The 144,179-nt window shown below is 48.5% G+C and overlaps 2 protein-coding genes and 7 non-coding genes across 13 annotated transcripts; 2 read left to right on the top strand and 7 right to left on the bottom strand.

Annotated features, from left to right (window-relative positions):
• Positions 1-6,706: 6,706 nt before the first annotated feature.
• Positions 6,707-6,787, bottom strand: trnas-cga (transfer RNA serine (anticodon CGA)). Its single transcript has one exon. It is a non-coding gene; the product is annotated as a tRNA-Ser (tRNA).
• A 17,081-nt stretch (positions 6,788-23,868) lies between these two features.
• On the top strand, positions 23,869-23,950 carry trnas-uga (transfer RNA serine (anticodon UGA)). Its single transcript has one exon. It is a non-coding gene; the product is annotated as a tRNA-Ser (tRNA).
• A 6,986-nt stretch (positions 23,951-30,936) lies between these two features.
• trnas-gcu (transfer RNA serine (anticodon GCU)) lies at positions 30,937-31,018 on the top strand. The gene has a single exon. It is a non-coding gene; the product is annotated as a tRNA-Ser (tRNA).
• Positions 31,019-43,465: 12,447 nt separating this feature from the next.
• On the bottom strand, positions 43,466-43,537 carry trnar-ucu (transfer RNA arginine (anticodon UCU)). The gene has a single exon. It is a non-coding gene; the product is annotated as a tRNA-Arg (tRNA).
• Positions 43,538-48,690: 5,153 nt separating this feature from the next.
• On the bottom strand, positions 48,691-48,779 carry trnar-ucg (transfer RNA arginine (anticodon UCG)). The gene is given in 2 exon segments: positions 48,691-48,726; positions 48,743-48,779. It is a non-coding gene; the product is annotated as a tRNA-Arg (tRNA).
• Positions 48,780-55,514: 6,735 nt separating this feature from the next.
• On the bottom strand, positions 55,515-55,586 carry trnaw-cca (transfer RNA tryptophan (anticodon CCA)). The gene has a single exon. It is a non-coding gene; the product is annotated as a tRNA-Trp (tRNA).
• Positions 55,587-55,986: 400 nt separating this feature from the next.
• On the bottom strand, positions 55,987-56,058 carry trnag-ucc (transfer RNA glycine (anticodon UCC)). The gene has a single exon. It is a non-coding gene; the product is annotated as a tRNA-Gly (tRNA).
• A 2,539-nt stretch (positions 56,059-58,597) lies between these two features.
• Positions 58,598-74,168, bottom strand: LOC140400050 (histone H2B-like). 5 transcript variants are annotated; one of them, XR_011938006.1, is made up of 3 exons: positions 74,083-74,161; positions 60,427-60,498; positions 58,598-59,081 (listed from the first exon to the last, which is right to left on the bottom strand). XR_011938006.1 is itself a non-coding variant. In XM_072489532.1 (2 exons), exon 2 carries the CDS (start codon positions 65,641-65,643, stop codon positions 65,257-65,259), a length of 387 nt encoding a protein of 128 aa, XP_072345633.1. In that variant the 5' UTR covers positions 65,644-65,715; positions 74,083-74,168; the 3' UTR covers positions 64,148-65,256. The 5 variants fall into 5 exon arrangements, 1 of the variants encoding a protein (XP_072345633.1); XR_011938008.1 differs by having other exon boundaries at positions 58,598-59,040; XR_011938007.1 differs by lacking the exon at positions 60,427-60,498.
• Positions 74,169-80,178: 6,010 nt separating this feature from the next.
• Positions 80,179-142,823, bottom strand: LOC140399823 (histone H2B-like). Its single transcript, XM_072489273.1, has 4 exons — positions 141,807-142,823; positions 132,988-133,072; positions 90,345-90,429; positions 80,179-82,709 (listed from the first exon to the last, which is right to left on the bottom strand). The coding sequence occupies exon 4, from the start codon at positions 80,563-80,565 to the stop codon at positions 80,179-80,181; it is 387 nt and encodes a 128-aa protein (XP_072345374.1). The 5' UTR covers positions 80,566-82,709; positions 90,345-90,429; positions 132,988-133,072; positions 141,807-142,823.
• Positions 142,824-144,179: the final 1,356 nt, after the last annotated feature.

Genomic DNA, 144,179 nt, shown 5'->3' with positions numbered 1-144,179 from the left:
GAGGTGAGTAGTTAGTTTAAAAACCTCTTACCTTTACAGGAGCAGCCCTTTGGATTTCGGCGGCAGCGGTGCGCAGGGGCCTTCTGGGAGGTGAGTAGTTAGTTTAAAAGCTCTTACCTTTACAGGAGCAGCCCTTTGGATTTCGGCGGCAGCGGTGCGCAGGGGCCTTCTGGGAGGTGAGTAGTTAGTTTAAAAGCTCTTACCTTTACAGGAGCAGCCCTTTGGATTTCGGCGGCAGCGGTGCGCAGGGGCCTTCTGGGAGGTGAGTAGTTAGTTTAAAAACCTCTTACCTTTACAGGAGCAGCCCTTTGGATTTCGGCGGCAGCGGTGCGCAGGGGCCTTCTGGGAGGTGAGTAGTTAGTTTAAAAGCTCTTACCTTTACAGGAGCAGCCCTTTGGATTTCGGCGGCAGCGGTGCGCAGGGGCCTTCTGGGAGGTGAGTAGTTAGTTTAAAAGCTCTTACCTTTACAGGAGCAGCCCTTTGGATTTCGGCGGCAGCGGTGCGCAGGGGCCTTCTGGGAGGTGAGTAGTTAGTTTAAAAACCTCTTACCTTTACAGGAGCAGCCCTTTGGATTTCGGCGGCAGCGGTGCGCAGGGGCCTTCTGGGAGGTGAGTAGTTAGTTTAAAAGCTCTTACCTTTACAGGAGCAGCCCTTTGGATTTCGGCGGCAGCGGTGCGCAGGGGCCTTCTGGGAGGTGAGTAGTTAGTTTAAAAGCTCTTACCTTTACAGGAGCAGCCCTTTGGATTTCGGCGGGAACCGGAAGTTCGACCTCTGGCAAGTCCCCCCCCCCCCCCAATAAATTCTGGTGGAGAGGAAACCCGAGACACTACACGTGTAGTGTCTCCCACCCACCCTCCTCCTCTAACCTAATAATAAGACCCATTGGTGTAAGGTAAGTGTCATATTATATTATTATATTATTAGCATTGTGCAGGTCAAGGATAGGAGGTGGAGGAGCAGTCTCTGTCAGCGAGAGAACCTGAGAACATCTCAGAAGGTAAGCAAGTGATTTTTACTTTTATACCTTTTTTTCAAATTGTGTGTGTCGGGGGGAAACTGAAGTGACATCACAGAAAAGCTGTGACCTGAGTGGCTGGTTGGGATTCTAACCTAAATTTAAAAAAAATTTGAGTATTTGGGAACTAATTAAACATAATAACTTAATTATAATTTAGAGGATATCTAAGCCAGGGATCGGAGAATATTATAGTTAGCTATCGCATTTCTATTAGAAATCTAGTGCTAGGAAACAGATAGTTGACAGTAACTTTGTAATTTAAAAAAAAAAAGTATTTATATAAAAAAAAAGACACATTTTAATTTTAATTAATTGACGCAATGTCAGTTAGAGGGGTGCTGTGCTCTGACTGTGAGATGTGGCAGGTCCGGGAGGCTTCCAGCGTCCCGGATGGCTTCATCTGCAGAAAGTGCACCCAACTGCAGCTCCTCACACCGCATGGTTCGGTTGGAGCAGCAATTGGATGCACTTAGGAGCATGCAGGTGGCGGAAAGCGTCATAGATCGCAGTTATGTAAGTGTGGTCACACCCAAGGTGCAGGCAGAGAAATGGGTGACCACCAGAAAGGGCAGGCAGTCAGTGCAGGAATCCCCTGTGGTTGTCCCCCTCTCGAACAGATATACCCCTTTGGATACTGTCGGGGGGGATAGCCTCTCAGGGGAAAACAGCAGCAGCCAGAGCAGTGGCACCACGGCTGGCTCTGATGTTCAGGAGGGAGGGTCAAAGCGCAGAAGAGTAATAGTTATAGGGGACTCTATAGTCAGGGGAACAGATAGGCGCTTCTGTGGACGTGAAAGAGACTCCAGGATGGTATGTTGCCTCCCTGGTGCCAGGGTCCAGGATGTCTCCGAACGGGTAGAGGGAATCCTGAAGGGGGAGGGCAAACAGGTAGAGGTCGTTGTACATATTGGTACTAACGACATAGGCAGGAAGGGACATGAGGTCCTGCAGCAGGAGTTCAGGGAGCTAGGCAGAAAGTTAAAAGACAGGACCTCGAGGGTTGTAATCTCGGGATTACTCCCTGTGCCACGTGCCAGTGAGGCTAGAAATAGGAAGATAGAGCAGACAAACACGTGGCTAAACAGCTGGTGTAGGAGGGAGGGTTTCTGTTATCTGGACCACTGGGAGCTCTTCCGGGGCAGGTGTGACCTGTATAAGATGGACGGGTTGCATCTAAACCGGAGAGGCATAAATATCCTGGCCGCGAGATTTGCTAGTGTCACACTGGAGGGTTTAAACTAGTATGGCAGGGGGGTGGGCACGGGAGCAATAGGTCAGAAGGTGAGAGGGTTGAGGGAGAACTAGGGAATAGGGACAGTGTGGCTCTGAGGCAGAGCAGACGGGGAGAAGTTGCTGAACACAGCGGGTCTGGTGGCCTGAAGTGCATATGTTTTAATGCAAGGAGCATTACGGGTAAGGCAGATGAACTTAGAGCTTGGATTACTACTTGGAACTATGATGTTGTTGCCATTACAGAGACCTGGTTGAGGGAAGGGCAGGATTGGCAGCTAAACGTTCCAGGATTTAGATGTTTCAGGCGGGATAGAGGGGGATGTAAAAGGCGAGGCGGAGTTGCGCTACTTGTTCAGGAGAGTATCACAGCTATACAGCGAGAGGACACCTCAGAGGGCAGTGAGGCTATATGGGTAGAGATCAGGAATAAGAAGGGTGCAGTCACAATGTTGGGGGTATACTACAGGCCTCCCAACAGCCAGCGGGAGATAGAGGAGCAGATAGGTAGACAGATTTTGGAAAAGAGTAAAAACAACAGGGTTGTGGTGATGGGAGACTTCAACTTCCCCAATATTGACTGGGACTCACTTAGTGCCAGGGGCTTAGACGGGGCAGAGTTTGTAAGGAGCATCCAGGAGGGCTTCTTAAAACAATATGTAAACAGTCCAACTAGGGAAGAGGCGGTACTGGACCTGGTATTGCGGAATGAGCCCGGCCAGGTGGTAGATGTTTCAGTAGGGGAGCATTTCGGTAACAGTGACCACAGTTTTAAAGTACTGGTGGACAAGGATAAGAGTGGTCCGAGGATGAATGTGCTAAATTGGGGGAAGGCTAATTATAACAATATTGGCGGGAACTGAAGAACATAGATTGGGGGCGGATGTTTGAGGGCAAATCAACATCTGACATGTGGGAGGCTTTCAAGTGCCAGTTGAAAGGAATACAGGACCGGCATGTTCCTGTGAGGAAGAAAGATAAATACGGCAATTTTCGGGAACCTTGGATGACGAATGATATTGTAGGCCTCGTCAAAAAGAAAAAGGAGGCATTTGTCAGGGCTAAAAGGCTGGGAACAGACGAAGCCTGTGTGGCATATAAGGAAAGTAGGAAGGAACTTAAGCAGGGAGTCAGGAGGGCTAGAAGGGGTCATGAAAAGTCATTGGCAAATAGGGTTAAGGAAAATCCCAAGGCTTTTTACACTTACATAAAAAGCAAGAGGGTAGCCAGGGAAAGGGTTGGCCCACTGAAGGATAGGCAAGGGAATCTATGTGTGGAGCCAGAGGAAATGGGCGAGGTACTAAATGAATACTTTGCATCAGTATTCACCAAAGAGAAGGAATTGGTAGATGTTGAGTCTGGAGAAGGGGGTGTAGATAGCCTGCGTCACATTGTGATCCAAAAAGACGAGGTGTTGGGTGTCTTAAAAAATATTAAGGGAGATAAGTCCCCAGGCCCGGATGGGATCTACCCCAGAATACTGAAGGAGGCTGGAGAGGAAATTGCTGAGGCCTTGACAGAAATCTTTGGATCCTCGCTGTCTTCAGGGGATGTCCCGGAGGACTGGAGAATAGCCAATGTTGTTCCTCTGTTTAAGAAGGGTAGCAAGGATAATCCCGGGAACTACAGGCCGGTGAGCCTTACTTCAGTGGTAGGGAAATTACTGGAGAGAATTCTTTGAGACAGGATCTACTCCCATTTGGAAGCAAATGGACGTATTAGTGAGAGGCAGCACGGTTTTGTGAAGGGGAGGTCGTGTCTCACTAACTTGATAGAGTTTTTCGAGGAGGTCACTAAGATGATTGATGCAGGTAGGGCAGTAGATGTTGTCTATATGGACTTCAGTAAGGCCTTTGACAAGGTCCCTCATGGTAGACTAGTACAAAAGGTGAAGTCACACGGGATCAGGGGTGAACTGGCAAGGTGGATACAGAACTGGCTAGGCCATAGAAGGCAGAGGGTAGCAATGGAGGGATGCTTTTCTAATTGGAGGGCTGTGACCAGTGGTGTTCCACAGGGATCAGTGCTGGGACCTTTGCTCTTTGTAGTATATATAAATGATTTGGAGGAAAATGTAACTGGTCTGATTAGTAAGTTTGCAGACGACACAAAGGTTGGTGGAATTGCGGATAGCGATGAGGACTGTCTGAGGATACAGCAGGATTTAGATTGTCTGGAGACTTGGGCGGAGAGATGGCAGATGGAGTTTAACCTGGACAAATGTGAGGTAATGCATTTTGGAAGGGCTAATGCAGGTAGGGAATATACAGTGAATGGTAGAACCCTCAAGAGTATTGAAAGTCAAAGAGATCTAGGAGTACAGGTCCACAGATCACTGAAAGGGGCTACACAGGTGGAGAAGGTAGTCAGAAGGCATACGGCATGCTTGCCTTCATTGGCCGGGGCATTGAGTATAAGAATTGGCAAGTCATGTTGCAGCTGTTTAGAACCTTAGTTAGGCCACACTTGGAGTATAGTGTTCAATTCTGGTCGCCACACTACCAGAAGGATGTGGAGGCTTTAGAGAGGGTGCAGAAGAGATTTACCAGAATGTTGCCTGGTATGGAGGGCATAAGCTATGAGGAGCGATTGAATAAACTCGGTTTGTTCTCACTGGAACGAAGGAGGTTGAGGGGCGACCTGATAGAGGTATACAAAATTATGAGGGGCATAGACAGAGTGGATAGTCAGAGGCTTTACCCCAGGGTAGAGGGGTTAATTACTAGGGGGCATAGGTTTAAGGTGAGAGGGGCAAGGTTTAGAGTAGATGTACGAGGCAAGTTTTTTACGCAGAGGGTAGTGGGTGCCTGGAACTCTCTACCAGAGGAGGTAGTGGAGGCAGGGACGATAGGGACATTTAAGGGGCATCTTGACAAATATATGAATAGGATGGGATAGAAGGATACGGACCCAGGAAGGGTAGAAGATTGTAGCTTAGTCGGGCAGTAAGGTCGGCACGGGCTTGGAGGGCCGAAGGGCCTGTTCCTGTGCTGTACATTTCTTTGTTCTTTGTACAGTCTTGCACGTTCTTCCCGTGTCTGCGTGAGTTTCCTCCACTGTCCAAAGATGTCCAGTTTAGGTGGATTGGCCATGTTAAATTAGCCCTTAGAGTCCAAACGTTTACGTGGGTATGGGCCGTAGGTTGGGTGCTCCTTCGGATGATCAGTGCAGACTCGATGGGCCGAATGTCCTCCTTCTGCACAAGAAGTATTCTATGATTGCTTAAACAGGGTGAAGATGGCAGCCTCAGGACACAGAGACAAGGTAAGCTCTCAGGCCAGAGTAAGAGCCCTATGTAATGATTCCTAACATTGGAAATAAACTGCATAAATACATTTATTGTGCACTGGTGCCATCTCCTGGCTGAACGGGAGGCGTTCGGCAAAGACTCTTTCATTCATGAGCATTTTAAATTTGGACACTCCTCAAATTCAATAAACAAAATAACCTTCATTTGTGCGCTTCTTTCTTAAAATCCAGCTTCATTCTTTTTCAGTACAAATGTTTTTTGAACACATGAGTTCTCAGTTAGAAACAATAGTAAACAGCTGGGTTATCCGGGCCAGAAAAATGAGACAAGTACATTTCAGTTTACAAACTGTGTTATGGACACTCCTGGTACCTGGTGAAATTAGCACCTAAGTTACTTACAAAATGATGACTAATTCATAAAAGTGATGGTTACAAAGCAGGTTACAAACGGCAGCATCGGGACACAAGGACAAGTTGAGGTCTCAGGCCGGAGTAAGAGTCCTATGTAATGGTACCGTACGGCCTCCCTGAACAGGCGCCGGAATGTGGCTTTTCACAGTAAGTTCATTGAAGCCTACTTGTGACAATAAGCGATTGTTATTACACACAGAACATCAGAAATAAATTGCATAAATAAATGTATTGTGGACTGGTGCCATCTCCTGGATGGTTCCTGACACTTTCAGGAACATTTTTAAATTGGAGTGAAATAGCATAAACATTGTAAGAATGATTAAAAACAGTCTCTCAAGCAAATGCAAAGTGAAGATAAACAATAGTTGGGCCATGGTAAGTCGGCAGTGACGGTATATGGGGAGCATTGCTGCCTTCCCGGCTGTTAACCAGCCTTCAATTTGTTGCGCTGCTTTATTTAGAACTTTCAGTTCGGCTGGTCAGTTTCACAATGAGAGACATTAAAAATTCTGACATATGATGAATTCTGGCAAAAGATGTGACAAAAATAAATTTCACATTGCTTTGTGATCAGACATTTTCACAATTCTGGTTCCTGATGAAGTTAATATGAACGTTACTGAGGTGATGATCTTGTCCTGACAAATAAGAAAATTCAGAGCGAAAGCAGAATAAGAAAAACAGCTTCAGGGCACAAGAAGATTCTAATGTAATGACATTTCATCAGAATACATTGAATGATGACACAGAACTGCATTTTTCGAACAAATGGCTCCAACATGGCCGTTATTTCGCTGCGAGTAGGGTTCGAACCTACGCGGGGAAATCTATTGGATTTCGAGTCCAACGCCTTAACCACTCGGCCATCGCAGCTGACAGCTATACAGCCAATTCGTTCTATAGAAAGCATTGTAAAATCAGACACGCGGGATTGCAGTAATGCGATGAACGGTGTCCCAGTCTTTCTTTGAGTAGGGATTGAAACTGCGTGGGGAAAAAACCATTAGATGAACCTTCACAGTATTGAGAATGTTAAGAAGAACGAACTGTTTTGATAACAGGAACACAAGATTATGTCGCTGGACTGGGAATCCAGAGGCCTGAACTCACCTTTCGTGACAAGATTTGATAAATCTGGAATTGAAATTTCGTCTCAGTAATGGCGCAGAAAGGTTCTGCTTCAGACGGACCATGTTTCCACAACTGGGAACACATTTACACAACAGGGAATGATTAGTACAACCACACTGAAGATCTGTCACCGGCAGAGTCACGGTTCCAACAGAGAGAACAGTTACACAGCAGAGAGCTCAGTTACACAGCAGAGAGCACAATTACACAGCAGAGAGATCAGTTACACAGCAGTGTACAGTTACACAGCAGAGAGCTCAGTTACACAGCGGACAGCAGAGAGCACAGTTACACAGCAGAGAGCACAGTTACACAGCAGAGAGCTCAGTTACACAGCAGAGAGGTCAGTTACACAGCAGAGAGCTCAGTTACACAGCAGTGTACAGTTACACAGCAGAGAGCTCAGTTACACAGCAGAGAGCTCAAGTACACAGCAGAGAGCTCAGTTACACAGCAGAGAGGTCAGTTACATAGCAGAGAGCTCAGTTACATAACAGAGAGCACAGTTACACAGCAGAGAGCTCAGTTACACAGCAGAGAGGTCAGTTACACAGCAGAGAGCACAGTTACACAGCAGAGAGCTCAGTTACACAGCAGAGAGCTCAGTTACACAGCAGAGAGGTCAGTTACACAGCCGAGAGCCCACTTACACAGCCGAGAGCACAGTTACACAGCAGAGAGCACGGTTACACAGCAGAGAGCTCAGTTACACAGCAGAGAGCTCAGTTACACAGCAGAGAGGTCAGTTACACAGCAGAGAGCTCAGTTACACAGCAGAGAGCACAGTTACACAGCAGAGAGCCCAGTTACACAGCAGAGAGCCCAGTTACACCGCAGAGAGCTCAGTTACACAGCAGAGAGGTCAGTTACACAGCAGAGAGCACAGTTACACAGCAGAGAGCACAGTTACACAGCAGAGAGCTCAGTTAAACAGCAGAGAGCACAGTTACACAGCAGAGAGCACAGTTACACAGCAGAGAGGTCAGTTACACAGCAGAGAGCACGGTTACACAGCAGAGAGCACGGTTACACAGCAGAGAGCTCAGTTACACAGCAGAGAGCACAGTTACACAGCAGGGTATACATTTACAAACAGCCTCTCTGTGTGCAGCAGAAAACACATTTTCCGAAAAAAAACAGTTTCACCATCTCGGCACCTTTTCTGTGTGGCATTGTGTGTGTGTCCTGATGGTCTCTACCTGCATTTCTGTGTGTCTTTCTCTGTCTGTCACAGCCGTGATGATGTTACGGATTAATCTCACTTTTCCCAAACGGTAATTGTGATTGACAGATACAGAAAGATTTTCACACTGACATTCAGTACCAATGTCTGATAGAGACTGAAACCCACCCTCACATACAGTACCAGACATTGACACATAATGAAGGAATCTTGCTCTCACAACCTGTTCCAGAGACTGAGGTGCAGTGTTCCCTCCACTCGCGAATACTACCTGTGATTTACAGATACAGAACAAATCTCAGTCAGGTGAGTAGCAGAGTTTGATGGGTACGACATGTATTCCACAATCGCCTTCTCTGCGCCAGATAATCAGATGCAATCGACATGCGGTGTCTGTGTTGTTTTAACAAGAGTTTTACACAAGAACCGGAACACATTTACACAATATCAGGGTATAAGACGGAGGAGCAGAAGTAGACCATTCAGCCTATCGAATGTGCTCTGTATTTCAATGAGATCATGCTTGATCTGATATATGACGTGTTATGACCTCATACGGTGGCACGTTGTCACAGTGGCTACCTCACAGCGCCCGCGATCCGGATTCAATTCCAGCCTTTGGTCACTGACTGTATGGAGTTTGCACTTTTTCTCTGTGTCTATGGGTTTCCTCCGGGTGCTGCGATTTCCTCGCACGTCCAAATGTGTGTGGGTTAGGTGGAATGCCCATGCTAAATTGCCCCTTTGTGTTTATAAAGTTGGGTAGTGCGTTACAGGGATGTGGTTGGGGCATTGGGAATCTTTCAGAGTTCGGTGCAGAGCCGATGGGCCGAATGGACACCTTTTACATTTTAATGATTTCATGATAATCCTCGTGCCCACTTTCCCGGCTTTTCATCTCTAGATTTCATGATTAACCTTTAAAACCAATACTCCAACCAAGCCTCAGGTACCAGTAACTCCTCAATGGGCGTTAATCTTCCGGCTGCCAATCATTTGATTAGTCTGAGGGAAGTCACATCCTGGAAACATCATACATTGATCCAGTTCCAAAATAAATTAAGGTGCTTTAGTGCCTGATAACCATAGGCTGCTTTCCCCGTTGACGGTGAGATCTGACTGATGGTGATTTAACCTCAGGATCACGATACCTCAGGCGAGTGGCAAGGCTGTGAAGGCGGGGTTTTCCTGATTCAGTTCTATTGTAACCGTGTGATCTGAATCTAATTAACCTGGTTCTCACTCTGGTAATATTGTCTCACGCTGAGGCAAACCTCACCGATTGGATAGACGAGTGATCGTTCTTCAGTCTTGTCATGGACGAATCCGAGCTCACTGGGCTAAATCGCTGGCTTTTAAGGCAGGCCAGCAGCACGGTTCAATTCCCGTGCCAGCCTCCCCGAACAGGCGCCGGAATGTGGCGACTAAGGGATTTTCACAGTAACTTCATTGAAGCCTACTCGTGACAATAAGCGATTTTCATTTTTCATTTCATATGAAGGCACTTTCTGGAAAGTTTACCTTTCAACCAGGAATAGTCTCATCGTACCACAATAATTTATCATTAATCTGTTCCAAGTATACTTTCACGACTCGCTGAAAGAATATAATCCCTATTTCCTGGGGAATGAAGCCAGGCAGGTGTAGAAACCTGCAACTGAATGATCAGAAAATGTCCATCGTGAAATGTGTGTTCCGATGATCGACGGATTCCTCGGTGAAGCCGGGAGCGTTTGTTTTTGCTGTCAAATGATGGTTCATTCCAGTCTTTCAGCGGGGGGCTTTCACACTGTGTGGAAATATCTTGGACATGATATTGAAGTGTTTCACATCAGTCCATTCATAAAAGTCCCTGAATGTGATGGGAATTCATTTTACTGAAAAAAACTGCATTCCCAGCATTGAACACGGGGCTGAAGACAAAGAGGCGGATATTGTCCATCAGTTCATGAATGCAAAACGAATTAAGACGTTTCGACGCATGCATTTGTGGGTTGAGGTGGCCGAGTGGTGAAGGCGATGTACTGCTAGTCCATTGCGCTCTGTAACGGCGTTCGAATCCCATCCTCGTCGATTTTTCATACGCTGTTTACTCGGAAGTGGGACTCATGTTTCGATGATGGATCTGCAATCACTGACGTGCAAATCTATTCCAAGTTGTGAGGCCGGATTGCATCGAGCTGTGTTGGAAAAGCGAGAATTCAAAATTCAGTCTTGTTCTGATTGAATGAATTGATCGGGTCGTGAGAGAGGAACCACTTTGATTTGGCTTACTGTCACATGTGCTGAAGTACAGTGAAAAGTATTTTTCTGCTACCAAGGAACATACACATTACATACAGAGTGGGCAAAAAAAGAATAATCGACACAGTGCATTGCCAAATGGTACATCGACAAACAGTGATTGGTCACAGTGCGGAACAAGTAGACAAACAAAGTAAATCCATGAGCAAGAGCAGCATAGGGCGTCGTGAATAGTGTTCTTACAGGGAACAGATCAGTCCGAGGGAGAGTTGTTGAGGAGCCTAGTAGCTGTGGGGAAGAAGCTGTTCCTATGTCTGGATGTGCGGGTCTTCAGACTTCAGTGCCTTCTGCCTGATGAAATCGTCTGTAAAAAGTCAGAACCTGGGTGGGAGGGTTTCTGATAATGTTGTCTGCTGTCCTGCGGCAGCGGGAGTTGTAGGCAGAATCACTGTGCGGGTGGCATGCTTGTGTGATGGGTTGGGCTGAGTTCACCACATTGCAGTTTCTTGCGAAGTTGGACCGAGCAGTTGCCATACCAAGCTATGATGCAGCCCGATAGGATGCTCTCTATGGCGCATCTTTAGAAGTTTGTGAGAGTCGAAGCAGACATGATGAATTTCTTGTCCTTCCTTAGGAGGTAGAAACGATGTTGGGCTTTCTAGATTGTTGCATCAACGTGAGTGGACCAGGACAGACTGTTGGTGATGGCGACCCCCAGAGATTTAAAGCTATCGACCATCTCCACTTCGCACCCATTGATGTAGACGGGTGTGTGTGTTGTGCAACGCTTCATGGCGTCGATGATCAGTTCCTTGGTCTTTCCGATATTTATAAACAGGCTGTTTTAGGTACTGTTATGAGCGAGGCGTTTTCCGAACCCCAAAATGTATCAGAGAGTTCAACCAATCTCTCCCTTTAATGGATTTGCTGCTTTTCCTAGCACATGGCTTTTTCCCTAGATATGGGATTACAATTATGGGCACGTGGGTTTTTAAACACGAAACACTGTTTATTCCATGAATTCAACTGAAGATCTTAAATAAACATTGGATCTCTTACTTCAAAGATAACTCAGAAAATATTGCAACAGTAAATAATTCCTTAAACTGTTCCTTCAAACTTCCAAGAGACTTAACATCTTGAAACAGAATCACATCCGGTTAAAGGCTTTACAATTATCAGTTTAAATCACCCAAATGATCCAGAGATTGTCTTTTATATCAGAGATCCAGCTCCCTGCTAACACAGGCACTCCCAAGCTCTTTTCAAACTTGCAGCTCTCTGGAAACACACAGACACACACAAGCTGCTTTTTAAACTGAAACAAAAATTTGAAAAATGGCTGACCTAAAGCCCAGCTCCACCCACTCTCTGGCATTACTGTTTTCTTAAAGGGACATCGCTCAAACATCCATGTCTTAAAGGAACTCTTCCATGATACCTCCACCCAAGCAAAAAAAAACCTTCAACTTGAAGATGGTTTCATTTTTCACTTTTGCACCATTCACTAAGAAATATACACAGTAAATATACACTTTCGTTTAAAAAAAATAACAACACATGCAAACAGGTATAATAATATAGTCCATTTTTCTTTGTTCTTCTTCCTCCGACCGAAATCCTTCTAGATTGACAGTCTCTTTGAACAAAATCTCTGCACGATCCATCCATTCCTCTACTCCTCGGCATTTCTCTTTAGAATCAGACACTTTAGTTCAATCTGACCACAGAGTCCCTTGCAATTCTCCAATACAGGAACATTGGTGATCACAGCTTTCAGGCAGTCAAATGCCTGTTGAAAGTCCGCAGTCCATTGAATATTTTTACGTTTCTTCTGCAATTCCATCAGTGGAGTAATCACGCCACAAAACGTTTGCACTAAAGTTCGATTAAATCCACTCATTCTAAGAAATCGCATTATTTCCCTTCCTCTTGAGGGTATCAGAAACTCCTCAAGGAAAGTGATTCGGGCTCCTGCAAATTCACTTTCGGCTAGTTTCATTACCAACCCCGCCACCTGAAGTCGATCGAAGAACTCCATACGATGTTTTAAATGTTCTTTCCATATCTGGAAGTTGGAAATAAAAGCAGATTGTTCCACTTTCTCAATGCAATCATTCAAACGTGGGATAGGATAAGAGTCAGTTCTTGTAACTGCATTCACCTTTCTATAGTCCACATACAACCGTTGGGTACCGTCTGGTTTAGGTGCCATCAATATGGGTGAGCTCCATTGGCTGCGACCCACTTCAATTATGCCATTTTTAAGCATACTCTCAATCTCTTTGTTAACCTGTGCCAATTTTAACGGATGAAGTCTATATGGATGTTGTTTGATAGGAACAGCATTTCCTACATCTACATCATGTATAGCCATTTTAATACTACCCAATTTATCACTACAAACTTGCCCATGTGATTTCAATAACTCTTTCTGGTCAGTTCGTTTTTCCTCTGGAAGGTAACTTAACAATTCATACCAATTTTTAAGAACATCCTCATTTTCCAATTTAATTTGAGGTATGTGAAGTTCACAGTCATCTGGATTTGGTTCGTCACTTTGAGTTAGAATCATTAAAATCTCATTTTTCTCTCCTTCCCTTTCAAAGTACCTTTTAAGCATATTCACATGACACACTCGGTGAGTCTTCCTTCTATCTGGTGCTTTTACCACTTAATTCACCTCATTTAATTTCCTTTCAATCTGATACGGCCCACAAAACATAGCTTTTAAAGGCTCCCCTGCCACTGGTAACAACTTTATCCCCACTGGCAAAACTACGAACTTTGGATTTCTTGTCCGCTACCCGTTTCATTCCATTTTGTGCAACTTTCAAATGTTGTCTAGCCAATTCACCTGCTCTATTTAATCGTTTCCTAAAATTTGACACGTAATCCAATAGTGTAACTTCCGATTTCGCACCCACCAATTTTTCCTTAATCAATTTAAGCGGTCCTCTTACCTCATGACCAAAAACTAGTTCAAAAGGACTAAATTTGGTAGACTCATTAGGTGCATCCCTAATTGCAAACAATACGAATGGGATTGATTTATCCCAATCCTCTGGATAATCTTGACAGTACGGCCTCAACATTGGCGTTAATGTCTGTTGCAACCTTTCTGACGCTCTCTGCGATTCTGGATGGGACGCAGTTGATTTAAATTGCTTTATTCCTAAGCTATCCATAACTTCTTTGAATAACTTTGAAGTAAAATTAGTTCCTTGATCGGATTGAATTTCTGGTGGTAATCTATATCTAGTAAAGAATTGAAGTAACTCCTCCACAATCCTTTTAGCTGTAATATTACGTACTGGAATGGCCTCTGGAAACCTAGTAGACACATCCATTACAGTCAAAAGATATTGATTCCCACTTTTTGTTTTAGGAAGAGGTCCTAGACAATGGATTAGGATCCTTGTAAAAGGTTCCTTAAATGCTGGAATGGGTATTAAGGGCGCTGGTTTTGTCACTGCTTGAGAGTTCCCTATCACTTGACATGTGCGACATGATTTACAAAATGTAACTACATCTTAATGTAGTCCAGGCCAATAAAAAAATTCTGTATTTTAGCTGGTGTTTTCCCTATTCCCAAATGACCTCCCACTGGTACCTCATGTGCAACTCGCAACACCTCCTTTCTATACCCTACCGGCAATACTACTTGATGATCTTCTGCCCACTTTTCAGCTGCCTGCATATGTACTGGTCTCCATTTTCTCATCAGGACATCATTTTTACGGTAATAACACACTGGTATACTCTCAGATTCCTCTTCTGTATCTGCTTTCTGATATATCCGTTTTATTTCTACATCATTCTGTTATAACTCCGCCAATTTTCCTGAACTAAAAATATCCGCCTCATCCTCCACCTGTTCCTGTTCTTTTCCAACCATCTGATCAAACATTGTTGGTGATAATTGCACTTCAACTTCATCTTTACTCTTTGATTTCTCCTCTTGCCTTAACCTGTAACTTTGCGACCTTGTTAGTACAAAATCCGGACAAATCCCAGGATATTCGTCCTTCAACACTTCAGTTGACTGATTTTCCACTGTCTTATCAACCACAGTAGGCATCACTCCCACCTGCGATGCAGCTACATCATTACCCAAGATAAACTGTATTCCTGGACAAGATAGTTTATCTATTACTCCTACTACCTCTTCACCATTCTTCACTGGACTTTCCAACCTCACCTTATACAAGGGAACGCGACTCCTTTCATCCTGAATTCCACATATCACCACCTTTTCTGGCAACATTCTTCCCAAACTACGTAATTCCTCATCTCTTACCATTAAAGATTGACTAGCCACTGTATCTCTTAACATTGTGACTTCTTCACCTGCTCCTCTTGATACACATAAGTAAATTTTACCCACACAAGTAAATGCTTTAAATACATCTGGCACCTTCTTAACAATTGCTTCTTGAACAGGCTGTACAATTGTTTGCAGCTCCTTCGCGTCCCTTGGGATTTCCTTTACCACTCTTACAAACCCCACCGTCTTATCCTGTTTTACCACATCACCCTTCTCAATGCTTGTCTTCAACCACCAACACTGTGACTTTACATGGCCTAGTTTATTACAGTGAAAACATTTGAAACTTTTCATTTATTTTCCACCCTCCTGGATATCTTTTTCAATCAGAGGTACACTCCCTTTATTGTCTCCCATCATATCACCTTTACCTTTACCACTTGAGTATTTCTCATGTCCCCAGTTTCTATCCCTCATCGGCTGAAACTGATGTCGGAAAACAATCTTTGAATTATGAACTAATTCATAATCATCTGCCATTTCTGCTACTAATCTCGCAGTTTTAACCCCCTGTTCTTCCACATGAGATACAGTTTTAGTGTGAGTCATCCCAAAGTCTGTATAAAAGTCAGATAGAAAGCGCACATTAGTAAGCATTACGCAGGTGAAGGAGACACAGCCTGAGTGAGAGAGATACAGACCGAGTGAGAATTTGGTAATTTGGTGCAGTGAGGTAACCAGGAAAGGTAAGTGGTTCATCTAATTTTGCTGTTTTTCAGTTAAAAGTGCAGTGTAGATTAGTGTCTGATTGGCTGAAGCTGCCCCCACCCTAATTGCTGAGAGGCAGTTATCTGGCAGTCACCTGAGGCCTGTTGAGGGGCACAAAGGTACACATTGTATTCTTCTCTTTGAAGTTTTAGTGTGAGTCATCCTAAAGTCTGTATAAAAGACAGACAGAAAGCGCACATTAGTAAGTATTGCGCTGGTCAAGGAGACACAGCCTGAGTGAGAGAGATACAGACCGAGTGAGAATTTGGTAAGTACTGCTTAACAACTTCCTTACCTTGCAGGTCAGCTGTTAGTTTCGGGAAATCAGTTTCGGGAGCAGGCCTATTGGCTGACTAAATCGGGAAGGATACAAAGGGTGTGGCTGAAGTGCCTATAGAAACAGAGTGCTGGAGGCAAACAGAGTGTATCTGAGTTTGGGTAAGGCTGAGTTCGGGTAAGAGGTGAGTGAGGGCTGTGTTTTTTTGGAGTTTGGTGTTTGGGGTTGAGTTTCAAAAAAAAAAAATCCAATTCATTAAGTAAATTAATTAACGAGTTAAGGGAATTTGGTGCTCATCTTAAGGAGGTGCAGAGAAGCAGACCTGTGAGGGAGTCTCTGGAGCAATTACATCACAGCCAGCAGGTAAGTGATTGGCTTGTGACTGGTAAGTGATTTCTCTCTCTTTGACTTTCTCTTAGCTGTGTAGTGTAGTTCAAATTTAACTTCAGGTTTAAGTCATGGCAGGAGAGCTCAGACCCGTGTCATGCTCCTCTTGTGAGATGTGGCAAGTCAGGGACCCTTCTGGTGTCCCTGACTCCTTCATCTGCAAGAAGTGTGTCCAACTGCAGCTCCTGTTAGACCGCTTGACGGCTCTGGAGCTGCGGATGGACTCACTTTGGAGCATCCGCGATGCTGAGGAAGTTGTGGATAGCACATTCAGTGAGTTGGTCACACCGCAGATTAAAATTACTGAGGCAGATAGGGAATGGGTGACCAACAGACAGGGGAAGAGTAGGAAGGCAGTGCAGGGATCCCCTACGGTCATCTCCCTCCAAAACAGATTTACCGTTTTGGAAACTGTTGGGGGAGATGGCTCACCAGGGGAAGGTGGCAGCAGCCAGGTTCATGGCACCGTGGCTGGCTCTGCTGCACAGAAGGGCGGGAAAAAGAGTGGCAGAGCTATAGTGATAGGGGATTCAATTGTAAGTGGAATAGACAGGCGTTTCTGCGGACGCAAACGAGAATCCAGGTTGGTATGTTGCCTCCCTGGTGCAAGGGTCAAGAATGTCTCGGAGCGGCTGCAGGGCATTCTGGAAGGGGAAGGTGAACAGCCAGCTGTCGTGGTGCATATAGGCACCAACGATATAGGTAAAAAACGGGATGAGGTCCTACAAGCTGAATTTAGGGAGTTAGGAGTTAAACTAAAAAGTAGGACCTCAAAGGTAGTAATCTCAGGATTGCTACCAGTGCCACGTGATAGTCAGAGTAGGAATGACAGGATAGCTAGGATGAATACGTGGCTTGAGAGATGGTGCAAGAGGGAGGGTTTCAAATTCCTGGGACATTGGGACCGGTTCTGGGGGAGGTGGGACCTGTACAAATCGGACGGTCTGCATCTGGGTGGGACCGGAAACAATGTTCTCGGGGGTGTGTTTGCTAGTGCAGTTGGGCAGGGTTTAAACTAATGTGGCAGGGGGATGGGAACCGAATTAGGAAGTCAGTGGGGACAGAAACAAAAGGCAGGAAGGGAGAGTGTGTAAAGCATGACCAGAGAAAGCAGGGCAGAGAGCAAGGAAAGTTTACATTAAACTGCATTTATTTCAATGCAAGGGGCCTGACGGGCAAAGCGAATGAACTCAGGGCATGGATGGGCACATGGGACTGGGATATTATAGCTATGACTGAAACATGGCTAAGGGAGGGGCAGGACTGGCAGCTCAATGTTCCGGGGTACAGATGCTATAGAAAGGATAGAACAGGAGGTAAGAGAGGAGGGGGAGTGGCGTTTTTGATTAGGGAGAACATCACGGCAGTACTTAGAGGGGATATGTCCGAGGGTTCGCCCACTGAGTCTATATGGGTGGAACTGAAAAATAAGAATGGAGAGATCACCTTGGTAGGACTGTACTACAGGCCCCCAAATAGTCAGCGGGAAATTGAGGAGCAAGTATGTAAGGCGATTACAGATAGCTGCAAGAATAATAGGGTGGTAGTAGTAGGGGACTTTAACTTTCCCAACATTGACTGGGGCAGCCATAGCATTAGGGGCTTGGATGGAGGGAAATTCGTTGAGTGTATTCAGGAGGAATTTCTCATTCAGTATGTGGATGGACCGACTAGAGAGGGGGCAAAACTTGACCTCGTCTTGGGAAATAAGGAAGGGCAAGTGACAGAAGTGCTAGTGAGGGATCACTTTGGGACAAGTGACCATAACTCCATTAGTTTTAAGATAGCTATGGAGAATGATAGGTCTGGCCCAAGAGTTAAAATTCTTAATTGGGGCAAGGCCAATTTTGATGGTATCAGGCAGGAACTTGCAGAGGTAGATTGGGGGAGACTGTTGGCAGGCAATGGGACGGCCGGTGAATGGGAGGCTTTTAAAAATGTGTTAACCAGGGTGCAGGGTACGCACATTCCCTTTAGAGTGAAGGGCAAGGCTGGTAGAAGTAGGGAACCCTGGATGACTCGAGATATTGAGACTCTGGTCAAAAAGAAGAAGGAGGCATATGACGTACATAAGCAACTGGGATCAAGTGGATCCCTTGAAGAGTATAGAGATTGTCGAAATAGAGTTAAGAGGGAAATCAGGAGGGCAAAAAGGGGACATGAAATTGCTTTGGCAAATAATGCAAGGGCGAATCCAAAGAGATTCTACAGATACATAAAGGGGAAAAGAGTAACTAGGGACAGAGTAGGGCCTCTTCCGGATCAACAAGGACATCTATGTGCAGAGCCACAAGAGTTGGGTGAGATCCTGAATGAATATTTCTCATCGGTATTCACGGTGGAGAAAGGCATGGATGTTAGGAAACTAAGGGAAATAAATAGTGATGTCTTGAGAAGTGTGCATATTACTTAGGAGGATGTGCTGGAAGTCTTAAAGCGCATTAAGGTAGATAAATCCCCGGGACCTGATGAAATGTATCCCAGGATGTTGTGGGAAGCTAGGGAGGAAATTGCGGGTCCCCTAACAGAGATATTTGAATCATCGGCAGCCACAGGTGAGGTGCCTGAAGATTGGAGAGTGGCGAATGTTGTGCCCTTGTTTAAGAAGGGCAGCAGGGAAAAGCCTGGGAACTACAGACCGGAGAGCCTAACGTCTGTGGTAGGTAAGTTGCTAGAAGGTATTCTGAGAGACAGGATCTACAAGCATTTAGAGAGGCAAGGACTGATTCGGGGCAGTCAGCATGGCTTTGTGCGTGGAAAATCATGTCTCACAAATTTGATTGAGTTTTTTGAGGGGGTGACCAAGAAGGTAGATGAGGGCAGTGCAGTAGACGTTGTCTACATGGACTTTAGCAAAGCCTTTGACAAGGTACCGCATGGTAGGTTGTTGCCGGGACTTGATGGTTTGAGTTATAAGGAGAGGCTGGATAGACTGGGACTTTTTTCCCTGGAGCGTAGGAGGCTTAGGGGTGATCTTATCGAGGTCTATAAAATAATGAGGGGCATAGATAAGGTAGATAGTCAACATATTTTCCCAAAGGTAGGGGAGTCTAAAACTAGAGGGCATAGGTTTAAGGAGAGAGGGGAGAGATTCAGAAGGGCCCAGAGGGGCAATTTCTTCACTCAGAGGGTAGTGAATGTCTGGAATGGGCTGCCAGAGGTAGTAGTAGAGGCGGGTACAATTGTGTCTTTTAAAAAGCATTTTGATAGTTACATGAGTAAGATGGGTATAGAGGGTTATGGGCCAAGTGGGGGAACTGGGACTAGCTTAATGGTAAAAACTGGGCGGCATGGACTGGTTGGGCCGAAGGGCCTGTTTCCATGCTGTACACTTCTATGATTCTATGAGTTCACACTACATCAGGAAATGAATTTTTAAACTCCTCCAAAAGTATAATTTTCTGAGAACTTCATACATTTGGTCTATTTTCAAAGCCCTTATCCACCTATCAAAATTACTCTGTTTCAGCCTTTCAAACTCCATGTATGTTTGACCAAATTCTTTCCTTAAATTTCTAAACCTTAGTCTGTAAGCTTCAGGCACTCGCTCAGATGCACTTAAGATGGATTTCTTCACCTGCTCATACGTTCCAGATACCACCTCCGGTCGTGATACAAACACTTCACTAGCTCTACCTACCAGCTTTGTTTGAATCAGTAACGCCCACATGTCCTGTGGCCATTTCATTTGTTTAGCTACCTTCTGAAATGAAATGAAAAAGGCTTCCACTTCCTTCTCGTCAAACCGTGGCAATGCTTGGACATATTTAAATAGATTCCCACCAAGCCTTCGACTAGGACGCGCTTTCTCACTATCCTCATCACTATCATCCAACTGTACGTTTCCCTTTACGTCTGCCAATTTTAACTGATTGTCATGTTTCATGGCCATTTTCTGAAGTTCAAACTCGCTCTCTTTATCTTTTTCCCTAATCTGTGTTTCCCTTTCTTTTTCTTTTTTTCTGCTAGGACTATTCTTTCTTTTCTCCTTTCTGCTCTCTCCTTTTCTTTTTCCTCTCTCTCTTTCTTTTTCCTCTCTCTCCCTCTCGTATTCAAGCCGCTTTAATTCTTTCTCACGTTCCATTTGTTTAATTTGCAACTGAATTTTTGCCATTTCCAATGAGTCAAACTCTATCGCATGCAACTTTAAATGCTTAACCACCGCCATAATTACTTCATCTTTTCGCATTTTGTCAGGTAAGGTTAACTGCAATGTTCTTGCCAAATCTAACAGTCTGCTTTTCGTTTCTGCCCGTAAAGTACTACGTGTGACATTCTCCACCCCCAAAAACATCTGAGCCTCTGAAAGAGACATTGTTCACAACACTCTCCCCACGTAAACTAAAATACCACACCGGAAAAGCAACAATCCTTCACTGTCTTTAAGTTCACAAAAGCCAATCCAATAGATAGACTTTTATCCCGGATGAGCCCCCAATTTTTATGGGTGAGGCGTTTTCAGAACCCCAAAATGTATCATGGAGTTCAACCAACCTCTCCCTTTAATGGATTTGTTGCTTTTCCTAGCACACGGCTTTTTCCCGAGGTGTATTGTTATTATACAATTATGGACACGTGGGCTTTTAAACACAAAACACTGTTTATTCCATGAACTCAACTTCACATCTTAAATAAACATAGGATCTCTTAACACCCCTTACTTCAAAGATAACTCAGAAAATATTGCAACAGTAAATAATTCCTTAAAATGTTCCTTCAAACTTCCAAGAGACTTAACATCTTTAAACAGAATCACATCAGGTTAAAGGTTTTATAATTATCAGTTTAAATCACCCAAATGATCCAGAGATGGTCTTTTATGCCAGAGATCCAGCTCCCTGCAAACGAAGACACTCCCAATCTCTTTTCAAACTTGCAGCTCTCTGGAAACACACAGACACACACAAGGTGCTTTTTAAACTGAAAGTAAAAATTTGCAAAATGGCTGACCTAAAGCCGAGCTCCACCCACTCTCTGACCTCACTGTTTTCTTAAATGTACATTGCTTAAACAGCTAGGTCTTAAAGGTACAATCACATGACAGTGCACTATGCAACCATGTGATTTATCTACGTCCTGTATCTGATTCGTCATTGTTTGCGATACGACTTACCGCAGTGGTATCATCCACAAACTTATCGATTGAGTTGGAGCTAAATCCTGCCACACAGGATATGCCTGCATATTCAGCGGGTCCGTCCATGACAAGACTGAAGAACGATCACTCGTCTATCCAATCAGTGAGGTTTGCCTCACTGTGAGACAAGATTAGCAGAAGGAAAACCAAATTAATTAGATTCAGATCACACGGTTATGCTAGACCTTTAACATGAAAACCCCGCCATCTCACAATTCCCGTTCCAGCCTCCCCGAACCGGAGCCGGGATGTGGCGACTCGGGGCTTTTCACAGAACCTCGATTGAAGCTTACTTGTGACAATAAGAGATTATTAGTATTATTATTATTGCTCCTCGCCTGAGGTATGGTGATCCTCAGGTTAAATCACCACCAGTCAGATCTTACCCTCAAAGGGCCTATGGTCATCAGGGACTAGAGTGACTTAATTTACTTTAGAACTGGATCAATGTATGACATTTCCAGGATGTGACTTCACTCAAGACTGGCCAAATGACTGACAGCCGGGACATTAACGACCATTGAGGAGTTACCGCTACCTGAGGCTTGGTGGGATTGCTGGTTTTAAAGGTTCATCATGAAATCTAGAGATAAAAAGCCGGGAAAGTGGACATGAGTATTATCATGAGATCATTAAAATGTAAAAGGAGGCCATTCTGCCAATGGACTCTGCAACGATATTCTGAAAGAGCCTCTGTGTCCCCACCACATCCCTGTAACACCACCCAACTTTCTGAACACTAAGGGGCAATTTAGCATGGACAGTCCACCTAACCCGCACACATTTGGACTGTGCGAGGAAACCGGAGCATCCGGAGGAAACCCACACAGACACGGAGAGAAAGTGCAAACTCCACACAGTCAGTGACCAAAGGCTGGAATTGAACCCGGATCGCGGGCGCTGTGAGGTAACCACTGAGTCAACGTGCCACCGTATGAGGTCATAACGCGTCATATATCAGATCAAGCATGATCTCATTGAAATGCGGAGCATATTCGATGGGCTGAATGGCCTGCTTCTGCTCCTACGTCTTATACCCTGATATTGTGTAAATATGTTCCTGTTCTTGGGTAAAACCCTTGTTCAACCAACACAGACACCGCATGTCGTCTGCATCTGATTATCTGGCGCAGAGCAGGTGATTGTGGAATACATGTTGTACCCATCAAACTCTGCTACTCACCTGACTGAGATTTGTTCTGTATCTGTAAATCACAGGTAGTATTCGCGAGTGGAGGGAACACTCTGCACCTCAGTCTCTGGAACAGTTTGTGAGAGCAGAATTCCTTCATTATGAGTCAATGTCTGGGACTGTATGTGAGGGTGGGATTCAGTTTCTATCAGACATTGGTACTGAATGTCAGTGTGGAATCTTCCTGTATCTATCAATCACAATTTCCGTTTGGGAAAAGTGAGATTAATACACAACAGCAGCAGTGTTGTAACAGACAGAGAAAGAGACACAAAAAATCAGAAAGAGACTATCAGGACACACACAATGACACACAGAAAAGGTGCCGAGATGGAGAAACGTTTTTTCGGAAAATGTTGTTTTCTGCTGCACACAGAGGGGCCCTGTTTGTAAAATTATATCTTGCTGTGTAACTGAGCTCTCTGTAACCGTGACACTGCCGGTGACAGATCTTTACTGTGTTTGTGCCAAATCATTACTTGTTGTGTAATGTCCCAGTTGTGGAAATAAGATCCATCGGAAGCAGAACCGTTACTGAGACAACATTTTAATTCCATATTTATTAAATTTTGTCACGAAATGTTCGTTTAGACCTCTGGATTCCCAGTCATAACCTTGCGTTCCTGTTACGAAGAAAGTTCATTCAGCATCAATATTTTCAGATAATAACACGGAAGCTGTTATTCGAACCCTCGAACCCACGACCCTGGGATTAAGAGTCCCATGCTCTACCGACTGAGCTAGCCGGGCTGCTGGTGCACTATTTATTAAGCGTCTTCTTGAAGAGAGCTGATGCGGTGAAGTCCTTCTGCCATACTTCCCACTCCTGACACCATGTAGAAATGCTCGTCTCTCAATGACTGGCGACCAATGACATGTAATAAAAAATCACTGACTTAATAATTGAGCAGCTCCTCCTGGCTTGTGCTCTGACCGCGATCCGGGGAACTGCCGGAATCCCGACACGTGACCATTTTAGTTGCGTCATCAGGTCATCAGGTGACCGTTCGGCCTGCACAGGTCTCCTTCTGTGCTGTAATTTCTAGATTTCATCATTTAAATTTTCCTCCAGACTGTAAAGTGTGGTCCTGTTCCATTTGAATTTCTAATATATTTCCAATGTAACTGATGTTGTTCCACAATCTATTTAATCGGTGGAATTGTGCGTTTAGGGAGCTGAGGTTTTCGAGTCTCTCAAGGCCTCTCTCCAAATCCAATGGTCATTTTCCACGAAGATTCAACCCCTCCTCACATAAACACCGGGGCCCCGTTGATCGTTTGAATGCAATAACTTCCTGGAGTGATTCCAGGCTGGTTTTAGAATGTATTCTATCGACCAAATTATTAATGAATGACCCACTTGACGCAGCTGCGATGGCCGAGTGGTTAAAGCGTCGGGCTTGAAATCCAATGGGGTTTCCCCGCGCAGGTTCTAGTCCTGCTCGCACCGACTGCGATTCGAAGTGTTTGCTGAACTACCCGCGCAAGCCACTGACTCGAGAATGAATCGGAATGTTTGTAAATGAACCTATATCGAGCTCAGTCAGATATTTGATGCTTTTGGGGGAAACTGAACGAAATTTTAAGAAGCTCGCACTCAAAACAACAATCAATAAATAATAACGTTTCCTGCAACGTTTGGAAGGAGAAGCAGCAACGGCAGCGAATGGAAACGTGGTTCGGTTTCATTCAGGTGAATGTATTTCTGGGTAAAAAGATCGTGTTAGAAATGGAACATATTTTATCTCTCTATCTGTTTCTTTGTTTCTTTCTCTCTCCCTCACTCATTGTTTTCGTGCTTCTCCGGGGACTGATTGGATACAGTGAAACTCAGCCCTATTTCATCCCAACTCTTTTGGACGAATACATCCTGGCGATGGGCGGTCCTGAATCAGTGGAAGAATCGACAAACTATTCCATTCTTGGCTCTGTGAGAAGTTCCATTCCTGGTTGTGAGGTGGCTCTGGGATAAAGGGATCGAGAGAGAACGAGGTGACTGCAGTCTGACTCTTACTCTGAAAACCAGTTAGTGCGCCCTTGTAGAAAGTGGATGTGTCTGAGAACAGGAGGAAAGCAGATCATGGGCCTGTGATTGATTTTATTGAGCCGGACCTTGAAAAGTGAAGCAAACTTCTAACCAGTCGGTGCCTGTCTGAGAACTGGCAAGGAATTACGGCTGACATTGAGACAGTTCATCTTTAATTAGTTACAGCAAATCGATTCTTTCAGAGTTGTTGGTGTGTTGTTTTCAGAGTCACTGTCATAGTTTCTTAAAATATGATTTGTGCTTGTTTTTGTTTTGTTCAGTAATTTGGGGAATCTATTTGGAGCGGGTGCAGTTGGTCAATATCTGTGCCTCTTGCTTGGCAGCTCCCCAGGAAGCAGAAGCTCCATTCCTATCCAGATCTGTGGACACAATCAGGAGATCCAAACTATTGCACACTGCTGCCATCTCCTGGCTGAAAGCAAGTTGTGCAACAAGGTAACGATGTATTCGTGACACGTTTCAATTGGAGCAAAATAACATTAACATGGTTAAATATTATCATTGTAGTAATCACATTTAAATCCCCAAATATCGGATTTTTGACTGAGCGATCAGTTCATCCCGATTTATCGGAAAATGAAGGATTCCCATTACAGCCATATTGGTTACAAGAATATCCAATCTCTGATTTAATACATTCTCTCGCTTCATTGTTTGTGTATTCGTTCTATATATGGAGGCAAAGTTTGAAGAACTCAGTAACAGGTTGATCAATGTACCCGGAGAGGTGAAACTGCCGCCCCGAACTTCCTTCTATAAAGGTGATTCCAGTCACTCCCCACTTTCCCATCAGAACAACGTCACAGAAGAAATCACACCAGCTTCACAGAACAACCATTCAGCACGAAAGTAAATTATCTGAACTATGCTGACCAGAATCAGTGTGCTCAAACATGTGTTCTTGTTGAAAGAAAAAATGAGGAAGTGAATAATTGTGTGGTTACCGCAGGGCAGTAAGGTTGTAGCTCCTGGTTTAAGGAGCAGAGTGCCGCAGCGGAAGCGTGCTGGGCCTTTAGCCCGAGGTCGAGGAATCGAGGCTATTCTCTGCTATTTACATCCTCCCTGACACGAAAAGTAAACATAACGCACGTTCCTGTTTGCTTTGCAGCAAATACCTATCAGAAAATTTCTTGCAGTCTCATCCCGACATTAAACCCAGGAATGAAGCAGACAGCATGACACATTACAACATTGTAAAGCTCACACAGAGGGAACCACAGATAAAATGCTTTAAAGTCTCAGCAGGTCTGACCAGATCTGTAGGGAGAGAAAGAGCTAACGTTTCGAGTCCAGATGACACTTTGTCAAAGCTGGACCGGACACGTTATCCAGTAGTACCCCACAAAGGGGCAATATAGGTATATAACGATATCCAGTAATAACTCACAGGGGGCATATAAGGAAATAAAGCTTTATCGAGCAACAAATCACAATAGAAACCAAGTTCCCATCTTCCCCTCTCGGACGGATGTGAACAATCGAACCTGCCGGACTATTTACAAGAGAAGACGAATTTTACCCGGAGTCCTGGGATCAATATTAACTCCTCAACCAAAGTCACTGAAGCAGATTATCGAGTCATTAACTGCGCTTTTGCCTGTGTGGTCTCGCTGTGCGTATCTGAGCAGGAATCTCATGTCCTGAGACCAACGCTTTTCCATTGAAAGGAAGGTATTGGACAATCGTGAGGTTGAAAATCTCCTTGGAGAAATTTAACCTCGTGGGGGAAAGGTCAATATCAGGAGTGGGATTCGTATCCACGCTTCCATAAGAGACTGCGACCTGAAATTCAGCGCCTTTGACCGCTCGGTCACCCTGATGCGTTGTCGCCGAAACAAAGATCCGTGCACAAATCGACTCAAATTCTATGTTCATCATCATTTCATTTCAAACAAGATATGCTTATCCTACTTTTGAACACCAGCCATAATCCTGTATCTGAGTGTCATCCTTGTCCAAGCCGCTGGGGGTTAAGGAGCTCCTCATTGCTGCACTGATCAGTTTGCTCCAATCAACCAGGACCGAATTCCCGCTCTACCTGTTCCTCACTCGAAGATATTGAGAGCCTTAGTCCTGAGCGACGTGAAGTATCCAATTGGAGAGTTGCATTCCGGCGAATGGAATCTCTCTCCACAGCTGCTTCCGGTGCTGTTTTCACCGACAAGGAGCCGAAGAATGCCTCCTGTGTCCAAATAGGAGAACGTTCATCCAGGAGAGGCGCCAGAAGAGTGTTCTGGGAGAAGTCAACTTAGTCACCTCGACTATACTGTGGGTAGCTGAAGAACAGGTGTCAAAGAGCGGATCAGACGGTAAGCTAAACGTTGATACTGATAAAGAAAAAGGTAGATGTGCTGCTGACAAACAGCGACTTGTTTCCGTTTGGTGTGAGTGAGAATATTAATAGCAGAGAATGGTTTCGATCCATCGACTTCTGTGTTAGGGGTCCAGCATACGTCCGCTGCGCCACTTTGCTCGCAGTTGATTTTCTCTGGGGTCGGACTTGAAGCAAAGCTTGAAGAAATCAGTAAAAGCGTGATCAATCTTCCCAGAGAGGTGAAACTGCCGTCCCGAACTTCCTTCCATGAAGGTGATTCCAGTCATTCCCCACTTTCTCATCAGAACAACGTCACATAATAAATCACATCCCCTTCACAGAACAACCATTCAGCACGAAAGTAAATTATCTGAACTATGCAGACCAGAATCAGTGTGCTCAAACGTGTGTTCAAGTTGAAACAAAAAAATGAGGAAGTGAATAGCTGTGTGGCTACCGCAGGGCAGTAAAATCGTAGCTCCTGGTTTAAGGATCAGAGTGCCGCAGCGGAAGCGTGCTGGGCCATTAGCCCGACGTCAGGGAATCCTGGCTATTCTCTGCTATTTACATTCTCCCTGACACGAAAAGTAAACATAACGCACGTTCCTGTTTGCTTTGCAGCAAATACCTTTCAGGATCCTTCTTGCAGTCTCGTCCCAGGAATGAAGGAGACAGCATGACACAGTACAACGTTGCAAAGCTCACACAGAGGGAAGCACAGATAAAATGCTTTAAAGTCTCTGCTCAATTGATCCTCAAGATAAACACTTCCAAATTCCACCAATTCCATTGGGAAATGCATGAATATCGATTGTTTAAATTTTACATACATCTAACACCTCTCCGTCCACCCGGTCACATTCTATCACCGACAGTTCATGTGAATCTCCCCCGCTCTGTTGCGGTTCTGTGTCGTGGCCAGTAGATGTCAACACACTCTGGTAGAGCAAAGTTCACAGTTTAGAGTGAGACACAACTGATAAAAATTGTTTTATTATATTAAAGTTGGGACGGCGGGATTTCGAAGAAGATAATATGTGGTGATGATCTTTTCTTATATTTTGGTTGTGTTGAAGCCGTCAACATGTTGTATGTGGGAGTGAGGTGCATTCTCTCTGCACTTCTCTGGTCCCGTTTGTAAATGGGGGATTCCTGTTACTCTCAGGTAATGTGTGAGAGTGTAAGAGACATTCTGAACCTGTCAGTCTTCGTCACTATATGTGCCTGTGGATACGTTGTCAGTGGAACCGCACCGTGACACCAGTTCTTCAGCGACCCACAGTACAGTTGAGGTTACCGGGATGACGTCTCCCATAATTCTCTTCAGCCACCTCTCCAGGATGAACCTCCTCCTGTTTGTAGACTGGAGGGGTTCTTTGGCTACTTGCCTGTAATAAGATCGCATATAAAAATTACATTGAAGTAAATGAGTTGTATCATGTGGTTAAGGAGACGCACAATAATCCATTGTACTCTGCACACGTGGGTTCAAATCCCATCCTCGTCTGTCATGTGTCTGTTGTGTCTCTGTTTGGTCCACTTCATGAGCATGAAGTACAAATGCTGTGATTTTTTGCTTTGGTTCACGGGCTTGGCGGGTGGTGAATTCGGCGAACACTGTCCATGTTGAAACCACATTATAAAAAGGTGAGAAACCTACTTATTTCACTCCCTGACCTAATTGCGTATAAATTCTGAGTTGGAAACTGTTTCTTCGTCTCAGTTTGAAACTCACAAAATCGCGCAAAAGGTAAGTTCATAAAATAAAGAAGCAGACTTCAGCCATTAGACCCATCGAGTCTGCCCAGCCATTCTATCATGGCTGATATCTTCCCCATCTGCGACCTACAATGTTACAGATGAAGAGGTCGATTGCGATATCAGCATGAACACCTTCTCCCTAGAACGCATGATCTCGGAGCGGGAGGAGGCAATTTAGCTTCCTGAGCCTAACACCTTTCATGTGATGTTGGCTGATCCCATCCTGGCCTCAACTCCACCGTCTTCCCGTTCTCCGTATCCCTTCAACTCCTTACCAATAAAACTCTCTCTACCACCTCCTTAAATTTACTCACTCTCCCTGCATCCAACGCAATCTGGGGTACCGATTTCCACAGAATCATAAACCCTTTGGAATAAGTAGTTTTCCCTCAAATCTTTTTTCACATTGCAATCTCTTATTCTAAGATCATGACCTCGCCTTTTAGAATGCCCCACAAGAGAAAGACACAGCTCCACGTCAACTTTTTCCATACCTTTTGGCATCTGATACACCTCAATTAGATAATGACGCACACATTCTGAGTGAGAAACTGTTGGCCAGTCTTCCTCAGTTTGAAACTCACGATGTTGCACGATAACATCCGACTCAATGGCCGGGAATCGAACAGGGACAACTGCTTGGAAGAAAACTTTGCTCACCACTCTCCCACCGTCGCTGCATTTCCAATTTTGAACACCAGGTGGAATATAAGGAGGCAGATACATTCAATCAGTTCATGGATGCAAAACGAATTAAGGCATATTGCCATGCGTACTTGTGGGACGAAGTGGCCGAGTGGTTAAGGCGATGGACTACCAATCCATTGTGCCCTACACACGTGTGTTCGAGTTCCATGCTCGTTGATTTTAAATCCACTTTTCTCGGAAGTAGGCCTCCTTTTTCCAAGATGGATATACAATCACTGATGTCACAATCTATTCCAAGTTGTCAGGCCAGATTGCATCGAGTTGGGTTAGAGGACGGTGGAACGGAGGCAGACGTGTTTGGGGCTTAACCGCTCTTTGACACCAGTTCTTCTTCGGCTACCCACAGTACAGTCGAGGATACCGGGTTGACTTCTCCCATAATTACCTTCTGCCACCTCTCCTGGATGAACATCCTCCTGTTTGTGCACTGGAGGGTTGCTTCGGTCACTTGTCTGTGAGAAGGTCAGATATTAAAGTTCCATGAAGTAAAGGAGTTGTACCACGTGGTTAATGGGATGCACAAGAAACCTTTGTGCTCTGCGCACTTGCGTTCGAATCCAATCCTCGTCTGTAACGTATCTGTTGTGTCTCTGTTTGATCCACTTCATGAGGGTGACGGAAAAATGCTGTGATTTTTAGTGTTTGGGGCTTGGAGTTGTGAATAATCGAACACTTTCCATATTGAAACCACTTTAGAAAATGACGAGAAAGTTACTTAATTCACTCCCCCCCCTCCATAATTGCGCACACATTCTGAGTTGGAAACTATTTCTTTCCCTCAGTTTGAAAGTCATGAAGCCGCGCAAACGATAGATTCATCAGATAGATGAGCAGTATTACGCCATTCGACCCATCGAGTCTGCCCGCCATTCGATCATGACTGAAATGTTCATCATCTGCTACCTGAACTGTTACGGAACAAGAGATGGATTGAGATATCAGCCAGAACACCTCCTCCCGAGAACTCATAACATTGGAGCTGGGATATGGAATTTAGCCTCTTGGGCGTAAAACCTTCCATGTGATCTTGCCTGATCAAACATAATGGCCTCAACACCACCGTCCTGCCCGTTCTCCAGAACCCTTCAACTCATTACCAATAAAAGTCTCTCTAAGTCCTCCTTAACTTTCTCACAGTCCCTGCATCCACCACACTCCGAGGAAGTGAATTCCACAGAATTACAAGCCTTTGGGAGAAGTCGTTTTTCTTTTTTAAATTTGCAGCCTCATATTCTAAGATGATGACCTCTCGTTTTAGACTACCCCACAACAGGTAACATCAACTCCACGTCTACAATATCTACACCTTTTCGCATCTTAAACACCTCACTTAGATAATCCGCATAAATTCTGAATGAGAAACAGTTGACCAGTCTTCCTCAGTTTGAAACTCAGGATGTCGCGCAAAAACATCCCATTCAACTATAACTGCGATGGCCGGGAATCGAACCGGAGTCAATGGTTTCAAAAGCAGCGATGCTCACCACTATACCACCAGCGATGCATTTCCGCCGTCGAATACCTGGTTGAATAGAAAGAGGCAAATAATTGCCATCAGTTCATGGATGCAAAACGAATTAAGACGTATTGACGCGCCAAGTTGTGCGACGAGGTGGCCGAGTGGTTAAGGCGATGGACTGCTAATCCATTGTGCTCTGCACACGTGGGTTCGAATTCCATCCTCGTCGATTTTTCGCCCATTGTTTCTCAGAAGTGGGATTCATTTTTACACGATGGATCTGCAATCACTGATGTGACAAACTATTCCAAGTTGTCAGGCCACTTGCATCGAGTTGGGTTAGAGGAGGGACGAACGGAGGCACGAACGGCGGCAGACGTGTTTGGGGCTTAACTCCACATTGCCACAATTCTTCTTCGGCTACCAACTGTGCAGTCGAGGTTACCGGGTTCACTTCTTCCATTATTACCTTCTGCCACCTCTCGTGGATGAACGTCCTCCTGATTGTACATTGGTGGGGTGCTTCGGCTACTTGTCTGTGACAAGATCAGATATTAAAATTCCATGAAGTAAAGGGGTTGTTCCACATGGTTAAGGTGATGCACAATAATCCATTGTACTCTGCACACGTTGATTCAAATCCCATTCTTGTCTGTAACGTGTCTGTTGTGTCTCTGTTTCGTCCACTTCATGAGGATACAGAAAAAAGGCTGTGATTTTTAGCTTTTGATTAAGGGCTTGGCGGGCGGTGAATAGTCGAACACTGTCCATGGTGAAACCAAATAATAAAAAGCTGAGAAAGTTACTTTTCACTCCCTGCCCTAATTGCGCATAAATTCTGAGTTGGAAACTGTTCCTTCCCCTCAGTTTGAAACTCAGACTCGATGGGTCTAATGGCTTAATTCTTCTCCTATATTTTATGAACTTATCTTTTGCGCGACTTCGTGAGTTTCAAACTGAGGAGAAGGAACAGTTTCCAACTCACGAAGTCGCGCAAAAGATAAGTTCATAAAATATAGGAGCAGAATTAAGCCATTAGACCCATCGAGTCTGCCCCGCCATTCTATCACGTTGATTGTGCCAGTTAGAAACTTCTAATATTCTAACAATTATTTGGGAACTCGAATCGTCTGATATTCCATTCCCTGTGTAGGTTAGAAACTTCTAATATTCAAACCTCCACCTGCTTAACTAGAAACTTCTAATATTCTAGCCTCGCTTTACCCAGAAACTTCTAATATTCTAGCCCTCCACGTTGCGCGCCATGAAGTTAAAACCTCACCACTATTCTTAGAATTCCCCCTGTACCAGAAAAGGGTCAAGATATTCTAAATGATGAACAGGGATTCTCACTCCCTGACTCCTATGCAGACTTAGGTGGGCGCTATTCGGGTCAAACCAGTGTTTCATGTTATCCCACGGCATAACCCATGTCTTCAGAGAAGATTCTGTTTACTTTCCACTCAGGTGCTTCACTCAAGGGTCCGGCTTTTCTAAGTAGAGTAAAGTAAACTTTCTAATAAACACTCTTTCAGGTTATCAATTTAAGTTCGTTTTAATTTCAAATTAAAAGATGTCATCACTGTTTTTACAGAAAAGTAATAAGATCTTTTCTTTGCATCTTCCTGGTCAGTTGTTAGACCTTCAAGTCTGCCTTGACAATTTTCTCCTGTAACTTTTGTTTTTTTCCTGATGGATTCGCTGTTCTGCTCGGCTTCCGTGTTCAGTCCTTCCCATGACCGAGGGCAGCTATGAGAGCTGGCTGCTGAATTATTAGGTATTATATAGCCCTTTGCGCAGCCTTAGTTTCTACATGGCATTTATTGAAATGTAACTGTTGCTTGCCGACTGTAGCTAATGCAAGCTCCCTGTCGTTGAACTAGCTTATTCTGCTTGACATGTAATACTTTTGTTTGGCAGGTAATACATTTATTTGTTGCTTCGTCAGCAACTTTCCTGATATCTGTCTTTAGTGATGTTTTTTCTCAGTCTAAATACTGGATATGAACTCGTGTTCAACGAAGCAGTTCGCCTCTGCACTTCTACTGGTCAGCTGGTGTCAACGGCAGGTCGCCCCCTATATTTCTAACCTTATCTGGCTTGGACCTATACCCTATGACCTGATTATTTGCTAAAAGATTTTTAACGTCAAAAATGTGTAAATTATGGGATAAACGTGCCACCTCACGTGTTTCTTAGCTGGAAAGCAGTTGTCTCATATTTAAGTGGCGTCAGCAAGGTTTCCCGCTTAACCTTCTCCCCCAATTTAAACCTAAGATCCTGGTTGTTCCTTTTTTAATTGTTCAGTAAAATAATGCACTTCTCGGGAATTGCCCTTTTCCAGAGCTTCCACATCCTTCCGCCTCATTTTAGGAAGGATGTGGAAGCTCTGGAAAAGGTGCAAAGAAGATTTACCAGGATGTTGCCTGGAATGGAGAGTAGGTCTTACGAGGAAAGGTTGAGGGTGCTAGGCCTTTTCTCATTAGAGCGGAGAAGGATGAGGGGCGACTTGATAGAGGTTTATAAGATGATCAGGGGAATAGATAGAGTAGACAGTCAGAGACTTTTTCTCCAGGTGGAACACACCATTACAAGGGGACATAAATTTAAGGTGAAAGGTGGAAGATATAGGAGGGATATCAGAGGTAGGTTCTTTACCCAGAGAGTAGTGGGGGCATGGAATGCACTGCCTGTGGAAGTAGTTGAGTCGGAAACATTAGTGACCTTCAAGCAGCTGTTGGATAGGTACATGGATTACGGGAAAATTATATAGTGTAGATTTATTTGTTCTTAAGGGCAGCACGGTAGCATTGTGGATAGCACAATTGCTTCACAGATCCATGGTCCCAGGTTCGATTTCGGCTTGGGTCATTGTCTGTGCGGAGTCTGCACGTCCTCCCCGTGTCTGCGTGGGTTTCCTCCGGGTGCTCCGGTTTCCTCCCACAGTCCAAAGATGTGCAGGTTAGGTGAATTGGCCAATGATAAATTGCCCTTAATGTCCAAAATTGCCCTTGGTGTTGGGTGGAGGTGTTGAGTTTGGGTAGGGTGCTCTTTCCAAGAGCTGGTGCAGACTCAGGGGGCCGAATGGCCTCCTTCTGCACTGTAGATTCAATGATAATCTATGATTAATCTAGGACAAAGGTTCGGCACAACATCGTGGGCCGAAGGGCCTGTTCTGTGCTGTATTTTCTATGTTCTATGTTCGGGAAGTGTGAAATACTGTTCCCGTTTATATAACTTAAGATTTTAAATTTATTGAATGTCTTTTTAACTTTAAAACCAGGTTGATTTGTCCATATCTGTTTTCTTTAACGCCTGCGAAGCTATCTGTATTTTAAACAACCTGCGGCTGTTAACCCTTTGTGGGACCTTTCCCATTCATTTAAAATCTCTGTCTTTTCCAGGTTCACATTCATGGTTCAAATGATATATTTTTTCATTATAACCTGTTCCTCACACGAAGGTATTGAGAGACGAAGATCTGAGCGACGTGAAGTATCCAATTGGAGAGATGCATCATGGCGACTGGAATCTCTCTCCACAGCTGCTTCCGGTGCTGCTTTCACAGCCGACGAACCCCTCCAGTGTCCAAACAGGTGAAAGTTCATCCAGTAGAGGCGGCAGAAGGGAGTTCTGGGAGAAGGCAACTTAGTCACCTCGACTATACTGTGGGTAGCTGAAGAACAGGTGTCAAGGAGCAGATCATACTGAAAGGAAAATGTTGATACTAATAAAGAAAAAGGCAGATGTGCTGCTGGGTGATAGCGACTTGTTTGCTTTTGGTGTGAGTGCGAATACAAATAGCAGACGATGGTTTTGGTCCATCGACTGCTGGGCTATGGGCCCACCACGCTCCCGCTGCGCCACTCCGCACGTGGTTGAGCTATTCGCGGTCGAGGTCGAGGAATCGACTCACAGGGGGCCAATAAGGAAATAAAGCTTTATCGAGCAATGAATCACAATAGAAACCGAGTCCCCAACTTCCCCTCTTGGACGGATGTGAACAATCCAACCTGCCAGACTATTTACTGGGCTTTTGCCGGTGGGGTCTTGCTGTGCGTATTTAAGCGGGAATCTCATGTCCTGGGACCAACGCTTTTCCATTGAAAGGGAGGTATTGGATCTTCCTGAGTTTGAAAATCTTGCTGGAGAAATTTAACCTCGTGGAGCAAAAGGCAATATCAGGAGTAGGATTCGAACCCACGCCTCCAGAAGAGACTGCGACCTGAACGCTCGGCCATCCTGATGCGTTGACGCCGAAACTAAGATCCGTGCACAAATCGACTTAAATTCAATCTTCATCGTCATTTCATTTCAAACAAGATATGCTTTTCCTACTTTTGAACCCCAGCCAGAGTCCTGCTTCTGAGTGCCATCCTTGTCCAAACCGCTGGTGTTTAAGGAGCTTCTCATTGCTGCATTGATCAGTTTGCTCTAATCAATAAGGTCCGATTTCCCGCTCTACCTGTTCCTCAGACGAATGTATTGAAAGTCTAGGATCTGAGCGACGTGAAGTACCCAATTGGAGAGTTGCATTCTGGCGACTGCAATCTCTCTCCACAGCTGCTTCCGGTGCTGCTCTCACAGACAAGGAGCCGAAGAACCCCCCCAGTGTCCAATCAGGTGAACGTTCATCCAGTAGAGGCGGCAGAAGAGTGTTCTGGGAGAAGTCAACTTAGTCACCTCGACTGTACTGTGGTTAGCTGAAGAACAGGTGTCAAAGAGTGGATCAGATTGAAAGCAATACTTTGGTACCAATAAAGAAAAAGGCAGATGTGCTGCTGACAAATAGCAACTTGTTTCCGTTTGGTGTGATTGAGAATATGAATGATGCCGGCGTTGGACTGGGGTGAGCACAGTACGAAGTCTTACAACTCCAGGTTAAAGTCCAACGGGTTTGTTTCGATGTCACTAGCTTTCGGAGCGCTGCCCCTTCCTCAGGTGAATGCAGAGGTCTGTTCCAGAAACACAGATATAGACAAAAGTTTGGTATCTTTGAATTTGTCTATATCTGTGTTTCTGGAACAGACCTCTGCATTCACCTGAGGAAGGAGAACATGAAAAACAGAGGATGTTTTCGATCCATCGACCTCTGGGCTATGGGCCCAGCACGCTTCCGCTGCGCCACTCTGCTCGGTGCTCGTTATTCTTGTGGTCGGTATTGAGGCAAAGTTTGAGGAAGTCTGTAATTGCGTGATCAATGTTCCCAGAGAGCTGAAACTGCCGCCCCGAACTTCATTTTATAAAGGTGATTCCAGTCACTCCCCACTTTCCCAACAGAACAACGGCACAGAAGAAATCACATCACCTTCACAGAACAACCATTCAGCCGAAAGTAAATTATCTGAACGATGCTGACCAGAATCAGTGTGCTCAAACGTGTGTTCTTGTTGAAAGAAAAAAATGAGGCAGTGAATAGTTGTGTGGCTACCGCAGGGCAGTAATGTTGTAGCTCCTGGTTTAAGGAGCAGAGTGCCGCAGCGGAATCGTGCTGGGCCATTCGCCCGAGGTCGAGGAATCGAGGGTATTCTCTGCTATTTACATTCTCCCTCACGCCAAAAGTAAACATAACACACGTTCCTGTTTGCTTTGCAGCAAATAGCTATCAGAAACGTTCTTGCAGTCTCATCCCGCCATTAGTCCCAAGAATGAAAGAGACAGCATGACACATTACAACATTGTAAAGCTCACACATAGGGAACCACAGAGAAAATGCTTTAAAGTCTCAGCAGATCTGACAGCATCTGGAGGGAGAGAAATGAGCTGACGTTTCGTGTCCAGGTGACCCTTAGTCAAAACTGCACGGGAAACGTTATCCAGCAGTACCCCACAGAGGGGCAAAATAGATATAAAGCGATATCCAGTAATAACTCACAGGGGGCCAATAAGGAAATAAAGCTTTATCGAGCAATGAATCACAATAGAAACCGAGTCCCCAACTTCCCCTCTTGGACGGATGTGAACAATCCAACCTGCCAGACTATTTACAAGAGAAGACGAATTCTCTTCTATGTGGCATATAAGGAAAGTAGGAAGGAACTTAAGCAAGGAGTCAGGAGGGCTAGAAGGGGTCACGAAAAGTCATTGGCAAATAGGGTTAAGGAAAATACCAAGGCTTTTTACACGTACATAAAAAGCAAGAGGGTAGCCAGGGAAAGGGTTGGCCCACTGAAGGATAGGCAAGGGAATCTATCTGTGGAGCCAGAGGAAATGGGCGAGGTACTAAATGAATACTTTGCATCAGTATTCACCAAAGAGAAGGAATTGGTAGATGTTGAGTCTGGAGAAGGGGGTGTAGATAGCCTGGGTCACATTGTGATCCAAAAAGACGAGGTGTTGGGTGTCTTAAAAAATATTAAGGTAGATAAGTCCCCAGGGCTAGATGGGATCTACCCCAGAATACTGAAGGAGGCTGGAGAGGAAATTGCTGAGGCCTTGACAGAAATCTTTGGATCCTCGCTGTCTTCAGGGGATGTCCCGGAGGACTGGAGAAGAGCCAATGTTGTTCCTCTGTTTAAGAAGGGTGGCAAGGATAATCCCGGGAACTACAGGCCGGTGAGCCTTACTTCAGTGGTAGGGAAATTACTGGAGAGAATTCTTCGAGACAGGATCTACTCCCATTTGGAAGCAAATGGACGTATTAGTGAGAGGCAGCACGGTTTTGTGAAGGGGAGGTCGTGTCTCACTAACTTGATAGAGTTTTTCGAGGAGGTCACTAAGATGATTGATGCAGGTAGGGCAGTGGATGTTGTCTATATGGACTTCAGTAAGGCCTTTGACAAGGTCCCTCATGGTAGACTAGTACAAAAGGTGAAGTCACACGGGATCAGGGGTGAGCTGGCAAGGTGGACACAGAACTGGCTAGGCCATAGAAGGCAGAGAGTAGCAATGGAGGGATTCTTTTCTAATTGGAGGGCTGTGACCAGTGGTGTTCCACAGGGATCACTGCTGGGACCTTTGCTCTTTGCAGTATATATAAATGATTTGGAGGAAAATGTAACTAGTCTGATTAGTAAGTTTGCAGACGACACAAAGGTTGGTGGAATTGCGGATAGCAATGAGGACTGTCTGAGGATACAGCAGGATTTAGATTGTCTGGAGACTTGGGCGGAGAGATGGCAGATGGAGTTTAATCCGGACAAATGTGAGGTAATGCATTTTGGAAGGTCTAATGCAGGTAGGGAATATACAGTGAATGGTAGAACCCTCAAGAGTATTGAAAGTCAAAGAGATCTAGGAGTACAGGTCCACAGGTCATTGAAAGGGGCAACACAGGTGGAGAAGGTAGTCAAGAAGGCATATGGCATGCTTGCCTTCATTGGCCGGGGCATTGAGTATAGGAATTGGCAAGTCATGTTGCAGCTGTATAGAACCTTAGTTAGGCCACACTTGGAGTATAGTGTTCAATTCTGGTCGCCACACTACCAGAAGGATGTGAAGGCTTTAGAGAGGGTGCAGAAGAGGTTTACCAGAATGTTGCCTGGTACGGAGGGCATTAGCTATGAGGAGCGATTGAATAAACTCGGTTTGTTCTCACTGGAACGAAGGAGGTTGAGGGGCGACCTGATAGAGGTATACAAAATTATGAGGGGCATAGACAGAGTGGATAGTCAGTGGCTTTTCTCCAGGGTAGAGGGGTCAATTACTAGGGGGCATAGGTTTAAGGTGAGAGGGGCAAGGTTTAGAGTAGATGTACGAGGCAAGTTTTTTACGCAGAGGGTAGTGGGTGCCTGGAACTCGCTACCGGAGGAGGTGGTGGAAGCAGGGACGATAGGGACATTTAAGGGGCATCTTGACAAATATATGAATAGGATGGGAATAGAAGGATACGGACCCAGGAAGTGTAGAAGATTGTAGTTTAGTCGGGCAGCATGGTCGGCACGGGCTTGGAGGGCCGAAGGGCCTGTTCCTGTGCTGTACATTTCTTTGTTCTTTGTTCTTTGTTGAATTTTACCCTTCTCTTGGCATCAATATTAATTCCTCAACCAGAGTCACTGAAGCAGATTATCGAGTCATGAACTGGGCTTTTGCCGGTGGGGTCTTGCTGTGCATATTTAAGCAGAAATCTCATGTCCTGAGACTAACGCTTTTCCATTGATAGGGAGGTATTGGATCTTAGATCCGTGCACAAATCGACTTAAAGTCTATCTTCATCGTTATTTCATTTCAAACAAGATATGCTCTTCCTACTTTTGAACCCCTGCCAGAGTCCTGCAGCTGAGTGCCATCTTTGTCCAAACCGCTGGTGGTTCAGGAGCTTCTCATTGCTGCATTGATCAGTTTGCTCTAATCAACAAGGTCCGATTTCCCGCTCCACCTGTTCCTCAGACGAAGGTATTGAAAGTCTAAGATCTGAACGACGTGATGTGTCCATTTGGAGAGTTGCATTCTGGCGACTGCAATGTCTCTCCACAGTTGCTTCCCGTACTGCTTTCACAGACAAGTTCACTGACTGTACTGTGGTTAGCTGAAAAACAAGGAGCGGATCAGACAGAAAGCAAAACTTTGCTACTAATAAAGAAGAAGGCAGGTGTGCTGCTGACAAATAGCGACTTGTTTCCGTTTGGTGTGAGTGAGAATATAAATAGGCTTGCAACTTGCTGGCGAGGCCGTCGCCGGTGATGATGACGTGGCGTGGACTCGCTGAACCAGTTTCAGGAGCTTGCAGGCTCGAGCACCGAGCAGGGACGCTCTGTCAGGCCCGACGATATCAAACCACAGTGTTGCCGTGTCGCCTTGTTGGATACCCCTAGTTGACAGGAACCAGTGGCAGCTATGGCATTGCCATTGTAGTCAAGGAACTGGCAGGCCGGTGGAAGAATGCTTGGTCTGGCGCGCATGGTGTCGAGGCCGGATTTTGAGATGAGGTTCGCTGATGCGCCTGTGTGAAGTTTGAATCGGGTGCAAGCCTTGTCTCATTTCATTTCATTTTGTTTTCATTTCATTAATTGTGTGGACAGCACACCACCCGTCGATCCACACTGAGGATCGAGAGGCGTTTCTCGTTGTGGTGGAAGGCAGTGCATGTGTAGTTATGATGCCCACCCGGTATGGGGACCTGACGCACTCAGCATCAGGGTCTGTTGGGCTGTCGGGATCGGAATCTGGCATGCCTTGTTGTATTGAGCGGACACTTCTGCGCCGCAGCTGGGATCGCTGGCTGCTGAGCGGTGGAGCAGATCTGCAAAGGGCTGCATAGTGGCCAAGCTTGCCACACTGTAGACACCGGCGTCCTTTTGCCGGACATTTCCGCTTTAAGTGGGTGGAGCCACAATTCGGAGATGTCATGATGCCGATGGCAGGGCATTCCGTGCGCCATCGCGCATGCGCAGTACGGTCGGTCGACGTACGCACCTGTGCAGTCGTTTTTTCGGCCTCGTCGTCCACTCGGTCATGGCGCACCTGCGCAGGGACCCGGGAAAAGCGCACAAAGTGACCACTCTCCTCGATGCTCAGGCCCTGCATTTGAACAATGGCCTGCACCCGTTCCGCCTCGTGGGAGGCCAGTTTTGCAGTTTCTGCCGCCCAGATGTGGGAGTAACGATTCTTAGCATGCTGATGGATAACGCATGTCTCGATAGCAACTGAGAGGGTCAACTGTTTGACTTTTAGGAGCTGCTGCCGAAGGGAGTCGGAGTGGACCCCGAAAACGATCTGATCCCGGATCATGGAATCTGCCATCGAGTCATAGTTACATGACTGCGCTAGGATGCAGAGATGGGTCACGAAGGACTGAAAAGGTTCATTCTTACCCTGAAGCCTCTGCTGGAAAAAGTACCATTCAAAGCTCTCATTCACCTCAGTGTCGCAGTGGCTGTCAAACTTCAGCAGGACTGTTTTGAATTTTGTTTTGTCTTCGCCGGCAGCGAACGTAAGGGAGTTGTAGCTGTGGATGACATGGTCCCCCACGGTGGAGACAAATAATGTGATCGTCCTGGCATCCGATGCTGCTTCGAGGTCGGATGCCTCGATGTACAGGAGGAACTTTTGCTTGAAGATTTTCCAATTGGCGCCAAGGTTGCCGGAGATGCGGAGCTGCGGAGGAGGCTGGTGTTTTCCATTTCACCGGATGGCTGCTTCCTACAGCTCCCCACCTGGAAGTCGGACCGGCCATACACTTCCCTCGAGGGGGACAGTCGCCTCAACCACTTCCTTAGGGTTCAGTATCACAAATGGGATCTCGGTCTTCCAAAAAGAGATGGACCAAGTGGTCGACCAGTACGGTTTGTGGGCCACCTTTCCGTACTTATAAAATGTCACCATCCGCGGCCATGACCAGCAGGACCACGATGCCAACCTCGATAAATTCCTCCGCACTGCCACCCTTCTCAACCTGACCTACAACAAAGAGAAGTGTGTGTTCAGCATGACCCGGTTAGCCATTCTCGGCTATGTAGTCCAAAATGGTCTTCTCGGGCCCGACCCCGAGCGCATGCGCCCCTTCATGGAACTTCCCCAAGGCCCTCAAACGCTGCCAGGGCTTCTTTTCCTACCACGCTCAGTGGGTCCCAAACTATGCCGACAAGGCCCGCCCACTCATTCAGTCCTTCCAGTTCCCCGTTGCGGCCGAGACACAACATGCTTTCGTCCGCATCAGAGCAGACATCGCCAAGGCTGGGATGTGCGCAGTGGATGAGTCACTGCTTTTCCAAGTAGAAAGCGACGCTTCAGACGTCGCCCTGGCTGCCACCCTTAACCAGGCAGGCAGACCCGTGGCATTCTTTCCCCGCACCCTTCATGTCTCTGAAATTCGACACTCATCCGTCGAGAAGGAGGCTCAAGCTATCGTTGAAGCTGTTTGAAGCGGCATTGGAGGTATTACCTGGCAGGTAAGAGATTCACTCTCCTTACGGACCAACGGTCGGTAGCCTTATTGTTCAATAACACACAGCGGGGCAAGATCAAAAATGATAAAATCTTGCGGTGGAGAATCGAGCTCTCCACCTATAATTACGAGATCTTGTATCGCCCCGGTAAACTCAACGAGCCTCCAGACGCCCTCTCCCGAGGTACATGTGCCAGCGCACATGAGGACCAACTCTGGGCCCTACACAACAGCCTTTGTCACCCGGAGGTCACCCGATTGTACCATCTGGTCAAAGCTCACAATCTGCCCCACTCCGTCGAGGAAGTAAGGACAGTGACCAGGGTCTGCCAGGTCTGTGCGGAGTGCAAGCCGCATTTCTACCGGCCAGACCGTGCACGCCTGGTGAAGGGTGGATTTCAAAGGGCCCCTCCCCTCCACCGACCATAACACCATATTCTCAGTGTGGTCGATGCGTACTCCAGATTCCCCTTCACCATCCCATGCCCCGATATGACGTCTGCCACCGTCATCAAGGCCCTCAGCACCATCTTCGCTGTTCGGTTTCCCTGCCTACATCCACAGTGACAGGGGATCCTCATTCATGAGCGATGAGCTGCGTCACGTCCTGCTCAGCAGGGGTATAGCCTCCGGTAGGATGACCAGCTACAACCCCCGGGGAAACGGGCAAGTAGAACGGGTGAATGGGACAGTTTGAGGGCCGTCCTGCTGGCCCTATGGTCCAGGAACCTCCCAGCCTCTCGCTGGCAGGAGGTCCTCTTTGACACTCTGCACTCCATCCGGTCACTATTGTGTACCACCACTAGTAACACACCCCATGAACGTGTTTTTACCTTCCCCAGGAAGTCCACATCTGGTGTGTCGCACCCTACTTGGCTCGCTGCTCCAGGACCGGTCCTTCTCCGTAGGCACCTCCGACTCCACAAGGCGGACCCCTTGGTGGACAGGGTTCACCTGCTTCACGCCAACCCTCAATATGCCGACGTTGAGTTTCCCGACGGCCGCCAAGATACTGTCTCACTCAGGGACCTGGCACCGTCAAGTTACACCCCAACACCACCCCCCCCCCCCCCACCAACCCCCCCACCTCCCACCGCGCCGCCAATATTGACCCACCAGACCCCCTCACCTTTTCCGCACAAGAGGACGAAGAGGACTTCTGCACGCTCCCGGAGTTCCCCGATGACTGGCCAGCATCAGCACCGCCACCACCGCCATCGGCGCCACCTCCACCTCCGCCAGCACCGACTTCGTCACCACCATTACGCCGATCCCAACGAAGCACCAAAGCACCGGACCGGCTGAACCTTTGACGGACTCCGGACCGTCAACATGGACTTTTCTTTCCCTACCACTGTACATAATTCCAATAATTGTATATAGTTTCATGTCACCCCCGCCGGACTCATTTTTAACAGAGGGTGAATGTGGTGATCCACTGTAATAGGAGATGTAAGATAGGACCTGCCGACTGGCTCCGCCCAGTGAGAACTGTATAAATATGCATGCCCTCCAGTGCCCTGCCATTTCGCCAGATGCAGCAGGAGGCCTCGCATCTGACTGTAATAAAGCCACAGTTGTCCACAACTTTAGTATTTGTGCAATTGATCGTGCATCAAAGATGAAGTAAAAATGCTGTTATTTTTAACTTTTGTTTGAAGGCTGGCGCGGGGGGTGGGGGGGGGGGGGGGGCGGGGGGATAGTCAAACACTGTCCACATTGAAACCACGTTAAAAAACGATAAGTACTTATTTCATTCCCCGCTGCATTTGCGTGTAAATTCTGAGTGAGAAACTTTCTCTTCCTCAGTTTGAAACTCAGGAAGAGGCGCAAAAATTCCCAATTTATTATTGCGATGGCCGGGAATCGAACCCGGGTCAACTGCTGAGAATGCAGCTATGCTCACCACTATACCACCATCGCTTACTGACTGGAGACGTGTCCTTTTGGTTCTTTAGATCAGTTTGATTAACTGTTTCGTATCAAGTACTTACTTTGCGTAAGTTATTTCACTCCAATTTAAAATGCTCCTGAATGAAAGTGTCCGTGTCGCACCGCTCCTGTTCAGCCAGGAGATGGCACCAGTCCACAATAAATGTACATTCAATGTGTCATTACATAGGACACTTACTCTGGCCTGAGACCTTAACTCGTACCTGTGTCCTGATGCTGTCATTTTCACCCTGTTTAAGTAATCATAGATTGCCTCCAGTGCAGAAGGAGGCCATTCGGCCCATGGAACCGGTACCGACCCTCGGAAAGAACACCCGATTTCGGCCCAAACGCACCTAACCTTTCAAATACGTCAGGATGGCCGAGTTCAGGTCGCAGTCTCCTCCGGAGGCCAGGGCTCGAATCCCACTCCTGAAAGTGACTTTTCCTCCGCGAGGCACCATCCAAACCTGGAACCCCTCCCTAACAGCACTGTGTGTGTACATACACCATATGGACTTCCAGCGGTTCCAGAATCCCCTCACCGCCCATTCTCACGGTCAATTAATGATAGATTGTAAATGTTTTGCCGAATCAGCGACAATCAAAGCCAGAGAAACCTTCAATAACCCTCAGAGCAGGAAAGGCAACTCATTGTCCTTTGGCCCAAAAGCAAAATACTGCGGATGCTGCAAATCTGAAACAAAGACAGAAAATGCTGGAAATATTCAGCTGATCCGGCAGCTTCTGTGGAGAGAGAAAAAGGTCGTTCCAACGAAAGGTCAGGATCTGAAATGGTAACTATTTCTCTTTTCACAGATACTACAGATCCGTACAGTATTTCCAGCATTCCCTTGTGATTAGCTGAACATCCTCAGACTCTGCAGCTTAATCCGTTAAAGTGTCTGTTCCCTCAAGAAAAATCTGGACTCAAATCCCAGCCCAGCCTTATTCCGTTTGACCACCTGTGCGATTGAGAACTTCCTCCACAACAGGGGGAAATGTGTTGGATTTCTAGTCGGAAAATATGCCTTTTGCAGGGTTAAATTCAGTAGAATATCTACAGAGATTGTAACGCAAGTGCTGATTTCAGCTGCCATCATCCAGTTGTTAAATCTTTCCACTAGAAACCCACTGGATTTTCCCCTTTGACTTGAGTCCTGCTCCCAGAGGATCAGTTCAGTATTTTCAATAATATAATATTTTGAATGCTCTGTGTCCAGAGAATTGTGACGCTGAAATTGCTCACACTTCTCTCCATTGTTATCTATTCTGCAGGTATTGACTGCACCGTCTAATGGAGACATGCTCACAGGGCTGTGAGAGAGGCTTTCTTTCAGGCGTGAGGCCTCTTTTGGTTCATCAACAGCAACCGGATGCTGCAGAGAAACTCGGAATACCGAGCACCTCTTCCCAGGATGAACTTAATCAGGGACAAGATGTTGTTTGAAGAGAGAATCAAAGGTCTGAAGAATTGGTCTGAGATTCCTGGCGTTTTGTGAAGAGAACAAGGTGGTGGAGCAATGTGACACTAGCAGGATACGAGTTTGGGATATTATCCAGTCTGTGCTGGGAGAGCTGCGGGAAGGACGTTGTCTTGTCTGCCCACCCAAGCTGAATGTTGGGATTGAGGTGGTGATCAGATTCCGAGAGGAGGGTGAAATCCTTTCACTGAGTTTCAAGCTCACAGTGCGGTTGAGTGTCTTGAGTTACAGGAAGATACAGACGGGATGGTCAAATGGGCAGAAAAGTGGCTGATGGAATTTAACGCTGAAAACTTAGATGTGATAATTTGGTAGGGGGTTTTCGCAGTAACTTCATTGCAGTGTTAATATAATCCTACTTGTGACAATAAAGAATATAATATTATTATTATAGGATTAATGTCAATGGCCTGACACTGGGAAGTCCTGAGGAACAAAGGGACCTGGGAGTGTTTGTCCATAGATCTCTGAAGGCAGAAGGGCAGGTTAATAGGGTGGTGGAAAAGACATTTGAGATATTTGTCTTTATCAATCGGGGCATGGATTACAAAAGCAGAGAGGTCATGGTGGAGTTGTATAGAATGTTGGTGAGGCCACAGCTGGAGTACCGTGTGAAATTCTGGTCACCACATTCTAGGAAATATGTGACTGCACTGGATGGGGTGCAGAGGTGATTCAGCAGGATGTTGCTTGGGATGGAACAGTTAGGATATGAAGAGAGGTTGGATAGGCTTGTTTTCTCTCTCACGCAGGGACAGAGATGACTGAGGGGTGATCTCATCGAGGTGTACAAGATTATGATAGGTATAGACAGGGCGGATAGGGAGCACCTGTTCCCTTCAGTCACAAGGGGACACTGTATTATTCTGTGATTCTGTTACTGATCAGATCTTGGAGGTATCGCTGCTGTATTCCCAGGAGGCGGTGGTCTGATTCGGAGAGCAAAAGCTTCCATCGAGGACGGGGTTCTCAATAAGAACAAACTGGAGGTGTGGGATGTTAGAATCTGCTCAGCACTGATTCATTTTTATTCATTGTTGTGTCCGAGAATAAACACGTGGATTGTAGCTGTCCATTAAAAGCAAAAATAGAATTCGGAAATTTCTGGCCAGTAACTTCACCATGTCCACGTTACATCACTCAGCACCCTCAGCTGCATCACATCTGGTCCACGTTTCCTCAGCAGAGAGCAGTTTCACAGCAGAGAGTACATTTCCACTGGAGAGATTGCAGTTTCTCAGCAGAGCGCACAGTTCACGGCAGAGAACACAGTCCCACAGCAGAGAACACAGTCCCACAGCAGAGAGCACAGTCCCACAGCAGAGAGCACAGTTTCACAGCAGAGAACACAGTAACACAGCAGAGAACACATTTCCACAGGAGAGGTCTCTCTCTGATACAGTCTGTGAGTTCTCCCTCAATGCTCTCACCTTCTGACCTATTGCTCACGTGCCCACTCCAATGGTGTTGAATTGTTTCCCATCAGTCCGTTCAGAACAATCCTTCAGCTGATATGTTGGAAATGTAATTTGCTGACAGAGACTATATTTCCAACATTTCACAACTGGCTGCACATCTGGACCAATGGACAAATACAACCTTCTTCCGTTAGTTGTTGCAGATGTTAAAGGTCCATGAGGTGGTTTGGTGAAGTCAGGTCATTTGGCGAGTTGGCCGAGAGGTGACGGTGATGCGCTGCTAATCCATTGTGCTTTGCATCTGCGGGTCTGAATCCACCCTCCTCGATGATCAATTTCCTGCGTCTCCGCGTTGGGCCACTTATTGAGGGTGCCCTGATGATTCATTCAGTGTATCCGGAACTAGGATGGAGTTTAGATTCGGAGTTCAACAGGCCTGAGGAGTGAATCTTCTTGCACCAATCTCTATACCGATATTCCTAATCCTCTGTCTGACAATCGATTTAAATCACGACACCAGCTTTGGGCAGGAGTTTGGCACCATGAAAACCTGCGGCTTCAGAAGCTCCAAAACAGACGCCAGCTTCATCTGGGGCACTGCTGGCAGATTTTGTCTTTCCAGAACCGGCCGCCCAGCCGTGAAAACAAGTCCATCAGATGACCTCATAACCTCTTTGAATGGTGGAGCAGACAGGATGGGCCGAATGGGCCACTTCTGCTCCTCCGTCTTACTAATTACACTGTAAGACGGAGGAGCAGAAGTGGCCCATTCGGCCCACCCTGTCTGCTCCACCATTCAAAGAGGTTATGATTGACCTGATATAATCTTCAAACCCACTTTCCCGCCTTATCCCCATAATCCTTGATTCCCTTACTGATTTAATCTTGCGCATATTAACTTCCCCAGCCTCGACAAGTATTCGCTTAGAAACAATGTTTCCACAGATACACTATACTCTGAGAGAACAAATTACTCATCATTTCTGATTTAATTGGGCGGCCCCTTACTCTGAGATCATTCCCTCTGGTCCGAGACTCTCCCACATGGAGAAACAACCTCTCAGCATCCACCCTTTCAACGCCTCTGAAAATCTATTGAATCAGTGAATTTGAATGGTGAGATTTATTCCCTGTCCCAAAGAGTATTTCAGGCCTCTGGATTCCCAATCCAGTGAGATAATCTTTCATCCCTCTGAACAAAAAACAGTTGATTCAGCTCATTATTAAACATCTTGGGCCAGTGGGCCGATGAATGGCAGATGGAGTTTAATTTGGATAAATGTGAGGTGATGTATTTTGGTAGCTCAAATCAGGGATTGACCTAATCAGCTACTAGTAGGGAGTTGGGGAGAAATACAGAACAAACAGATCTAGGAGTACAGGTTCACAGCTCCTTGAAGGTAGTGTCGCAGGTGGATAGGGTGGTGAAGAAGGCATTCGGAATGCGAGGTTTTAAGCTCAAAATGTTGAATACAAGAGTTGGGACGTCTTGTTCAAGTTGCACAAGACATTGGTAAGACCACACATGGAATATTGTGTTCAGTTCTGGTCACCCTATTTTCCGAAGGATATTGTTAAACGAGAAAGAGTGCAGAAGTGGTTTACAAGGGTGCTACCAGGACTTGATGGTCTGAGTGAAAGGTAGAGGCTGGATAGGCTGGGACTTTTTTTCCTGGAGCGTAGGAGGCGTATGGGTAATGTCATAGAGGTCTATGAAATAATTAGGAGCATAAATAAGGTACTGAGGAGCATCTGGAACGGGCTGCCAGAGGCAGTGGTGGAGGCGGTTATCATTTTGTCTTTTAAAAATCAGTTAGACAGTTACATGGGCAGGGTGGGTATAGAGGGATATGGGCCAAATGCGGACAAGTGGGTCTAGCTTAGTGAAAGAAACTGGGCGGCATTGACAAGCTGGGCCGAAGGGCTTTTTCCATGCTGCCAACATCTATGACTCTATGACTCTGTCTGTCTTCGTGACGACATTAGAATTTCCTCCACAGAATTGTATTGAACCGATTAATACATAATATTTTATTCTATACTTGATCCAAGTCAAACAGATACTGCGGATTCATCAGGGGATAAACAAAATACTAGGATGAGAGCGAATTGCATGAAAACAATGTTAGAAGGAATTATATACCATAAAAAGCACTGCAATGCTTGGATGGAAAGGTGGAACTATGAGCTGAGGAGGGAAAACTCGGCTGTCAACAAGTTCCACCGGATTTACTGTATGAAACGACCGCGGCAGGACTCGAACCTACAATCTTCTGATATCATCATTAGATTCATCGAAGTCAGACGCCTTATCCATTAGGCCACGCGGCCACCGCCTGTATTTAAAGAAACTTTTACTTGTATTTAAAGAAACTTTTACTATCATTCCTAATGTTACTGGCTAGCCTACCTTCGAATTTGATCCTCTCTTTCCTTATCTATCTCTTTGTTATCCTCTGTTTGTTTTTGTAGTCTTCCCAATCTTCTGACTTCCCACTACTCTTTGCAACATTATAGGCTTCCTCTTTTGCTTTGATGCATTCCCTAACTTCCTTTGTCAGCCATGGCTGCCTAATCCCCCCTCTGATAACCTTTCTTTTCTTTGGGATGAACCTCTGTACTGTGTCCTCAATTACTCCCAGAAACTCCTGCCATTGCTGTTGTACTGTCTTTCCCACTAGGCTCTGCTCCCAGTCGATTTTCGTCAGTTCCTCCTCAATGCCCCTGTCGTTACCTTTATTTAACTGTAACACCTTTACATCTGATTCTACCTTCTTTCTTTCAAATTGGAGATTGAATACGACCATATTATGATCACTGCCTCCTAAGTGCTCCCTTACTTTAAGATCTTTAATCAAGTCTGGCTCATTACATAACACTAAGTCCAGAATGGCCTGTTCCCTCGTGGGCTCCATCACAAGCTGTTCCAAAAAGCCCTCCTGTAAACATTCAATGAATTCCCTTTCCTTGGGTCCACTGGCAGTATTATTTACCCAGTCCACCTGCATATTAAAGTCCCCCATGATCACTGTGACCTTGCCTTTCTGACATGCACTTTCTATTTCGTGGTGCATCTTGTGCCCCTGGTCCTGACCACTGTTAGGAGGCCTGTACATAACTCCCATTATGTTTTTTTTGCCTTTGTGGTTCCTCAACTCTACCCACACAGACTCCACATCATCCGACCCCATGTCGTTTAGTGCTATTGATTTAATTGCATTCCTTATTAACAAGGCAACCCCGCCCCCTCTGCCCACATCTCTGTCTTTTCGATAGGTTGTGAATCCCTGGATGTTTAAATGCCAGTCCTGAACCCCCTGCAACCACGTCTCTGTGATGCCTACCACATCATACCTGCCAGTCACAATCTGGGCCACAAGCTCATCTACCTTGTTCCGTACACTGCGCGCATTTAAATATAGCACCTGTAATTCTCTATTGACCGTCCCTTTTTGTTTTCTTAGTGTGGTGGACCTTGGTTTACTGAGCCTTTCCATACACTGTGTCATATTTTGTGGGATGGGGACTATTGTAACCTCTCCTGAGTTCTGTCTTTTCGTGCTTTTTTGTATTCCTAAGCAGCTACGCTTCCCACTGATTATTTCACCGCTTGGTTCCCTGACTTTCCCTTCCCCGCCAATCTTTAGTTTAAAGTCCTATTGACCACCCTATTTACTCTTTTCGCCAGAACACTGGTCCAAGCTCGGTTCAGGTGGAGACCATCCCAACGGTATAGGTCCCCCCTGTCCCAAAACTGATGCCAGTGTCCAATGAAAAGGAACCCCTCTTTCCCACACCACTCTTTCAGCCACGTGTTAACTTCCCTTATTCTTGCCTCCCTATGCCAATTTGCACGTGGCTCGGGCAGTAATCCGGAGATTATGACCTTTGAGGACCTGTTTTTTAATTTGAATCCTGGCTCTTTATAATCTCTAAACAGGTCCTCTTTCCTAGACTTGCCTATGTTGTTGGTACCGACATGGACCACAACAACTGGATCCTCCCCCTCCCTCTCCAGTATCCTTTCAAGCCGGTCAGAGGTGTCCCGCACCCTAGCACTGGGCAGGCAACATACCATGCGGGACTCTTTATCCTGCTCACAAAGGATACTATCTATCCCCCTGATAATAGAATCCCCTACAACTACAACTTGCCTATTTACTCCCTCCCCTTGAATGGCCTGCTGAACCATGGTGCCTTGGTCAGCTGACTCATCCTTCCTGCAACCCTGTTCGCCATCCACACAGGGAGCAAGTGCCTCATACCTGTTGGACAGAGTCAAGGGCTGAGGCTCCTGAGTTCCTGACTGCTGGTTCCCTTTACCTGCCTGACATGCAGTCACACCCTGCTGTCCCTGGCCACTAGCAGGATTTAAACTACTTACTCTGACAGGTGTGACTGCCTTCTGAAACACAGTGTCCAGGTAAGTCTCCCCCTCCCGGATGTGCCTCAGTGTTTAAAGCTCAGACTCCAGCTCATCAACTCTGAGCCAGAGCTCTTCGAGCAGCCAACACTTACTGCAGATGTGGTCGCTGCAGCTCGCAATCGGACCTGCCAGCTCCCACATCAAGCAGCTCAAGCACATCACCTGACTAGCCATCACTAATTAATTAATTAGTTTAATTTAAGTTTATGGTGGGGGCAGCTTCAGCCAACATTACAGCTTACATTCACAAAAATGTTGGCTGCTATCAATGAGGAAGCAGTTAGCTGCGGTGATTTATACCGGAGCAAAGTCAACTGTCATCTCCAGATTTACACTTTTTTAAATGGTGTCAGTGAGTTTCTTTAAGTTTCTATTAATTCACAAATAAAATGAGATCAACATTATTTCAAGTAATTCAAACTTAAGATTCTGGCAATTTCAATCAATTGCTTGCTAAAATAATTAACTTATGTCAAAGAGGTGGCGAAATCCACTGGTTTCCTTTACCTTTTAATTACTTCAAAATGTAACTTTGCTGGAGTTTCACTGACTCGAAAGAAAGGTATCCAATTGTACCACAAGCTGCAACTTTGTTGGAGTTTCACTGACTCGAAAGAAAGGTATCCAATTTCACCACAAGCTGCCAGCTATCTCAAGCTGCTGTTAACCCTTTGAGAGACTTCTGCTTTAACTAACATGCAGCATCCAGTTTGTTTTAAAATGTATCTTTTCTCGCCACTACAGTCCAAGGATACAATTTTAGCTTAATGAACGATAGTTTCAAAAACACTCTCGTGGAACTAAACCGTCTTTCCAGATGTCCCATCAGTTCATCAAAAACACTCGTAGACCGGAACCATCTTTCCAGATGTCCCATCAGTTCAATTTTCTAATCCCCAGACTGACCTTTGATTTTGTCGAGACGATCTTTCCGTACCAACCGCGAGTGACCAGACAAATCAGACCATGAGAAGAGGGGAAAACCAATGTGTGTCATTTTACAGCTACACACATTGTGGGCCCGTTTCACTTTCCTTGTCGAAAATCAGTCTAATTCTGATTTCGCAGTTAGTCGGGAACCGTCTGGAGAAATCCCGGGTTTCCGGCACCAAATGACAAAACATTGAATTCTTTACCCGTCAGTCTGGCCTCGAAAAACTCGAGATGCATTTGTAGGCATAGTATTATTTATTTTTAACCAACTTGCAAGTCTGAATCGCATCACACAAACCCAGAACACAAGCTGCCTCCTGGGTCTTCCGAATCGAGTGCTATTGGAGACAAAGGAATCTCTACAAATACATTCAAATGACATCAAGTTTCACATACAGATTCCCATTGGTCATCCTATACCCCTCCTGACCTGGCAATACATCCTAATTGGCTCACTTCTCATTCCTTTACCCTGGATCTCTTGTTACCCAGCGTCCTTTTCTCCTCCTCCACCAGACACACCTCCCCCTTTCGTGCCATGCTTTCTGAAATCCTTTGTCTGTGAACTCACTCGGATTAGACTGGCCTACATCTACATTACTGTAACTAATATATTTAAACTAACTATTTTATATCACATTCATCAGCTTCACAATTCCAGGGTCCCAGGTTCGATTCCCGGCTGGGTCACTGTCTGTGCGGAGTCTGCACATCCTCCCCGTGTCTGCGTGGGTTTCCTCCGGGTGCTCCTGTTTCCTCCCACAGTCCAAAGATGTGCAGGTTAGGTGGATTGGCCATGCTAAATTGCCCTTAGTGTTGGTTGAGTGGGGTTATTGTGTTATGGGGATAGGGTGGTGTGGGCTTGGGTAAGGTGCTCTTTCCAAGAGCCGGTGAAGACTCGATGGGCCGAATGGCCTCCTTCTGCACTGTAAATTCTATAGAGAACAATATCCAATAATAAACCACTACAGAAACCGAGATCACAGTTTCGCCACTCGGACGGATGTGAACAATCCAACCAGACTATTTAGAACAAGCGGAGATTCCTGCCTCCAGCCACCTCACTTTCTCCAGCTCTCTTCCTCAGCTCGAAACACACGAAATCACGCAAACGCCTCCAATCAAATTATTATTGCGATGGTCGGGAATCGACCCTGGATCAACTGCTTGGAAGGCAGCGATGCTCCCCAGTATCCCTCCATCACTGACTGCCGAATGTTGAGTCCTTTTGATGCTTTGCTTTGTTTCGTAAACAACGTCTTACTATGTTTCTGTTATTTCACTCCAATTTAAAATGCTCCTGAATGAAAGTGTCCGTGTCGCACGGCTCCCGGTCAGCCAGGAGATGGCACCAGTCCACAATAAATGTTTTTACTTCTGATGTTCTGTGTGTCATTACATAGGACTCTTGCTCTGGCCTGAGACCTCACCTTGTCCTTGTGTCCTGATGCTGCCGTTTGCACCCTGGTTAAGTAATCATAGAATCCCTCCAGTGCAGAAGGAGACCATTCGGCCCATCCAGTCTGCACCGACCCTCGGAAAGAGCACCCAAACACGGCCCAATCCCGTAGAACCGTTTGGATACATCAGGTGTCAGTCTCCTCTGGAGACGAGGGTTCAATCCCACTCCTGACATTGACATTGATTCTCAGCTGCGATAAAATGCCAGAGGTCCCGGGTTCAAAAACCCGGATGGTGTCATTGACTGAAATCGGGAGGAGGTTTGAGCTCCAGGGAAGTTATTGCAGCGAATATATCAGTGCAGAACACGTGAAGAAACGGACAGGGTATTTAAAGGTCGTTTGATCATGGTGTGGGATTCTGAATTGATCCTCAAGTAAAAACAGCATCCACGCAGCTGGCTGAATACAATGGTTGTTTGTACCTGATAAACCTTTGATTTGACGGACGCGCTTGCGGGTTGAGGTGGCCGAGTGGTTAAAGGGCCGGATTGCTAATCCATTGGGCTCTCCGTGCTTGGGTTCGAAACCCATCATTGTCGATTTTCCATCCTGCTTTCTCCCAAGTGGGACTCATTTTTCCAAAGTATCTGCAATCACTGATGTGACAATCCAGTCCAAGTTGTGAGGCCGAATTGCATCGAGTTGTGTTGGAAGAGCGAGAATTGAAAATTCAGTCTTGTTCCGATTGAGATGCATTGATCGGGTAGTGAGGTCGGAACCACTCTGTCTATTGGGTAGTGTTAAAGCCAAGCGGCATTTCATTGTTCGAGAGAATGAGGAGTTTAGGGAATCTGGATATTTACCCGGCAAAAATCTGCTGGAGGAGGAAATGAGGGGAGTCCAAAAATGTATTCAGAACCTTAATGTAGCGGCGGCAATGCAGATTCACCAGAATGATACAGACAGAGAAGGTTTCAATTACGAGAACAGATTAGAATTATAGAATCATAGAATGGTTCCAGCACAGGGTGCGGCCATTCCGCCCACCGTGTCCATGTCAGTCGCCCAGAGCTGGAAAATCTCAGCAGACCTGGCAGCATCTGTGGAGCGGGAACCAGAGAATGGGAAGCAGGGTCAGACTGGACTGGAAACTGTAACTCTGTTTCTCTCTCCACAGATGCTGCCAGACCAGCCGAGTTATCCAACATTGTCTATTTCTGTTGCAGGATTTTATGAAGAATCCCCATAGCGGCCTTGCCTTTGTGCTCGGCGTTTCTATTTATTTATTTAGTTCTGTATAAATTTAGAGTACCCAATTATTTTTTTCCCAATTAAGGGCCAATTTTGCGTGGCCAATCCACATACTTTGCACATCTTTGGGTTGTGGGGGTGAAACCCACGCACACATGGGAAGAATGAGCAAACTCCAGACGGGCAGTGACCCACGGCCGGGATGACGCTTCTATTTATAAAGACTGGTCCCGTATGGGCACTAAGGGTAATTTGGCCAATCCACCTAATCCACGTCTTTGCACTGTGGGACCCACGCAGGCACGTGCAGAACGTTCAGACTCCGCAGAGAGAGTTAATCGAACATGGGAGCCTGGCGCTGTGAAGCCACCGTGCTAGCCACTTGTGCTACCGTGCTTTGTGCCCAGAGAAGTTATTGCAGCGAATATATCAGTGCAGAACACGTGAAGAAATGAAAACGACATTTTAACACCGTTTCACCATGGTGTGGAACTGATATATCAAATAAAAAACCGCACGCTCGTGCACCCAGGTAACTGGCTGAATGCAATGGTTGTATGCAACCCCGATAAACCTTTGATTTATTTGCTGAACAAGAATTTCCCCATCTCCGCCTTAAACATAATCAATGTCCCGCTTCCGCGGCCTTCTGAGGCAGAGTTCCAAAGTCGCACAACTCTCTGAGAGGGAGAAATTTCCTCATCTCCGTCCGAAAAAGAGCGACGTCCTTGTTTTTAACTGCCCAGTAGTTCTGGTCTCACCCACGAGCAGTGAGATTGAACCAACTGTTTGGGCAAGCACGGTAGCACAGTTGGTTCAATATTCTCAGATAATAATATGGATGCGACCAACGTGCGGCTCGAACCCTCGATGCTGGGAGTTAGAGTCCCATGCTCTACCGACTGAGCTATCCGAATGTTTGATGAAACTGCTCAAAAATATAAACTGAGCGGGTAAATCTGAAACATTCGGACAAATTGTGGTTTGAACGGAGTCATTTCGGAAACATTCCCACAGAGAGAAATTCCTGGAACCAGCGGCAGAAAAACTTCCTGAGCCTGACGTGATTTGAACACGCAACCTTCTGATCTGGAGTCAGACGCGCTACCGTTGCGCCACAAGCCCAAGCCCAAGAACTGAGCGTTTCTCCTCATAGATTTATGTTTTATTTACACACAACCGTGCGAAAGGAACCCAAGGAGGTTCGATTGAGGGATACTAAAGGGCCCTGAAGTAAAGCAGCTGTATCACGTGGTTAAGGTGATGCACAATAATCCATTGTGCTCTGTACACGTGGCTTCAAATCCCATCCTCGTCTGTAACGTGTCTGTTTGGTCCACTTCATGAGGCTTGAGTGAAAACGCTGTGATTTTTAGCTTTTGTCGGAGGGCTTGGGCAGTGAATAGTCGAACACTGTCCATATTATTTTAATCCTCGCTGTACTTGCCACTAAATTCCGAGTGAGAAACTTTCTCTTCCTCAGTTTGAAACTCACAAAGAGGTGCAAAAATTGCGAATTTATTATTGCGATGGCCGGGAATCGAACCCGGGTCAACTGCTTGGAAGGCAGCTATGCTGACCACTATACCACCATCGCTCACTGATTGGAGACGTGTCCTTTTGGTTCTTTAGATCAGTTTGATTTACTGTTTCGTAACAAATACTTACTTTGCGTAAGTTATTTCACTCCAATTTAAAATGCTCCTGAATGAAAGTGTCCGTGTCGCACGGCTCCCGTTCAGCCAGGAGATGGCACCAGTCCACAATAAATGTACATTCTATGTGTCATTACACAGGACACTTACTCTGGCCTGAGACCTTAACTTGTCCTTGTGTCCTGGATGCTGCCATTTTCATCCTATTTCAGTAATCATAGAATGCCTCCAGTGCGGAAGGAGGCCATTCGGCCCATCGAGTCGGCACCGACCCTCGGAAAGAGCACCCGATTTCGGCCCAAACGCACCTAACCTTTCGAATACGTCAGGATGGCCGAGCGCAGGTCGCAGTCTCCTCTGGAGGTCAGGGCTCGAATCCCACTCCTGAAATTGACTTTTCCTCCGCGAGGCACCATCCAAACCTGGAACCCCTCCCTAACAGCACTGTGTGTGTACATACACCATATGGACTTGCAGCGGTTCCAGAATCCCCTCACCGCCCATTCTCGCGGTCAATTAATGTTAGACTGTAAATGTTTGGCCGAATCAGCGACAATCACAGCCAGAGAGACCTGCAATAACCCGCAGGGCAGGAAAGGCAACTCATTGTCCTTTGACCCAAAAGCAAAATACTGTGGATGCTGCAAATCTGAAACAAAGACAGAAAATGCTGGAAATATTCAGTTGATCCGGCAGCATCTGTGGAGAGAGAAACAGATCGTTCCAATGAAATGTCAGGATCTGAAATGGTAACTATTTCTCTTTTCACAGATACTACAGATCCGTACAGTATTTCCAGCATTCCCTTGTGATTAGCTGAACATCCTCAGACTCTGTAGCTTAGTCCGGTAAAGTGTCTGTTCACAGAAGAAAAATCTGGACTCAAATCCCAGCCCAGCCTTATTCCGTTTGACCACCTGTGTGCGATTGAGAACTTCCTCCACAACAGGGGGAAATGTGTTGGATTTCTAGTCGGAAAATATGCCTTTTGCAGGTTTCAATTCAGTAGAATATCTACAGAGATTGTAACGCAAGGACTGATTTCAGCTGCCATCATCCAGTTGTTAAATCTTTCCACTAGAAATCCACTGGATTTTCCCCTTTGACTTGAGTCCTACTCCCAGAGGATCAGTTCAGTATTTTCAGTAATATTATATTTTGAATGCTCTATTTCCACAGAATTGTGACGCTGAAATTGCTCACACTTCTCTCCATTGTTATCTACTCTGCAGGTGTCGACTGCACCATCTAATGGAGACATGCTCACAGGGCTGTGAGAGAGGCTTTCTTTCAGGCATGAGACCTCTTTTGGTCCATCAACAGCAACCGGATGTACGCAGAGGAACTCGGAATAGGGAGCCCCTCTTCCCAGGATGGACTTAATCAGGGACAAGGTGTTGTTTGAAGAGGGAATCAAAGGTCTGAAGAATTGGTCTGAGATTCCTGGCGTTTTGCGAAGAGACCAAGGTGGTGGAGCAATGTGACAATAGCAGGATACGAGTTTGGGATATTATCCAGTCTGTGCTGGGGGGCTGCGGGAAGGACGTTGTCTTGTCTGCCCACCCAAGCTGAATGTTGGGATTGAGGTGGTGATCAGATTCCGAGAGGAGGGTGAAATCCTTTCACTGAGTTTCAAGCTCACAGTGCGGTTGAGTGTCTTGAGTTACAAGAAGATACAGACGGGATGGTCAAATGGGCAGAAAAGTGGCTGATGGAATTTAACGCTGAAAAATTAGATGTGATCCATTTGGTAGGGGGGTTTTCACAGTAACTTCATTGTAGTGTTAATATAAGCCTATTTGTGACAATAAAGAATATTATATTATTATTATTGGATTAATGTGAATGGCCTGACACTGGGAAGTCCTGAGGAACAAACGGACCTTGGAGTGTTTGTCCAGAGATCTCTGAAGGCAGAAGGGCAGGTTAATAGGGTGGTGGAAAAGACATTTGAGATACTTGTCTTTATCATTCGGGGTATGGATTACAAAAGCAGAGAGGTCATGGTGGAGTTGTATAGAATGTTGGGGAGGTCACAGCTGGAGTACCGTGTGCAATTCTGGTCACCACATTCTAGGAAATATGTGACTGCACTGGATGGGGTGCAGAGGTGATTCAGCAGGATGTTGCTTGGGATGGAGCATTTAGGATATGAAGAGAGGTGGATAGGCTTGTTTTCTCTCTCTCGCGGGAACAGAGATGATTGAGGGGTGATCTCATCGAGGTGTACAAGATTATGTTAGATATAGACAGGGCGGATAGGGAGCACCTGTTCCCCTCAGTCACAAGGGGACACTGTATTATTCTGTGATTCTGTTACAGATCAGATCTTGGAGGTATCGCTGCTGTATTCCCAGGAGGCGGTGATGTGATCCGGAGAGCAAAAGCTTCCATCGAGGACGGGGTTCTCAATAAGAACAGACTGGAGGTGTGGGATGTTAGAATCTGCTCAGCACTGATTCATTTTAATTCATTGTTGTGTCCTAGAATAAACACGTGGATTGTAGCGGTCCATTAAAAACAAAAATAGAATTCGGAAGTTTCTGGACAGTAACTTCACCATGTCCACGTTACATCACTCAGCATCCTCAGCTGCATCACATCTGGTCCACGTTTCCACTGCAGAGAGCAGTTTCACAGCAGAGAGTACATTTCCACTGGAGAGATCGCAGTTTCTCAGCAGAGCGCACAGTTCACGGCAGAGAACACAGTCCCACAGCAGAGAACACAGTAACACAGCAGAGAGCACAGTTTCACAGCAGAGAACACAGTAACACAGCAGAGAGCACATTTCCACAGGAGAGGTCGCCGTTCCCCAGCAGAGCACTGTTCACAGCAGAGATCATATTCCACAGCAGAGAGCAGTTACACAGTAGAGATCTCGGTTCCACAGTAGAAATCACAGTTCAGCGGGAGAGAATATACTTAAATATCGGAAAGCAGTTTAATTAACATCAGGGAAGACCTGTCAATAACAGAGTGAAGATGCAGATAACACAGTTACACAAGAGGAAAGAGGGGAGATTTTAGAACAAAGAACAAAGACAAAGAAAAGTACAGCAGAGGAACAGGCCCTTCGGCCCTCCAAGCTGTGCCGACCATGCTGTCCATCTGAGCTAAAATCTTCTAGTCTTCCTGGGTCCGTATCCCTATATTCCCATCCTATTCATGTATTTGTCAAGATGCCCTTAAATGTCACTATCGCCCCTGCTTCCACCACCTCATCTGGCAGCGAGTTCCAGGCACCCACTACCCTCTGTGTAAAAAACCTGCCTCGTACATCTCCTGTAAACCTTGCCCCTCACACCTTAAACCTATGCCCCCCAGTAATTGACCCCTCTACCCTAGGAAAAAGCCTCTGACTATCCACTCTGTCTATGCCACTCATAATTTTGTAGACCTCTTTCAGGTCACCCCTCAACCTCCGTCGTTCCAGTGAGAACAAACCAAATTTATTTAACTGCTCCTCATAGCTAATGCCCTCCATACCAGGCAACATCCTGGCAAATTTCTTCTTCCGCACCCTCTCTAAAGCCTCCGCATCCTTCTGGTAGTGTGGCAACCAGAATTGAACACTATACTCCAAGTGTGGCCTAACTAAGGTCCTATACAGCTGCAACATGACTTGCCAATTCTTATAGTCAATGCCCCGGCCAATGAAGGCAAGCATGCCGTATGCCTTCTTGACTACCTTCTCCACCTGTGTTGCCCCTTTCAATGACCTGTGGATTAAACTCCATCTGCCATCTCTCCACCCAAGTCTCCAAACAATCTAAATCCTGCTGTATCCTCTGACAGTCCTCATCGCTATCCGCAATTCCACCAACCTTTTTGTCGTCTGCAAACTTACTAATCAGACCCGTTACATTTTCCTCCAAATCATTTATATATGCGACGAACAGCAAAGGTCCCAGCACCGAACCCTGCGGAACACCACTAGTCACAGCGCTCCAATTAGAAAAGCATCCTTCCATTGCTACTCTCTGCCTTCTATGACCTAGCCAGGTCTGTATCCATCTTGCCAGCTCACCCCTGATCCCATGTGACTTCACCTTTTGTACCAGTCTGCCATGAGGGACCTTGTCAAATGCTTTACTGAAGTCCATATAGACAACATCCACTGCCCTCCATGCATCAATCATCTTCCAAAAACTCTATCAAGTTAGTGCGACATGACCTCCCCTTCACAAAACCGTGCTGCCTCTCTCTAATACGTCCATTCGCTTCCAAATGGGAGTAGATCCTGTCTCGAAGAATTCTCTCCAGTAATTTCCCGACCACTGACGTAAGGCTCACCGGCGCGTAGGTACCTGCATTATCCTTGCTCCCATTCTTAAACAAAGGAACAACATTGGCTATTCTCCAGTCCTCCGGGGCGTCACCTGAAGACAGAGAACACTGGAACTTAATGGGAACACTTTCTATATATGATCAGTCAGTCGAAGCTTGTGTGTTATCTTGTGTAAGGTGACAGTGTCCAGCTGCTGCGTGTGTTCAATTGTTGGTGAGTTACACAGTGGAATTGTGCCGCCAGGGTGAGCTGTCGAGCACATGTGGTCCTGATGAACAACACTGCCGAAGTGAGGAATTGTGTCGCTTCAACGCAATAAAAACCATTAGAGCAGAGTGGCGCAGCGGAAGCGTGCTGGGCCCATAACCCAGAGGTCGATGGATCGAAACCATTCTCCGCTAGTTGTTTTTTTTATACTTTCCGTTACAGTAAAAAGAAACATTTAGCTTCTCGCCACAAGTATATCTGACATTTCTTTCCAGGAAACGGGTTTTTACTCGGCTGGAAGGGGGTTCCAGCAAACACTTAATTTGTGCAACCAATGTCTGAAATGGCATTTACTCACACAGGGACACACGCTGTAAATGCTGCAAACACACACAGGCTTTCCATGATTGCAGAATGTTCAGCACCATTCACAACTCCTCTGTTAATGAAACAGTCCATGTCCAAATGCAGCAATCCTGGACAATGTCCAGGCTTGGGCTGAAACGTTCCAAGCAAAGACCATCTCTAATACGTGAAAATCTAACCATCGCCCCTTGACATTCACCGGAATTCCCATCACTGAAACCCCACTGCCAACATCTGACTGATTGTCATTGGGCAGAAACTGAACTGTTCATATAAATACTGTGGCTAGAAGGCAAGCCAAAGACTCGGACTCCTGTGGCGAGGCACTCACTCCCTGACTCCCCAAACCCTGTCGACACAGCATAAATCAGGAATGTATTGGAATAATTTCCATTTCCTTTAATAGTTGCAATTTCAACAACACTGAATAGGTTTGACACCATCTAGGACAAGGCATCCTGCTTGATCGGCACCCCATCCATAAACACTCACTCGCTCCAGCACTGATGCAGAGTGGCAGCGTGTATACCAGCGACAGGATTCACTGCAGGAAGTCACCAAGGCCCCTTTGGCAACACCTTCCAAACCCACATCCACCACCATCTAGAGTGAACAAAGAACAAAGAAATGTACAGCACAGGAACAGGCCCTTCGGCCCTCCAAGCCCGTGCCGACCATGCTGCCCGACTAAACTACAATCTTCTACGCTGTCCGGATCCCTCTATTCCCATCCTATTCATGTATTTGTCAAGATGCCCTTAAATACCACTATCATCCCTGCTTCCACCACCTCCCCTGGTAGCGAGTTCCAGGCACCCACTACCCTCTGCGTAAAACACTTGCCTCGGACATCTACTCTAAACCTTGCCCCTCTCACCTTAAACCTATGCCCCCTAGTAATTGACCCCTCGACCCTGGGGAAAAGCTTCTGACTATCCACTCTGTCTATGCCCCTCATAATTTTTTAGACTTCTATCAGGTCTCCCCTCAACCTCCTTCATTCCAGTGAGAACAAACCGAGTTTATTCAACCGCTCCTCATAGCTAATGCCCTCCATACCAGGCAACATTCTGGTAAATCTCTTCTGCACCCTCTCTAAAGCCTCCACATCCTTCTGGTAGTGTGGCGACCAGAATTGAACATTATACTCCAAGTGTGGCCTAACTAAGGTTCTATGCAGCTGCAACATGACTTGCCAATTCTTATACTCAAAGCCCCGGCCAATGAAGGCAAACATGCCGTATGCCTTCTTGACTACCTTCTCCATCTGTGGTGCCCCTTTCAATGACCTGTGGACCTGTACTCCTAGATCTCTTTGACTTTCAATACACTTGAGTGTTCTACCATTCACTGTATATTCCCTACCTGCATTAGACCTTCCAAAATGCATTACCTCACATTTGTCCGGATTAAACTCCATCTGCCATCACTCCGCCCAAGTCTCCAAACAATCTAAATCCTGCTGTATCCTCTGACAGTCCTCATCACTATCCGCAATTCCACCAACCTTTGTGTCGTCTGCAAACTTACTAATCAGACCAGTTACATGTTCCTCCAAATCATTTATATATACTACAAGGGCGGCCAACACATAGCGACACCGCGACCTGGAGGCTCTACTCCAGCCACTCACCATCCTGTATTAGAACTATATCTCTGTTACTTCACTGTAGCTGGATTAATTTTATTTCTCTGATGTAATGTATCTGTCATTGTGTATATCTCTGTCTGTACATGCGTGTTTCTATATATGTGTGTATATCTGAGAATATGTGTGAATGTTTATGTGCCTGTGTCTGTATACCTGTGTTTGCGGGTGTGTACAACTGTGTGTGTATAATGCGTGTGACTCTGTGTACTGTGTGTGTACACGTGTATATACCTGTGTGTGTATGTTTGTGTGTCTGTGTGTGTGCAACTCTGTGTATAATGTGTGTGGGCCTGTACACTGTGTGTATACGTGTGATTGTATGTCATTATTGTTTCCTCTCTGAGAGTCTTTTAACCATTTCTAAATCTCTCAGAGGTACAATTGTTGAGTCTGATTGCTTTTTGTGATTGCTATTTATGAGTGAGTACAGTGTCTTTCAGCATCTTACTCTGAACAACCGTTTGAGAATAATCCTGAATCTGTCATGCTCCAGGACTCAGTGTCATGATGGATCTTAGTCTGAACACGTGTTTGAGGATTATCCTGTACCTGTCAGGCTCTGTGACTCAGTGGGAGGATGCGGTTCAGGATGCGACCTTTCAATCTCTGGGACAGTTTATAAGTTTGCATTCATTCCACGTAAATTTCCAGCACAGAAAGAAACCATTGCTTTGGGAGGTTTGAAGCAAACAATGTGTGATAGTTTTGGACCAGCATTTAATATCAGAACACAATTGTGAAAGATAATGTAACCTTCAACCTGATACTGGATTGCTCTGGAAGTTTAACTCAGGCTGTACACATTGATTTGATCTGTGAGACTCAGTCTGATTCTGAGTCAGAATTTTGACATGAATGTAAAATGGACCACAGTCTGGAATTGCTGCAGTATCTTCCATCCGGAACAGAGTGAGTGAGGATTTTGCAATAGTTTGCAAGTTACAGCTCAGTTCATAGTCAGCGAAATTATATTGCATCTTTTATTTTCATAAATTAGGTGAGTTTTAAACGAGAATCAGAGTTTGTATCTTTGTCGCTTTCAGCATATCTCAATCTGAGAATGCACCTGATATTTGTGTTTGCAGCTCATGTATTTGTGAGGACACAGTCTGAGGATTAGTACAGCCACCCCTGATGTGAGTGGTGTGGCTGGTATTTCACTCGAATCTCAGAGTACATTATTACGGTTAATTGTGTAATTCTAAACCGGAATCCATGTGTCAGTTGTCTCTGATGTTGATTATTTCACTAAGCTGCTCCATTGATACAGTGATGATGAGAATGGGTGAGAATTTGCACTGGGATTTATGGGGCCTCCTGTCAGTGGTACTGTGTTAGGGTGACATGGACACAGCGTCTGTCTCTCCTGCTGTTTGATTGATGGGTTGAAAATGTGTCTCTGGAACTGTTTCTGCTGCCTGAGACTGTGGAACTGATGACCTGTCTGTGTCTCTTTGCTCTGTCAGTGACAATGTACGGATTGTGTGTGGGAAGGAGCTGGCGACACTCTTCCCTGTAACTTGTGTGGAGGAAACATCACATTTATTCATCTTCAGAATATTCTGGTTTTTGTCTGTGGAAACAAATTATATTTTAAAACTCAAGTACAGTCAACAATTAACCAATCACAGGCCAGGGAGAAGAATGTGGAGGTTTTGATTGGCTGACATTTTCAAATTCGAAACTCCCGCCAATTTCAGTGCAGGAAAATCCCAAATAACGGAACGGCTCCATGTTCAGGAAACTATTTGAATCTCACACTTGGTGATCTGTTTATTGATTTTTCCATCCCAGAATCCGGGCGCTATTTTCGGAACAGTTTTAATTTGTCAATCTCTTATCTGTAACCGGTGGTAATAAGACCCCGTTCAGCAATTTAAAACGGAGCAAATCTCAGCTCACTGCAAAAGCAGAAACAGAGATTACCAACCAACTCCTTCACACAGGCTTCACAGGGACAGAGGGAAAGGGCTGATTTCTGAGCCTCTCCTGAAAGCGGCCGGGAATGTTACACTGGGAAGTGTGGAGAGAATCCCCGACTCTATCCAGCCGGTGGAACAGGCAGCTTTGTGTCCGGAGAATAGGGAGGGCCGGGGAGAGGCAGATCTTAAAGCGTTACATTGGACTCAGGTCCTGTGTGTGCTCAAATCTCGATGATTCCGTCCTTGGGAAAACTGCGGAATAAACAGATCAGCGCGAAAATAACCTCTTCATTCCCGCCTTTACTGTGTCCCGAGAGCGGGAAACACATCACCCGAGAGAAAAAATAGTAATTTCCATATGAGTTTAACTCACCAGTTGTTAAACTCTGAATATAGTTATCATTAAATTGAAATAATTCCCTCCCGAAATTGTGTTTCTCCTCATTGTCCGTCACAAATGCCAGACTGCGTTTAAAATCGGCTCTCAATTCAGTTTGATTCTCTTCTGTGTGAAACTGTCTGTGACGGGCGGGTATGAAGCCACATTCACAACATTCTGGAACGGGACAAATCTCTCTCCTCCACAAAGAGATTTCTCATCAAGTCAATGCGGGAAAAGATGGTGCAGCTTTTTCAGAGAGATTGTGGGTGGCTCTTAAAAGAGCCGTTGTGTTTGGGGTGGTTTTCAGTCCATTGTGGAGTTTTACTTGGAGCTGGTGTACTTGGTCACCGCCTTTGTCCCTTCCGACACGGCGTGCTTGGCCAGTTCCCCGGGCAGCAGCAGGCGCACGGCGGTCTGGATCTCCCGGGAGCTAATGGTACGGCGCTTGTTGTAATGGGCCAGGCGGGAAGCCTCACCCGCGATGCGCTCGAAAATATCGCTGACGAACGAATTCATGATGCTCATTGCCTTGGAGGAGATGCCGGTGTCGGGGTGAACCTGCTTCATCACTTTGTAGATGTAGATGGAGTAACTCTCCTTCCTCGACCTTCGCCGCTTCTTGCCGCCCTTTACTGCAGGTTTCTTAATGACTTTCTTGGCTCCCTTCTTGGAAGCTGGTTTCGATGTTGGTTTCTTCTCGTCAGCCATCTTCAATTTCACCCAGAAATAAAGCAAACCCCTTCCGAGCGCTGATTAAATAGACAGAGCCTCACATCTATGCTAATGAGGAATGGGGAAAGGAATGATTGTGATTGGACATTGTGAGAATGAGGACAGCCAGTTATGTTCTGTTTATTTGATTAGATATAACAACAGTCCAATCGGATTTAGGATTTTCCACCAATCAGAAACCAGCTTACTACAAACAGGAAATACATTTCAGAAAGAATGTCTCCAGTCCCAGTTTGTCAGTGTGTAAAGATCCACCGGGGAAAGTGACCTGGCTGTCGGTGAGAGGGACCCTTCACCACAGAGGGATTTACAACACCAGGTTAAAGTCCAACAGGTTTGTTTCGATGTCACTAGCTTTCGGAGCGCTGCACCTTCCTCAGGTGAATGTGGAGGTATGTTCCAGAAACATATATATAGACAAATTCAAAGATGCCAGACAATGCTTGGAATGTGAGCATTAGCAGATGATCCCGTACCAGCCTCCCCGAACAGGCGCCGGAATGTGGCGACTAGGGGTTTTTCACAATAACTTCATTGAAGCCTACTTGCGACAATAAGCGATTTAAATTTCATTTTTTTTCATTTCATTAAATCTTTACAGATCGAGAGATGGGGTAACCCCAGGTTAAAGAGGTGTGAATTGTGTCAAGTGAATTGTGACACAATTCAAAACCCTTTAACCTGGGCTTACCCCATCTCTGGATCTGTAAAGATTGTCTGGCATCTTTGAATCTGTCTGTATATATGTTTCTGGAACATACCTGATTATGTATGTAATATTATTCATGTACAGGGGGGGGGGGGAGGGGGATATGGAGGGTTGTTTTTCTGGACTGTGTTTTGTACTTTACCCTGGTGGGTTTCTTTTTCATTTTGTTATTGATATTTTATGAAAACCTTCAATAAAAATGTTTTAAAATAAAATAAAATAATTGTGGGAGGGTTCATGATGATGTGATTAGGCAAGAATTAGGAAGCATAAGATGGGAACAGAAACTGTCAGGGAAAAGCACAAATGAAAAGTGGAGCTTGGTCAAGGAACAAATACTGCGTGTCCTTGATAGGTATGTCCCTGTCTGGCAGGGAGCAAATGGCCGTGAGAGGGGACCATGGTTCACAAAAGAGGTTGAATGTCTTGTCAAGAGGAAAAAGGAAGCGTATGTAAGGATGAGAAAACAAGGTTCAGTAGGGTTGCTTGAGGGTTAGAAGGTAGCAAGGAACTAGCTTAAAAAAGAGCTGAGGAGAGCTAGGAGGGGGCATGAGAAGTCCTTGGCGGGTCGGATCAAGGAAAATCACAAGGCTTTTTACTCTTATGTGAGAAATAAAAGAATGACCAGGGTGAGGTTAGGGCCGGTCAAGGACAGTAGTGGAAATTTCTGTGTGGCATCAGAAGAGACAGGAGAGGCGTTGAATGAATACTTTTCTTCAGTATTCACCGAAGAGAGGGGCTATGCTATTTGTGATTTTAATAAATGACTTGGAGGAGGGGGCTGAAGGGTGGGTCAGTAAATTTGCTGATGACACCTAGATTGGTGGAGTAGTGGATGAGGTGGAGGGCTGTTGTAGGCTGCAAAGAGACATTGATATGATGCAGAGCTCGGCCGAAAAATGGCAGATGGAGTTTAACCCCTGCTAAGTGCGAGGTGATTCATTTTGGTCGGACAAATTTGAATGCGGATTACAGGGTCAACGGCAGGGTTCTGAGGAATGTGAAGGAACAAAGAGGTCTTGGGGTTCATGTCCACAGATCTCTGAAGGTTGCCACTCAAGTGGACAGAGCCGTGAAAAAGACCTATAGTGTGTTAGTTTTTATTAACAGGGGGCTTGAGTTTAAGAGCCGTTGGGTTATGCTGCAACTGTACAGGACCCTGATGAGACCACATTTAGAGTATTGTGTGCAGTTCTGGTCACCTCATTATAGGAAGGATGGGGAAGCATTGGAAAGGGTGCAGAGGAGGTTTACCAGGATACTGCCTGGATTGGAGGGTAGGTCTTATGAGGAAACGTTGATGAATCTAGAGCTTTTCTCATAGGAGCGAAGGAGGATGAGAGGCGACTTAATCGAGGTTGAAAGATGATGAGGGGGATAGATAGAGTGGACGTTCAGAGACTATTTCCTCGGGTGGATGTAGCTGTTACAAGGGGGCATAACTATAAGGTTTGGGGTGGGAGATATAGGAGGGATATCCGAGGTAGGTTCTTTACTCAGAGAGTGGTTAGAGTGTGGAATGGACTGCGTGCTGTGATAGTGGAGTCGGACATTTAGGAACTTTCAAGCGGTTATTGGATAGGCACATGGAGCACACCAGAATGACAGGCAGTGGGATAGCTTGATCTTGGTTTCGGACAAAGCCCGGCACAACATCGAGGGCCGAAGAGCCTGTTCTGTGCTGTACTGTTCTGTGTTCTAACAACACCAGGTTCAAGTCCCACAGGTGGTGCTTCGAAACAAACCTTTTGGACTTTAACCTGGTGTTGTAAGACTTCTTACTGTGCTCACCCTAGTCCAACGGTGGCATCTCCACATCATCTCTGTGATATATAACACATTTTACTGCTCAGTAACAGGTGTTGGAGAGTGTGCGAGTGTGTGTTTTATCCTCACTGTCTGTCTATCATATACAAAATACTTTGCTGCTCACTGATCAGTTGCTGGAGTGTGTGAGTATGTGAGAGTGGCGAGAGTGTGTTTTACCCTCACTGTCCCCCTGAGACATACAATGCATATTTAACTGCTTACTGCTCAGTGACTGGTGTGTGTGAGAGATAGTGTCTGTATGAGAGTGTGAAGTTGTGATTTGCCCTCATTGTTTCTCGGTGATATATGATACTTACTGGTGTGTGTGAGAGTGTGTGTGAGATCTCTCAGTCATGTCTAACACATTGTAATATTCTGTTACCGGTGTGTGTGTGTGAGCGAGAGAGTGTGAGCAGAAGTGTGTGTGTGGGTATCAGTTTTCTCCTCACTGTCTCTGTGGTATATAATGCATATATTAGTGTTTGCTGCTCAGTCATTGATATGTTTCAGACTGGGTGTGCATGAGAGAGAGCGGGTGTGCATGAGAGAGAGAGCGGGTGTGCATGAGGAGAGCGGGTGTGCATGAGGAGAGCGGGTGTGCGTGAGAGAGAGCGGGTGTGTGAGAGAGAGAGTGGGTGTGTGAGAGAGAGAGCGAGTGTGTGAGAGAGAGCGGGTGTGCGTGAGAGAGAGCGGGTGTGCGTGAGAGAGAGCGGGTGTGCGTGAGAGAGAGCGGGTGTGCGTGAGAGAGAGCGGGTGTGCGTGAGAGAGAGCGGGTGTGCGTGAGAGAGAGAGCGGGTGTGTGAGAGAGCGGGTGTGTGAGAGAGAGAGTGGTTGTGCGTGAGAGAGAGTGGGTGTGCGTGAGAGAGAGTGGTTGTGCGTGAGAGAGAGCGGGTGTGCGTGAGAGAGAGCGGGTGTGCGTGAGAGAGAGCGGGTGTGCGTGAGAGAGAGAGCGGGTGTGTGAGAGAGCGGGTGTGTGAGAGAGAGAGTGGTTGTGCGTGAGAGAGAGTGGGTGTGCGTGAGAGAGAGTGGTTGTGCGTGAGAGAGAGTGGTTGTGCGTGAGAGAGAGTGGGTGTGTGTGAGAGAGAGCGGGTGTGCGAGAGAGAGAGCGGGTGTGCGTGAGAGAGAGCGGGTGTGCGTGAGAGAGAGCAGGTGTGCGTGAGAGAGAGCAGGTGTGCGTGAGAAAGAGCAGGTGTGGGCGTGAGAGAGAGCGGGTGTGCGTGAGAGAGAGCGGGTGTGCGTGAGAGAGAGCGGGTGTGCGTGAGAGAGAGCGGGTGTGCGTGAGAGAGAGTGGGTGTGCGTGAGAGAGAGCGGGTGTGCGTGAGAGAGAGCGGGTGTGCGTGAGAGAGAGCGGGTGAGGGAGCGAGTGAGCCTATGTGTATTTAACCCTCATTGTCTCTCTTTGATATATAACACATATTTTGCTGTTGCTGCTCAGTTACTGGGGTGTGTGGTGAGAATGTGTTTGACCATCACTGTCTCTGTGATATATGATGCATATTTTACTGCTCCCTGCTCAGTTACTGTTGTGAGAGTGTGTGAATATGAGAGTGTGTGAGTATGAGAGTATGTGAATATGAGAGTGTGTGTGAGAGAATGTGTCACTGTGTGTTTGGGAGTGTCTGAGTGGGAGAAATAGTCTGTGTGAGTGTGTGTGTGTTTTACCTTCATTGTCTCGGTGATAAAAAACACATATTTTACTGCTCAGTTACTGATGTGCGAATGTGTGTTTTACCCCCACTGACCCTCTGCGATATAAAACGCATATTTAACTGCTTACTGCTCAGTGACTGGTGTGTATGTGTGTGTGTGAGAGAGAGTCTGCGAAAGAAGCAGCAAGAGTGAGAGAGAGAGAGCGTGAGTGTGTGGGAGAGTTAGTGTTTGCAAGAGAAATAGAGTGAGAGTGTGTTTTACCGGCACTGTCTCTCCGCGATAGATAATGCATATTTTTCCGCTCAGTTACTGGTGTGAGTGTGTGAATGAGATAGCGTATGAGTGTGTGAGAGACAGAATGTGTGTGAGAGAAGTAAATATGAGTTATATAGCATAAAGAGTCAGTGAGGGTAAAGACACACTCTCACTCTCAACACTCACTATCTCTCACACACACAGACCTGTAACTGAGCAGGAAGCACAAGACTATTCATTATATATCACAGAGAGACAGTGAGGTTACTACACGCACTCATGGATAGATAGTCCCAAAGGATGTGCTGTTAGGTAATTTGGACATTCTGAATTCTCCCTCCGTGTACCCAAACAGGTGCCAGAATGTGGCGACTAGGGGATTTTCACAGGAACTTCATTGCCGTGTTAATGGAAGCCTACTTGTGACAATAAAGATTATTAGAAGATAGAGTCATATTAACCTCAATGTCTCTCTGCAATATATAATGAACATTTTACTGCTTACTGTTCAGTTACTGGTGTGTGGGTGTGTGAGCGAGAGTGTGTGAGTATATTAGTGACTGTGTGTGTGTTTATTCTTACTGTTCAGTTGCTGGCGTGTGAGAGAGAGTGTGTGCGAGTTTTATCCTTAATGTCTCTCGATGATATATATATCACATATTTTAATACTTACTGCTCAGTTACTGGTGTGTGAGAGTGAATGGGTGTGTGTGAGAGAGAGGAGAGAGAGACAGAGTTGATATTTAATGATTATTGTGCCACTGTTGCTGGTGAGTGAGAGTGTGTGAGTGGAAGTGTGAGTTTTATGCTCAGTGTTTCTATGAAATAAAACATATCTTACTGCTCAGTTATTGTTGTGTTAATGTGTTAGACATATTTAACTGCTTACCACCGGTATGTGTGTGAGTGAGAGTGACTGAGTGTGTGTGAAAGAGAGTCTGTGCGTGTGTATGAGAGAGGGAGCATCTGTGTGTGAGAGATAGCGTGTGTGTGACAGTGTGCGAGTGTGTGTTTTTCTGTGATTATATAACAAATATTTTACAGCTTACTGCTCAATTAATGTGTGTGTGTGTGGGAGAGCATGAGTGAGATAGTGTGTGTGAGATGGAGGGAGTGTGGGTGAGATTTTTATCCTCACTGTCTCTCTATGATATAGACACATATTTTACAGCGTACTGCTCAGTTAATGGTGTGTGTGAGTGCCAGTGTCTGTGTGAGAGAGATTGAGTGTAAGTTTTATCCTCACCATCTCTGTGATGTATTACACATATTTTACTGCTTATGGCTCAATTCCTGGTGTGTGAGAGTGTGTGTGAGAGGGTGAGTCTGTGAGTATGTGTGAGGGATGGTGAATGTGTGTGAGAGCAACAGGGTGAAAAGTGGATGTGCTGCTGATGGGCAGCAGGGTGGCACAGTGGTTAGCACTGCTGCCTCACAGCACCAGAGGCTGGGTTTGATTCTGACCTCAGGCGCCTGTCTGTGCGGAGTTTGGGTTTCCTCCGGGTGCTCCAGTTTCCTCCCACAGTCCAAAGATGTGCAGGTTAGGTTGGTTCAATAGGCTAAACTGTCCCTCGGTAGGGTTACAACGAGATCGTGGGAGATTGGTCTTCGGGTAGCCTGCTCATTCAAAAGGTCAATGCAGACTCGATGGGTTGAATGGCCTCCTTCTGCACTGTAGGGTTTCTATGAGAGAGAGTGTTTTACCCCCTCCCCCCCGCCCCCCATCTCCTTTGATACACTTCGTCCTGAGTGCTAAATCTATCTGTTTCTTAAAAAGGGCAGCACGGTAGCATTGTGGATAGCACAATTGCTTCACAGCTCCAGGGTCCAGGTTCGATTCCGGCTTGGGTCACTGTCTGTGCGGAGTCTGCACATCCTCCCCGTATGTGCGTGGGTTTTCTCCGGGTGCTCCGGTTTCCTCCCAAAATGCAAAAATGTGCAGGTTAGGTGGATTGGCCATGATAAATTGCCCTTAGTGTCCAAAGTTTCCCTTAGTGTTGGGTGGGGTTACTGGGTTATGGGGATAGGGTGGAGGTGTGGGATTAAGTAGGATGCTCTTTCCAAGAGCCGGTACAGACTCGATGGGCTGAATGGCCTCCTTCTGCACTGTAAATTCAATGATTAAAAAGAAAAAGACCCTCACTGATTCTCTCTGATTTATAACAAATATTTTACTGCTCACAGCACACACACACACTCTCTCCCTCTCACACACACACACACACACTCCAGTCACTGAGCAGTAATCAATTAAATATGCAATATATACCACAGAGATACAGCGAGGGTAAAACATGCACTCACTCTCTCACTCACACTCACTCAGTCACACAGCAGTAACTGAGCAGTAAGCTGTAAAATGTGTTATACATCATAGAGAGACAGTGAGGGTAAAGCACACACACTCACATATTTTACAGCTTACTGCAAAGTTACTGCTGTGTGACTGAGTGAGAGTGTGAGTGAGAGAGTGAGTGCATGTTTTACCCTCACTGTATCTCTGTGGTATATATTGCATATTTAATTGATTACTGCTCAGTGACTGGTGTGTGTGTGTGAGAGAGGGAGAATGTGTGTGTGAGAGAGAGAGTGTGAGTGAGTGTGTATTAACCTCACAGTCTCTGTGATATACAATTAATATATTCTTGATTACTGCTCAGTTATTGATTTGTGAGTGTGTGGGAGAGACAGTGCATGGATGTGTGTGAGTGTATGAGAGACAGAGTGTGAGTGAGTGTGTATAAACCTCTCTGTTTCTGTGTGCGATATATGACATATTTTACTGCTAAATGCTCAGTTATTGGTGTGTGTGTGTTTCACCCTCAGACTCCCTGTGATATTCACTGCATATATAGTGCTTCCTGCTGAGTTACTTGTGAGTGAGCATGTGCATGAGAAAACGCGAGTGTGTGTTTTACCCTCACTGTCTATTTATGATATATGGCATATTTTACTGCTTCTTGCTCAGTTGTTGGTGTCTGAATGTGTGTGTGTGTATTCCACGGTAGCTGTCTGTCTTTGTTATAGGTCAAGTGTTAGGGGAAAACTTAATTTGACTCACTAACACTCTGTCTCTGTGCTTGCATTTGTAGCTGTCTGTCTCTGTTATGGGATTCTGGGTTTAATCTCTATCTGTAATATTATTTACAGATACACGAGAGGACAGGTAATCTCAGTCTGTCCACCTCTCTGATGTGCAAGATTTTACTGTGTTTTCTGTACTTGTCAATATCTGTTTTGTGAGTTAAGGGTGAACATTCTGTTCAGTATTCATCCTCCATTATTACTTTTAGTGCTAACATTGATATGTTAAATGATCTATTTCCATGTCTGTTTCATGAGAATGACACTGTACCATTACATCTGAGATTGTGTGAGATATTTGGATGGGAATTTTATATATTTTTTTGGGAGGTATCTCGGTAGAAGTTTATGATTATTTCTGCACTTTTCAATAAGCTGTACTATCCGACCTTTTACTTGTACCAAAGGTTCACAACTTGTGAGATGAAAGGATGGCCTGACAATTTGATAAGTGTCCCTTTGGAGAACAATGTAAATGCATCATTTTTCTGTTAATGCCTTATTCAAGTGCTTTGCTTCTGATATATTTTAAACTAAGAAAGTTTTAAAAAAAGTGCCAATGGATACTTGCACATTGATTGCTGAATCTATAGCCTAATTAATACTATACTGATTACTTTACAGATGAAACGCTGTTGTCAAAAGTTGATCCAACATTCCATGAGAGAGTAGGGGTGAATTGTGGAAAATTATCCCACCTGTCCTCTCGTGTATCTGTAAATAATATTTACATTTTCTCCAGAAGTCCAGATTTACTTGAATTTCTTCAATTGGATAATGAGGACTGTTGGATTGGACATGTTCATCTGGGACTTGAGGTCTCTGCGAATCTGACTGCTTCTGCTCTGTGACGGTGGAGCTGATGTTGTGTCTGTGTCTCTGCAATGTTGGATTAATATTGTACTTACAGTCAGTTAGAAGGAGACGGCTGTACATTCATGTTGCTGAGGAATCATCATCATCATCTTGGAACTCATCTTTTCATCTGTTGAACGAGGAAGAAGAAAAACAAAATTCTTGTAAGTTAGGGTCAGATGAGGCCAATGATAGATCAATCTATTCTTTCAACTGATAATCAGTAAAATAAAGAAAATACTCTCCAAATCCTAACCCAGAATCAGACAAATAAGCCAGGCCCAGAAAAAGCTCTCCCTCCCGCCCCCCCCCCCCGTTCACTCCAAGTCCCGGAACAAGATCGTGCTCCGCTGCGCCTCTTGCAAAACAGCGCCCGATTTTCCCTGAACACCCCCCGAGTCAGTAATGATCTCTGAGCCTCTTTGCTCACACTCCCAGATGGATGTGCTGCTGCAATGAGAACGCTGTTTCCTCGCTGACCTGGGCCCTGACATTGACATTTCACTCAGTTTCAACAAAGCGATTCCACTCACTGACCAAATGGAGTGTGCGGGAGAGGGGCTGCGCATGTGCTCTAAATATCTGAATGACGACAGGCAAGCGGTTACGCCGGGCATGCGCAGATCCCCCAGCAATTCCGCGTTGAGAATCAATTCCCCATTTCACTGTCATCGCATAGAGAGCAAAACATCCTAGAGAGCCCGTGTTGGGGGGACTGTGTGTGTGGCTGCAAATGGCCCTGCGCCCTCGGGCTCAACCAATTACCTTTGTAGCTGTCTGTTTGTCCCAATGTGAGGTTCAATTTGCAGTCATTGCCTGCAGCTTGTTTGTTATTACACTGTCACTCAGCCCCTCAAACTCACACTTTCTGCAAACTACCATTTCACTGACTGACTTCATTTTTCATAGAAGCACACAATTTATTTTCAAAAATATACTTCATTTATAAAATCCCTTGAAATAAACATGGTCAAACATTTCAAATTGTCATCACAATAACATCGTTTCGTACAATAATATTTACATTTTCTCCAGAGCTCCAGATTTACTTGAATTTCTTCAGTTGGATAATGAGGACATTACACACATTTCAATATTTACATTACAATTCTTCTCAAAATATTTACATCAGTCATGTTCCACCCTGTAAAGCTTCAATAATTTTAAACATTTAGTGTTAATCACACATACGAGGTGGATTTTACACAGTTACCAGCCCCTCTTTAGTGTTACTCACACAGACACGGGGTTTTACCCGGTTACCAGCCTCTTGGTGTACATTTGCTGCAAAAACCTACACAGTGGCCTTTCCACATCACAGTGGCCTTTCTCCATTGAGCCTTGGTGCCGGGTACCCCAAGCTTGAGTGCGTCCCTCAGCACGTAGTCCTGGACTTTGGAATGTGCCAGACTGCAACACTCAGTCGAGGCCAATTCTTTACCCTGGAAGATCAACAGGTTACGGGCAGACCAAAGAGAGTCTTTCACCGAGTTTATGATCCTCCAGCAGCAGTTGATGTTTGTCTCAGTGTGTCCCCCTGGGAATAGCCCGTAGAGCACAGAATCCTGTGTCACAGAGCTGCTCGGGCTGAACCTGGACAAATCCCACTGCATCTCTTAAACGAAGAACAATACAGCACAGGAGCAGGACCTTCGGCCGACCAAACCTGTACCGGTCATGATACCAAACTTTGCCAAAACCCTCAGCACTTCCTTGTGCCGTATCCCTCTCTACCCATCCGATCCATGTGTATGTCAAGATGATTTTTGACCGCCATCATGTAGCTGCTTCCACAACCTACCCTGGCAACGCGGTCCATGCTCTCCCCACTGTCTGCGTAAAAAACCTGCCTCGCACATCCTCTGTAAACTTTACCCTGTGCACCTTAAATCTATGCCCCCTGGTGACTGGCCCCTCCACCCTGGGAAAGATTGCCTGCCCATTCACTCTGTCCATGCCGCTCATAATTTTGTTGGCCTTTATCAGATCACACCTCCGTCTTTCTAATGAAAACAGTCCGAGTCTATTCAGCCTCTCCGTAAAGCTCACTTTCCAGACCAGGCAACAGCCTGATAAACCTCCTCTGCATCCTCTCCAAAGCCTGCACAGCCTTCTGGTAAGGTGGCGACCAGAATTGTGCACAATATTCCAAGTGCGTCCTTACCAAGGTTCTGTACAGCTGTAGCATAACTTGCCAGTTTTTATACTTAATGCCCCGTCCAATGAAAGCTGGCATTCCGTCTGCTTTGTTGACAACCTTGTCCACTTCCGTTGCCGCCTTCAAAGATCTGTGGACCTGCGTGCCCAGATCTCTCCGACTTTATGTATTCCTAAGAATTTTGCCATTTACGGTATATTTCCCCTCTATGTTAAACCTACCAAAATGCATTACCTCCCGTTTGTCCAGATTAAACTCCATTTGCCATTTCTCTGCCCAAGTCTCCATCCTATGTATGTCCTGCTGTATCCTCTGACAATCCTCAACACTCTCTGCCACTCCCACCAACCTTGGTGTCATCCATGAACTTTCACTCTCCAGACCTTATTTGGAAAGGCACATTCCACATGGAGGCGAGTGACCATTTTGCACCCCCCACCCTCCCCCAGCCACTTCGAGGGCAGCGTGTGACGGCGTTGAGACTTCGGGAGTGCAGGAAGGATCTCCCGGGAGAGCCCTGCTCACCACCAGCCAAGCTTGGTGCTTGTTTGAAAGTTCTGGTGATGAGATGATCTGCCAGATGCCTCTGAGAGTCCGCTCAGGGGAACCATCTGACATGATCCACCATCTCTTTTTCCCGAAGGGCCTCGAGGACATTACGTGCAGACCACTGCTTGATCGCCTTGTGGTCAAAGGTGTTTTCCTGAACAAATGTTTCCATGAGGGACAGGTGTTACGATATGGTCCAACTACCAGAGCATCCTGCGGCAATGAGGCCAGACCCATCGTTCGTAACACCGGGGACAGGTAGAACCTCAGTACGTAGTGACACTTGGTGTTTGTGTACTGGGGATCCACGCACAGCTTGATGTAGCCACACACAAAGGTGGACATCAGGGGGAGGCCAGCCTTGTGTATGTTTCTCCCTCCATTATCCAGAGATTTGTACATGCTGTCCCTTCTGTTTGTATATGGGTCCCTGTGATCTCCAGATGAACTTGATGGTGGCTCGGGTGACTGCTGCGCGCAGGACTGGGGAATGGGCCAGACCTGCGCCACGTCCAGCAACACCGAGATCCTTCCCATATAATTACGACAGTGCAGGAGGCCATTCAGTCCATCGAGTCCACAGCGACTCTCTGAAAGAGCAAACCTACCCAGGCCCACTCCCTCGCAACTCCACCTAACACACACACGGAGACACAAAGGGCTAATTTAGCATGGCAAATTCACCGAACCTGCGTATCTTTGACTGTGGGAGGAAACCCACACAGACACAGAATGTCAGGGTCAGAGTGAACCAGGGTCCCTGGCGCTGTGAGGCAGCAGTGCTGACCACTGTGCAGCCCATCATGTTGCAGTTGTGCAGCCCATCATGTTGCAGTTGTACGTGTTGTTCAGCGCGCTCATTTCACTTATGTTTGGAATATAAAATGTGGGTTGGAGCAGGCAGGAGGAGGAGCTGGATGATCAAAGACATTTCACTGCTCTGTCTGTCACTCAGTCTGCTCCCCGCCTCTCTCTCTCAGTCAGGTCGGGGCGGGCTGTATAATAAAGGAAAGAGCAGCAGCTCGTCTCTCATTCAGCAGCGATTTGACTGAACAAGCATCATGTCTGGCAGAGGGAAAGGAGGCAAAGGACTGGGCAAAGGCGGAGCAAAGCGGCACCGCAAAGTGCTTCGTGATAACATCCAGGGCATCACCAAACCAGCAATCCGCCGCCTGGCTCGCCGTGGCGGCGTCAAGCGCATCTCGGGTTTGATCTATGAGGAGACTCGCGGGGTGCTGAAGGTTTTCCTGGAGAATGTGATCAGGGACGCGGTCACCTATACTGAACACGCCAAGCGCAAGACCGTCACCGCCATGGATGTGGTTTACGCTCTCAAACGCCAGGGCCGCACTCTCTATGGATTCGGCGGCTGAGAAAATCCATTTGACAATTTAACAAAACCCAAAGGCTCTTTTCAGAGCCGCCCAAATCCTCACATTGAGAGCACTGACCTGAGAATGGCAGCAGCAATAATGTACCGAGCTGGTTTACGAGTAAGGAGGCGAAATAAACCATTCCAGCCGGAAGCCTCTGGGAAATTCTCACAAACACGACACTAAGCGGATCGGTTCCAGGTCACCCTTTTTCCGATAAAGTGAGTGGCTCTGAAAAGAGCCTTTGTGTTATTAGATTAAAGAATGGTCGCTTCACTTCTTGCCGGCGCCAGCGCTGCTTTTCTTGGGCAGCAGCACGGCCTGGATATTAGGCAGCACCCCGCCCTGAGCGATGGTCACCCCTCCCAGCAGCTTGTTGAGCTCCTCGTCGTTGCGGACGGCCAGCTGCAGGTGCCTGGGGATGATGCGGGTCTTCTTGTTGTCCCGGGCCGCGTTGCCGGCCAGCTCGAGGATTTCAGCGGTCAGATACTCGAGCACAGCAGCCAGATAGACCGGGGCTCCGGCCCCCACACGCTGGGCATAGTTGCCCTTTCTCAGGTGCCTGTGAACACGGCCCACCGGGAACTGCAGTCCAGCCCGGGAGGAGCGAGACTTGGCCTTGGCCCGAGCTTTACCGCCGGTCTTTCCTCTTCCAGACATTGTCCCAATCTCACAAACACTTTCACACAATGAGGAAACCCGCCCACATTCACTTCTCTTATAGCTTCAGGAGGAATGGCGGTGCACACATTGCTGATTGGTTATCTGAACAACATTGTGCAGCCTGGCACAAACTGACCAATCAGATGTCTGTTTGAAGCACCAATCAGGAGACTCCACGGTGCTGAGGGCGGAAAGTTTGGGCGCCAAATGTTCAGATTCCAACCGAATATTTATTTTAAAGCTTAAAAGAGCGCGAAAAGATAAAAGAGATAAAATTGAACAGGGACCGTAAAACATGTGAATAAATCATTTGAGTTTTGAGTATAAGATTGTTGGATTTTCTCTCTTTCCCGAGTCTAGTTTCCCTTTATCTGTCAGTTTCTGATTTCGGGTTTTCTCTCTAACAGAACAATCCCAAAATAAATTAAAGCAAAATAACGCGGATGCCGCAAATGTGAATTAATGAGAAAATGCTGGATAAACTCAGCATATCTGGGAGAATCTGTGGAGAGAAACGTTTAAGATCTGTAGAAGGGACGTTTAGATCCGAAACGTTAACTGTCTCCACAGGTTTAATCCGGCTGCTGTTTAAAACGCTTTCAGCCGTCGGCAGTGTCTATTTTATAGCCATCTGCAAACTATAACATTTGTTCCCATTGTAGACTGCTCCCGCTTCCTCAGTGTTAAAAGTGGAGTAAATGTGGATGCTGCAAATGTGAATTGAAGAGAAATGCTGGATAAACTCAGCATGTCTGGGAGAATCTGTGGAAAAGTTTCGGATTTATAAAAGGGGCATTTAATCCGAAACTGTCTCCACAGATTTTTACAATCTGGAGTCCAATTGAGTTTAATCTGGCTGCTGTTTAAAACGCTCTCAGCCGCAGACAGAATGTCTAATTCACAGCCAACTACAAACCTTATTTTAAAAATTCCATATTGTAGACTACTTCAGTGTTAAAAGTGGAGTGAGCAATTTGGAGCTCGTGTCAGTATTGAAATGGAGTTTTCCCACAACACTGGTGTGCTCTCAATAAACTGATCGGTTATTGAGGAAGCCTGAAATAGAAAGGGAGGTTTTTGGAAACCTGAACACAAATTGAAAGGGAGGTTTTGGAGTTCTATTGTCTCTCCAAATCTAGCGACAGGGACCGAATATGACCAAGTCAGAAACCAAAGACACAGGGACACCGAGCAGTCACTAAATGATGAGACTTTTTTCAAGGCACGAAGATCGACCGGGCGATAACGACATCACCCAGGATGTTATGTTCCAGTGAAACCCTATTTGAACCGATTTGGCTATTCATAGTCTAATACTAATTTTAAAACGATGGTTTGGCAGCTTTCCAGAAATTGTGGGTGGCTCTTAAAAGAGCCGTTGGGTTTTGATGAGTTTGAGAACAGTTTTACTTGGAGCTGGTGTACTTGGTCACCGCCTTTGTCCCTTCCGACACGGCGTGCTTGGCCAGTTCCCCGGGCAGCAGCAGGCGCACGGCGGTCTGGATCTCCCGGGAGCTGATGGTGTGGCGCTTGTTGTAATGGGCCAGGCGGGAAGCCTCACCCGCGATGCGCTCGAAAATATCGTTGACGAAGGAGTTCATGATGCTCATGGCCTTGGAGGAGATGCCGGTGTCGGGGTGAACCTGCTTCATCACTTTGTAGATGTAGATGGAGTAACTCTCCTTCCTCGACTTTCGCCGCTTCTTGCCGCCCTTTACTGCCGGTTTCTTAATGACTTTCTTGGCTCCCTTCTTGGAAGCTGGTTTCGATGTTGGTTTCTTCTCGTCAGCCATCGTCAATATCACCCAGAAATAAAGCAAACCTCTTCCGAGCGCTGATTAAATAGACAGAGCCTCACATCTATGCTAATAAGGAATGGGGAAAGGAATGATTGTGATTGGACATTGTAAGAATGAGGACAGCCAGTTATATTCTGTTTATTTGACTGGATAAAAAAACAGACCAATCAGAATTAGGATTTGGCACCAATCATCAACCTCAAATTACAATCTTATTACAAACAGGAAATACATTTCAGAAAGAATGTCTCCAGTCCCAGTTTGTCAGTGTGTAAAGATCCACCGGGAAAAGTACCTGGCTGTCGGTGAGAGGGACCCTTCAGCACAGAGAGACTGTGGGAATCCTTCAGGAACTGTGAGTGCCTTGTAATATGTGAGTGTGTGGGATTTACTCACTCTCTGATACAGTGTGGGATATACACACTCTCTGATACACTGTGTGAGTGTGGGATTTACTCACTCTCTGATACAGTGTGTGAGTGTGGGATTTACTCACTCTGATACAGTGTGTGAGAGTGGGATTTACTCACTCTCTGATACAGTGTGTGAGTGTGGGATTTACTCACTCTGATACAGTGTGTGTGTGGGGGATTTACTCACTCTGATACACTGTGTGAGTGTGGGATTTACTCACTCTCTGATACAGTGTGAGTGTGGGATTTACTCACTCTGATACAGTGTGTGAGTGTGGGATTTACTCACTCTCTGATACAGTGTGTGTGTGTGGGATTTACTCACTCTGATACAGTGTGTGAGAGTGGGATTTACGCACTCTCTGATACAGTGTGTGTGTGTGGGATTTACTCACTCTCTGATACAGTGTGTGAGTGTGGGATTTACTCACTCTCTGATACAGTGTGAGAGTGTGGGATTTACTCACTCTCTGATACAGTGTGTGTTGGATTTACTCACTCTCTGATACAGTGTGTGAGTGTGGGATTTATCACTCTCTGATACAGTGTGGGATTTACTCACTCTCTGATACACTGTGTGAGTGTGGGATTTACTCACTCTCTGATGCAGTGTGTGTTGGATTTACTCTCTCTCTGATACAGTGTGTGAGTGTGGGATTTACTCACTCTCTGATACAGTGTGTGTGTTGGATTTACTCACTCTCTGATACAGTGTGTGAGTGTGGGATTTACTCACTCTCTGATACAGTGTGGGATTTACTCACTCTCTGATACAGTGTGAGTATGGGATTTACTCACTGTCTGATATAATGTGGGAGTGTGGGATTTATTCACTCTGATACAGTGTGCGAGTGTGGGATTTACTCACTCTCTGATACAGTGTGTGCGGGATTTACTCACTCTCTGATACAGTGTGTGTGTGGGATTTACTCACTCTCAGATACAGTGTGTGCGGGATTTACTCACACTCTGATACAGTGCGTGAGTGTGGGATTTCCTCACTCTGATACAGTGTGAGAGTGTGGGATTTACTCACTCTCTGATACAGTGTGAGTGTGGGATTTACTCATTCTCTGATACAGTGTGTGAGTGTGGGATTTACTCACTCTCTGATACAGTGTGTGAGTGTGGGATTTACTCACTCTCTGATACAGTGTGTGTGTGGGATTTACTCACTCTCTGATACAGTGTGAGTGTGAGTATTACTCTAGCTAAGGCCTAACCAATGTTTTATACAGTTCCAGCATAACCTGCCTTTTCTTAAACTCTGTGCCTCAGCGAATAGAGACAAGGATATCATAGGCCCGGGGTTTTCAAGCTCAGGGTCGTGACCTGTGGGTGGATCTCAGGAAGGTTTCAGGAGGGTGGTAGTTATCCAGATCGCGGAAGGAATGGCCAATGGTCACGACTAGTGTTTACAAATGCCAACCATGATGGACGTTTGAGATTGTCGGCCATTCCGCGCATGCGTCTCTTATCAAGCAGTGCGCAGGCCTGGAGCCCAGCAAGTTGGACTGGCTCCTGCTGATGTCAGTGCGCTGTCCCGGGCCAGTTTTGTTCAGCAAATTCTGGAGTCCTCCCACCGGAGGTGGCGCCAGCGAGCAGGTCACACGCCCCGTACGCTGACATCACGTGTTCTGGGCGCGAGTGAGATTCCTCCATTTTGCAGCTGCCAGCAGTGCTGGAGTGAACTCCAGGGCCTCTGGTGAACAACCCATGAAGAAGCTGAAAACAGGAACAAAGCAGCACAATGATGAGTATTTGAGGGGTGGGTTTATAAATTGAGCCACTGCAATCAGGAGTCAAATTTCATGGGTGTTACATGTCGGGAATTACTGGCAAGTGAAAGTTTAAAACCCTCAAAATGTCAAAGACATTTGAAGAGTAAGCAGGGCGAGTTCCAGGACAAACCTCTGTATTTTTTTCAACGGATGCAGTGAGATCTTAAATCATCAGCTGGAGTCATTATCAGAAATGTAACATTGAATAACAAAGCAAGTGAGATCGTGGGGACCAAGCAGGCTCACCTGTCACATTAAAGGCAAGTGAAAATGGTGGGTGTGTGTGTGAGAGAGAGTGGATGTGTGTGAGAGAGAGTGGGTGTGTGTGGAGAATGGGTGTGTGTGAGAGAGAGTGGGTGTGTGTGAGAGAGAGTGGGTGTGTGTGAGAGAGAGTGGGTGGGTGTGAGAGAGAGTGGGTGTGTGTGAGAGAGAGTGTGTGTGTGTGAGAGAGAGTGGCTCTGTGAGAGAGAGAGTGGGTGTGTGTGTGAGAGAGAGAGAGTGGGTGTGTGCGAGAGAGAGTGGTTGTGTGTGAGAGAGAGTGGTTGTGTGTGAGAGAGAGTGTGTGTGTGTGAGGGAGAGTGGTTGTGTGTGAGAGAGAGTGTGTGTGTGAGAGAGAGTGGGTGTGTGTGAGAGAGAGTGGGTGCGTGTGAAAGAGAGTGGGTGTGTGAGAGAGAGTGGGTGGGTGTGTGAGAGAGAGTGGGTGTGTGTGAGAGAGAGTGGGTGTGTGTGAGAGAGAGTGGGTGTGTGTGAGAGAGAGTGGGTGTGTGCGAGAGAGAGTGGGTGTGTGCGAGTGAGAGTGGGTGTGTGCGAGTGAGAGTGGGTGTGTGCGAGAGAGAGTGTGTGTGTGTGAGAGAGAGAGTGTGTGTGTGTGTGAGAGAGAGTGGGTGTGTGAGAGAGAGTGGGTCTGTGAGAGAGAGAGTGGGTCTGTGAGAGAGAGAGTGGGTCTGTGAGAGAGAGAGTGGGTCTGTGAGAGAGAGAGTGGGTGTCTGTGTGTGAGAGAGAGTGGGTGCGTGTGAAAGAGAATGGGTGCGTGTGAAAGAGAATGGGTGTGTGAGAGAGAGAGAGAGTGGGTGTGTGAGAGAGAGTTGGTGTGAGAGAGAGTGGGTGCGTGTGAGAGAGAGTGGGTGTGTGTGAGAGAGTGTGGGTGTGTGTGAGAGAGTGTGTGTGTGTGTGAGAGAGACTGGATGTGTGTGTGAGTGTGTTTGTGAGAGAGTGGGTGTGTGTGAGAGTGCATGTGTGCAAGAGAGAGTGGGTGTGTGTGAGAGAGTGGGTGTGTGTGAGAGAGAGTGGGTGTGTGTGAGAGAGAGTGGGTGTGTGAGAGAGAGAGTGGGTGTGTGAGAGAGAGAGTGGGTGTGTGAGAGAGAGAGTGGGTGTGTGAGAGAGAGAGTGGGTGTGTGAGAGAGAGAGTGGGTGTGTGTGAGAGAGTGGGTGCGTGAGAGAGAGTGGGTGCGTGTGAGAGAGAGTGGGTGCATGTGAGAGAGTGTGTGTGTGTGTGTGAGAGAGTCGGTGTGTATGAGAGAGTGGGTGTGTGAGAGAGTGGGTGTGTGAGAGAGTGGGTGTGTGTGAGAGAGAGTGGGTGTGTGAGAGAGTGGGTGTGTGTGAGAGAGAGTGGGTGGATGTGTGTGTGAGTGAGAGAGTTGGTGTGTGAGAGAGAGAGAGAGTGGATGTGTGTGTGAGTGTGTTTGTGAGAGAGTGGGTGTGTGTGAGAGTGCGTTTGTGAGAGAGAGAGTGGGTGTGTGAGAGAGTGCGTGTGTGAGCGAGTGAGCCTCTGTATTTTACATTGTCACTCTTTGATATGTAACACATATTTTACTCTTGCTGCTCTGTTACTGGGGTGTGTGTGTGTGAGAGAGAGAGAGAGAGTGTGTTTTACCATCACGGTCTCTGTGATATATGATGCATATTTTACTGTGTACTGCTCAGTTACTGTTGTGTCAAAGAGTGTGTGAATATCAAAGTTTGTGAATATGTGAGTGTGTGTGAGGAAGTGTGTGCGAGGGAATGTGTCACTATGTCTGCAAGAGTGTACGAGTGTGAGAAATAGTCTGCGTGAGTGTGTGTGTGTTTTACCTTCATTGTCTCTGTGATATTTCACACATATTTTACTGCTCAGTTACTGGTGTGCGAGTGTGTTTATCCTCACTGTCTGGCTATCATATATAATATATTTTACTGCTTACTGCTCAGTTACTTAAGTGTGAGAGTGGCGAGAGTGTGTTTTACCCTCACTGTCCCTCTGCGATATATAACACATGCTTACTGCTCAGTGACTGGTGTGTCCATGTGTGAGGCAGTCTGAGAGAGAGGGACTAGGAGTGTGAGAGAGTGAGTGTGTGTGAGTGTGTGTGAGTGTGTGTGAGAGTTAGTGTTTGCCAGAGAAATAGTGAGTGTGTGTCACACTGTCTCTCATTGTCCCTCTGTGAAAGATAAAGCATTATTTACCACTCAGTTACTGGTGTGTGTGTGTGTATGAGTGTGTGTGAGAGAGAATGTGTGAGAGAGAGTGAAATACGAGTTATATAGCACAGAGACAGTGAGGGTAAACACACTCACACTCTCTCTCACACACCAGTAACTGAGCAATAAGCAGTAGAATATTCAATATATATCACAGAGAGATAGTGGTTACTATCACAGAGGTTACGACACACACTCATAGGTCGATTGTCCCCAAAGACGAGCTGTTAGGTAATTTGGACATTCTGAATTCTCCCTCCCTGTACATACACAGGCGCCAGAATGTGGCGACTTGGGGCTTTTCACAGAAACTTCATTGCAGTGTTAATGTAAGCCTACTTGTGACAATAAAGATTATTATAAGGTAGAGTCATATCTGTGTGTATGTGTTCACCTCACTGTGTCTCTGTGATATATAATGAATATTTTACTGCTTACTGCTGTGTGGGTGTGTGAGTGAGACAGTGTGTGTGTGAGTGAGACAGTGTGTTTGGGAGTGTGTTTGTGAGTGAGACAGTGTGTTTGGGAGTGGGTGTGTGAGTGAGACAGTGTGTTTGGCAGTGTGTGTGTGAGTGAGGCAGTGTGTTTGGGAGTGTGTGTGTGAGTGAGGCAGTGTGTTTGGGAGTGTGTGTGTGAGTGAGACAGTGTGTTTGGGAGTGTGTGTGTGAGTGAGACAGTGTGTTTGGGAGTGTGTGTGTGAGTGAGACAGTGTGTTTGGGAGTGTGTGTGTGAGTGAGACAGTGTGTTTGGGAGTGTGTGTGTGAGTGAGACAGTGTGTTTGGGAGTGTGTGTGTGAGTGAGTCAGTGTGTTTGGGAGTGTGTTTGGGAGTGAGACAGTGTGTGTGTGAGTGAGACAGTGTGTTTGGGAGTGTGTTTGTGAGTGAGACAGTGTGTTTGGGAGTGTGTGTGTGAGTGAGACAGTGTGTGTGTGAGTGAGACAGTGTGTTTGGGAGTGTGTGTGTGAGTGAGACAGTGTGTTTGGGAGTGTGTTTGGGAGTGTGTTTGTGAGTGAGACAGTGTGTTTGGGAGTGTGTGTGGGAGTGAGCCAGTGTGTTTGGGAGTGTGTGTGTGAGTGAGACAGTGTGTTTGGGAGTGTGTGTGTGAGTGAGACAGTGTGTTTGGGAGTGTGTGTATGAGTGAGACAGTGTGTTTGGGAGTGTGTGTGTGTGTGAGTGAGACAGTGTGTTTGGGAGTGTGTTTGTGAGTGAGACAGTGTGTTTGGGAGTGTGTTTGGGAGTGAGACAGTGTTTTTGGGGTGAGACAGTGTGTTTGGGAGTGTGTGTGTGAGTGAGACAGTGTGTGTGTGAGTGAGACAGTGTGTGTGTGAGTGTGTGTGTGAGTGAGACAGTGTGTTTGGGAGTGTGTTTGTGAGTGAGACAGTGTGTTTCGGAGTGTGTTTGGGAGTGAGAAAGTGTTTTTGGGGTGAGACAGTGTGTTTGGGAGTGTGTGTGTGAGTGAGACAGTGTGTGTGTGAGTGAGACAGTGTGTTTGGGAGTGTGTTTGTGAGTGAGACAGTGTGTTTGGGAGTGTGTGTGTGAGTGAGACAGTGTGTTTGGGAGTGAGACAGTGTGTTTGGGAGTGTGTGAGTGTGAGTGAGCCTGTGTGTTTGGGAGTGTGTGTGTGAGTGAGACAGTGTGTGTGTGAGTGAGACAGTGTGTTTGTCAGTGTGTGTGTGAGTGAGACCGTGTGTTTGGGAGTGTGTGTGTGAGTGAGACAGTGTGTTTGGGAGTGTGTGTGTGAGTGAGACAGTGTGTTTGTGAGTGAGACAGTGTGTTTGGGAGTGTGTGTGGGAGTGGGCCAGTGTGTTTGGGAGTGTGTGTGTTTGGGAGTGTGTTTGTGAGTGAGACAGTGTTTGGGAGTGTGTGTGTGAGTGAGACAGTGTTTGGGAGTGTGTGTGTGAGTGAGACAGTGTGTTTGGGAGTGTGTGTGTGAGTGAGACAGTGTGTTTGGGAGTGTGTGTGTGAGTGAGACAGTGTGTTTGGGAGTGTGTGTGTGAGTGAGACAGTGTGTTTGGGAGTGTGTGTGTGAGTGAGACAGTGTTTGGGAGTGTGTTTGGGAGTGAGACAGTGTGTTTGGCAGTGTGTGTGTGGGTGAGACAGTGTGTTTGGGAGTGTGTGTGTGAGTGAGACAGTGTGTTTGGGAGTGTGTGTGTGAGTGAGACAGTGTGTTTGGGAGTGTGTGTGTGTGAGTGAGACAGTGTGTTTGGGAGTGCGTTTGTGAGTGAGACAGTGTGTTTGGGAGTGTGTGTGTGAGTGAGACAGTGTGTTTGGGAGTGTGTATGTGAGTGAGACAGTGTGTTTGGGAGTGTGTGTGTGAGTATATGAGTGAGTGTGTGTGTGTTTATTGTCGCTGTCTCTCTGTGATGTATAACAGCTTTTACTGCTTCCTGCTCAGGTACTGGTGAGTGAGAGTGTGTAAGTGAGAGAATGTGAGTTTTACCCTCACTATGTATCTGTGATATATAACACATATTTTACTCTTACAGGTGTGTGTGTGTTTTACCCTCACTATGTATCTGTGATATATAACACATATTTTACTCTTACAGGTGTGTGTGTGTTTTACCCTCACTATGTATCTGTGATATATAACACATATTTTACTCTTACAGGTGTGCGTGTGTGTTTTAACCTCACTGTCTCTCTTTGATATATAACACATATTTTACTCTTACAGGTGTGTGTGTATTTTACCCTCACTATGTATCTGTGATATATAACACATAGAACATAGAACAATACAGCGCAGTACAGGCCCTTCGGCCCACGATGTTGCACCGAAACAAAAGCCATCTAACCTACACTATGCCATTATCATCCATATGTTTATCCAATAAACTTTTAAATGCCCTCAATGTTGGCGAGTTCACTACTGTAGCAGGTAGGGCATTCCACGGCCTCACAACTCTTTGCGTAAAGAACCTACCTCTGACCTCTGTCCTATATCTATTACCCCTCAGTTTAAAGTTATGTCCCCTCGTGCCAGCCATATCCATCCGCGGGAGAAGGCTCTCACTGTCCACCCTATCCAACCCCCTGATCATTTTGTATGCCTCTATTAAGTATCCTCTTAACCTTCTTCTCTCCAACGAAAACAACCTCAAGTCCATCAGCCTTTCCTCATAAGATTTTCCCTCCATACCAGGCAACATCCTGGTAAATCTCCTCTGCACCCGCTCCAAAGCCTCCACGTCCTTCCTATAATGCGGTGACCAGAACTGTACGCAATACTCCAAATGCGGCCGTACCAGAGTTCTGTACAGGTGCAACATGACCTCCCGACTCCGGAACTCAATCCCTCTACCAATAAAGGCCAACACTCCATAGGCCTTCTTCACAACCCTATCAACCTGGGTGGCAACTTTCAGGGATCTATGTACATGGACACCTAGATCCCTCTGCTCATCCACACTTTCAAGAACTTTACCATTAGCCAAATATTCCGCATTCCTGTTATTCCTTCCAAAGTGAATCACCTCACACTTCTCTACATTAAACTCCATTTGCCACCTCTCAGCCCAGCTCTGCAGCTTATCTATATCCCTCTGTAACCTGCTACATCCTTCCACACTATCGACAACACCACCGACTTTAGTATCGTCTGCAAATTTACTCACCCACCCTTCTGCGCCTTCCTCTAGGTCATTGATAAAAATGACAAACAGCAACGGCCCCAGAACAGATCCTTGTGGTACTCCACTTGTGACTGTACTCCATTCTGAACATTTCCCATCAACCACCACCCTCTGTCTTCTTTCAGCTAGCCAATTTCTGATCCACATCTCTAAATCACCCTCAATCCCCAGCCTCCGTATTTTTTGCAATAGCCTACCGTGGGGAACCTTATCAAACGTTTGCTGAAATCCATATACACCACAGCAACTGCTCTACCCTTGTCTACCTGTTCAGTCACATATTTTACTCTTACAGGTGTGTGTGTGTTTTACCCTCACTATGTATCTGTGATATATAACACATATTTTACTCTTACAGGTCTGTGTGTGTGTTTTACCCTCACTATGTATCTGTGATATATAACACATATTTTACTCTTACAGGTGTGTGTGTGTTTTACCCTCACTATGTATCTGTGATATATAACACATATTTTACTCTTACAGGTGTGTGTGTGTGTTTTACCCTCACTATGTATCTGTGATATATAACACATATTTTACTCTTACAGGTGTGTGTGTTTTACCCTCACTATGTATCTGTGATATATAACACATATTTTACTCTTACAGGTGTGTGTGTGTGTTTTACCCTCACTATGTATCTGTGATATATAACACAGATTTTACTCTTACAGGTGTGTGTGTGAGTTTTACCCTCACTATGTATCTGTGATATTTAACACATATTTTACTCTTACAGTGTGTGTGAGTTTTACCCTCACTATGTATCTGTGATATACAAAACTTATTTAACTCTTACAGGTGTGTGTGTGTTTTACCCTCACTATGTATCTGTGATATATAACACATATTTTACTCTTACAGGTGTGTGTGTGTTTTACCCTCACTATGTATCTGTGATATATAACACATATTTTACTCTTACAGGTGTGTGTGTGTTTTACCCTTACTATGTATCTGTGATATATAACACATATTTTCCACTGACAGGTGTGTGTGTGAGTTTTACCCTCACTATGTATTTGTGATATATAACACATATTTTACTCTTACAGGTGTGTGTGTGTTTTACCCTTACTATGTATCTGTGATATATAACACATATTTTCCACTGACAGGTGTGTGTGTGAGTTTTACCCTCACTATGTATTTGTGATATATAACACATATTTTACTCTTACAGGTGTTTGTGAGTTTTACCCTCACTATGTATCTGTGATATATAAAACTTATTTAACTGCTTACTGCTCAGTGACTGGTATGTGTGTGAGTGAGAGTGACTGAGTGTGTGCGAGAGAGAGTCTGTGAGTGTGTGTGAGATGGAACATCTGTGTGTGAGAGAGAGTGTAAGTGTGTGTGACAGTCGTGCGAGTGTGTTTATCTGGGACTTGAGGTCAATTTGAGTCTGACTGCTTCTTTTCTCTGTGACGGTGGAGATGATGTTGTGTCTGTGTCTCTGCAATGTTGGATTAATATTGTACTTACTGTCAGTAAGAAGGAGACGGCGACACATACATTTTGCTGAGGAATCATCATCTTGTTCTTGGAACTCATCTCTTCATCTGTTGAACTAGGGGGAAGAAAGCATATCTCTTGTAAATCAGGGTCAAATGAGGCCAATGATAAATCAATCTATTCTTTCAACTGATAATCACAGAATTTACAGTGCAGAAGGAGGACATTCGGTCCATCGAGCCCATCTTTGTAAAGAGCATCTCACGCCTCCACCCTAACCCAGAAATCCATGCCTCCACCCTAACCCAGAAATCCATGCCTCCACCCTAACCCAGTAACCCCACCTAACCTTTTTGGACACTAAGTGCAATTTATTCGGGCCAATCCACCTAACCTGCACATCTTAGGACTGTGGGAGGAAACCGGAGCACCCGGAGGAAACCCACGCAGATACGGGGAGAGCGTGCAGACTCCGCAGATAGCAACACAAGCCTGGAAATTGAACCTGGTACCATAGAGCAGCGAAGCAGCCGTGCTAACCACTATGCTACCTTGCTGCCCCCAATCAGTAAAAGAAAGAAAATACTCTCCAAATCCTAACCCAGAATCAGACAAATAAGCCAGGCCCAGAAAGAGCTCTCCCTTCCCCCTGCTCACTCCAAGTCCCGGAACAAGATCGTGCTCCGCTAAGCCTCTTGCAAACAGCCCCCGATTCTCCCTGAACTCCCCCCGAGTCAGTAATGATCTCTGAGCCTCTTTGCTCACACTCCCAGATGGAGGTGCTGCTGCAATGAGAACGCTGTTTCCTCGCTGACCTGGGCCCTGACATTGACATTTCACTCAGTTTCAACAAAGCGATTCCACTCACTGACCAAATGGAGTGTGTGGGGGAGGGGCTGCGCATGCGCTCCCAATCTCAGAATGATGTGGAGATGCCGGCGTTGGACTGGGGTGAGCACAGTAAGAAGTCTGACAACACCAGGTTAAAGACCAGCAGGTTTGTTTCGATGTCACTAGCTTTCGGAGCGCTGCTCCTTCTTCAGGTGAATGAAGAGGTATGTTCCAGAAATATATATAGAGACAGATTCAAAGATGCCAGACAATGCTTTGAATGTGACCATTAGCAGGTGATTAAATCTTTACAGATCCAGAGATGGGGTAACCCCTAGTCGCCACATTCCGGCGCCTGTTCGGGGAGGCTGATACGGGATCATCTGCTAATGCTCACATTCCAAGCATTGTCTGGCATCTTTGAATCTGTCTATATATATGTTTCTGGAACATACCTCTTCATTCACCTGAGGAAGGAGCAGCGCTCCGAAAGCTAGTGACATCGAAACAAACCTGTTGGACTTTAACCTGGTGTTGTAAGACTTCGTACTGTGCTCACCCCAGTCCAACGCCGGCATCTCCACATCGCGACTAGCAGGGGCGGGGTTACACCGGGCATGCGCACATCCCCGCAGCAATCCCGCATTGAGAATCAATGGGAACATTCCCCATTTCACTGTCATCACATGTGGAGCAAAACCTCCGATAGAGCCCTTGTTGGGGGACTGTGTGTGTGGCTGCAAATGGCCCTGCGCCCTCGGGCTTACCAATCACCTTTTGTAGCTGTGTGCTTGTCCCAATGAGAGATTCAATTTGCAGTCATTGCCTGCAGCTTGTTTGTTATTACACTGTCACTCAGCCCCTCAAACTCACACTTTCTGCAAACTACCTTTCCACTGATTTACTTCATTTTCCACTGAACCATAGAATTACCACAGTGCAGAAGGAGGCAATCTGGCCCATCGAGTCTGCACCGACACTCAGAAAGAGCAGCCCACCTAGGACCACTCCCCACCCGACCACCATAAATCTGTATCCCTACGTAATCTACACACCCTTGGATACAAAGCGGTAATTCAGCATCGCCAATCCATCTAACCTGCACATCTTTGGCTTGTGGGAGAAAAACAGAGCACCCGGAGGAAATCTACACAGACACAGGCAGAATATGCAAACTCCACACAGACAGTCACCCAACGCTGGAATTGAACCAGGATCCCTGGCACAGTGAGGCAGCAGTGAAACCAATGTTCCCCTTCCAAATGTATTCACTCCCCTGGTTCACTCGCTCTCCAGGTTTACTTACTCTCCAGGTTCACTCACTCCCCTGGTTCACTCACTCCCCCGGTTCACTCACTCCCCCGGTTCACTCACTCCCCTGGTTCACTCACTCCCCCGGTTCACTCACTCCCCTGGTTCACTCACTCCCCCGGTTCACTCACTCCCCTGGTTCACTCGCTCTCCAGGTTTACTTACTCTCCAGGTTCACTCACTCTCCTGGTTCACTCACTCCCCCGGTTCACTCACTCCCCCGGTTTACTCACTCCCCCGGTTTACTCACTCCCCCGGTACACTAACTCCCCCGGTTCACTCACTCCCCCGGTTCACTCACTCCCCCGGTTCACTCACTCTCCTGGTTCACTCACCCTCCTGGTTCACTCACCCCCCTGGTTCACTCACCCCCCTGGTTCACTCACCCCCCTGGTTCACTCACCCCCCTGGTTCACTCACTCCCCTAGTTCACTCACTCCCCTGATTCACTCACTCCCCTGATTCACTCACTCCCCTGGTTCACTCACTCCCCTGGTTCACTCACTCTCCTGGTTCACTCACTCCCCTGGTTCACTCACTCTCCTGGTTCACTCACTCTCCTGGTTCACTCACTCTCCTGGTTCACTCATTCCCCTGGTTCACTCACTCTCCTGGTTCACTCACTCCCCTGGTTCACTCACTCCCCTGGTTCACTCACTCTCCTGGTTCATTCACTCTCCTGGTTCACTCACTCTCCTGGTTCACTCACTCTCCTGGTTCACTCACTCTCCTGGTTCACTCACTCCCCTGGTTCACTCAGTCCCCTGGTTCATTCACTCCCCTGGTTCGCTCTCCTGGTTTACTCGCTCCCCTGGTTTACTCGCTCCCCTGGTTCACTCACTCTCCTGGTTCACTCGCTCCCCTGGTTCACTCACTCCCCTGGTTTACTCACTCCCCTGGTTCACTCACTCCCCTGGTTCACTCACTCCCCTGGTTCACTCACTCCCCTGGTTCACTCACTCCCCTGGTTCACTCACTCTCCTGGTTCACTCACTCTCCTGGTTCACTCACTCTCCTGGTTCACTCACTCTCCTGGTTTACTCGCTCTCCTGGTTTACTCGCTCCCCTGGTTCACTCACTCTCCTGGTTCACTCACTCCCCTGGTTTACTCACTCCCCTGGATAATTAACTCTCCTGGTTCACTCACACCCCTGTTTCACTCACTCTCCTGGTTTACTCACTCCCCTGGTTTACTCACTCCCCTGGTTTACTCACTCCCCTGGTTTACTCACTCCCCTGGTTTACTCACTCCCCTGGTTTACTCACTCCCCTGGTTTACTCACTCCCCTGGTTTACTCACTCCCCTGGTTTACTCACTCTCCTGGTTTGCTCACTCTCCTGGCTCGCTCACTCTCCTGGTTCACTCACTCTCCTGCTTCACTCACTCTCCTGCTTCACTCACTCTCCTGCTTCACTCACTCTCCTGCTTCACTCACTCTCCTGCTTCACTCACTCTCCTGCTTCACTCACTCTCCTGCTTCACTCACTCTCCTGCTGCACTCACTCTCCTGGTTCACTCACTCTCCTGGTTCACTCACTCCCCTGGTTCACTCACTCCCCTGGTTCACTCACTCTCCTGGTTCACTCACTCTCCTGGTTCACTCACTCCCCTGGTTCACTCACTCCCCTGGTTTACTCACTCTCCTGGTCCACTCACTCCCCTGGTTCTCTCACTCCCCTGGTTCACTCACTCCCCTGGTTCACTCACACCCCTGGTCCACTCACTCTCCTGGTCCACTCACTCTCCTGGTTCACTCACTCCCCTGGTTCACTCACTCCCCTGGTTCACTCACTCCCCTGGTTCACTCACTCTCCTGGTTCACTCACTCACCTGGTTCACTCACTCTCCTGGTTCAATCACTCCCCTGGTTCAATCACTCCCCTGGTTCAATCACTCTCCTGGTTCACTCACTCTCCTGGTTCACTCACTTCCCTGGTTCACTCACTCCCCTGGTTCACTCACTCCCCTGGTTCACTCACTCCCCTGGTTCACTCACTCTCCTGGTGCACTCACTCTCCTGGTTCACTCACTCCCCTGGTTCACTCACTCCCCTGGTTCACTCACTCCCCTGGTTTACTCACTCTCCTGATTCACTCACTCTCCTGGTTTGCTCACTCTCCTGGTTCACTCACTCTCCTGGTGCACTCACTCTCCTGGTTTACTCACTCTCCTGATTCACTCACTCTCCTGGTTTGCTCACTCTCCTGGTTCACTCACTCTCCTGGTTTGCTCACTCTCCTGGTTCACGGCAGTTTTCCCAAGCACCATCTTTTACACACTCGCCCGATTTATACGCAGCCTCAAATTGCACATTATTTGGTTACAACCCCCCTCCCCCGGTTTGCACACTGCCCTGTTTACACACTCCCCTGTATTACACACTCCCCTGATTTACACACTGCCCTAATTACACATTCCCCAGGTTTCCACACTCTTGTGGTTTAACTCTCCTCTGGTTTCACACACTCGTCTGATTTAAACAATCCAATGGCTTTACACCCCCCCTGATTTACACACTCCCCTGATTTACACACTCTCCTGATTTACACACTCTATGAGTTTGGATACAGCAAAGATCTTACACACACCCTGGTTTACACACTCCCCTGGTTTACACACTCTATGGGTTTGGATACAGCAAAGATTTTACACACACCCTGGTTTACACTCCCCTGGTTTACACACACTACGGGTTTGGATACAGCGAAGATGTTACACACCACCCTGGTTTCCACACTCCCCTGGTTTGCCGCTCCCCTGATTTCACACACTCAACTGGTTTAAACCATCCACTGGTTTTGCACACTTCTTGCTTTACACAGTGTATACTCCATTTGATCCATACACTCCCCTGTGTGCGTACACTTCCCTGGCTGACACACTACCTGCTTTATCTACTCATTTGTTATGTGTGGCTTTCCACACTCACCTTGTTTTGCACATTCACCTACTTTTGTGCACACAGGTTTACACACTATTTGATATGCCCACACTCCTGGTTTACACTCACACTAATTTTACACACTCCTGGATTTAAACGCCACTGATTTATACATGCCCACATTGTGTTTTCCTTCTTTGTCACAATCCACTCAAACACACCCCTGATTTTACAGCCTCCAGGTTTACAGACATCGATATTGCACAATCACCTCATTTTACACACTCCCCTCATTAACACACTTACACCCCTGGCTTTACACTCTCCTCTGGTTGTACCAAATTCCCAGCTTTACACATTCCCAGTTTACATAATTCGATTATATTATGATAGTTTTGATTGAATTCCACTCTTTCCGTTAGAAAATGAAGCACATCTGACTCAATATTTCAATACCAAATGTATCACGGTATCTCCTTGTGTTGGTGTGGGACATATTGTACTGGGGGGAAACATTAAAAGCTTCCTTATTGAGCTCCCATGCTCAACACAATCTCTGAACAAATCTAATACTCTTGTCAAAGAATTCAGCTCCAGTTGTAAACTTCTCCAGTCTCCACTTGAATAACTGACATCCTGTTCTGAGCAGCTTACTGCACTTTCTCTGCAATAGGCACCATGACATATTGTCAAAGCTGAATTTTAAAATTCTTATTCAGTTTGTCTAATATAGAAGTCTGCATGTTTACCAATCATACTTCTTATAATGTGTGTCATTGCTTAGGTCTCTTCTTGAAGCATGAGACCTGGTCCTGATGTCTGAAGCTACCTTTTTCATTCTGCTTAAGTTATGAATGTTCTTATCTGTAACATCTGGGCTACATCAATGACATTAGTATGAACTTCATCAAGCACCGAGAGTGTCTATGGCACAGTGATGGAGCTGGATTGTGCTGGGGGTTTTTGAATAATAGAAAACTGATTTGCTTTTGTGTCAGGTTGAGAATATATTTAATGTTTATGACTCCAGTTCACAAATTTTAAGAAGTTTTCATGATAAATAATTGAGCATGAATGTTAAGTTCCAAACGAGATGAAAACGGTTGTCCATTATCTTTCATCAGCCTCTGTGTCCATGTTCCATGTGTTCCGGATCTTCGCTTTACTTTATTTCCCTTCAGATTAAACATACACGCATCGATTAGGAGCTGCAGACTTATGCACTCTCTATCTCTCTGTGTCTCTCTCTCTTTGTCACCCTGTGTGTCTCTCTCTCTGTCCCTCTCTCTGTCTCTCCCTCTGTCTCTCTCTCTCTGTCTCTCACTCTGTCTCTCTCTCCTTCCCTTTCTGTCTCTGTCTAAGTGTCTCAATGTCTCTCTCCTTCAATATGATTATCTCACTCCCTCTCTTCCGCTCTACATCTCTGTGTTATGTGCCACTCGTTCCATTGTTCTCTCTCTCTCTGTTTCTCTCTAGTTTCCTTTATGTGTCTCTGTCCTCAATATCTGTCTACTTCAATATGAGTATCTCACTCCCTCTCTCCCGCTCCACATTGCTGCGTTACTATGTCGCTCGCTCTATTTTTCTCTGTCTCTCATTTTCAATCTGTCATTCGGTGTGTTGTGGACACAGTGATAACACGTGTAACACTGGCCCTCACTGTCAATACTGGACACAGTGATAACACGTGTAACACTGACCCTCACTGTGAACACTGGACATGGTGATAACACATGTAACACTGGCTCTCACTGTGAACACTGGACGCAGTGATAACACGTGTAACACTGGCCCTCACTATGATCACTGGACACAATGATAACATGTGTAACACTGGCCCTCACTGTGAACACTGGACACAGTGATAACACATGTAACACTGACCCTCGCTGTGAACACTGGACACAGTGATAACACGTGTAACACTGGCACTCGCTGTGAACACTGGACACAGTGATAACACGTGTAACACTGGCCCTCACTGTGAACACTGGACACAGTGATAATACGTGTAACACTGGCACTCGCTGTGAACACTGGACACAGTGATAACACGTGTAACACTGGCCCTCATTGTGAACACTGGACACAGTGATAACACCTGTAACACTGGCCCTCACTGTGAACACAGCTGCCGTGTTGTGGGTGAAACGGTCACTGTCCCTCCTCCACACAGGAAGTCCTGGTCTATCAGATCATCTTTATTTTTAAAATTTGCTGTTTGGATCAGAATGGTCAGAAAGAATCTGTGTCACTGTGAAAATCTCCACTCTCAGAGGGGGTGGGATTATCCGTTAACTGGGGGTCCCTGCTTGTTGAGTTTGCGGTTCAGTGTTACCGGCAGTGCAGGAGGATCACATCAAGCAGGAAAATCTCCACTGAGAGAGAGGAGATCAATTGTATTTTCACCTTCAAGGGAGGTTTGTCATCAATGAATTTAGATTTTAAAATATGACTGGCTGCTGCCGGGTATTTAGGTAAACAGAAAATAGGGAGCAGAAAACTCAGAGAGTTGAACAGTAATTAAGACACGGATTGGGAACAAGTGTTCTGGAGAAGGGGGTGTAGATAGCCTGGGTCACATTGTGATCCAAAAAGACGAGGTGTTGGGTGTCTTAAAAAATATTAAGGTAGGTAAGTCCCCAGGGCCTGATGGGATCTACCCCAGAATACTGAAGGAGGCTGGAGAGGAAATTGCTGAGGCCTTGACAGAAATCTTTGGATCCTCGCTGTCTTCAGGGGATGTCCCGGAGGACTTGAGAATAGACAATGTTGTTCCTCTGTTTAAGAAGGGTAGCAAGGATAATCCCAGGAACTACAGGCCCGTGAGCCTTACTTCAGTGGTAGGGAAATTACTGGAGAGAATTCTTCGAGACAGGATCTACTCCCATTTGGAAGCAAATGGACGTATTAGAGAGAGGCAGCACGGTTTTGTGAAGGGGAGGTCGTGTCTCACTAACTTGATAGAGTTTTTCGAGGAGGTCACTAAGATGATTGATGCAGGTAGGGCAGTAGATGTTGTCTATATGGACTTCAGTAAGGCCTTTGACAAGGTCCCTCATGGTAGACTAGTACAAAAGGTGAAGTCACACGGGATCAGGGGTGAGCTGGCAAGGTGGATACAGAACTGGCTAGGCCATATAAGGCAGAGAGTAGCAATGGAGGGATGCTTTTCTAATTGGAGGGCTGTGACCAGTGGTGTTCCACAGGGATCAGTGCTGGGACCTTTGCTCTTTGTAGTATATATAAATGATTTGGAGGAACATGTAACTGGTCTGATTAGTAAGTTTGCAGACGACACAAAGGTTGGTGGAATTGCGGATAGCGATGAGGACTGTCGGAGGATACAGCAGGATTTAGATTGTCTGGAGACTTGGGCGGAGAGATGGCAGATGGAGTTTAATCCGGACAAATGTGAGGTAATGCATTTTGGAAGGTCTAATGCAGGTAGGGAATATACAGTGAATGGTAGAACCCTCAAGAGTATTGAAAGTCAAAGAGATCTAGGAGTACAGGTCCACAGGTCATTGAAAGGGGCAACACAGGTGGAGAAGGTAGTCAAGAAGGCATACGGCATGCTTGCCTTCATTGGCCGGGGCATTGAGTATAAGAATTGGCAAGTCATGTTGCAGCTGTATAGAACCTTAGTTAGGCCACACTTGGAGTATAGTGTTCAATTCTGGTTGCCACACTACCAGAAGGATGTGGAGGCTTTCGAGAGGGTGCAGAAGAGATTTACCAGAATGTTGCCTGGTATGGAGGGCATTAGCTATGGGGAACGATTGAATAAACTCGGTTTGTTTTCACTGGAACGAAGGAGGTTGAGGGGAGACCTGATAGAGGTATACAAAATTATGAGGGGCATAGACAGAGTGGATAGTCAGAGGCTTTACCCCAGGGTAGAGGGGTTAATTACTAGGGGGCATAGGTTTAAGGTGAGAGGGGCAAGGTTTAGAGTAGATGTACGAGGCAAGTTTTTTACGCAGAGGGTAGTGGGTGCCTGGAACTCGCTACCGGAGGAGGTAGTGGAAGCAGGGACGATAGGGACATTTAAGGGGCATCTTGACAAATATATGAATAGGATGGGAATAGAAGGATACGGACCCAGGGCGGGCCAAACAGGAGAAACCAACTGTGTTTGTGTGTCCGCTCTGACCAGGAGATCTCCCAATCCCTCTGGGACTAAATGGAAATATTTTTCATTCCAACAATCCCCCTGTTCCCCTCCTACTTTTCCAAGTTGGATTTCAGGGCAGTTTCGATGCTGCTTTCCAGATTTCTGTGGAAAGGTTGGGAAAATGAGAGCGATCGGGTGAGAGAGCGCGAACAGTGCATCAGTAAAACGGGTTTAAATGCAAAATGGAGCCTTCAAATCGCGTGAAACCTTTTCTACAGCAAACATGAGAGTGTGAGAGACAGGAAGGAATTATCCTGGGACACTGTGGAGCTGGAATTTGAGTGGAATTGGAGAGTTTGGGACGAGAGAAAAACACAGAGAGGCAGCAGCAGCCTGGAGCTGAGAGCAGGTTGTCTCCGCCCCGTCCGCTCGCTGCCTTTAAGTTGCTCAGTGCCGCCACCAGAGGCTTCATTTCTCACCCACATTGACGGAGAGATTTTGTGCAGAGTCTCGGACATGAGCGACAGTGCAGCCGCCGAAACGGCTCCTCCAGCCGCCCCAGTCAAGGCTGTCAAGAAGCAGAAGGCGGTTCCCCGGAAGAAACAAGAAGGTCCCGGGCTGGGCGAGCTGATCCTCCAGATTGTGGCGGAAAGCGGCGATCGCAAGGGGATTTCCTTACACGCCATAAAGAAGGCGCTGCGGAGCAAAGGGGTCGATGTGGATAAACGGGGGGCCGAGATCAAGCAAAGTGTCAGGAGGAGTGTGGACAACGGCAGCTTGGCTCAGGTCAAGGGCACGGGCGCCTCCGGCTCCTTCAAGATCGTTAAGAAGACAACCGGGGGGAAAGTGAGAAAGACCGGAGCAGGCGAGAAACCTTCAGTGAAGAAAACAGCAGCCAAGAAATCTCTCAAAAAACCAGCAGCCAAGAAATCTCCCAAGAAACCAGCAGCCAAGAAATCTCCCAAGAAACCAGCAGCCAAGAAATCTCCCAAGAAACCAGCAGCCAAGAAATCTCCCAAGAAACCAGCAGCCAAGAAATCTCCCAAGAAACCAGCAGCCAAGAAGGCGGCAACTCCCAAAAAGAGCGCGAAGAAAACAGCCCCGAAGAAAAAGTCACTTGTGAAAAAGACCACGGGCAGAATAAATCCGACCCAATTGAAGGCCAAGCCCAAAGTCAAATCAGCAACGGCTAAGAAACCAGCAAAGAAGTGAAAGAAGGCGAGCAAATTGTAAACCTCTGAACCCAAAGGCTCTTCTCAGAGCCACACACATCTCTCCGGAAAGAGCTGATCCCCCGACCAATGAATCGCTGTCCCGGTGCTGGGAGCAGATTTCAGACAGAAATGTCAATCCAGTATTGCCGCTCACTCGCTGACATGCTCTGCACCGGGCCTCTCCCCCCACTCTGCACTAAAACACAGGGATGTTGCTGCCTCTTCCTAAACGGGGATGTGTCCGGGGGAACAGTCACAGTTTGTGTTAGTTTCATTATTCACAGATTCAGGGGAGAGTCTGTAAAAGAGGTAACAGGGCGGAGAAATCCCGCCTCACAACATAAACACTTTATATCAGCTGGAAGGGGTGTTAGTAAAATTCCCAATTTGTCTGGGAGAGGAGTTGTGGGGATGGAATCGGAGCTGGGGTTGCAATGGGAGCAGATAGTTGGGCTGGTTCTTGAAAGGAGTGAACTGAGGCGGGAATATTACTGACACGTCTGGATTTAATAGATCCGCGTTTCTAACTCGCTGCTGTATGATGTTACAGTTTGTACGTGTTGTTCAGCGCCCTCTTTTCACTTCTGTTTGGAATATAAAATGTGGGTTGGAGCAGGCAGGAGGCGGAGCTGGATGATCAAAGACATTTCACTGCTCTGTCTGTCACTCAGTCCGCTCCCCGCCTCTCTCCCTGACTCAGTCAGGTCGGGGCGGACTGGATAATAAAGGAATGTAAGGACTTGGTTTCACGCGTCATAAATGAGATACCACGATTTTGTTAAAGTTTGTACTGTTATAACAGGAACTCCTTTCCTATCACTGATTTCTCTTTTCACATTATAAGGCGACATTGATGTGCTGTACAGTCTGAAACAAAACCTTTCTCCAAAGTCAAACCTGTAACCGCACATAGTGAACACTGACATTGTAACGAGAGCGGGAATGAATACCTGCACAGTTTTATGCATCGAATGTGACAAAAAAGGGACCAGGAATCATCGAGAAGTTTTTGATGTTTCCAATTTGGGATTGATTTTCTCAAATATCCGTTACTTGTCCCTGTGAAATTGTACCTGCTGGATTTTATTAATCTACTTTCGGACATGAATGTTCAGCGTCAGAATTTGATCAGAAGCTCGGTTTACATAACTGATCTGTAAACACCGCCTCCTCCATCCATCTCCCCCAGAACAGTCGCTGAACGAATCAGCCAATTTTCCCTTTAATACCTATCGCTCTTTGCATTGAAAGAACCGATATCGCTGATCAGATAAAAATGAGACAGAATTCCGCCCCTCAATACGAGCTTTATCCCAGTCTGTTGTAGAACAATCAGGGAGTGAATCTGAATTTAATCCGGGTGCTCAGGCAGTGGGTCGAATCTGAGACAAAAATGGGACCAGGAATCATTGAGAAGTTTTTGATATTTATAACTTGAGATTGAGTTTGTCAGTTTTCTCAAATATCCGTTCCTTGTCCCTGTGAAATTGGCGGGCTTTTTGAAATTGATGGTTTGTCAGTTGCAGGTCCACCAATCAGGGCGCTGATATCCTTGCCGCTCATCGCTCTTTTCAAACTTGTCCACGGGTTCGGGCTGCATCCAATGAGGAGAAGTGGGCGGTCACTATAATGTCTTAAATAGGCAGCGAGAGAGCGGCGCCAGCATTCTCAGCGTGTGCGTTTCCCCCAGTTTCACATCATGGCCAGGACCAAGCAGACAGCGCGCAAATCGACCGGAGGCAAAGCTCCTCGCAAACAGCTGGCTACCAAAGCGGCCCGCAAGAGCGCTCCAGCCACGGGCGGAGTGAAGAAGCCCCATCGCTACAGACCCGGCACTGTGGCTCTGAGGGAGATCCGCCGCTACCAGAAATCCACCGAGCTGCTGATCCGCAAACTGCCCTTCCAGCGCCTGGTGCGAGAGATCGCTCAGGACTTCAAGACAGACCTGCGCTTCCAGAGCTCCGCCGTCATGGCCCTGCAGGAGGCCAGCGAGGCTTATCTGGTGGGGCTCTTTGAGGACACCAACCTGTGCGCCATCCACGCCAAGCGAGTCACCATCATGCCCAAAGACATCCAGCTGGCCCGCCGCATTCGCGGGGAACGCGCCTAAAACTCGGCTTCACCAATAACAACAACAAAGGCTCTTTTAAGAGCCACCAAGTCTGTCAGGAAGGGAGCTTCACCACCCAATTCCCCAAGTTAAGATGCGGTGATTTAGAATATAATCATCGGCAGTATCTCTGCATTCGGAAGCTTTAGTGACAGAATTAAGCGAATGGACAACAGGTCACCCTTGTCCGGAGGGAGTGGGTGGCTCTGAAAGAGCCTTTGGGTTATTGGATTCTTCCCGGTCCCAGAGCTGGTTAACAGCCGCTCAATCGACAAATAAAAGCTGCGACCTCCTGTTACTGATTCCAATGCCTCCAAGTTACAATTAACGCCTCATTGCAATGGAGTTTCTCTCGTCTCATGGCTCCGAGTAAGAAACGACTCGCGTACATTAACCCAGATAGTTATTGCAGAAACATCTACACATTAAGTATAAAGCGTCTAAAGCCGGGGAGTGTCTAAAGCAGGGGGATGTAAACCAGGGGATTGTGTAAATCAGGGGATTGCTTCACAGTGCCAGGTTCCAAGGTTTGATTCCCGCTTGGGTCGCTGCCTGTGCAGAGTCCGCACGTTTTCCCTGTGACTGTGTGGGTTTCCTCCGGATGCTCCGGGTTCCTCCCACAAGTCCCGAAAGACATGCTTGTTATGTGAATTGGACATTCCCCCAATATCTTGTTTTCTGACTTGTCTCAGTAGAAACTTACGAATAATTCTGTATTTTTAAATCAGCTGTACTATCTGACTTTTTACTTGCACCAAAGGTTCACAACTTGTGAGGTTAAAGTGCTTCTGATACATTTTAATCCAACAAAGTTACAAAAAAGTGCAAATGGATACTTACACATTGCTGAATCTGTACCTAATTAATTCTATACTGATTACTTTACGAAAAGCTATTATCACAACAAGTTGATCCAACGTTCCATGATATGGCGGGGGGGGGGGGGGTGAATTGTGGAAAATTACCCCACCTGCCCTCTCGTGTATCACTGTTGGATTGGATATGTTCATCTGGGACTTGAGGTCTATGCGAGTCTGACTGCTTCTTTTCTCTGTGACGGTGGAGTTAATGTTGTAGAACATAGAACATAGAACAATACAGCGCAGTACAGGCCCTTCGGCCCACGATGTTGCACCGAAACAAAAGCCATCTAACCTACACTATGCCATTATCATCCATATGTTTATCCAATAAACTTTTAAATGCCCTCAATGTTGGCGAGTTCACTACTGTAGCAGGTAGGGCATTCCACGGCCTCACTACTCTTTGCGTAAAGAACCTACCTCTGACCTCTGTCCTATATCTATTACCCCTCAGTTTAAAGTTATGTCCCCTCGTGCCAGCCATATCCATCCGCGGGAGAAGGCTCTCACTGTCCACCCTATTATCCAACCCCCTGATCATTTTGTATGCCTCTATTGAGTCTCCTCTTAACCTTCTTCTCTCCAACGAAAACAACCTCAAGTCCATCAGCCTTTGCTCATAAGATTTTCCCTCCATACCAGGCAACATCCTGGTAAATCTCCTCTGCACCCGCTCCAAAGCCTCCACGTCCTTCCTATAATGCGGTGACCAGAACTGTACGCAATACTCCAAATGCGGCCGTACCAGAGTTCTGTACAGCTGCAACATGACCTCCCGACTCCGGAACTCAATCCCTCTACCAATAAAGGCCAACACTCCATAGGCCTTCTTCACAACCCTATCAACCTGGGTGGCAACTTTCAGGGATCTATGTACATGGACACCTAGATCCCTCTGCTCATCCACACTTTCAAGAACTTTACCATTAGCCAAATATTCCGCATTCCTGTTATTCCTTCCAAAGTGAATCACCTCACACTTCTCTACATTAAACTCCATTTGCCACCTCTCAGCCCAGCTCTGCAGCTTATCTATATCCTTCTGTAACCTGCTACATCCTTCCACACTATCGACAACACCACCGACTTTAGTATCGTCTGCAAATTTACTCACCCACCCTTCTGCGCCTTCCTCTAGGTCATTGATAAAAATGACAAACAGCAACGGACCCAGAACAGATCCTTGTGGTACTCCACTTGTGACTGTACTCCATTCTGAACATTTCCCATCAACCACCACCTTCTTTCAGCTAGCCAATTTCTGATCCACATCTCTAAATCACCCTCAATCCCCAGCCTCCGTATTTTTTGCAATAGCCTACCGTGGGGAACCTTATCAAACGCTTTGCTGAAATCCATATACACCACATCAACTGCTCTACCCTCGTCTACCTGTCCAGTCACCTTCTCAAAGAACTCAATAAGGTTTGTGAGGCATGACCTACCCTTCACAAAGCCATGCTGACTATCCCTGATCATATTATTCCTATCTAGATGATTATAAATCTTGTCTCTTATAATCCCCTCCAAGACTTTACCCACTACAGACGTGAGGCTCACCGGTCTATAGTTGCCGGGGTTGTCTCTGCTCCCCTTTTTGAACAAAGGGACCACATTTGCTGTCCTCCAGTCCTCTGGCACTATTCCTGTAGCCAATGATGACATAAAAATCAAAGCCAAAGGTCCAGCAATCTCTTCCCTGGCCTCCCATAGAATCCTAGGATAAATCCCATCAGGTCCCGGGGACTTATCTATTTTCAGCCTGTCCAGAATTGCCAACACCTCTTCCCTACGTACCTCAATGCCATCTATTCTATTAGCCTGGGGCTCAGCATTCTCCTCCACAACATTATCTTTTTCCTGAGTGAATACTGACGAAAAATATTCATTTAGTATCTCGCCTATCTCTTCAGACTCCACACACAATTTCCCATCCCTGTCCTTGACTGGTCCTACTCTTTCCCTAGTCATTCGCTTATTCCTGACATACCTATAGAAAACTTTTGGGTTTTCCTTGATCCTTCCTGCCAAATACTTCTCATGTCCCCTCCTTGCTCGTCTTAGCTCTCTCTTTAGATCCTTCCTCGCTACCTTGTAACTATCCATCGCCCCAACCGTAACTTCACACTTCATCTTCACATAGGCCTCCTTCTTCCTCTTAACAAGAGATTCCACTTCCTTGGTAAACCACGGTTCCCTCGCTCGATGCCTTCCTCCCTGTCTGACCGGTACATACTTATCAAGAACACGCAGTAGTTGATCCTTGAACAAGCCCCACTTATCCAGTGTGCCCAACACTTGCAGCCTACTTCTCCACCTTATCCCCCCCAAGTCATGTCTAATGGCATCATAAGTGCCCTTCCCCCAGCTATAACTCTTGCCCTGCGGTGTATACTTATCCCTTTCCATCATTAACGTAAACGTCACCGAATTGTGGTCACTGTCCCCAAAGTGCTCTCCTACCTCCAAATCCAACACCTGGCCTGGTTCATTACCGAAAACCAAATCCAACGTGGCCTCGCCTCTTGTTGGCCTGTCAACATATTGTTTCAGGAAACCCTCCTGCACACACTGTACAAAAAACGACCCATCTATTGTACTCGAACTATATCTTTTCCAGTCAATATTTGGAAAGTTAAAGTCTCCCATAATAACTACCCTGTTACTTTCGCTCATATCCAGAATCATCTTCGCCATCCTTTCCTCTACATCCCTAGAACTATTAGGAGGCCTATAAAAAACTCCCAACAGGGTGACCTCTCCTTTCCTGTTTCTAACTTCAGCCCATACTACCTCGGAAGAAGAGTCCCCATCTAGCATCCTCTCCGCCACCGTAATACTGCTCTTGACTAGCAGTGCCACACCTCCCCCTCTTTTGCCTCCTTCTCTGAGCTTACTAAAACACCGAAACCCCGGAACCTGCAACATCCATTCCTGTCCCTGCTCTATCCATGTCTCCGAAATGGCCACAACATCGAAGTCCCAGGTACCAACCCATGCTGCCAGTTCCCCTACCTTGTTTCGTATACTCCTGGCATTGAAGTAGACACACTTCGAACCACCTACCTGAACACTGGCCCCCTCCTGCGACGTCAAATCTGTGCTCCTGACCTCTATACTCTCATTCTCCCTTACTCTAAAACGACAATCCAGGTTCCCATGCCCCTGCTGCATTAGTTTAAACCCCCCCAAAGAGCACTAACAAATCTCCCCCCCAGGATATTTGTGCCCCTCAGGTTCAGATGTAGACCATCCTGTCTGTAGAGGTCCCACCTTCCCCAGAAAGAGACCCAGTTATCCAGAAATCTGAATCCCTCCCGCCTGCACCATCCCTGTAGCCACGTGTTTAAATGTTCTCTCTCCCTATTCCTCATCTCACTATCACGTGGCACGGGCAACAACCCAGAGATAACAACTCTGTTTGTTCTAGTTCTGAGCTTCCATCCTAGCTCCCTGAAAGCCTGCCTGACATCCGTGTCCCCTTTCCTACCTATGTCGTTAGTGCCAATGTGGACCACGACTTGGGGCTCCTCCCCCTCCCCCCTAAGGACCCGGAAAACACGATCCGAGACTTCACGTACCCTTGCACCTGGGAGGCAACATACCAAACGTGAGTCTCTCACGCTCCCACAAAATCTCCTATCTGTGCCCCTGACTATAGAGTCCCCAATTACTAATGCTCTGCTCCTCTCCCCCCTTCCCTTCTGAGCAACAGGGACAGACTCCGTGCCAGAGGCCCGTACCCCATGGCTTACCCCTGGTAAGTCGTCCCCCCCAGCAGAGAGAATGTGCTGCTGCAGAGGGAGGCCCAGAGTCAGAGCAATGTGTCAATTAGGGGGAATCTGACTGGCCAGCTTTCACCCTACTTATGTTCCAGTGAAACCCTATTTGAACCGATTTGGCTATTCATAATCCAATAATAATTTAAAAACGATGGTTTGGCTGCTTTCCAGAAGTTGTGAGTGGTTCTTAAAAGAGCCGTTGGGTTTGATGAGTTTGAGAACAGTTTTACTTGGAGCTGGTGTACTTGGTCACCGCCTTTGTCCCTTCCGACACGGCGTGCTTGGCCAGTTCCCCGGGCAGCAGCAGGCGCACGGCGGTCTGGATCTCCCGGGAGCTGATGGTGCTGCGCTTGTTGTAATGGGCCAGGCGGGAAGCCTCACCCGCGATGCGCTCAAAAATATCGTTGACGAACGAGTTCATGATGCTCATGTCCTTGGAGGAGATGCCGGTGTCGGGGTGAACCTGCTTCGTCACTTTGTAGATGTAGATGGAGTAACTCTCCTTCCTGGCTCATCTCCTCTTCTTGTTGCCTTTTACTGGTACCTTCTTCTGGGTTTTCTTTGCGCCCTTCTTGGGAGCTGGAGCTTTCTTGTCCTCAGCCATGGTCGGAGCAAACTGCAGACACACAATAACTGAGAACTGCCACACCTGCTCTTTTCCAGAATAATCCGCATTAGCTATGAGGAACGGTTGAGGAAACTCGGTTTGTTCTCACTGGAACGACAGGTTGGGGGCGACCTGATAGAAGTCTACAAAATTATGAGGGGCATAGACAGAGTGGATACTCAGAGGCTATTCCCCAGGGTAGAGGGGTCAATTACGAGGGGGCATAGGTTTAAGGTGCGAGGGGCAAGGTTTAGAGGAGATGTACGAGGCAAGTTTTTTTACACAGAGGGTAGTGGGTGCCTGGAACGCGCTGCCAGAGGAGGTGGTGGAAGTAGGGTGGAAGCTGGCCAGTCAGATTCCCCCTAATTGACACATTGCTCTGACTCTGGGCCTCCCTCTGCAGCAGCACATTCTCTCTGCTGGTAATAACACGTCACTCTCCAGGGTCTGTCCTGGGTGCCGGCTATACCGCGCATGCGTGCCCACTCAGCCCGATCAGGCAGTGCGCAGGCGCGGTACACAGCGGGCCGGACCGCCTCCTCCTGACGTGGATGATTGCTTTTGGCGCTGTGAAGAATTTGATGCTTTCCAAAAGTAATTGAACGTTAGGAAACTGCGCGTAGAAAGCCAAACCTACTACATGTTCCCCACACTGCAATGACATATCGAAGAAAACGGTTAGTAAGGGAACTGCTGATACACTGGCTGCACTGAACAACAGTTTTTATCGCTATTTTCCAGAGGAGAAGTTTCGGATTTTGAGGGAGAATTGATTGGTGAAAACTGGTTCGAGACCCCAGACTCAAATACTAACTTAAAACTGACTCCAAATGTACAAACTGAGCTTCTGCACTTTACCTGTGACAGCACATTAAAAATACGGCACAACTCCATGAGGTTTTCAGAGTTCCAGCGTAGCGTCTCCGAGGAGTACCCAGTACGGAGTAAATCAAGCATTCTTTTGCTATTACACATCACAAAGATCTACATGTTCAAGGTTGGATTTTTCATCCTCAAAAGGATGAAGACAGCACAAAGGAACCAGCTGAACTCTTCACCTGATACACGCACTGCCCTCTCCTCTAAACCTGATTGGAGTGAGATCATAAGGACCAAGCAAGCTCACCTGCTGCATTAAAGGTAAGAGAACATAGTGGGTCACGGAGGTCAGCTGGTGTGGGTCCCAAAGGCTGGCCAGCATGGGTCCCAAAGGATGGCCGGTTGGTTAAAATGGGTCGCAGGTAAAAACAGTTTAAAAGTACTGCTCTGTAAAATACTGCTGATTCAGTTCATCCATTTTCCCTTCATTTACCAGGACTAACTGATGTTTATTAATCCCGCCCTTCATCCGGAAGTAGAATCCAGAATGTTTGATTTACAACTGGGGCTCATTTGAACATTGCTGCAAATGTTTTTGGATAAAATGTTAGAAGAGCAGTGGCAACAACATTGAGAAAAACCTGACTGAAACAAAACCCTGCTGTGGGTTTATGGGCCACCTGTCTGTTTACAATCCATATGTACGGAATCATCTGTAATAAACATTTTTTGTTTATTACACTATTCCATAATGCTCAGATTCTGGCAGAGAATGATTTATTTTAACTCCAGCATTTTGCCCGTGTATTCTGCGTGGCTTTAAAATGAATATGATAGTTGTACACATCTGGCAGCTCCTAATCGATGTGTGTAAGTTTACTATGAAAACTTCTTGGAATACATGAACTGGAGTCGCAGATATTAAAGATATTCTCAATGTATTACAGCTGGAATGTATTTTTCAATTATACAAAAAATGTCAGCAAAATCCAGCTCCATCACTGTGCCATAGACAGTATCGGTGCTTGATGAAGTTCATACTAATGTCATTGATGTAGTACATATGTTACAGATAAGAACATTCATACCTTAAGCAGAATGGAAAAGGCAGTTTCAGACATCAGGACGAGACCAGGTCGCATGCTACAAGAGACCTGAGCAATGACATATTATAAGAATTATTATTGGTAAACATGCAGTAACGGAAGAAGAAACTGAAGAAGAATTTTAAAATCCAGGTTTGGCAGTATGTCATGGTGCACCTTACAGAGAAAGTGCTGCAAGCTGCTCAGAACTGGATGTCAACTGTTCAAGTGGAGACTGGAGAAGCTTTCAACTGGAGCAGAGTTCATAGATTTCATAGAATTTACAGTGCAGAAGGTGGCCATTCGGCCCATCGAGTCTGCAATGGCCCTTGGAAAGAGCAAACTAATAATAATAATAATTGCTTATTGTCACAAGTCGACTCCAATTAAGTTACTGAAAAACCCCTCGTAGCCACATTTCGGCGCCTGTTCTGGGAGGCCGGTACGGGAATTGAACCCACGCTGCTGGCCGTGTTCTGCATTACAAGCCAGCTGTTTAGCTCACTGTGCTAAACCAGCCCCACAACTACCTAAGCTCACACCTCAACCCTCACCCCGGAAACTTTCCCTAACCTTTTTTGGACACTAAGGACAATTTAGCATAGCCAATCCACATAACCTGCGCATCTTTGGACAGGGAGGAAACCGGAGCACCCAAAGGAAACATGGGGAGAACGTGTGACTCAGTTGACTGTGTAAACCAGGGGAGTGTTCAAATCATATTCAATTACAAATTGGAAACCAGGGGAGTGACTACATCAGTGGTGTGGGTAAACCAGGGAGTGTGGAAATCAGGGGAGTGTTTCAAACCAGCGGACTGTCCAAGACCAGCCAATTGTCCAAAGCCACTGAAATGTATCAACCAGCGGACTGTGTGAGCCAGGATAGTGTATAAACCAAATTCAATTTCAAATTGGAAAGGGGTGAAAATGAAGTCAATCAATGAAATGTTTTGCTGCTGGAGGAGAGAGTGGGACCACCTGGGGCCTGTTGCTGCCCCCTCCCGGGGTGAACGCCCTGACCTCTGTCCTCCCACCCCTCTGCCTGAGGTAGGACCACCTGGGGCCTGGTGCTATTCCCCCTCCTGGGGTGAAGTGGGAGTGGGACCGCCGGGGGCTGCTGTGAAGACGAAGGACTTTGTCTTGGGGGCCACAGGGCTGAAGAGCGCTGTCCGCGCACTTCTTTCACCCCCTGTGGCGGGTGTGGCAGTTACCACTTTGCTTTAGGCCCCTCCGGGTCTGAAGAGCGCTGCCCGTTTACAGTGACTATCTGCTGTTGCCCTGCAGCACCTTCCCCTGTGGCACCTGCTGTTGTTGTGCCACGTCCTTCCCCCAGCACTCTGATTTCAGTTACATGGCTGTGCCGTACCAAGTGTGGGCATGGTCAGTACCCCAGGGGCATCCTCCACTCTGCCGGGGGCAGGGCGGCCAAGAACCTATGCGGGGGCAACAGCCTCTCGACCCTCGGCGGCCCCCTCGCCCTTCCGCCTACTAACGCGGCAACTTGGGGTCAAATGTTATGCCCACCCCACCATGACCATCGAGGCGTTAACTCGTGCGATGGCCGAGGTCATCGGCCTCTTGGCCATCGTAGCCGCCTCTAGGATGTACGGCAAAGCCGTGTTTTTCCTGCGGGCCGAGCAGGCGGTCCACCGTGTCCTGGAAAGGGGGTCACAGTGGGTGGGACACACATGGCCGTGGACCCGCTGGAGGCCATCGCCGAACGTGTCTCCTCCTCCCCCATCTCAACCTCCTGGGGGAGGTCAGGTCCGGGGTGGCGCCGCTGACACTCGGCCTCGGGACCCTTCCCTCCGTCATGTATACTCGGAGCGTCAGGCTTTTGCCCGCCTGACCCGCGAGGAGGTCACGCTGGGAGGTTTTGTGGTTCCCCACCAAGGGAAGGATCTTAAAGTGATCTGGTCTGCGGTGCCATGCCTGAAGAGGGCTGGGGCATATTCGCCGGAACTGCCCCACCCTAACGGCCGCTGCCAACACCATCTCCAGGTCGGCCGTGGCTGGCATTGCCCCCTCTCCTCTACCACCTCTTCGTCTGCCCAGCAGCCGGCCCCCGACAACACCGCGGCTGCTGGCGGGGGAGAGGGAGACTCCACTAGACCAGAGGCAGCCTAAAAAGGCCAAACGGAAGACGGCGTGACGGTCAGACCGAATCCATCCACACCTTGGCCCCATCACGAGTACTGACCCCGTGCCCGTCCAGGGGCCTGCGGCAGCCACCAGAGTCCCTATATCTTCGGGTCGTGGGCGGACGACGGCGAGGAAGGCTCCCCGCTCACAAGGCCCAAGCAGATGATGCCAAGGAGCCCAGGATCCAACCCGGAGCTGTTCCCGGGGTCTTTCCGGGTCTCTCCGAGGGCCCGGCATCGGCGGCGGGGTCAGTGTCGCCACGGAGGGGCGGGAGGGGGAGCCTGCGAGGAACCCGCCTGAGGGTGATCCTGGGGGTGGGATCGACTCGGACCAGGGGGAGCAGCGACAGGCTGTTCTGTTCCTTGGGGGGCTCCTGAGGGAGTGGAGGGGGCGACAACCCTCTAGTCCCTCTGAGCAGAGTTATGGGTGATTGGTGAAGGACACACGCTACAACTGACTTGGAGGTAACCATAGCCAGACTCAACATCCACGGCAGCAGGGACGCGCATCACCGTTTCCAGTGCTTCTCTGTCCTCCGGGACGCATAGTACGGGGTGTGCGTCCTGCAAGAAACCCACGCCATTCCGGGGGACAAAGCTAAGTGGACCCTGGAGTGGCAAGGGGGAGTCTTCATGAGTCACTTGGCCCCACGTTCGGGCGGGGTGGCTATCTTGCTGGCTCCACATTTTCAGCCAGAGAGCTGGAGGGTCAAGGAGCCAGTGCCAGGCCGTCTGTTGCATTTAACGGTCCTCGACGGGGACGTGGTGCGTCACTTTGTGAATGTATACGCTCCCTGGCCGGGCCACAGCAAACGGCTTTCGTTGACAAAGTGTCCACTCTTCTTGGCACCATCCCTGTGGGCGAGTGCATCATCCTTGGAGGGGATTTCAATTGCACCCTCCAGGACAAAGACCATGGTAGAGTCCAGTGCAGCACGCAGGCGGTGGTGAAGTTAAGGGACCTGGTCAGGTCCTTCGACTTGGTTGCCGCCTGGAGAACTCTCCATCCTGAATCGCAGGTGGACACATTTGTGGGCCCTCAATTGGGAGCGTCCAGAATCGACCGTCTTTACATGTCTAGGACGTACTTGCCCAGCGTTCCGACGGCCTCTGTGGAGCAGAGGCCGTGCTCGGATGACCACCTGGTGTGGGCGGGGCTCGGCCAGCTCCGCGCTCAGGTACGGTCCGCGTACTGGCACTTTAACAACCTGCTGCTGGAGGACAAGCGGTTCCTGGACTGGATTCGCCTTTTCTGGGCCGGCTGCAGAAAGAAGCGGGGTGCCTTCCCCTCCTTGAGGCTATGGTGGGACGTGGGCAAGACTCATGCCCGCGCCTTCTGTCAGAGGTACACAAAGCGGTCGACGGCAGGGCGGAAATCCACGATCGCCAACTTGGCTGAAGAGGTCTTCGATCTAGAGTCACGTCTCGCTCAGCACGATGAGGACCCGGCCCTGGGGCTGCTGTACAGAGAGAAGACGGGCGTGCTGCGGGACCTGCAACTTGTCGGGTCCCACGGCGCATACGTGAGGTCGCGGATCAGTTTCCTGACAGACATGGACCGTGGCTCCCCCTTCTACTCGCTGGAAAGAGGATGCAGGGCCCGTCAGCCGACGACGGTCCCTCGTCTCGGATCCGGAGGGGGTCAGGAACCTAATAAGGGACTTTTATTCTGACCTCTATACTCCGGATCCGTGCAGCGAGGACGCTTGCAGAGTGCTGTGGGAGGACCTGCCGCAGGTCGGCCCGGAGCAAGTCAGGAGGCTCGACCAAACCGTCAATCATCAAGACCGGCGCCCTCGACAGCTTGTCAAGGGGCAAGACCCCAGGGCTGGATGGGCTGACCGTGGAGATCGTCAGTGCGTGCTGGGACGTCCTGGGGAGTGACTACGCTGTGTCCTGGGGAATGTATCGTGACCGGGGAGATGCCCCTTTCGTGGTGCAGGGCCGTTATGGCGACCGGTCTCCCTCCTCAGCACGGACTACAAAATATTTGCCAAGGTCATGTCTTTGCGCCGTGGCCCTGTGCTGGACCACATGATCCACCCTGACAGTCCCACACCGTCCCGGACCGCACCATTTACCATGATCCACCCTGACAGTCCCACACCGTCCCGGACCGCACCATTTACCATGATCCACCCTGACAGTCCCACACTGTCCCGGACCGCACCATTTACCATGATCCACCCTGACAGTCCCACACCGTCCCGGACCGCACCATTTACCATGATCCACCCTGACAGTCCCACACCGCACCATTTACCATGATCCACCCTGACAGTCCCACACCATCCCAAACCGCACCATTTACCATGATCCACCCTGACAGTCCCACACCGTCCCGGACCGCACCATTTACCATGATCCACACTGAAAGTCCCACACCGTCCCGGACCGCACCATTTACCATGATCCACCCTGACAGTCCCACAACGTCCCGGACCGCACCATTTACCATGATCCACACTGAAAGTCCCACACCATCCCGGACCGCACCATTTACCATGATCCACCATGACAGTCCCACACCGTCCCGGACCGCACCATTTACCATGATCCACCATGACAGTCCCACACCGTCCTGGACCGCACCATTTACCTAGATCCACCCTGACAGTCCCACACCGTCCCGGACTGCACCATTTACCATGATCCACCCTGACAGTCCCACACCATCCCGGACCGCACCATTTACCATGATCCACCCGGACAGTCCCACACCGTCCCGGACCGCACCATTTACCATGATCCACCCTGACAGTCCCACACCGTCCCGGACCGCACCATTTACCATGATCCACCCTGACAGTCCCACACCGTCCTGGACTGCACCATTTACCATAATATCCATCTGGTCCGGGACATCCATCATTCCCAGACGACTGGGATGTTGAGCGCCTTCCGGTCTCTTGACCAGGAGAGGGCGTTCGACAGGGTGGGGCACGAATATTTGCTCGGCCCTCTGCAAGCCTTCGGGTTCAGGACGCACTTTGTCGCCCGGATCCGATTACTGTACGCTGCCTCGGAGTGTCTGATTAAGGTTAACCTGTCCCTGACGGCGCCCCTTCGCTTTGGGAGAGGAGTGCGTCAGGGCTGACCAACTTTATTCTCTCTGCGTGGAGCCTTTCCTGCGCCTCCTGCGGAGGAGGTTGTCGGGGCTGTTTCTGTGCGAGCCGGGCATGGCGGATGTAGCCATCTGGGATGGCCACTTCCAGAATACAAAATGGACTCTCGCAAAGAATATAGGGAACTGTGGACAATGCTAGAAAACAAGCAGGCACAGAGCCTGAATGGATATTTGGGAAACAGCTCCCAGACGGAATTGAAACTATGGGTCGATTAGCATATTGATGGCTCATCTCCGGGAAACAAAGGAATGACACTCAGGTCACCGATACTATTGCAGGCATCCCGGCGCCAGTTCCCCAACCGAAAAGCACAAACAAAGCAAGGCCAACGGCCACCTGAGACACGCCCAGCCATCAGGGCACCCACCCCTTTATTGGTCAAGATCGATAACAGTGATCGAGAAGCGGCCCAATTAATTGGGACCAAGTTTAAGGCCCACCTAAAAGCGCGCAAAGCCCCTCCAAGGATAAGAAGGAACCCCCAGGAGAGATTCACTCTCTTGGACTTGGCTCTCAAAGCACAGAGACCCATCCACCAGCATCACCAGAAGCAAGTAAGTTCAAGGTCAACGCTCGCTACCAGACGGACGACCTTCGCTGTTCTCCTGTGTATCTTCAAACCCAACAGCCCCAGATCCAAACAACGGCCATTGTTCCTCTGACAAAGTGGGCACCCGAAGTTAAGTACAGGCGTTAGCGTTAGAGATAGTTTAGTTTGTAGTACTGTTGTGCATGAGTAGAGCTGACTGTGTGTGTAAATATATAGTATTGACTTTGAACTAACTAACTTGTGTATTGGCTCTTTGATCAGTATTCGGGATTGAACCTTGTGGTGGTATCGAGAGATACCTGGCGACTCTAAAGTAAACATAATTAGGATTAAGGAAGGCGACCATATTGACTGCCATATTGATTTTCCAAGTGATTTTTCACAGTGCTCTGCAAAGGTTTATACCAACAAAAAGGAAGGACGGTAAAAAGAGAGACAATCGACCGTGGATATCTAAGGAAATAAGGGAGAGTATCAAATTGAAGGAAAAAACATACAAAGTAGCAAAGATCAGTGGGAGACTAGAGGACTGGGAAATCTTTAGGGGGCAACAGAAAGCTACTAAAAAAGCTATAAAGAAGAGTAAGATAGGTTATGAGAGTAAACTTGCTCAGAATATAAAAACAGATAGTAAAAGTTTCTACAAATACAAGGAAACCGGGTTCTCCGGTTTCCTTGGTGCAGCACGGTAGCATGGTGGTTAGCACAATTGCTTCACAGCTCCAGGGTCCCAGGTTCGATTCCGGCTTGGGTCACCGTCTGTGCGGAGTTTGCACGTTCTCCCCGTGTGTGCGTGGGTTTCATCCGGGGTCTCCGGTTTCCTCCCACAGTCCAAAGATGTGCGGGTTAGGTGGATTGGCCATGCTAAATTGCCCATAGTGTCCAAAATTGCCCGTAGGGTGGGGTTACTGGGTTATGGGGATTAGGTGGGGTTACTGGGTTATGGGGATAGGGTGGAGGTTTGGACCTTCGGTAGGGTGCTCTTTCCAAGAGCCGGTGCAGACTCGATGGGCCGAATGGCCTCCTTCTGCACTGTAAATTCTATGTCTATGTAAAACAAAAAAGAGTGGCTAAGGTAAATATTGGTCCTTTAGAGGATGAGAAGGGAGATTTAATAATGGGAGATTAGGAAATGGCTGAGGAACTGAACAGGTTTTTTGGGTCGGTCTTCACAGTGGAAGACACAAATAACATGCCAGTGACTGATGGAAATGAGGCTATGACAGGTGAGGACCTTGAGAGGATTGATATCACCAAGGAGGTAGTGATGGGCAAGCTAATGGGGCTAAATGTAGACAAGTCTCCTGGCCCTGATGGAATGTATCCCAGAGTGCTAAAAGAGATGGCTAGGGAAATTGCAAATGCACTCGTGATAATTTACCAAAATTCACTAGACTCTGGGGTGGTCCCGGCGGATTGGAAATTAGCAAACGTGACACCACTGTTTAAAAAAGGAGGTAGGCAGAAAGTGGGTAATTATAGGCCAGTGAGCTTAACTTCGGTAGTAGGGAAGATGCTGGAATCTATCATCAAGGAAGAAATAGCGATGCATCTGGATGGAAATTGTCCCATTGGACAGACGCAGCATGGGTTCATAAAGGGCAGGTCGTGCCTAACTAATTTAGTGGAATTTTTTGAGGACATTAACAGTGCGGTAGATAACGGGGAGCCAATGGATGTGGTATATCTGGATTTCCAGAAAGCCTTTGACAAGGTGCCACACAAAAGGTTGTTGCATAAGATAAAGATGCATGGCATTAAGGGGAAAGTAGGAGCATGGATAGAGGATTGGCTAATTAATAGAAAGCAAAGAGTGGGGATTAATGGGTGTTTCTCTGGTTGGCAATCAGTAGCTAGTGGTGTCCCTCAGGGATCAGTGTTGGGCCCACAACTGTTCACAATTTACATAGATGATATGGAGTTTGGGACCAAGGGCAATGTGTCCAAGTTTGCAGACGACACTAAGATAAGTGGTAAAGCAAAAAGTGCAGAGGATACTGGAAGTCTGCAGAGGGATTTGGACAGGCGAAGTGAATGGGCTAGGGTCTGGCAGATGGAATACAATGTTGACAAATGTGAGGTTATCCATTTTGGTAAGAATAACGGCAAAAGGGATTATTATTTAAATGATAAAATATTAAAACATGTTGCTGTGCAGAGAGACCTGGGTGTGCTCGTGCATGAGTCGCAGAAAGTTGGTTTTCAGGTGCAACAGGTGATTAAGAAGGCAAATGGAATTTTGTCCTTCATTGCTAGAGGGATGGAGTTTAAGACTAGGGAGGTTATGCTGCAATTGTATAAGGTGTTAGTGAGGCCACACCTGGAGTATTGTGTTCAGTTTTGGTCTCCTTACTTGAGAAAGGACGTACTGGCACTGGAGGGTGTGCAGAGGAGATTCACTAGGTTAATCCCAGAGCTGAAGGGGTTGGATTATGAGGAGAGGTTGAGTAGACTGGGACTGTACTCGTTGGAATTTAGAAGGATGAGGGGGGATCTTATAGAAACATATAAGATTATGAAGGGAATCGATAGGATAGATGCGGGCAGGTTGTTTCCACTGGTGGGTGAAAGCAGAACTAGGGGGCATAGCCTCAAAATAAGGGGAAGTAGATTTAGGATTGAGTTTAGGAGGAACTTCACCCAAAGGGATGTGAATCTATGGAATTCCTTGCCCAGTGAAGCAGTAGAGGCTCCTTCATTAAATGCTTTTAAGATAAAGATAGATAGTTTTTTGAAGAATAAAGGGATTAAGGGTTATGGTGTTCGGGCCGGAAAGTGGAGCTGAGTCCACAAAAGATCAGCCATGATCTCATTGAATGGTGGAGCAGGCTCGAGGGGCCAGATGGCCTACTCCTGCTCCTAGTTCTTATATTTATAACCAGATAAACAGAGCAACACAGTGGTCCTTTCGGCTTACGCTGATGATGTGCTGCTCATGTTCATTGACCCCGGTGACCTGCGGAGGATGCGAGAGTGCCAGGCTGTGTACTCCGCCGCATCTTCTGCTGGGATCAACCGGGCTAAATGTTCCGGACTCCTGGTCGGTCCGTGGCAGATGGACCCCCTCCCAGAGGAGCTCAGGCCCTTCAGCTGAAGCCGGACCAACATCCTCTACTTGGACCAACATCCTCGACTTGGGAGTCTATCTTTGCCCGGCAGAGGAAGCCTGGCCGGCGAACTGGCAGGAGTTGGCGACCAAGGTCACCGCTCGCCTGGGACGCTGGACAGGACTGCTCCGAGTGATGTCCTACAGGGGTCGAGTTCTCATCATAAACCAGCTGATAGCCTCCATGTTGTGGTACCGGCTGGTCACTTTGACCCCTCCCCCTGACTTTGTCACAGGCATCCAGAGAACTCTGATTCGGTTCTTCTGGGACAATGGATTGCACTGGGTCGCTGAGGAGGTCTGCAGTCTCCCGCTTGCGGAGGGCGGTCAGGCGCTGGTGTGCCTTCGCATCCAGATCACGACTTTACGCCTTCAGACTCTGCAGCGATACCTGGACGTTGAGCATCCTCCACGATGGTGTGCCCGGGCGAAGTATTTCTTCCCCCAGGTGCACGGCCTGAACTACGATGTGCAGCTCCTGTTCGTTGACCAGCAAGGTCTTCAGAATTCTTTGTTGATGCTGCCTGTCTTGTACCAGGACCTTCTCAAAGTCAGGAACAGGGTCCCCACGTGCCACAGCTCTCCGCTGTCAGGAGTAGTGGCTCTCGTAAGGGAGCCGCTGCTCAGGAATCCGCACCTCTGCCAATAACCATTCCGGTGGCTGGCGGAGCGGAGGGCTGCGGATGCCGGGGTGACCAGGATCGGGGACGTGCAGGGTGGCAGAGGAGTGGACTGGATGACGCCCTACGAGCTCTCCGAGCACGGTGCTGTGTCCATCCAGCACGCGGCCAAGCCCATCCGAGGCCTCAAAACGGTCGTGCTCGGCCCCTTGGACTCGAGACGGCGCAGTTGTGCGGTGGCATCCCGTCTGAGCGGACCCCTGCTGAGACGGAATTCCATGTTGGTCTCAGGCCCCGGAACCTCCTCCGGCCGCCGGTACCCCACAACCCCAGCCGCCACACGGAAACACTCCCCCGTGCCTTTTCGTACCACGCAGATGGGTTTCCTGTGCGGCCTGCTCCCAACTGGGACAACGTAAAATTCATGAAAAAGACCATGGCAGAAAGATCCTACATAGCGACGCACCAACTGATCATGGTGGGGTGTGGGGGGACTTTAACTGTGTCCAGGACCCAAGGACAGACAGGTCAAACCCCAGAGCAGGGAAGACCTTGAACATGGAGAAGGAACCCGGTCGCTTCATGGGGCAGAAGAGGGTGGTGGACACATGGAGGATCACCCACCCAGGGAAGAAGGAGTTCTCCTTCTTCTCCTCAGTCCACAACGTATACTCGAGGATTGACTTCTTTGTGGTTGGAAAATCGGTGCTCCAAGGGCTGGTCAAGGCAGAGTACTCCGCAATCATAATCTCCGACCACGCTCTACAGTACATGGAAGTGAGGTTGGGGACGGGCACTACCCAATGCCCCACATGGACATTGGACACTGCCCTATTGGCCAACAAGGACTTCAGTGAGAGGGTTTCACAGGCCACAGCGGAGTATACGACAAACAAGATTGGTAGAGGTCTCATCCTCCACGTTCTGGGAGACGCTGAAGGCCCTGATTAGAGGGGAAATTGGGCAGAACGGTGGCGCAGTGGGTTAGCACTGCGGCCTCACTGCGCCGAGGCACCAGGTTTGATCTCGGTCACTGTGTGTGGAGTTTGCACATTCTATCCGTGTTTGTGTGGGCTTCGCCCCCACAACTCAAAGATGTGCAAGTTAGGTGGATTGGCCACGCTAAATTGCCCCTTAATTGGAAAAAAAATAAAAATTAATTGGGTACTCTAAATTTTAAAAAGAAAATTGGGAAATTATTGCCTTTAAAGCGCAAAGGGAGAGCGGCTAGGCCTCAACAGCAGAGCTCTTGGCGGAAAGGAAAAAGCTACAAATGGACTTTGACCTGCTCTCCACGAGGAAAGCAGTGCACCAACTCCGCCAGGCATGGGGACGCCTACAAAAAAACAGGGACAAAGCCAGCCGCCTGTTGGCACACCAGCTGAGAAAGCAGGCAGCCACCAGAGTGATCGCGCAAATTAGGGACAACAGAGGCACACTAGAAACAGACCCAAACAAGGTTAACAAGACCTTCGAGGACTTTGACTGGCGACTGTACACCTCAGAGCCCCCAACAGGGGGCTCAGGGATGAAACAGTTCCTTGATAGACTAGACATGCCAGTCGTGGGGGAGGACAGAAAATGGGGCCTGGGAGAACGGCTAGAACTGGGAGAGATCATGGAGAGTATAAGCTCCATGCAGGCAGGTTCCGGGCGGACTTCTACGAAACATTTGTGACAGCACTGGCCCCACACCGGAGGAAGATGTTCACAGACTCGCTGGCAAGGGGCAGACTGCCACCTATACTAGCACAAGCCTCAATCTCGCTAATACCTAAGAAAGACCCGACTGAATACGTTTCATACAGACCCATTTTGCTACGAAAAGTAGACTCCAAAATATTGGCCAAGATCCTAGCCAAAAGAGTGGAAGACTGCGTACCAGAGGTGGTCGCAGAGGATCAAACGGGCTTTGTCAGAGGTAGACAGCTAACATCGAACATCAGGCACCTGCTGAACGTGATCATGATCCCATCTGGGGTCAGAGCACCTGAGGTGATCGTTTCCCTGGATGCAGAAAAGGCCTTCGACAGAGTCAAGTGGAAGTACGTTATAGAGGTGCTGGAGCAGTTCGGGCTCGGATCAGGGTTCACCTCCTGGGTGGAGCTCCTGTACAACGCTCCAATGGCGAGCGTATGGCGAAGCAACACCAGCTCCCAGTACTTCCAGCTCCACAAGGGCACCAGGCAGGGATGCCCGCTGTTACAGCTGCTGTTCGTTCCAGCGATCGAATAATTAGCGATCGCTCACAGAACAGCAAAGAACTGGAGAGGGATCCGAAGAGGAGGCAGAGAGCATAGAGTCTCACTCTTTGCAGATGGCCTGCTCCTCTACATCTCGGTCCCACAAAGCAGCATGAAAGGAATCATTGCGCTCCTGAAAGAGATTGGTGCCGTCTCGGCCGATTAAACACAATATGAGCAAATGTGAGATTTTCCCGGTGAACCCGCAAGAGGGAGGGGCAGCACTGGTGGGACTGCCGTTTAAACAATCCCAACACAAATTCCACTACCTGGGGATCCTAATCGCTCATCACTGGATGGGGATCCACAAATGGAACATGACCAGTCTGGCAGAGGAAGTCAAAAAGGACCTGCAGAGATGGAACACACTCCCACTCTCCCTGTTGGGGAGAGTACAGACAATCAAAATGAACGTACTGCCCAGGTACCTCTTCCTATTCAGATTGATCCCAATCTATATCCCCAAGGCCTTTTTTAACTCACTGGACAAGTTAATCATGGCGTTTGTATAGGGGGAAAAGAATGCTAGGATCACAAAGAAGGTCCAACAGAAACCAAAATCCAGGGGAGTGCTAGCCCTCCCAAATCTTCAATTCTAACACTGGGCAGCGACAGCGGCATCTTTTACCAAGATGGCGCCGTAGCGAGGCAACTCTCTGCGAGCTCTCCCAAACAGATCCACTTTTTACTTAACTTATACTCGTTCTAATCTTTTAAAAATTAATTCTAAAACTAACATTATTGCTAACCTCTCTCTTTTATCTTCTCTTGCAGGCTTGAACATCCTCCGAAGCCCTTGGAGACCTTTTGACCCGACCCGACCTGACCTCCGCGACCTGGAAGAAGATCGGGCCCAAACCGGAAGTGAAGCCCCGACCTCGATTTGGAGCCGACCCGGACCTCGGAGCTCCAAACCCGGCCTAACTACCGACGCCAGCCCCCGGATCGCCTTGCCCAGTCCCCGGAGCTCCCGACCCCCGACGGCAAGACCCGGCCCAACGCGACCCCCAGAGACCCGCCCAGCGACCCGACCCTGAGAGGCCCGCCCAACAACCCGACCTACCAGGTGATGGAAGAAAGAAAAATCCACGTGGAGGCCCGAACGGGCCCACTTCAAAATCCTACCGCAGCAGCACCCAGGGATGGAACAGACCATGGGACCCAGCCCAACCTGCCTCAGGAAACCCCTGCCCACGACCCAGGACTCCCGAAACGGCGGAGACCCCGTGCGAGGACCCAAAAGTGCTGCAAGGTATTCCCGTGCCCGCAGAAGGCCGGGACCCATCCGGATCGCAAACGTGCCCCCCTTGCAACCCCTCTACCTCAACCAGTGCCCGGGACCCTGCCAGACGCGACCCCAGTTACGTAAACAGCGCCCTTGTCCCCGCCAGCACCCTGGACCCCGCCAGACACGACCACCTACCTTCCACAAGAACTGACATCTGCCATCGGATCCCAGGATCATCCAGCAGCAGCCGCCAACCGAGGAAGCGAGGGAAACGCGGCGGTCTGCAGGTTAGACTGAAGCAACGTGGTTTCAAGACCCCTCTCCCCAGCATACTCCTGGCAAACGTCCAAGCGATCGAAAACAAGCTGGATGAACTTAACACCAGACTTACCTCTCAGAGGGAAGTAAGAGACTGCTGTTTGCTCTGTTTCACAGAGACATGGCTCACCCCCGCCTCACCGGACTGTGCCATACAACCTGAAGGCTTCTCAATTCACCGGGTGGACCGCACGGCATCATCAGGCAAAGCGAAGGGTGGAGGGGTTTGCCTCCTCATCAATTCCTCCTGGTGCTTGGATGTGACGACTCTGGCGACCCACTGCTCCCAGACCTGGAATACCTGACCGTGAAGTGCCGCCCATATTATCTTCCACGTGAGTTCACTTCAGCCATTATCACAGCGGTCTACATCCCACCCCAGGCAGTAGTGAGGAAGGCGATGGACGAACTATACACAGTAATAAACAACTACGAAACAGAACACCCGGAGGCCTTGTTCATCATGGCTGGAGACTTCAACAAGGCCAACCTCAAGAGTGTACTGCCAAAATTTCACCAGCACATCTCCTGTCCCACCAGAGGCGACAACACTCTTGACCACTGCTACTCAAAAATCAAGGGTGCCTACCGTTCCATCCCCCGACCGCACTTTGGGAAATCAGACCATAGGACGGTGCTCCTTCTCCCGGCATACAAGCAGAAACTCAAGCGGGAGAATCCAGCTAAGAAGGTTGTGCAGTGCTGGTCCGAGGAGACAGAAGAGCTCTTAGAGACAGTGGACTGGTCCTTATTTAAGAACTCAGTGCCCAACTTAAATGAGTGTGCCACCACCGTCACAGACTTCATCAGCAAATGTGTGGACGACTGCATGCCAAAGAAAGCAGTACGTGCGTTCCCCAGCCGGAAACCATGGCTCAATCGCGAGACTGACTCCCTACTGAAGGACAGATCTGAGGCGTTCAAGGTAGACGACCCTGACCTATACAAGAAATCCAGGTACGAGCTCCGCAAAGCCATCCGGAATGCCAAGAGAGAAGATCAAACCAAGCTAGAGTCAGACAGACTCTCGGCGGCTGTGGCAAGGACTAAACAATATAACGGGCTACAAAGCGAAGCCGAACAGTATCTCTGGCAGCAGCGCACCCCTCCCCGATGAACTTAATGCATTCCATGCTCGGTTCGAGCAGGTAACCAACAATCCGCTGGCGAGTGCCCCAGCAGCCCATAATTCACCCATACCCACCATCACAGCTTCCGAAGTCAGATTGGCCTTCCTGAAAGTGAACCCTCGGAAGGTGACGGGCCCAGACGGGATCCCTGGTCGTGCACTCAGAGCCTGCATGGAGCAGCTGACAGGTATTCACGGACATCTTTAACCTGTCCCCACTCCATTCCGAGGTCCCCACCTGCTTCAAGAAGACCACCATCATACCGGTACCAAAGAAGAACCAGGCAACGTGCCTCAATGACTACCGACCAGTGGCCCTGACTTCAGTCGTAATGAAGTGCTTCGAGAGGTTGATCATGAAGTGCATCACCTCCAGACTCCCAGAACGCCTTGATCCACTGCAATTCGCATACCGCTGCAACCGGTCCACATCAGACACCATTTCCCTGGCCCTACACTCATCCCTAGAGCATCTCAAAAACAAGGACTCCTACATTAGACTCCTATTTATTGACTACAGCTCCGCCTTCAACACCATAATCCCAGCCAAGCTCATATCAAAGCTCCAAAACCTAGGACTTGGCTCCCCACTCTGCAACTGGATACTCTATTTTCTTACCAACAGACCACAATCAGTAAGAATGAACAACAACACCTCCTCCACAATAGTCCTCAACACCGGTGCCCCACAAGGCTGCGTACTTAGCACCCTACTCTACTCCCTGTAAACACACGACTGCGTGGTAAAACTTGGTTCCAACTCCATCTACAAGTTTGCTGATGACACGACCATAGTGGGCCGGATCTCGAATAACGGTGAGTCCGAATACAGGAGGGAGATAGAGAACATAGTGGAGTGGTGTAGCGACAACAAACTCTCCCTCAATGCCAGCAAAACTAAAGAGCTGGTAATTGACTTCAGGAAGCAAAGTACTGTACACACCCCTGTCAGCATCAACGGGGCCGAGGTGGAGATGGTTAGCAGTTTCAAATTCCTAGGGGTGCACATCTGCAGAAATCTGTCCTGGTCCACCCACGTCGACACTACCACCAAGAAAGCACAACAGCCCCTATACTTCCTCAGGAAACTAAGGAAATTCGGCATGTCCACATTGACTCTTACCAACTTTTACAGATGCACCATAGAAAGCATCCTATCAGGCTGCATCACAGCCTGGTATGGCAACTGCTCGGCCTAGGACCGCAAGAAACTTCAGAGAGTCGTGAACACCGCCCAGTCCATCACATGAACCTGCCTCCCATCCATTGACTCCATCTAAACCTCCCGCTGCCTGGGGAAAGCGGGCAGTATAATCAAAGATCCCTCCCACCCGGCTTACTCATTCTTCCAACTTCTTCCATCGGGCAGGAGATACAGAAGTCTGAGAACACGCACAAACAGACTCAAAAACAGCTTCTTCCCCACTGTCACCAGACTCCTAAACGACCCTCTTATGGACTGACCTCATTAACACTACACCCTGTATCCTTCATAAGATGCCAGTGCTTATGTAGTTACATTGTATATGTTGTGTTGCCCAATTATGTATTTTCTTTTATTCCCTTTTCTTCTCATGTACTTAATGATCTGTTGAGCTGCTCGCAGAAAAATACTTTTCACTGTACCTCGGTACACGTGACAATAAACAAATCCAATCCAATCCAAGAGAGATGGGATGGACAAAGGGGGCAGAAGCCGAGTGGATGCACGCAGAGGAGACCCCCTCAAGGGGACCTCCCCCCGGGCCCTCACCAAGGCGGCTCTCCCAAGAAACACTCCAGCAGCCCAGTGGTGATAGCCACCTCCAGACGTGGAACCAACTACGGCAGCAATTCGGACTCACCAAAATATCCGACAAAGCCCCCATCTGCAATAACCACAGGTTCACACCAGCACTCACCGACGCCACCTTCAAAAGGTGGAGACAGGATGTGGGGGACATTGACAGTCAGGGACCGATACACTGACGGTAGGGTCACAACACTGGAAGAACTGACGCAGAGATTCCAACCAGCTAAAGGCAACAAACTCAGATACCTGCAGCGACAAAACTTCCTCGAGGAAGGAGACAAGGACATAACCACGACCACCATGACAGACACTATTGGAAGAGCTACTGGGCGCAGACATCCTAGGCAGAGGGAACTGTAGTGACATGTACGAACAACTGCTAGAGAGGACCGACACCGAACTGGACACGACAAGGAGGAAATGGGAAGACGACTTGGGGTTCGAAATAGGGTGGGGATTCTGGAACGACGCACTGCACAGGGTCAACTCTCCCTCCGAGGCTCAACCTAACGCAGCTAAAAGTGGTACACAGAGCCCACTTGACCAGAACCCGAATGATCAGGTTCTTCCCAGAGGTGCAGGATAGGTGTGACCCCTGCCAAGGAGGCCTGGCCAACCACGCCCACATGTTCTGGTCTTGCCCCAGACTTGGTGGGTACTGGACAGCCTTCTTCGAGGCAATGTCCAAAGTGTTAGGGATGAGAGTGAAGACATGCCCGAAAGTGGCAGTCTCTGGGGTATCAGACCAGCCAGATCTCGTCATGGGGAGGAGGGCGGATGCCTTTACCTCCCTGATCGGCTGCCGTAGAATTTTGCTCGGCTGGCGATCAGCAGCACCACCTAAAACTGCAGACTGGCTTCCCGGCCGATCGGAATTTCTCCAAATGGAGAATATCAAATTCACCATCCTTGGTCGGAAGAGCGCTTCCACAAAACATGGGAGCCATTCACCCGACTGCTCCGAGACCGGTTTGTGGCCAACACATGAATAAATAGCGAGTAGCCCGGGAGAAATAGCCAGGACGAGACAGAAAGAGGAAACCGAGGGAGGGGTGGGGGGGGAAGGTGATGTAACAAAAGCCAGCCAGCAAGAAAGAATGGGGGCAGCAGTGAAGGGGAGAAACGGGACAAAAAGGGGTAGCCAGAAGGGGGAAGAGAAGGAAACTAAAACGGGCGAGGGGGGGGGGGTGTGCAGAGCACAGGGGAAGACGACAGGAGGAGCAACCACAGCACGGTGAGAGAACGCAAAGAAAACTGGGAAGGGGAAACGAACAATTGCCCAGTTAGATGATTAGTGAAAAGGAAAGAAGAGAGGGGAGGAAAGACCCCTCCTGTCTGGGTATATTTCCTGGAGCCTGTGTTTTGTTTTGTCAGGTATATACCTGTATCCACAACCTGGACAAAACTGTATTTTAAATCAATTATTAAAAAAAAGGAGACCATCGGGGCGGGGTGTCAGGGAGAGGGGAACTGGGCGGGGGGGTCAGGGAGAGGGGAGCTGGGCGGGGGGGGTCAGGGAGAGGGGAGCTGGGCGGGGGGGGGGGGAGGTGTCAGGGAGAGGGGAGCTGGGCGGGGGGGGGGAGGGGGGAGGGGAGCTGGGCGGGGGGGGGGAGGGGGAGGGGAGCTGGGCTGGGGGTGTCAGGGAGAGGGGAGCTGGGCGGGGGGGTCAGGGAGAGGGGAGCTGGGCGGGGGGGGTTGTCAGGGAGAGGGGAGCTGGGCGGGGGGTGTCAGGGAGAGGGGAGCTGGGCGCGGGGGGGGGTTAGGGAGAGGGGAGCTGGGCGGGGGGGGGGGGTCAGGGAGAGGGGAGCTGGGCGGGGGGGGTCAGGGAGAGGGGAGCTGGGCGGGGGGGGTCAGGGAGAGGGGAGCTGGGGGGGGGGGAGGGGAGTTGGGCGGGGGGGGCGGGAGAGGGGAGCTGGGCGGGGGAGGGGAGCTGGGCGGGGGGGAGCTGGACGGGGGAGGTGGGTCAGGGAGAGGGGAGCTGGGCGGGGGGGGGAGCTGGACGGGGGAGGGGGGTCAGGGAGAGGGGAGCTGGGCGGGGAGAGGGGAGCTGGGCCGGGGGGGGGGGGGATCAGGGAGAGGGGAGTTGGGCGGGGGGAGGTTAGGGAGAGGGGAGCTGGACAGGGGGGGGGGGGCGGGGGTCAGGGAGAGGGGAGTTGGGCGGGGGAAGGGGAGCTGGGCGGGGGGGGGGGGTCAGGGAGAGGGGAGCTGGGTGGGGGGGGGGTCAGGGAGAGGGGAGCTGCGCAGGGGGGGGAGGGTCAGGGAGAGGGGAGTTGGGCGGGGGGGGGGGGTTAGGGAGAGGGGAGCTGGACGGGGGGGGGGGTCAGGGAGAGGGGAGTTGGGCGGGGGGGTTAGGGAGAGGGGAGCTGGATGGGGGGGGTGGGGGGGTCAGGGAGAGGGGAGCTGGGGGGGGGGGAGCTGGGCATGGGGGGTCAGGGAGAGGGGAGCTGGGTGGGGGGGGTCAGGGAGAGGGGAGCTGGGTGGGGGGGTCAGGGAGAGGGGAGCTGGGCGGGGGGGGTCAGGGAGAGGGTAGCTGGGCGGGGGGGGTTAGGGAGAGGGGAGCTGGGCGGGGGGGTCAGGGAGAGGGGAGCAAGGTGGGGGGGGTCAGGGAGAGGGGAGCTGGGTGGGGGGGTTCAGGGAGAGGGGAGCTGGGTGGGAGGGGGTCAGGGAGAGGGGAGCTGGGTGGGGGGGGGGTCAGGGAGAGGGGAGCTGGGCGGGGGGGGTCAGGGAGAGGGGAGCTGGGTGGGGGGGTCAGGGAGAGGGGAGCTGGGCGGGGGGGGGGTCAGTGGGAGGCGAGCTGGGTGGGGGGGGGGGAATAGGGAGGATTGTTTGCTGAGCCAGATGGCGACAGTCTGTTATTAGAGACAGCGAAGAAGAAGCCTTTGTTTCTGGACAATAAATGAAAACGAACGGCAATTTTTTTTGTTTTTTGAAAGTGTGAAAACAGAGGGATGTGCGCAACAAGAAAGTGTGGAAACCAGTGGAGCTTCTAAACGATTGGAAGTGGTTCAAGCAGGGGAGTGCATAAATGAAATGAAAATCGCTTGTCACAAGTAGGCTTCAAGTGCAGTTACTGTGAAAAGCCCCTAGTCGCCACATTCCGGCGCCTGTTCGGGGAGGCTGGTACGGGTTTCGAACCGTGCTGCTGGCCTGCCTTGGTCTGCTTTAAAAACCAGCGATTTAGCCCAGTGTGCTAAACCAGCCCAGCAAATACACCCTTTATACGCTAAAGCAGAGGATGTATGAAGCAGGGGAGTGCGTAAAGCCGGGGAGTGCGTAAAGCCGGGGAGTGCGTAAAGCCGGGGAGTGCGTAAAGCCGGGGAGTGCGTAAAGCCGGGGAGTGCGTAAAGCCGGGGAGTGCGTAAAGCCGGGGAGCGCGTAAAGCCGGGGAGCGCGTAAAGCCGGGGAGCGCGTAAAGCCGGGGAGCGCGTAAAGCCGGGGAGCGCGTAAAGCAGTGGAGCGCATAAAGCAGGGGAGCGCGTGAAGCAGGGGAGCGCGTAAAGCCGGGGAGCGCGTAAAGCAGTGGAGCGCATAAAGCAGGGGAGCGCGTGAAGCAGGGGAGCGCGTAAAGCAGGGGAGCGCGGAATGCAGGGGAGTGCGTAAAGCAGGGGAGTGCGTAAAGCAGGGGAGTGCGGAATACAGGGGAGTGCGTAAAGCAGGGGAGTGCGTAAAGCAGGGGAGTGCGTAAAGCAGGGGAGTGCGTAAAGCAGGGGAGTGCGTAAAGCAGGGGAGTGCGTAAAGCAGGGGAGTGCGTAAAGCAGGGGAGTGCGTAAAGCAGTGGAGTGCGTAAAGCAGGGGAGTGTATAAAGCAGGGGAGTGCATCGAGCAGGGGGATGTATAGAGCAGGGGGATATACCAAGCGGGGGGGTGTGTGGAGGGATGGGTTGTGGAGGGGGGGGGGGGGGTGGGAGGGGGGGGGACTGTGGGAGGGGGGGGTGAAGGGGGGGGGTGTGGAGGGGGAGGGGTGTGGAGGGGGAGTGTGTGGAGGGTGGGGTGGAGGGGGGTGTGTGGAGGGGGGTGTGGGGGGGGGTGGAGGGGTGTGTGTGTGTGGGGGGGTGTGTGGGGCGGTTGGAGGGGGGGATGTGTGTGGAGGGGGGAGTATGGAGGGGGGGTGGAGGGGGTGGGGGTGTGTGGTTGGGGGGGGTTGTGGGGGGGTGTGGGGGGGTGGGGTGGGGTGTGTGTGGGGGGGTGGGGTGGGGTGTGTGTGGAGGGGGCATGTATGAAGCAAGGGTGTGTATGAAGCAGGGGGGTGTACAAAGCAGGGGGTTGTATAAAGCAGGGGGGTGTATAAAGCAGGGGGGTGTATAAAGCAGGGGGGTGTATAAAGCAGGGGGGTGTATAAAGCAGGGGGGTGTATAAAGCAGGGGCGTGTATAAAGCAGGGGGGTGTATCAAGCTGGGGGGTGTATCAAGCTGGGGGGTGCATCAAGCAGGGGAGTGTATCAAGCAGGGGAGTGTATCAAGCAGGGGGGTGTATAAAGCAGGTGGTGTATAAAACAGGGGGGTGTATAAAGCAGGGGGGTGTATAAAGCAGGGGGGTGTATAAAGCAGGGGGGTGTATAAAGCAGGGGGGTGTATAAAGCAGGGGAGTGCATAAAGCAGGGGAGTGCATAAAGCAGGGGACTGTATAAAGCTGGGAACTGTCTAAAGCTGGGGAGTGTATGAAGTAGGGGACTGTATAAAGCTGGGGACGGTATAAAGCATGGGAGTGTAGAAAGCGGGGGGGAATAAAGCAGGGGGATGTACAAAGCAGGGGGGTGTATCAAGCAGGGGGGTGTATAAAGCAGGGGGGTGTATAAAGCAGGGGAGTGCATAAAGCAGGGGGATGTACAAAGCAGGGGAGTGTATAAAGTAGGGGGTTTATAAAGCAGGGGGGTGTATGAAGCAGGGGGGTGTATGAAGCAGGGGGGTGTATGAAGCAGGGGGGTGTATGAAGCAGGGGGGTGTATGAAGCAGGGGGGTGTATGAAGCAGGGGGGTGTATGAAGCAGGGGGTTATATGAAGCAGGGGGTTATATGAAGCAGGGGGGTGTATGAAGCAGGGGGGTGTATGAAGCAGGGGGGTGTATGAAGCAGGGGGGTGTATGAAGCAGGGGAGTGGATAAAGCAGGGGGGTGGATAAAGCAGGGGGGTGCATAAAGCCGGGGAGTGCATAAAGCAGGGGAGTGCATAAAGCAGGGGCATGCATAAAGCAGGGGAGTGCATAAAGCAGGGGAGTGCATAAAGCAGGGGAGTGCATAAAGCAGGGGAGTGCATAAAGCAGGGGAGTGCATAAAGCAGGGGAGTGCATAAAGCAGGGGGATGTACAAAGCAGGGGGATGTACAAAGCTGGGGGGTGTATAAAGCAGGGGGATGTACAAAGCAGGGGAGTGTACGAAGCAGGGCGGTATATGAAGCAGGGGGGTGTATGAAGCCGGGGGGGGTATGAAGCCGGGGGGGGTATGAAGCCGGGGGGTGTATGAAGCTGGGGGGTGTATGAAGCCGGGGGGTGTATGAAGCCGGGGGGTGTATGAAGCCGGGGGGGTGTATGAAGCCGGGGGGGTGTATGAAGCCGGGGGGTGTATGAAGACGGGGGGTGTATGAAGCCGGGGGGTGTATAAAGCCGGGGAGCGTATAAAGCAGGGGGATGTACAAAGCAGGGGAGCGCATAAAGCAGGGGTATGTACAAAGTAGGGGAGTGTCTAAAGCAGGAGGAGTGTCTAAAGCAGGGGGAGTGTCTAAAGCAGGGGGAGTGTCTAAAGCTGGGGGAGTGTCTAAAGCTGCGGGATGTATCAAGCAGGGGGATGTATCAAGCAGGCGAGTGTGTCAAGCTGGGCGAGTGCATCAAGCAGGGGGATGCATCAAGCAGGGGGATGTATAAAGCAGGGGTGTGTGTGAATCAGGAGAGTGTATAAAGCAGGGGAGTGTGTGAAGCAGGGGGGGGGTGTAAAGCACGGGGGTGTATGAAGCCGGGGAGTGGAAAAGCAGGTGGATGTCTAAAGCAGGGTGGTGTATAAAGCAGGGGGTGAATAAAGCAGGGGGTGTTTAAAGCAGGGGAGTGTATAAAGCAGGGGGGTGTATAAAGCAGGGGAGTGTATAAAGCAGGGGAGTGTATAAAGCAGGGGGCTGTATGAAGCAGGGGAGTGTCTCAAGCCGGGGAGTGTATAAAGCAGGGGGATGTAAACCAGGGGATTGTGTAAATCAGGGGATTGCTTCACAGTGCCAGGTTCCAAGGTTTGATTCCCGCTTGGGTTGCTGCCTGTGCAGAGTCTGCACGTTTTCCCTGTGTCTGTGTGGGTTTCCTCCGGATGCTCCGGGTTCCTCCCACAAGTCCCGAAAGACATGCTTGTTATGTGAATTGGACATTCCCCCAATATCTTGTTTTCTGACTTGTCTCAGTAGAAACTTACGAATAATTCTGTATTTTTAAATCAGCTGTACTATCTGACTTTTTACTTGCACCAAAGGTTCACAACTTGTGAGGTTAAAGTGCTTCTGATACATTTTAATCCAACAAAGTTACAAAAAAGTGCAAATGGATACTTACACATTGCTGAATCTGTACCAAATTAATTCTATACTGATTACTTTACGAAAAGCTATTATCACAACAAGTTGATCCAACGTTCCATGATATGGCGGGGGGGGGGGGGGTGAATTGTGGAAAATTACCCCACCTGCCCTCTCGTGTATCACTGTTGGATTGGATATGTTCATCTGGGACTTGAGGTCTATGCGAGTGTGACTGCTTCTGTTCTCTGCGACGGTGGAGATGATGTTGTGTCTGTGTCTCTGCAATGTTGGATTAATATTGTACTTACTGTCAGTTAGAAGGAGACGGCAGCACATACATTTTGCTGAGGAATCATCATCTTGTTCTTGGAACTCATCTCTTCATCTGTTGAACTAGGGGGAAGAAAGCATATCTCTTGTAAATCAGGGTCAGATGAGGCCAATGATAGATCAGTCTATTCTTTCAACTGATAATCACAGAATTTATAGTTCAGAAGGAGGCCATTCGGTTCATCGAGCCCATCTTTGTAAAGAGCGTTCCACGCCTCCACCCTTACCCAGTAACCCCACCTAACCATGTGAAATGAAATGAAAATCGCTTCTTGTCACAAGTCGGCTTCAAATGAAGTTACTGTGAAAAGCCCCAAGTCGCCACATTCACGTTGCTGAGGAATCATCATCTTGGAACTCATCTCTTCATCTGTTGAACTGGGCGGAAGATAACATATCTCTTGTAAATCAGGATCAGATGAGGCCAATGATAGATCAATCTATTCTTTCAACTGATAATCAGTAAAGTAAAGAAAATACTCTCCAAATCCTAACCCAGAATCAGACAATAAGCCAGGCCCAGAAAGAGCTCTCCATTCCCCCCGCTCACTCCAAGTCCCGGAACAAGATCGTGCTCCACTGCGCCTCTTGCAAACAGCCCCCGATTCTCCCTGAACTCCCCCCGAGTCAGTAATGATCTCTGAGCCTCTTTGCTCACACTCGCAAATGGATGTGCTGCTGCAATGAGAACGCTGTTCCTGGGCTGGAGGGGCTGCACATGCGCTCTCACCTTCAGTGACGACAGGCAGGGGGCGGGGTTACGCCGGGCGTGCGCAGATCCCCGCAGCAATTGCGCATTGAGAATCAAGGGGAATATTCCCCATTTCACTGTCATCACATATAGAGCAAAACCTCCTATAGAGCCCGTGTTGGGGCAGTGTGTGTGTGGGGTTTTTTCGGGTTTAACAACTGTCATAATATTTTTGTGTTGTTTTTTTTTCTTGTGTTTTTTTCCCTTGTGAGTGATGACCTGCTGCATTTATCTCCACGCAGCAGGATTAAAACCCTGCATCCACCGACTATTCTGGAGTGATGCACGGCGTGACAACGAAAGTAAAAATACAAAAACTAACTGAGGGACAAAAGCAAACCGGGGGGTGCTCCAAAAAGAAAGCAACTGGAGCAGAGCCCAAAAAGGAATCAGAAAGGAAACGGAATCGGAACAAAACCCGTTAAATTAAAGTGTGAAAATCAGGGTGGATGGGGCAGTCCAACCCCTACGGCAGCCACCGAGCACGGAAGGCCTCAAGTGTGCTCGTGGTCACCACAAGCTCCCACTCCAGGGACACCCGGCCGCGAACGAGGCTGTCGGAGGAGGGGCAGACAGTCAGGCCGGACGACCCCCTCGGTCGCCCGCTGCCTGGACCTATTAATGGCAAGTGTGGCCAGGCCCAGGAGCAGGTTCACAAGGAGGTCGTCCGCCTTCCCCGCTTCCCCACCTTCCCACACCAGATGTCCATAGATCAGGAGCGTGGGGCTTAAGTGCAAAGAAAACCTCAACAAGAATATCGTCAAAAAACTAAAAAAGGAATGCAGCCTAAGAGAGATAACAAACACATGCTCCACAGACTCCACCAGGCCGCAAAAGTGGCAGGTCTCTGGGGAGGCCGTGTGGTGATTTAACCTACGGTTGCACGACACTGCCTTGTGCAGCACCCTCCATCCCAGGTCCCCAAGTCTTATAGGGAAGACGCCTCCGTAGAGGGAACTCCAGTTGGGACCTCCGCTGCCGGACTGCAGCAAGGCACGCCAAGCCATGTCCGGATGGCGGGCGAGGGCAAGGAGGTGGAAGGTGTGCAGCAGCAGGCCATACAGGAAACACATCTGCGCGGTACGAAAAGGCACGGGGGGTGTCTACATGAAGCGACTGGGGTTGTGGGGTACCGGCGCCCGGAAGGGGTTCAGGGTCCTGGGACCAACGTGGCATTCCATCCGAGCAGGGGTCCGCTCAGACGGAATGCCACCGCACAACTGCGCCGTCTCGAGTCCAAGGGGCCGAGCACGACCATTTTGAGGCCTCGGATGGCTTTGGCCGCGTGCTGGATGGATACAGCACCGCGCTCGGTGAGCTCGTAGGGCGTCATCCAGTCCACTCCTCTGCCACCCTGCATGTCCCCGATCCTGGTCACCCCGACATCCACAACCCTCCGCTCCGCCAGCCACCGTAATGGATATTGGCTGAGGTGCGGATTCCTGAGCAGCGGCTCCCTTACGAGAGCCACTACTCCTGACAGCGGAGAGCTGTGGCATGTGGGGACTTGGTCCAGACTTTGAGATGGTCCTGGTACAAGACGGGCAGCGCCAACAAAGAATTCTGAAGACCTTGCTGGTCAACGTCATAGTTCAGGCCGTGCACCTGGCAGAAGAAATATGTCGCCTGTTCCTGACTTTGAGAAGATCCTGGTACAAGACAGGCAGCGTCAACAAAGAATTCTGAAGACCTTGCTGGTCAACGAACAGGAGCTGCACATCGTAGTTCAGACCGTGCACCTGGGGGAAGAAATACTTCGCCCGGGTACACCATCGTGGAGGATGCTCAACGTCCAGGTATCGCTGCAGAGTCTGAAGGCGTAAAGTCGTGATCTGGATGCGAAGGCACACCAGCGCCTGACCGCCCTCCGCAAGCGGGAGACTGCAGACCTCCTCAGCGACCCAGTGCAATCCATTGTCCCAGAAGAACCGAATCAGAGTTCTCTGGATGCCTGTGACAAAGTCAGGGGGAGGGGTCAAAGTGACCAGCCGGTACCACAACATGGAGGCTATCAGCTGGTTTATGATGAGAACTCGACCCCTGTAGGACATCACTCTGAGCAGTCCTGTCCAGCGTCCCAGGCGAGCGGTGACCTTGGTCGCCAACTCCTGCCAGTTCGCCGGCCAGGCTTCCTCTGCCGGGCAAAGATAGACTCCCAAGTCGAGGATGTTGGTCCAAGTAGATGTTGGACCGGCGCCAGCTGAAGGCCTGAGCTCCTCTGGGAGGGGGTCCATCTGCCATGGACCGACCAGGAGTCCGGAACATTTTAGCCCGGTTGGTCCCAGCAGAAGATGCGGCGGAGTACACAGCCTGGCACTCTCGCATCCTCCGCAGGTCACCGGGGTAAATGAACATGAGCAGCACATCATCAGCGTAAGCCAAAACGACCACCGTCATGCCCAACTCACGCAAAACCAGCCCCGACAACCTCCTCTGCAGGAGGCGCAGGAAAGGCTCCACGCAGAGAGAATAAAGTTGAACGGGCAAGGGGCAGCCCTGACGCACACCTCTCCCAAAGCGAAGGGGCGCCATCAGGGACAGGTTAACCTTAATCAGACACTCCAAGGCAGCGTACAGTAATCGGATCCGGGCGACAAAGTGCGCCCTGAACCAGAAGGCTCGCAGAGTCCCGAGCAAATACTCGTGCCCCACCCTGTCGAACGCCCTCTCCTGGTCAAGAGACCGGAAGGCGCTCAACATCCCAGTCGTCTGGGAATGATGGATGTCCCGGACCGGATGGATATTATGGTAAATGGTGCGGTCCAGGACGGTGTGGGACTGTCAGGGTGGATCATGGTAAATGGTGCGGTCTGGGACGGTGTAGGACTGTCAGGGTGGATCATGGTAAATGGTGCGGTCCGGGACGATGTGGGACTGTCAGGGTGGATCATGGTAAATGGTGCGGTGTGGGGCTGTCAGGGTGGATCATGGTAAATGGTGCGGTCCGGGACGGTGTGGGACTGTCAGGGTGGATCATGGTAAATGGTGCGGTCCGGGACGATGTGGGACTGTCAGGGTGGATCATGGTAAATGGTGCGGTCCGGGACGGTGTGGGACTGTCAGGGTGGATCATGGTAAATGGTGCGGTCCGGGACGGTGTAGGACTGTCAGGGTGGATCATGGTACATGGTGCGGTCCGGGACGATGTGGGACTGTCAGGGTGGATCATGGTAAATGGTGCGGTGTGGGGCTGTCAGGGTGGATCATGGTAAATGGTGCGGTCCGGGACGGTGTGGGACTGTCAGGGTGGATCATGGTAAATGGTGCGCTCCGGGACGGTGTGGGACTGTCAGGGTGGATCATGGTAAATGGTGCGCTCCGGGACGGTGTGGGACTGTCAGGGTGGATCATGGTAAATGGTGCGGTCCGGGACGGTGTAGGACTGTCAGGGTGGATCATGGTACATGGTGCGGTCCGGGACGATGTTGGACTGTCAGGGTGGATCATGGTAAATGGTGCGCTCCGGGACGGTGTGGGACTGTCAGGGTGGATCATGGTAAATGGTGCGGTCCGGGACGGTGTAGGACTGTCAGGGTGGATCATGGTACATGGTGCGGTCCGGGACGATGTTGGACTGTCAGGGTGGATCATGGTAAATGGTGCGGTGTGGGGCTGTCAGGGTGGATCATAGTAAATGGTGCGGTCCGGGACGGTGTGGGACTGTCAGGGTGGATCATGGTAAATGGTGCGCTCCGGGACGATGTGGGACTGTCAGGGTGGATCATGGTAAATGGTGCGGTCCGGGACGGTGTGGGACTATCAGGGTGGATCATGGTAAATGGTGCGGTCCGGGACGGTGTGGGACTGTCAGGGTGGATCATGGTAAATGGTGCGGTCCGGGACTGTGTGGGACTGTCAGGGTGGATCATGGTAAATGGTGCGGTCCGGGACGGTGTAGGACTGTCGGGGTGGATCATGTGGTCCAGCACAGGGGCAAGGTGCAAAGACATGACCGTGGCAATTATTTTGTAGTCCGTGCTGAGGAGGGAGACCGCTCGCCTGTTTTGAGTCGGCGGAAATCCCCTTTCTTGGGCAGCAGGGCAATAACGGCCCTGCGCCACGAAAGGGGCATCTCCCCGGTCACGATACATTCCCCAGGACCCCCGCGTAGTCGCTCCCCAGGACGTCCCAGCATGCACTGAAGAACTCCATGGTCAGCCCGTCCAGCCCTGGGGTCTTGCTGTCGAGGGCGCCGGTCTTGATGATTGACGGTTTGGTCGAGACCCCGACGCTCTCCGGGCCGACCTGCAGCATCTTCCCACAGAACTCTGCAAGCGTCCTCGCTGCACGGATCTGCAGTAAAGAGGTCAGAACAAAAGTCCCTGATTAGGGTCCTGACCCCCTCCGGATCCGAGAAGAGGGACCGTCGTCGGCCGACTGGCCCTGCATCCTCTTTCCAGCGAGTAGAAGGGGGAGCCACGGTCCATGTCTGTCAGGAGACGGATCCGTGACCTCACATACACGCCGTGGGACCCGACAAGTTGCAGGTCCCGCAGCACGCCCGTCTTCTCCCTGTACAGCAGCCCTAGGCCCGGGTCCTCATCCGACTGAGCGAGACGTGACTCCAGATGGAAGACTTCTTCAGCCAATTTGGCGATCGTGGATTTCCGCCCTGGCATCGACCTCTTCGTGTACCCCTGACAGAAGGTGTGGATATGAGTCTTGCCCAAGTCCCACCATAGCCTCAAGGAGGGGAAGCCACCCTGCTTCTTTCTCCAGCCGGCCCAGAAATGGCGAAGCGATTCCAGGAACCTCTTGTCCTCCAGCAGCAGGTTGTTAAAGTGCCAGTACGCGGACCGTGCCTGAGCGAGGAGCTGGTTGAGCCCCGCCCACACCAGGTGTTCATCCGAGCACCACACCTGCTCCACAGGCCGTCTGAACGCTGGGCAAGTACGTCCTAGAAATGTAAAGACGGTCGATTCTGGACACTCCCAACAGAGGGCCCACAAATGTGTCCACCTGAGATTCAGGATGGAGAGTTCTCCAGGCGCCAACCAAGTCGAAGGACCTGACCAGTTCCCTTTACTTCATCACCGCCTGCGTGCTGCACTGGACGCTACCACGGTCCTTGTCCTGGAGGGTGCAATTGAAATCCCCTCCAAGGATGATGCACTCGCCCACAGGGATGGTGCCAAGAAGAGTGGACACTTTGTCAAAGAAAGTTGTTTGCTGCGGCCCGGCCAGGGAGCGTATACATTCACAAAGTGACGCACCACGTCCCCGTCGAGGACCGTTAAATGCAACAGACGGCCTGGCACTGGCTCCTTGACCCTCCAGCTCTCTGGCTGAAAATGGGAAATCATCAAGATAGCCACCCCGCCCGAACGTGGGGCCAAGTGACTCATGAAGACTCCCCCTTGCCACTCCAGGGTCCACTTAGCTTTGTCCCTCGGAATGGCGTGGGTTTCTTGCAGGAAGCACACCCCATACTTTGCGTCCCGGAGGACAGAGAAGCACTGGAAACGGTGATGCGCGTCCCTGCTGCCGTGGATGTTGAGTCTGGCTATGGTTACCTCCAAGTCAGTTGTAGCGTGTGTCCTTCACCAATCACCCATAACTCTGCTCAGAGGGAGTAGAGGGTTGTTGCCCCCTTCACTCCCTCAGGAGGCCCGTGAGGAACAGAACAGCTGCTCCCCCTGGTCCGAGTCGATCCCACCCCCAGGATCACCCTCAGGCGGGTTCCTCGCAGGCTCCCCACCCTCGATTCAGAGTCCGTGGCGTCACCGACCCCGCCGCCGATGCCGGGCCCTCGGAGAGACCCGGAAAGACCCCCGGGAACAGCTCCGGGATGGATTCTGGGCTCCTTCGCATCGTCTGCTTGGGCCTTGTGAGCAAGGAGCCTTCCTCCCCGTCGCCCGCCCACGACCCGAAGATATAGGGGCTCTGGTGGCTGCCGCCGGCCCCCAGCGGTGAACAAAAGGTAATTGGGGAGTAATGCAAGCATTGGGGGGGGTCTCGTCTGCGCCCGCCCCCAGGCCTCCCTGCTCGGGGGACGACGGCAGCTCGGTCGCCTCGGCGGCTGCTTTGGCCTTCTTTTTAACGGGGCTGGGTATCAGGGTGATGGAAATAAACACAGGAGATACTCAAACCCGCTCGCCTGGGGAGGGAGTAGCGAGATCCACCACGAGACCCCCCCCCCCCCCCCCCCCCAATGCTTGCATTACTCCCCAATTACCTTTTGTTCACCGCTGGGGGCCGGCGGCAGCCACCAGAGCCCCTATACCTTCGGGTCGTGGGCGGGCGACGGGGAGGAAGGCTCCCCGCTCACAAGGCCCAAGCAGACGATGCGAAGGAGCCCAGAATCCATCCCGGAGCTGTTCCCGGGGGTCTTTCCGGGTCTCTCCGAGGGCCCGGCCTCGGCTAGCTGATGTTGCTGCAGGGCCACCACTGCTGGAGGGCCCTCGGCAGCATCCCCCCCCACCCTCTGCAACAGCCCCCCCGCCCCCTCCGCATCGCCGAGCCCCTGGGACTGTGGTGGGGCCGGAACAGCATCCAGCTCGGGACTGTACACAGGGTCCCCACCGCCCTCCGGAGCCCGTGTGTTGGTCTCTCCAGACCCCTCATGTTGTTGTGAGGTGGTGGCAGCATCGCGAGGTGAGGCTGCAGCCTCTGTGTTGGTTGGGACGGGCACGGGGTCAGTACTCGTGATGGGGCCAAGATGTGGGTGGGCCCGGTCCGACCATCGCGCCGTCTTCCGTTTGGCCTTTTTAGGCTGCCAACAGCCGAGGTGTTGTCAGGGGCCGGCTGCTGGGCAGACAGAGGTGGTGGAGGAGAGGGGGGCAGTGCCAGCCATGGCCGGCCTGGAGATGTTGTTGGCAGTGGCCGTTAGGGTGGGGCAGTTCCGGCGAATATGCCCCAGCCCACTTCAGGCATGGCAGCGCATGCCATCCGCAGACCAGATCACTTTATGGTCCTTCCCTTGGTGGGGAGCCACAAATCCTCCCTCCATGACCTCCTCCCGGGTCAGGCAGACAAAACCCTGACGCCAGAAGGAGTATTCATGACAGAGGGAAGTGTCCCGCAGGCCAAGTGTCAGCGGCGCCACCCCGGACCTGACATCCCCCAGGAAGTTGAGATGGGGGAGGAGGAGCTCGGTGGGGAGGTAGAGCGGGACGTTTGAAGGAACGACACATTCGGCGGTGGCCTCCAGTGGGTCCACCGCCACGTGTGTCCCACCCACTGTGAGCCCCCTTTCCAGGACACGGTAGACCGCCTGCTCGGCCCGCAGGAAAAGCACGGCCTTACCGTACATCCTAGAAGCGGCTACGATGGCCAAAGGGCTGATGACCTCGGCCATCGCACGAGTGCACGCCTTGATGGCCATGGTTGGGTGGGCATAACATTTGACCCCAAGTTGCTGCGTTAGGAGGCGGAAGGGCGAGGAGGCTGTCTTCCCCGCATAGTGACTTGTCCACCGTGCCCCCGGCAGAGTGCAGGATGCCCCTGGGTTACTGGCCCTGGTACGGCATGGCCTTGTAACTGAGATCAGGGTACATGGGGAAGGACGTGGCACAACAACAGCAGGTGCCACAAGGGAAGGAGCTGCAGGGCAACAGCAGATAGTCACTGTAAGCGGGTCAGTGTTCTTCAGCCCTGGAGGGGCCGAAATCAATATCCCAAGCTGCCCCATACCCGCCACAGGGGGTGGAAATGGTGGGCGGACGGCGCTCTTCAGCACTGTGGGGGCCTGAAACAAAGTCCTTTTCTTAACAGCAGCCTCAAGCGGTCCCACTCCCACCTCAGGCAGAGGGGCGGGAGGACCAAAGGCAGGGTCTTCACCCCGGGAGGGGAAACAGCACCAGGCCCCATGTGGTCCCACCTCAGGCATTCTACCTCCGGATGAAGGGCGGGATTAATAAACATCAGTTAGTCCTGGTAAATGAAGGAAAAGTGGATGAACTGAATCAGCAGAATTTTACAAAGCAGTACTTTTAAACTGTTTTTACCTGCGATCATTTTAACCAACCGGCCATCCTTTGGGACCCATGCTGGCCAGCCTTTGGGACCCACACCAGCTGACCTCCGCGACCCACTATGTTCTCTTACCTTTAATCCAGCAGGTGAACTTGCTTGGTCCTTATGATCTCACTCCAATCAGGTTTAGAGGCGAGGGCAGTGCGTGTATCAGGTGCAGAGTTCAGCTGGTTCCTGTGTGCTGTCTTAATCCTTTTGAGGATGAAAAATCCAACCCTGAACATGTAGATCCTTGTGATGTGTAATAGCAAAAGAATGCTTGTTTTACTCCGTACTGGGTACTCCTCGGAGACGCTACGCTGGAACTCTGAAAACCTCATGGAGTTGTGCCGTATTTTTAATGTGCTGTCACAGGTAAGGTGCAGAAGCTCAGTTTGTACATTTGCAGTCAGCTATAAATCAGTAAATTGAGTCTGGGGTCTCGAACTCAAAGGGAGTTTTCACCAACTAATTCTCTCTCAAAATCTGAAACTTCTCCTCTGGAAAATAGCTATATAAACTGTTGATCAGCGCAGCCAGTCTATCGACAGTTCCCTTCCTAACCGTTTTCTTCGAGATGTCATTGCAGTGTGGGGAACATGTAGTAGGTTTGGCTTTCTACTCGCAGTTGCCTAACGTTCAATGACTTTTGGAAAGCATCAAATTCTTCACAGCGCCAAAAGCAATCATCCTCCTTCCCTGACAATTTGCGGTTCAGTGTGTTTAGAATTGAAAAGATGTCTGCAAGGTAAGACATAGAGAGCTTCCACGTTTCATCAGCAAACAAATCAGCCAGAGGGGATCCTGATTTGCATTGGCACAATTTATAAAGACATACCTTCAAATATCACCTTTATTCTGCTGTGTTCCTGTTTCCAGCTTCTTCTTAATGGGTTGTTGAGCAGAGGCCGTGGAGCTCACCCCAGCTCTGCTTTGTGTTGCTGTGGACTCTCCTCAGCGACTCTCTCCCACAGATTTAGATGTGTGATCCGGGCCTGTTTGTGTCTCTGACCCTCTCTTCCTTATTACAAAACCGTCCATTTTCAATTCTTCACAGCTGCCAGCTACAAAATGGAGGATCTGCTCTCTGGCGCCGCTTCAACCTGCTGTTGCTTCACAGAGGACAGCCCGGTGACGTCAGGAGGAGGCGGTCCGGCCCGCTGTGTACCGCGCCTGCGCACTGCCTGATCGGGCTGAGTGGGCACGCATGCGCGATATACCCGGCACCCGGGACAGTCCCTGGAGAGTGACGTGTTATTACCAGCAGAGAGAATGTGCTGCTGCCGGCAGAGGGAGGCTCAGAGTCAGAGCAATGTGTCAATTAGGGGAATCTGACAGGCCACAGAAGTTTGAGCAGTTGCTCTAATTGGGTACCTGAAACAACCAATCAGATGCTCATAAATGTCTGAGCATTCTAAATTCACCAATGGTGACTTGGTCTCTCACCCATCCTTCATTAACATAGTTCACTGAGTTAGTCGAGAAAAGAACAGTTGTGTGGCAATTCTCAGTTATTGTGTGTCTGCAGTTTGCTCTGACCATGGCTGAGGACAAGAAAGCTCCAGCTCCCAAGAAGGGCGCTAAGAAAACCCAGAAGAAGGGCAACAAGAAGAGGAGACGAGCCAGGAAGGAGAGTTACTCCATCTACATCTACAAAGTGATGAAGCAGGTTCACCCCGACACCGGCATCTCCTCCAAGGCCATGAGCATCATGAACTCGTTCGTCAACGATATTTTCGAGCGCATCGCGGGTGAGGCTTCCCGCCTGGCCCATTACAACAAGCGCAGCACCATCAGCTCCCGGGAGATCCAGACCGCCGTGCGCCTGCTGCTGCCCGGGGAACTGGCCAAGCACGCCGTGTCGGAAGGGACAAAGGCGGTGACCAAGTACACCAGCTCCAAGTAAAACTGTTCTCAAACTCATCAAAACCCAACGGCTCTTTTAAGAGCCACCCACAATTTCTGCAAATCAGCCAAACTATCATATTTTCAATTATCAGTTTAAGAATAGCCAAATCCGTTCAAATAGCGTTTCACTGGAACATAACATCCTTCGTGCCTTGATAATAAAGTCCCATCATTTCGTGACTGCTCGGTGACGCTGTGTGTCTTTGGTTTCTGACTTGGTCATATTCAGTCCCTGTCGTTAGATTTGGAGAGACAACAGAACTCCAAAACCTCCCTTTCAATTTGTGTTCAGGTTCCGAAAAACCTCCCTTTCCATTTATGTTCAGGTTTACTCAATAATCGATCAGTTTATTGAGAGCACACCAGTGGTGTGGGAAAACTCCATTTCAATACTGACACGAGCTCCAAATTGATCGCTCCACTTTTAACACTGAGGAAGCAGTATACAATATGGAAACAAATTATAAAATTTTCACTTGGCCGTATATTTGACATTCTGTCGGCGACTGAGAGCGTTTTAAACAGCAGCCAGATTAAACCCGACTGGACTGCAAATTG

This window comes from Scyliorhinus torazame, chromosome 24, assembly GCF_047496885.1.
Source record: "Scyliorhinus torazame isolate Kashiwa2021f chromosome 24, sScyTor2.1, whole genome shotgun sequence".
NCBI classification, from domain to species: Eukaryota; Metazoa; Chordata; class Chondrichthyes; order Carcharhiniformes; family Scyliorhinidae; genus Scyliorhinus; species Scyliorhinus torazame.
The sequence above is the reverse complement of the archived record's forward strand: the minus strand, read 5'-3'. Positions and strand labels throughout refer to the sequence as shown.

Excerpts from the sequence above, each read along its gene's own strand:
- LOC140400050 (XM_072489532.1), bottom strand. The coding sequence starts at position 65,643 with ATGGCTGACGAGAAGAAACCAACATCGAAACCAGCTTCCAAGAAGGGA.
- LOC140399823 (XM_072489273.1), bottom strand. The coding sequence starts at position 80,565 with ATGGCTGACGAGAAGAAACCAACATCGAAACCAGCTTCCAAGAAGGGA.